Raw genomic sequence first — 142,446 nt, 5'->3', positions numbered from 1 at the left:
GATAACAGAGTGACACCCCTGAGATCCTCAGGGAAATACAGTGTGAACGCAGTTTTATATCCAGCTAAATTGTCGTAAGTGAAAGCCAACTAACCATTTTTCAGTGCAAAAGCTCAGGAGATGTTATTCCTACGAGCTAGAATGTAAACTGCAGCCAACTAAGATAAGAACTTTAAAACATTACCAAATACGGCTAGGACAAGTTTGTAAGAATGTAAGGTCATAAATTTCTGACCACAGAGAAACTGTAATGCTAACAATGGTGTGGAGTGAAAAGGAGCAAGGAACTGGGAAATAGGAAAAGTGTGCTGATTTCCTCATCTTTACAGCCAGGGGCTAAAAGACATTATTTACAATTGATAGAGCAAATGATAGAGGCGCAGGTGTGTTTAACAGCGAGTGGTGAGCACTAAGCAAGGCGATGGGTGATGGAGGGGCGGGGCAAGCAGGGAACCGCTGTGTCACTCAGTGCTCTGCTCGCGGTGGCACTTGGTACATATTGCCTAGAGATAGGAGAATACACTAGCAGCAAACGCAAAAGCTAATTACTTAAAATTTAAAAATAAAATTAATACCTCCAAAATTGTCCTCAAAATATTAGGTGTTTATTTTACCCAAAATGTGATGAGAGTAAGAAATATTGTCTGTGTGTGTCACCCCTTTCAGGCTGATCTTTTTTATTTTGTATCCAAACCCGATGGCGGTGAAGGCTAGATAGCCAGAAGCAGTAGCAAAAAAGACACTTCCATTTTGTGATTATATAGTTTTACAATCAGAGGCACTCGATAAAATAGGATTTCAGAGTTGTTTTTATCTTTTCACTAAAGATTACGTTTCTTAGGCCAACATGAGGTTGGATGGTTAACTTTCAAGGTTTTTCTGCAGAATACATTTCAACATCTAAAAATCCCTAAGACTGAAGAACTGGCTGTCTGCTACACTAAAACCATGAGATGGCTTTCTCAAGCTGGTTGTGGACCCCAAGCATTCCACTGTGAAAAGAAAGCAAACCCTTAAAATAAGTTCCCATCACTAGATGATATGTTCCTTTGGTAAGAAATAACTTGCAAGGAAAATTCCATATTCGATGGCTGCAGTTTTAAATTTTATTTTGGGTTCTCCATATTAAAAGCATGTTGAGTGGAAATTGTCACCGATTAATAATAAGGTAATTATTATGCTTACAAACTAGATTTATCTTCTTCTGATCAGGCTTTCCCACCGAATGTCCTTCAAATTGAGAGCAACTTAGATAAGAGCGCTGGTTTCTCCTCCTTGCTTTGAAATTCTCTTCATTTCTCGATGTTGGCAACTATGAGACAGATGATCCGCCCACCTTGCCCCCGGGATGCAGCCCGTTGTCAGGAAATATCATGACCATCTGGGCAGGATTCGGACGCTCTCTGCAGAGAACGCCAGACATCGGCCCATCTGGTGAACATTTAGACTCGCTGGTTGAGGTAACTTTCACATAGTTTTTGTACAAACTGAAAATGAAGTGTTCGATTACAAAAGAATTTAGAAAAATAAGTGTGATTAGAGCAAAGCTGTGCAGGGATCAAAATAAAATAATAATAATAATAAAAATACCAGGAAAGCACATTGGAAGAAAAACAGGAAAATTTGTTTAAAAAAACTAAAAGCCGTTCAAAGAAATGCAATGTTAGCCACAGAAGTTCTTTTTACAAACCACATCTTCAATTCAACGTTTTTACATTAATTTTGGTTGAAAAGAACCACATAGATAATACTTTCAGTAATTTTGAGTCTAAAATAATTATGTTTCTCTGTATGCTCATAAAATAACAATACTACCTGTATTTGCTGATTTAAAGGAAAAAAAATAGTTCGTAAGTGCCAAATGTGTGTCTAGAAATTCCCTTGTTTCTTGCTGTCAGTGGCAGAGTTAAAGTGACCCACTGCGTCCGTATGAATTTGTACCTGTGTCATTGTCAAATCCAAACTCGTCTTAATCATTTTTATTCTAGAAAGCACTGAAACTTCTCAAGTGTATAAATAGTCATCTGTCAACTACGCACGCAGGCGCCGCTTCACAGACCCAGCCGCCCTCCTCCTGGTCCACCGTCTGGGTACGTCACCCAGCCTCCTTGTGGCCAGTGGGCTCTGACTGAGTTCCAGCTGACAGCCGAGCAGCAGGGATGCAGCAGTTGCAGAGGCCGCTCCCGCCCCTCTTCCCTGCAGCAGCCCGGTGGCCCTGGGGAGACAGAGGAGCCTCTAGTAGCTGGTCTCTGAATGCCTGCGTGGAGGAGGGATCCTCTGTCCCTCTACTCAGACATCCACCCCCCGCCCTGCCCGCCCCATCAACTAGAGCCTCTTTCCACTGTTTACTCAGGCAGTAAATACACTTCTCTGTGTTTGTGACTTTGAACATTTTGGGGTCTGTTTGTTTCCGCGGTCGGCCTGCCCCAGTGCACCCAGTGAGCGGTTAGGTTTCCTCTCACACCTTCATCCTGAAATATCGCTCGGCATCCCTGTTTTCTGTTCACCTCCTGATGTTAGCTGCTGTTCCGTAACGGGAGCTGGTTTAGAAACGTTCTTCCCGGACACCGAGCTTTTGTTCCGAATACCCTGTCATTGCGGTGGTTCCCGGCAGCGATGGATTACCTCTGCTTCGCGGAGGCTCTGTCACACTCGCCACGGTCCCTCTCCATCCTGGGATCTGGACGGTGGGTGTCTGCCAGAGCTCCCGCTCTGACCTGCTGCGGCCGCTCCAGAACATTCCGTCCCGGGGGTGTCTGAGCACACAGCAGGTGCTCAGACTCCAGTTGGACGTGCTCGGAGCGGAGCCTTTACTCAGCTGCAGGTCCTCCAGCCCGGGGAGCTTGCCGGCTCTGTCCCTCCAGGAGGCTCCACTCGGAGCAGGTGATGGGACAGCAGACTGCAGAGGCTGGCTGTCCAAACCATGCTTCCAGAGAACTGAGACCTAGGACGTGGAATACGGGAAACATTGTCACTTTTGCTATACAAGCTCTACCTATTAATTGCATAAAAACATACAATTAATAAACAAAAAGTAGAAAAAGACACAGCTCCATCACACAGAAAAACGACTGACATATCTGTATCTGCACGAACACACAAAACTATGCACAGTGTCCTGTAGAAGTCTGGGGATGCCATATGTGGTCTATCCTATACAATTTTTCATGGAATAACTATATCACTAGCAGTTTTCAAGATCAATAATGTAGATCTACTGGGTCATTGTAATAGTGTTGAGAATGACATTGTTTTGAATAAATAAAATTTGTAGATTGATCCTTTATTGTTGAGCAGTTATTTGTTTTGATTTTAGCTATAATAAGAATGCTGTGAAAACACTGTTGGGCATATATTTGGGGGCACATCTCTCATTATATCCTCAGGATAAATTCTAACAAGTCATACAGATTTTTTGGTGGATTTTATCAATATATCCCACAGAAACAAGGGACAAAAGCTCCAATGTCCCCCACGTTCCCTCCACACCAGGAATGACATCCTTTTTAATGCCTGCTAATCTGATCACTGAAACACGGTGTATTGTTATTCTTTTAATTTACAGTTTTATCTATGGCATTGAGCTATTTTCACATAATTGACCACTTGCTGTTCTTCTTGTTAATTGCCTGTTGCCTTATCATCTGTTTTTTCTTAGTTTGCCTTTTTAAAATTGATATATAGACGTCCTTTAAATAGCAAGACGTTAACCCTTTGTTTGCTCTACTTGCCGCAAGTATTTCTCCCAGTTTGTCATATGCCTTTTAACGTTGTTTGGGTTTTTGTTGTTGTTTGTTTCAATCTGTCAGTTTTTCTTCCCACCCTGATTTATGCCTTTACCCTCAGTAGTTACCATAAGGGTGTAAGTTACTCTGTGTTTGATTTTTACGTTCGGCTCTTTAAATCTTGGACACTTTTCTGGTTCACGGTGCAAGGTGAATTCCCTGCCCATGGAATACATGAGGGATCCTCAGAAGCTGGTAGACTTCAGGGAGACCCCACCCCTCCTGCCCACAAGGCAGGCGTGCATGCTGGTGCCGTGGTGATGGGACCAGAGCCTGCTCGTGCCCCCCTGGGCTGCGTGACCCCAGGAGAGACCCTCCCTCTCGGTAGGTAAATCCACCCACCCGTAAGTGGAGATTGTATTAGAAATGTTGTTGTGGAGCTTAGCCTTAACTTTATGTAGATATATAACTGTTTCATTACATACAATCTCAAATTAATTCCATTCCTCCAAGGGCGAGACCCTGGACCCCGGCTGTGGGTCGTTGAAGAGAGGATGTTTTACCCAGACACAGAGCAAAGTGATTAGCTATGAAGAATGCATCACACAGATTTATTTTCTCACATTCTTTGCAGTGTTGGACATCTTTCGCCTGACAGTGATGGCCTTGACCACTTTGTGGCCATCTGTCACCCCCTGCACTACACAGTCATCATGAACCCCTGGTACTGTGGACCGCTGGTACTGATGTCCTGGATCATGAGTGTCCTGAATTCCTTGTTACAAAGCTTAACAACATGACGACTGTCCTTCTGCACAAACTTTGAAATCCCCCACTTTTTCTGTGAACTCAATCAGATGATCCAACTTGGCTGTTCTGACACCTTTCTTAATAACATAATGATGTATTTTGCAGCCGTCCTGCTGGGTGGTGGCCCTTTTTTTTTTGGTATTTTTTTGTTCATATTCCAAAATAATTTCCTCCATATGTGGAATTTCATCAGCTCAGGGGAAGTATAAAGCATTTTCCACCTGTGCAAAAAAAACCCAAAACAAAACAAAAGACAGGATGTTCTGAGCTGCAGGTGCCTGGGGACCCCGAGGACCTCATGGCAGGAAAACGATTGGCAAAGAAAGTGCCCCAGGGAGGGGAAGCCTAGAAGGAAGATTGGAGCCCTCCAGAGACTGTCCATTAAACAGACAAACATCCTTCAGACGCCAACTTGGCTCCACAGCCTGGATGGTAACAGACAAAAGCCTAGTAACCAAACGGGCGGGCGTCCAGGAACTTTAATGCAGCCGCAGCTCATCGACCGGGGTGGACGCGGGAGGTCCTAGGAGTTATTGGGTCGTAAGACTTTGCTCAGTTTATCATCTTAAGACGATGAGCTGGACTCTCACACGGAGCCGGCTGGAGCGAGTCCACGCACCGCCGGATGACGAATAGGCGAGTCCTTCCATCCCGCAGACCTGCTTCGGGCTGAGACAGAAGAAATGGCATGAGGTCCTGGGCAACTGTCGTGCTGTCTGCAGAAAGAGAACGGGAAACAATGGCCGGGCCGTGACCAGGATGGAGACAGCACTGCTGGGTGGCCGCCGCGAGGCCAGCATCTCCCAGCACAGCTTGCCCAGCTGGCCGTGCTCCTGTCCCTGGTCTGCCCGGCCTCGGCCGAGCTCTCCTCTCTTCACTTGCCTGCAGTGCCTCCCGGAGACCCACCTTGTTGGGGGTGATTAACCAACTTGAGGTTTGCCGCCTACACCTCTCCCTGGACTCCTGCAGGTGCACCTGTGTTGGTCAGGGCTCCTCAGGAACAACAGGCTGTGTATAAAGAGAAAGAGGTATTACAAGGATTGGCCCACGTGACCAGGGAGGCTGACAAGTCCCAAGACCTGTGGGGTGAGTCGGGGGGCTGGGACTCACGAGAGTGGATGCTTTAGTTCACGTTAAGGGTGGAGAAGGGTCGATATCCTGTTTCAAAGGACGTCCAGCAGGAGAATTCTTTCTAACTTGCGGGAGGTCAGTCTGATGGGACGAGGCCCACCCACATCGAGGAGGACAATCTCAGCCCACAGATTTAAATGTTAATCTCATCCAGAAACACCCAGAATAACGTTGGACCAAAGACCTGGGCACCCCATGACCCAGTCAAGTTGACACATAAAATTAACCATCACAACACCCAACTGCCATCGAGACCTCTGCATCTAGATGCTAACAGGCACCTCCAAGCCAACAAGTCCAAGATAAGTGTCTGCCCCCTTCCCCAAGCCCACCGGGGGAAGCAGCCGTCCCACTGGCCCCTCACTCATGCGGGAGCCTGGGACCCACTCTCCACACCTCTTTCTTGCTCGCCCAGCGTCCAAGCTGTCAACAGATGCTGGTTCTACCCCCGAAACGCACCCAGAATCTGGCGTCTTCTTGGCATCCCCCTGCCACGCCCCCTCGCCTCGTGGCACAGATGGTGAGCCCTGCTAGAGTGCACTGCAGCTGCCCCCGCCAGAGCCCCGCCTCCCAGGCCCCTGCACCCGATGGCCCCATGGGAAGTGGGCAGCAGGGGGATGCCCACTCCAGGCCTGGCCCATCCCTCCCCATCGGACAGTGGAGGCACCCAGGGGAGTCCTGGCCCTGCAGACCCCAGCATCCCGGGATCCCGAATGGCTGCGTGGAGCGCTCGCCGTCCGAGCCCGAGTGTGTCTACTGCAGCCGGGACTACCTGAGCGGGCAGGTCGTCAGTCGTCCCTGCACCCTCCATCCCCCCACCGTCCGCATCAGCATCACAGCCTGACCTTGACGCTGGCCTCCTCAGGTTCGTGGGGATCACCTGCCTCAGGCCGGTCCCCCAGGCTCCCGGCCCCCCTTTGTGCCCGCAGGCTCCCTCCTGCCTTCTACTTTTGCTCAAATGCCACCTCCTCCCTGAAGCGTCCGGTCACACATTAACCCAGAAGCCCTCTCCCAGCTCCGTGCGTTGCTTCCCCACTTCAAGCATCTGTGCAGCACCCTCACCAGTGACAGCCGGTGTGCGGGCTCTGTGTTTGTGTCTGTATCTCCCTGAGGAAAGGACCGAGCCTCCAGCCCCCCCTCCCCCGCCACGAGGTCAGGAATGTATTACTGGGTGAGAAAGCAAGGTGAAGAGCTGTGTGTACAAATGGCTACTACTTCGCAAAGGACAAGGAAATCATTCCAAGTTGCCGTTTGCACACGCATTTGACTCTGGGAGGATAAGAAAGCAACAGCAACGCAGGAGGGTCAGTGTGCGGGAGGAGGTGCGGGAGTGGGAGGGACACTTGTCACTTGATACTTTCCACGTTTGAACCACCAGCCTATTCAGAAAATCAAATTTATTTTTTAAATTAAAAAATAGGATGAATCGACATTCCAAAGGTCTGCAGTAGACATTTCCTAGAAATGCCCCGGCACCCCTGATTCCCCGGGGAGTTTCAGCACAGCAAATCGTGACCAGGACCACCCTGGAGGCCCAAGGAGGTGCCAGGCAGGGAGCCGGGGGTGAGTGGGGCGGGGGAGGAACAGCTCCTGGGCAGGATGGTGATGCATCCCCGCCTGGTGGTTTGGGAGGGCAGAGGGGAGGGTCTTCCTGGCCTGGGGGGAAGCTGTTAGCAAGAAGCCATCTAAACCAAAAGGCATCAGAGGGACTTCCCTGGCGGTCCAGTGGTTAAGACTTTGCCTTCCAATGAAGGGGGTGTGGGTTCGATCGCTGGTCGGGGAGCTAAGAGCCCACATGCCTTGGGGACAAAAAAATCAAAGCATAAAACAGAAGCAATATTGTAACAAATTCAATAAAGACTTTAAAAATAGTCTACATCAAAAAAAAAATCTTTAAAAAAAAACAACAAAAGCCATCAGAGCGTGAAATCTTCAGAATCTTCAGAGCACGGCGCCTCCACTGGCACAGAGTCCGAAAGGCAGGGAGTGGGGCCAGGCCGGGCTCACGTGGTCCAGGAGAGCTTGGGCTCCGTGTGGAGCAGGCCAGGCCAGGCCTCCCCTGCTTTAGGTCAGAGAAGGACATCCCAGCAGGATTCACGTGGACACAGAGGGAGCCAAGGACACCCACAGACTCAGCTCTTGCAAACTCCTGGGTTTGAGGAGATCTCTCCATAATAAAGAATGGGGAGATACGACAATTCAAACAAGGGAATTCACTTCCAGCCATGATGGAGGAATAGGGACCAAATTTGCCCTCTTGCTTGGAACAACTGAAAAACCCAGGAGAGACAAAATACATGAAACAATGGTTCTCAAGGTTGGGGTCAGACAAGGGTCAGACAAGGAAGGACAGCCATCCCCGAGAGACGGGAGACCCTGCGATGCCCCGGACTGCTGTGGGGGGAGGGGAGAGGCCCAAGGACAGGTTGACCTGAGCCGTCTCTGCAAACCTTTGTGACCAAAACATACGGCATCCTCAGAAACAGAGCCCTTGAGAGCTATGCTGATGGGGAGCCCAGGGTGGGGGCCCTGGAGTGTGTGAGCTCAGGGTGGTCCTCAGGGAGGGTCTGGGCCAAGGGGAGGGGCTGGAAGCCCCTTTCATCCTTCCCCGCCCCCCCCACCTCATGTGCTTGCAGGGGTCCTCCCCTCCCAGGAGCAGACCACCACTCCAGGTGAGCCCAGGGGATGCAGCCAGCAGAGCCTGCATACGGTGCCGGCGGCCTTGGGTGGGGCACAGGAATGGGTGGCTGTGAGGGCGGAGACGAGGGCCAGCTCTGAAGGGAGGGGTTGCCAAGGAGGCCGGCCGGAGCAACGGTGCAGGAAGGGAAGGGCCACGCTGCCCCCTTCCTTATCCACCCTGTCGGTGGGTCATGGCCAAGGCGAGACATGTGAGCCCAAGTCTGCCATCAGGTTGGGCAGGAAAGTGCACCTGTCAGGACTGCCCCAGAGTGTTCTTCTCATCCCTGTGGGCGCCCTGAGCCCCCTGGAGATGCAGGGAGGCACAGCGTGGGGACAGCCCAGGGTGGCAGTGCTGTGGCTCCGGAAAAGGAGGTGGCTGCAGAGCTGAGACAACATTGAAGAAGAATCCCAGGGACAGAGGGCAGTGCGAGGGCGACTTCCGGGCACAAGCTGCAAGGGCAGGAGCAGCTGCTGCCCCGCTGCACAGGCGTGTCCGGCGTCCTATGCTACGGGCCCAGTGCCTTCACCTCATGGCGGTGGCAGTGCCCAGCCTGCCTTAGCCAGATGCTGTCAACCGAAGGCTCTGCTGGTTTTACTGAACTAGAGCTGCTGGGACAAGAACAGTCACATTAAACTCTCCTTTCTGCCGAGTGCCCTGAGCTGGGGTGGCACACCCAGCACGGGAAGCCCGCCCTGCAAACCGTAAGGCTGGTGCCACGCTCCCACGCACTGAGAGGTCTGCTACGGAAACCCCTCTCCAACCCAGACTTGAGTCACCCGCTTCCAACTCTGGGCTCCTTGAATCTCAAATGAGCCATGAGAAAAACAAAACAAAAACCCATTTCTTTATTGTAGACGTGAAGACAAAACCCCAAAGCTGACCTGTGGGGCAGAGACGGCTCCGTTTGTCGACGTTTATCTCTCTTCCTGCACCTTTCGGCTTCCTCTATTCGTGGAAGGCCAGGACTGAGCTGCAGCGGAATGAAAGGAAACGCAGGGCTGCAGGCGTCCTCGGCGGAGCGGGGCCAGCAGCTGCTCCAGAAATCCTGAAAGAAAAGTGGTTTCCCATGAAACATCTGCTTGTCAGAGATGCAAATGAGAGACAGTTTTAGGAAATATCAGTGCACCAAGCACTAGTTTGCAGACAGCTTCTTCCCCCTCGTCCACCCAAGGTCATCTGGGTGACCTTTCAAAATTCTTTTTGAGAATAGCGACTTGGTTGTTTTTTATAGGAGGGATGCATGCACATTGTAAAGAGTCAAACAATTCCAAAAGTTATGAGAGAGAGCAATAACAAACGAAAAATTCACTGCCAACCCCATGGCCAGAAATATCCCTCGTTCTCGTCGGGGGAAGCAGGTCCCGTGCAGACCACCGACAGACTGGCCGCTGGGTTACACGGGGGGATAGGCAGAGGGAAAGCGCGCAAGGGCCTTCACTGGTTTTAACAGAAGAAAGAGAAATCGAGCGAAATCGAAGACTGCTAAACTTCACATAAATGAACCTTTGTCACAAGAGATTATCTCTGAAAGATCCTCCAAAGAGAACCAGAAAAGCCCCAAATAAAAAGACTCCAGGTTGGGACCAGCTTTCCCTACCACACAGCACCCCAGTCAGGTGTGTGAGTAGACAGCCAGACCCAGGATAGAGGAGAAATCGGAAAAAGGCCCATGTACATCAGCAAGTTAGTATACGGCAAAGGAGACCTCTCACATCCCTGGGTCAAAGTGGATTTTAATAAACGGTGGGGAGCGTGGGATAGCCTTTGGGAGAGAGTAAAGTAAATCCACCCCCCGGGGGGGGGGAACGCTGGTGGTGGAAGAAACAGGTGAGGGAGGTTAAAAGGTAAAGGAAAAAAAATGAAGAAAGAAAGAAATACAGCCAAGCTTCCCAGAAGAAAGAAAAGTCTTTCTCGGAAAACTTCTTTGGAAGTCATACGGTCCAATTTTCTTCCATGTAAGAGAAGACAAAGACAAGCGTGTAACAAGAGATATTTAGAGACAACCTAAGGGTCACTTGTCACACTCCAGCTCCGGGACCACATCTGATGTAAAGTGACTATCAAATAGAGCCTTAAATATATATATATAAATTAATTTAAAATAACATTTCTGTATGCAGACTCCTAGGGAGACAATACATAGGGAGAAAATAACCAATCATATTAGATGGGGAAAAGGTAAAACACTTAGTACTTAGAAAAAAAATGTTGGGGGGGGCAGGTGGGAGTGAGGAGGGGACAGGGCGGGAGGAGGGAAGACAGACAAGCCCGTGTGAAAATTCTAGGGAAAGGTGAAAGATGGTGAGAGTGTGAACTAAGGCAATAGCACTGGTATGGGGGCTTGAGAAGGGGAGGGGTCTTAGCAGTTTTATGAAAGTAGAATGAATATGACTCGGCTACTGACGGAATGTGGGTGCTGAGGGAAAGTGTCGATCTGGGGACTATTCTCAGGTATTTGGCTTGGGTGGTCGAACAAAGCTACCATCAGTCCAGGCAGGCCAGGAGAAGGGCAGGGGCTGGGGGAGGTGGGGAAGGATGGGGAGAAATGAGGAGTTTGGTCTGGAGAGGCTTATGAGGAAGGGATGATCGGCCTACAAGGGGGTCTCCAGCACATGGAGATGGAGACAGGGGAGTCCTCTGCACACAGGTAGCACAATGCACGTGCACGTTTCACTTATGCAAATCCAGCCAACCCCACACCTTTGGGGAAACAAAGGAAAAACAATAAGGATAGAGAAACCCAGTAATTAAAAGGACACAATGGTTTTCCCCATCATTCCTCATATAGCAAGTATACCCTCCCCCACAAAATAATTAGATCCACTCTTCACACCAGACCCAGGAATGGACTTCTGGTGGAGGGGGACCTGGTGTGAAACAGGAAGCCACACGAATACCACACGACGACGTGGTGGTGAAGTTCTCTCTCACTTGGATGTAGGGAAGGGCTTTCTAACCAAGACACAAAGAAAAGATTGATAAGTATGAGAATAAAATATAGTATTTTTGCAGAGCAAGAAAACCCACCATGAACAAAAATCGAAAAACAACTAAAAAACTAGGAGAAAATATTTGCACCATAAAGTACTCATGAAGGACCAATAACCCTAATATATAAAGATCTCTTACAAATTGAGGGACAAAGGACCAAAAACCAGATAGAAAAAATAGGTTAAGACATAAAGAGACAATTCATTACAATGGACCTTCATCATCTGAAAAAATGCTCCCTCAGCCATAATTAACGAATACAAATTAGAGCAACAGGGAGATGCCGATTCTCATGTATCAGATGGGCAAACCTTACGAGTGTGAGAACACATTCTGTGAGTGCAGCTGTGGGATGCAGCCTCTCATACATTGCTGGTGGGAGTGCAACTTGCTAGGCCTTTCCAGGGAAATTTGGTGACACTGAACTATACACACCCACTTACATTCAGACTCGCCTATTCCACTTCTAGGGATCTGCCCTGAAGATGCCTCCAGCAAAACGAAAATACCTGTGCACAAGGTTGTTCTACCACAGCCCTGTTTGTAATTGCAAAACCCTGGAGAAAACCTGAATGTACACCCACAAGAGAGGGTCAAAAGGACCATGGCCGGTTACTGGTCTGCGTGACTCTAGGACACGGCGATGGGACCAGAGCAAAGTGCAGAAGAGTGGTATGGCGCACTGCTCTTTGTGTGAGAAGGCAGAGGAAGGGCAGGAAGTGAGGTAGCGGTGTGGGAGCAGGGGGCACTGGGAGGGCAGAAGGGGGCAGAGGGGCAGCCATCCATCGAGGCTGATTAGGGAGAGGGTGGGGGGGTGGGGGGAGGAGATGGGGCTAGCTCAGACAGCTGTGTTCCAACCACAGGGCTGTCCCCTCCCCCCCCAGGTGTGTGATCAGGACAAGTTACACGGGCTCCCTGGGGCTCCGTCACACGAGCAGAACGGCTGGCCCATAGCAAGTGCTCATCAGTGTGAGAGGCCGGGCCCTGGAGAGCAGGCGGGGTCAATACCACTGAGCGCACGCCCGGCCACGGTGGCCTGTGTCATCCGTGTGCGGGGAGTGGGTGGCTATTGTATTCATCTCTGTTGCCAGTGAAGTGACGTATATGTTGTCCCTCATATGGTGGCCCTCGATGAATGTTCCCCAAAATGAATTTCACAGCCCTAGATTCCTGTCACTGAAGAGGGAAATGCACTAGAAATTTAAAAAGGACCCCTTTACATGATGCCCAGAATCCACCATCAAGTGGGTGAATCTCAAAGGGCTCTCAGTGCCTGATGTGTCTCACAGCACCCAGCTCAGGGGTTCCGTGCTCGGGGCTCCATGCCATGGGGAACTTATGCTGGGGCGCCATGCTTGGGGTGTCCCACCACGAGGACCCTGTTTGCAGTTTTAATGTTTTGTCGCTGCCATCTTGAATTTTAACAATTGTATTGTTGAATTTGTGTTTTGAAATTGAAGCATGTGCAGGGCTGGAGCCTGGGTTCACCTGCGGGCACCCCTCCCACCACCTGCCTGCCCCCACCCAGTGCCACTGCCACCTCTGCTCTGTTGGGGACCTGGGCACTGGCGTGGGAAGGGGTGCAGATGGGCACATGTGCCCAGAGTACCGAGCTGTCGGGTGAGGCCCCTGGTGCCTGTGATGGTCTGTGTTTGTCCTGCAACTCCTCCCACGCCTGAGGGGGCATGACATTCAGTAGCAAATAATGAACACCGTGACCAGGAGAGAGACAGAGAGAGACAGAGACAGAGAGACAGAGAGACAGACAGAGACAGAGATAGAGAGAGACAGAGGAGAAAGAGAGAGAGGGGGAGGAGAGGGAGAGTGACACGCACAGACAAAGAGACACAGACACAGACTTTGAAAGAAAAGAAAGCTTTCTCCCTGCTTCTTGAACAAGGGCCCCACATTTCCATTTTTCACTGGGCCCTGCAAATTACATAGTCGGCCCGGCTATCAAGCATCACACAAATATGAGCTGTGCTGCCAGGGTTTCCTCCTCTTGTGGTTTCCTGGGACCTGAGACGCCTGTGTCTCTCAGTAGCTCAGTTGTGGGCCCAGCGAGCGCTGCCAGCATCACTGCATCTCAGCTCTGTCCAGTGCAACAAGGCAAGAAAAAGAAATAGAATAAATGTGTCTACTTCTAGGCAACACGACTTAGATGTAGGTGTAGAAAATCCTAAAGAACCTACTAAAAAGATTGGAATTAGTGAACACAGCAAGGCCAAAGGATACAAAGTAGCATAGTAAATCAGTCGCATTTCTATATGCTAGCAAGAGAGAACAGGAAAATTAGATTTTCTATGCCTTTTACAGCAGCAACAAAAAACCGTAAAGAGCTTAGAAATGAATTTAACAAATAGGTGTGTGGGACCTTTACCCTGAAAACTCCAAAACAGTGCCCAGAGAGAGCAGCTAAATGAACAGGGTACTGACCACGACCACAGATGGAAGACTCAGCACGAAGGTCCACGATCCCCGGAATGACCGATCCACACCATCCTCACCAAACCCCAGCAGGCTTCTTCGTAGAAACTGATGAGCTAGTGAACCCCACCAGCGCAACTGGAAATGCCGAGGACTCGAGTGGCCCCAGCAGTCCTGACGGGGTCTGGGGGGTGGATGCAGCTCCACCTGGGGCAAAGCTACAGGAATCACAGCAGCTGGTGGCGGTGACAACACTCAGATCAGCGGAACAGGACAGAGTCCAGAAACAGCCCCGCTCAGGGTCAGAGAGGAAAGGACAGCTTGACTTGAAAGGGACTTTCCGGGGCACAGTTGCTCTAATGTGACTGGGGCTCTGTCGAAGGTCATCCTGCTGTGAGGCTGACCCTTGACCGTGTGAACCGTGTCTCCATGCAGGGGGTTGGTGCTGGTGCCGGGGCAGGACCCCTGCCAGGCATCGCTGGGAGGGAGAGAGGGGCTCGTTTTTTCTGGTAAACCCACTACAGGCTCTTTTTCGGGCAGGGGTGGGGGTGGGGAAAGTGGAGTGATTGCTGTTTTAATGAATGTGTTAAGAAGTTTCTGTTACTTTCTAGAAATGTCTGATAACGAAGCTGAAATCCTCCTGACAATTAACCGGTTGTGATGGAGGCTGATGGTGAGTGGGAGTGAGCCGGGCTGGGCACGTTCTCTTCGCACCAGCACGACGGGGGCTGAGGGTTTCCTGAAAGAGCCGGTTCATAGCAAGAGTACATCATTGGGGCAGTGCAACGAGAGGGCAGACTGCCCCTTTCACTGCCCCCTCTCCCCCTCCTCGTCCTCCCTTCCCCTCCCGGGGGAGGTGGGGGGCAGGCCTGGGACCTGAGGCCTGGAATCGCTGTGAAGGGGCTTCTCTGCAGTCCTCAGCTACGGAATGGTGGGCACGGCTAATGCCCTCATCCAAATCCACCTACTGGGGTTCGTGTTAAAAACCGAAGCATTAAAAACTGAGCTAAGTAAAGTAAAGGCAGGGTGCACATAGCCGGCTCCCGCTCAGGGGATTGGGAGGGGGCCGCCAAGCCCATCCAGACTGAAGGCACTTATTTAACGGCAACTGTGATCTGTAAGACAGTCAAGGAAAAAAAATGTCTTTTTCCACTTTGGGAAATAGTCAAAGCTTTTCTATTCCACCAAAAATAGAAGTGGAATTCTAGAAAGCAAAAATAGGTGGGCTCATCCATGTATGCAATTCTAACGAGTCTGCACAGCCGACGATGCTCTCATCTTTCTGGAATGTGTGCCTGTGTTTCCACCAGGCCGTGGACCAGCCGGAGGAGTCTGGGACCCGCTCTGGGGTTGTACCAGCTCGGCCACCCTGGACCCTCTCCAGGCCCTGGTTTCTTCGCCTCCCGGCCCCCCTGCTCTGAAGGCCCGGCCCGGGACCACGCGGGGCTGCAGGGGCCGTGCACTGCTCACAGGCCGGTGTTACCGGCTGGTCACGCCATCACAAGTCCCCGTGGTGGCTGGCGTTGGACAGGCAGTGACATTTTCCCACTAGGACTCTAGGTGGTTTAAAATGCTGAGAGCCACGTCCGCCTGGTGGTGGTGGAGGGTCTCTGCACACACCCCCCCGAAGGCAGAAACAATGACCTACATCTAAATGTACGCTTTACCTAATGTTTATTATGTTTAGCTTACATTCTGTTTTTACATACTCTGTTATGATATCGCCTACTTACCTTGATGATGGTTTAGGACAACCCCACTGAGGACAGTGAGGGCCAGAGAGGCGAGCAGCCCGCCGGAGGGGTGACCCGTCCACCGGCAGGAGTGACCCGTCCTCCACCGGCCAGGCTGCCTTCTCTCGAGGGTGTCCCCTCCTCCAGGCATAGTCCGGGATTAGGACACAGCTACCGGGCAGGCGGGGCTCGGCAGGGCTGGCAGGAGGCCTGAGGCCCGAGCTTCCCCAGGCATCGTCCTTGAACAGTGGCGGTTGCCCTGAGACTGGGGGTGAGGGGTAGGGCAGAGGGGCTCCTGGAGGGATGCTGGGGTGTCACAGGAACCCTGGAAGTGTTGGGCACACGCTCCTCAGAGGCACAGGGAGTAAGTGGCACCAGGCCTCGGGTAGCGGCTCGGGCGCCATCACTCTGGGGGGTCCTGCCATCATAAGCTGCGTCCCCGAGCTCCCCACCTGTTCTCGACGGGTCATGGGCCAACCGGGGAGGAGCAGCCCAGGTGACCGTAAGGTGGCCAGTCTGGAGGCCACACTTGGAGGAAAACTCATGTAACTCATCCAATCACAATCAATATTCAGAGCTGCCATCTTCCATCCCCGCCTGCTGGTTGGATTCCACTGAGAAATGGGAACAAACAGGGAAATGAAGAGACGAGATGGGCTTAATGACTCACAACGAAGGGGCAAGACAGAGACTCCCTGAAGAGAAAACCACAGAAGCCAAGGCGGCTGGGCAGGGGTGAGGTCTGGAGTTTAGGCGGAGCCGGGCTTCCCAGGGGAGACAGCCAAGAGGAAGGTCTGCAGTAGGTTGCCCTGCTGTAGGAATGTAACCCCTCCACCCTTCGGCACCCTCTGATAGGCTGACATACAGATTTAAGTCGCTTTTCAATTCTTTTCGTGTGTGAGGCCAGCATATCTTCCAAAGGCAACATCACGCCAGGAAGGCAACCAGCTCAGCTGTCCCTCCCGCTCAGCCATCCTCTCCAGGGCAGCGGAGATCGGGTTTGGCAAGACCAGAATCTGACTCTTGCGCAAATGAGAAGAAATAGAATATCTTGATAGTCCTACGGCCAGACAAGAAGTGGAATCCATAATTATAAACTATCTCACAAAGTAAGCTCCAGGCTTAGAAGGCTTCTGAATTCAACAAAGGCTAAGAAAGGATTAGCATCCATCTTATATTAAACTCTTCCAGAGAAGAGCAAAAAAGGGAACACTTCTTAACGCATTTTATGAAGTCTACTATAAACTCTGATACTAAAGCCTGATCAGGACATTATAAGAAAGAAAAATTATAGCCTATTTCCCTCAAAAGCATAGATACAAAAGTCCTAACCAATACATGAGAGAACCAAATCTACTGATATATAAAAAGATAACACATTGTGACCAAACTGGGCTTATTCCAGAAATGCAAGATTGGTTTAACATTTGCGCTTCAATCAATTTATTTCCTCATGTTAATAGAACAAATCAGAAAAATCATGCTATCATCTCAATAGGCGCAGAAGAAAACATTTGATAAAACTCAACATGCATTCATGAAAAGAAACCCTTAGCAAAGTAGGAATAGAAGGGAATTTCCTTAATCTGATAGAAGGCATCTATATAAACAATGTCCCTACAACGAATATCACACTCACTGGTGAAATATAGAATGTTTTCACTCTGAGGTCAGGAATAAGATAAGGATGTTCACTACTGACACACCAAAAGTGGAGTGAGCCAAGAAACAAGCAAAGAAGGAAAAATGTTTGGAAAGGAAAAAATTAAAAAGTCAGTATTCATGGACAAAATGATTGTGTGTGTATAGAAAATCCAATAGAACCTACAGATAACTCTTAAAATTATTAAGTGAATCTGGTAAGATGGCTGGATACAAGGTCAATATACAAAAATCAACTGTATTCTTTGTAACCAGAAACCAGTGGTTACAAAATAAAAGTAAAGAATATTTAAAAATATCATCCAAAGCACCAAATACCTAGGAATGAAGCTAACAAAATATGTGTGAAATATCTACACAGAAGACTCTAAGTTAATGAGGGAAATTGAAGAATCCTTAAATAAATGTAGGGATAAACATTAATGGGGCATCAATATTGTGAGAACATTCATTCTCACCAAACTGATCTATAGCTTCACTGCAATTCTAATAATTTTGGCAGGATTTTGGGGGAAACTGAAAAGCCAATTCAAAAAGTTATACGGAAGTATAAAGTAACAAGTATAGCCAGAAAATTCTGAGGAAAAACACAACTGAAAGAACACAACCAGATAACAAGACTGTGATCAACTCCAGCGATTAAGACAGTAAGTGTTGGTGTCAGGACAGGCATGTTACCTAACAAAATAGTGAGTTCCCTATAAACACGACACATGCTCCTGTGGGGACTGGATTTATGACAAAGGTAGCACTAGAGAACAGCAGGGCAAAGGGCAATCTTCCCCATCAATAGTTCTGGGTCAACTGGATACCAAATACAAACAACAACAACAACAAAATGAATCCAGACCCCTACCTCACACTGTACAGAAAAAAACAATTCCAGCTGGATTGTTGCTCTAAATTTGAAAATCAGAACAATAAACCTTATAGAAGATAACAGGGGCATGTCTTCATAAGCAGGGAGTAGTCACGGTTTTCTAAACAGGGCACAGAAAGCACTAACCATAGGAAAATGTTGACAAATTGGATCACATTGAAATTAAGAACTCCTGTTTATTAAAGGACACCATTAAGTTTGTGGAAAGGCACGCTGCTGAGTGTGAGAAAATATCTGCAATACATACAAATGACCAAAGAGTTTGTGTCCAGAATATACAAAGAATTTCTGTAAGTAAATAAGAAAACACTTGAGTAGCTTCTTCACCAAAAGGACGTGCACAGGGATAACCAGCACACGCAAAGATGCTCAGCCCCACCTGCCGTTGGTGAGAGTCACACACCCTCCAGAATGGCCGGAATGAAGAGAACTGCCAGCACCAAGTGTTGGAGAGGACGAGGGGCAGTTGGAGCTCTCACGGACGCTGGTGGGAGCGGAAAGCGGTTCAACACTTTGGAAAACGGGTGTCACCTACTAAAGTGGGACACATGCGTCCTCTGTGATGTGGTACACGCCCAACAGAAACATGTGCACGTGTGTGCTGAAAGGCAGGTATGAGAGTGTTCATTGGAGCATTATGCATAGAGCAAAAAATAGGAAACAACGCAAAACATCCATCAACGCAAAACTCCATACAATGAATAAATGTATCGTGGAATGATAATACTCCAGACTACTATGCTCAGGTACAGCGTGATGGCTCTCCCAAATGTGGCAGCCAGCAGAGGAAGCAAGGCCCTTGCTGTATGATTTTGTGCTGTATGATTTCACTCATGCCAAGTAAACAACCGGCATAGCCAACCTATGGTGCTAGATGTCAGGGCAGAGGTTACTTTGGGAGCTTGAAGGGGAGTCTGGGTGGTGGCCAGGGTCTAGTTCTTGCCTTGGGCGCAGGTTTCACAGAGCGTCCTCTTTGGGTTAATTCATCAAGCTGCACACTAGTAATATAGGTGCTTTTCTGTACTGTGTTATCGCGCAACGAAAACGTTTAGAAATACACATGTGATGGTCCCTTTTCATGGTGCCATTCACAGCCGCTGCATTCCCAAGTAACTTGTGTGACAGTTGGCTGGAGCCCCTAGCATTCAAGTTTAAGACTGTAAACTACAAGAACTGACTCTATGGTAGTTGAAATCCCCCGGAGAGAAGGCTTTAAATAACCACACGAGCCATCTAAGCTGTCATTAACCAAACCTTCCTCAGGCACAGGCTCAGCCTCCAGCCATCCCTAGAAGGGCCCCAGAGGAAGGGAGGAGGGAGCGTGGGTCCCTCCCACGGCCCCCTACCTCCTCACCCCCTTGCCGGGCTTCAGTTCTCAATTGCCTTTCAGCTGACATAATAATTAAGAGGTAACTCAGCAAGAAAGAAAAAAAGAAAAGCTCCTTTACCGATACTAGCCCATTATTTTAGAATCGTTGTACCGGGAGCCATACTGTTTTTGCATCTGATTTCTAAACAACAACAACAATAACAAAAAAAACCCAAATGACCTACTACCATGCAAAAGAAGTGGGTGCAGGTGCTAATTTTGTTTGAATTATGTATTTGTTCGTGCCCATCTTGTCCCACAAAGAATTTGAGGTGTTTGGCAATACTAATCCTTAACGTTTATGGTCCCTTAGCATTTACAAAGTAGTTTGTCACATTTAATCCTCACAATCACGTGTGGTGTTACTGCCCCGATCTCACCATGGAGAACCACATCTTCCCACCGCCGTCCTAGGGGATTCTCACCCAAGCCCAACCTTCGTGGAGAGCGTGTCACGTCTGCCATGGTTTTGATATTACAAGCACTGCTGCGACATGTCTTCTGGGAAGCAGGTGCAAGCTTCTTTAGAGAGTGTGCTTAGGAGAGGGACTGAAGATTCTTAGGGGACCTACATCTCTTTGCATGAAAATTCCAAGTTGTTTTCCAAGTGTTTTATCACTCTGTTCTTCTTTTAAAATTTACAGTTTAAAATATTCTTAAAATTTTTAAAAAAAATTGAAGTAGAGTTGATTTACAATGTTGTGTTAGTTCCATGTGTACAGCACAGTGATTCAGTTGTATATACATATATATGTGTCTTTCTACATAGATTCTTTTTCAGATTCTTTTCCCTTATAGGTTATTACAAGATATTGAGTAGAATTCCCTGTGCTATACAGTAGGTTCTTGTCAGTTATCTATTTTATATATAATAGTGTGTATATGTTAATCCCAAACTCCTAGTTTATCCCTCCCACCCCTTCCCCTTCGGTAACCATAAATTTGTTTTCTATGTCTGTGGGTCTCTTTCCGTTTTGTAAATAAATTCATTTGTATCTTTTTCTTAGGTTCCACAGATAAGTGATATCATATATGTGTATTTCTCAGTCTGACTTACTTCACTTAGTATGATAATCTCTAGGTTCACCCATGTTGCTGCAAATGGCATTATTTCATTCTTTTCTATGGCTAATATTCCATTGTATAAATATACCACATCTTCTTTATCCATTCATCTGTCGATGGACATTTAGGTTGCTTCTATGTCTTAGAATATTCTTAATATGCTCTTTGATTTACCAAAAGGTTGTATGCAGCACATACATAAGTTACAAAGCATCGTTATCTGACCTCTCATCCACCACACGACCCAAGACCAAGCCTACTTCCAGGAGCCCCCATCCACGTGCTCTTCCCCTAACCTATTCCCTGTCATCTTCCTGCTTGCTGGAGGCTTTGTGCATACCAATCCCTTGCTAGTCAATGTATCATGTGTGCACATGTATGTGTGTGTACATACACACACGTGTACGCATGAGTTATATATGTATACACAGCACTATATACACACACGTGGCATGTGTATGCATGCCTAAGCCCTTGGATGCTTAGTTTTCCTCGTTTTTAGGCTCTATAAAATGGCGTGCTTTTCAGCCAGCGTTTAATTTCCAAGATTCGCCCATGTTGGGTGCTGCTGCGCTGATCACTGAACGGCTGTACGACCACTTCACCACGTGCGTTCCACGTGTGGATCAACCCCAGTGCAGCTCATCTTCCCCAGGAAATGGACGGTTGGCTATAGTGAACACGGTCTGCTGCCTGTCTCCTGACCACGCGTGGAAGGATTCTTTCTGGTGCACACTTAGGGGTCAGGTCGTTGGCTAGTGGGGTACACAAATATTCAATTTTATGAGACAAGTGTTTTCCAAAATGGTTGCAAATTATCCTCCCACTAGCAATGGTCCAGAATTCTGGTGATCCACGTCCTCTCCAACACTTGATATTTGTTGTTAGCCTTTTAAATGTTTGTCAATATGGTGGCTCTAAACGTGTACTATTTTGACTGGAACCTGCATTTCCGTGTTACTGATGAGGCTGAGCATCTTTTTATGTGCTTTTTGGCCACACATTTCCTCTTCTATTCACATCTGTTCACATCTTTTGTCCATTTTTAATTAGGTTGTGTGCCTTTGCTTATTGGACATTTAGTTCTTTGTATGTCTTGGATACAAATCCTCCCATAGTTGCAAACATTTTCTCCCTACTTGCTGTATGTCTGTTTACTTCATTGCATCTTTTGATGAGCACACATTCTTTAGTATGATCAAATTGATCAGTCTTACCTTTTATGGTTAGCCCTTTTTGTACCTTACAAAATTCTTCCTTCTTCGAGGTCATAAAGACATTTGCCTATATTTTAGAAGTTTAAAAGTTTTATTTTCCTTAATCTGTCTGGAACTGAGTTTTGGGTAAGGTGTAAGGTACATACCTAATTCCGATTATTACCCAAATGGACAAACAAATGTCCAAGCATCATTTATTGAAGTCACTGCCTTTCCCACTGATCTGCAATGCCTCTTCAGTCATACGTCAAAATATGTGTGGGTCTGTTTCTGGACTTTCTATTTTGTTTCAGTGGTCAATTTGTCCACCTGTGGGCCAATAACATGGCTTGAGTTATTATAACTTATTAGTACATCTTGATATTTGCTGGTGCAAACCCTCTGCCTTCTTCTTTAGGGTGTCTTGGCTATTCTGGATCCTTTGCCTTCCTGTTACATACTTTAGAATCAGTCCAGGTGCATGAAGATCCATGTTGGGATATTTATCAGAATTCCATTGACTCTATAGGTGATTTGGAGGAGAAGAGACATTTTTATGATACTGAGATCTCCTTATGTATTAAAATCTCTCTACATTCACTTGCTCTTCCAATAATTTTTTAAAACATTTTTTCTCCTTAAAGATCATATACTTCTTTTGTTAGATTTATTTGTAATTCATACTTTTGTTGCTATTACAAACAGGATCATTTTTCTAAATTATAGGTTGCTCATTGCTGATGTACAGAAACTTTTTGGGGGTGTGTGTTGATTCTATATCCAATAATCTTGCTGGATTTTATTAAATATAATAATTTAGATTATTTTTACTTTTCTGCATATGCAATCATACTACCTGTGACTGTTTTCTTTCTTTATCCATTTCATTCCACGGCCATGTCTTGCTCTGTTGTTTATGCTCCATTATAATGCTGAACAGCAGTGGAAAGAACCATCATCCTTGCTTTGTCCCTGGTTTAGAGAGAAAGCTCCTCACACTTCACCGCTGGTTTGTTTCAGGTGTTTGTAGGTTCCTTTATCAGATTAAGGAAGTTCCCTTCTAGTCCTAGTTTTCTAAGAGTTTGTTTGTTTGAGTGATGCTGGGTTTTATTAAGTGCCTGTTCTAAGAGTTTGTTTGTTTGAGTGATGCTGGGTTTTATTAAGTGCCTTTTCTACACCTGTTGTGGTGATCGTACGGGGGCTCTCCTCTGTTGTCTTGATGCAGTGATTTACAGTAATAGATTTTTAAGTGTTAAATCAGTTACATTCTTGGGTAAACCCAAGGTGGTCGTGATGTCGTTGTTCTCGTTTTACATATTACTGTATTTTGGTTTGCTAAGTGTTCTGTTTAGGATGCTATGATAACTTACTTAGGCTTTGTTTATGAGTGAGGGTGGTTCATACATTTTCCCCCTCAGTCATCCTTTTCAGGTTTTGAGGTCAAGGTTAGGCGAGCCTCATATGGGAGGAGTGTTCCCTCTTTCTAGTCAGTTCTGTCCCCAATACTCCACTGAAGTTTTCAAAGTCACCATGACCTTCAATAGGTTTTCCATCCTTGCTTTATTTGGACTCGTCATTTTGCCGACCTATCTTTTCTTCTTGAAGCACCGTCCCCTGTTGGGCTTCCCCTCTCCGGGTTCTCAGCCCCCCTGCTCCCCCGTATCCCACGCTGACGGCTGAAGCTCTTCAGGTCTGGCCCAGGTTCTCTTCCCGCTCCTCTCTCCCGGGGCGACTGCTTCCACCTTCCAGACTCCCGGTTGTGTGTCCCCAGCGTAGTCCTCTTCTCTGGACCCTAATCTTTTATATCTTCTGAACACAGACATCCACCTGGACATCTTCTCGGTACTGCAAACTCAGCACAGCCAAGAGGACCTCTGGCTCTTCCCAGGCACTTCCTTCAGTCTCCCCATCTCAGCACAGAGCACCATCACCCAGGTGACCCACTCCAACACACACAGGCCAGAATCCTGGGTGCGAGATGTGATCCTTCCCTGTTCATACCCTTTACCCAACTTCCCACCAAGTCTGTTTGCACCAAACATACCAAGTGCATTTCCAAACATGTCTGAGCTCTTTCTACTCTGTTACCTGCTGACCTAAGCTGCCAGAATTCACCTGGGTACATGCACTGGCTTTAGAGCAGACACCACTGGGTGCCTTACAAGCCACCCTTCCCCTTCCTAACGGGACCCTGATTTGGGTTCGCATCTCCTTTCTCCCCAGGCAGTTTCTGTGCTCTGATGGAGCCGGTCTAGCTCCCAGATCAGGGGGAGTCCCTACTTGGCTTAATCCTGGGGTGGCATGCTTTTTCTTTAAAAAGCCAGATGGTAACTAGTTCAGGCTTTTTCGGGCCACATGTGTGTCGCCTATTCCTTTCCCCAACGCTTTATGAATGTTCAACTCGGCCTGGGCTTGTGGACGGTACAGACACAGGCCACAGGCCGCGTCTGCCCAGCTGTGGTTTGCAGCCTCTGCTTTGACCACTTGGCACATTCCATTTTGCTGGCGGTTTGGGGAGGGCAGAGCATCCACGGGGCCCAATCAGGATGACTCCCCTGATCGCATGCTGAAAGAGAACCCCCCTCCGCCGGGGCGCCCTCCCCGCCAAGGCCTCCTCACCCTCAACGGCTCAGCGCGAAGGCCTGTCTTCACGGGGAACCTTGCTGTGATCGCTCCCGAGTGCGGCGGGCTGCAGCTCCTCGGGTGCACCACGTCTGCACGCAGCGCCCACGCTCTCGACCTTGAGCCTTTCCATACTGGGGCGTTGGGCGGGCCTGGGACGTGGGTGTCACGCTCTCCTTTTATGGATGAAGAAGAGGCTCGGAGAGGCCAGACGACATCCCAGTCACACGCTAACGAGGGGCAGAGCGGGTGTGAACCCCGTCCGACCCCAGCCTGTGCTCCTCACAGCAGGTTGGCCCCCCGTTATCCACGCCCTGCCCCCCCCCCCACCTCCGGACTATGAACAACTCCACGGCAAGTTCATCGTCTTAATCGTGTGCTCGCCCACGCACAGGCCACACCGCCTGAGGCATTAAAAAGCCATCAGAAGGTTCTCAGTGTCCTGGCTCTGCCTGACGCGCCACAGTTCTCACTTCAGGCTGGCTTCCCCGATAAGCATACAAGGCCGGCGATGAAGACCATCCTGACCGCCTGTGGGTTTACACATTTCAGGTCCAAGGCGCACAGAGGGGCTTCAGGCCCAGTCAGTGCCGGCCCCGGGTTCCCAGCGAAATCCCCCTGAGTCAGAACTCCCCCTCAGTCCTGGAGCCGGGAGTGGAGGTGGGGGCATGTTCCCGGGCACAAACGGGGCTGCTCCGGGCCCATCTCCTGACTGCGGGCTTCACTGTGGGGTCTGGGAGACCCGGAGGAGGAGACTTGTCCCGAGCTGAGCAGACCCCAAGCCAGGAGTCCGCTCCCAGGAGCAAATGACTGACGGTTTAGTAGCATCTGGTTTCTATCACTCCGGTTTCATGTTTTTTAAAAATATAGGGCAAAAAATATGTCTCAGATAAATGTATCACAGTATACTGGTTACCACTCGCTAGCAGGTGTAGCTTCCTGACTGTTTTAGAAACCAAGAAGTCAATAACCGACTTTTAGACGATAATCTAAAAGTTCCAGTCCCCTCTCAAACAGACTGGGCAGAATGAAGGAAAACAGAGCACTACACATTTCTTTTTCAGACACATTTTTGGTTGCACACAGGGACTACAGTGAAAGGGGCTCCAGAAGAACAAGAAAAAGGTAGTCCCTCCTCAGGATTAAATGACTGAAATCCACACTCCGCGGGGTACCATCATAGGCCTGAGTAAACCATGACTGTGGCCTGGGAGCAGTCTCAGCAGGACCGGCCAGGACCGTGCGTGGCCGGCAGAGGAAGGGGTGGGACCACTTGGGTTGGGTCACCCCGTGTAAGCAGAAGGGGCAGCTCCCCAGGCCTGGAACGGAGGGCCAGAAAGCCAGGCCGGGACGCCTGCCCCTGCTCAGGGCTGCACGGCTGCCACACTCCGCTGGGTTGTTGGACAAAAGAGTGGATCTACACCTGCAAGCCTTGGGCACGTCCGTCCATGTAAGGCCTTCCTGAGAGCCAGGGTGTGAACGCGCACAGAGCAGCTCCTCGGCCGTCGGGCTGGGCACCTCACCCCTCCGTCCAGCCATTCCCGAACGGCCGGAGCTACAGGCTGAAAGCAGTTCACACCCCCGCTCCTGAGTGGGCGAGGTCTGTGTCAGACCATTACAAGTCCTTCTGCACCATCTGTCCTGGACGCGGTGCCTGTCGTAAGTCCTCCTTCTGCTGGTGGGCTACAGCTGCGTGGTCATGCCATCTGGTTCAGCTGGAGGAAAAAGGGGAGAGGTGGATCGGTGCTGTGTGGCCAGGGCTCCCAGCAGGTGAAGTTCCACACACTCATGTAGATTCTATCACCCCATCCCTGGGGCAGAGAGGGGACCAGCTAGATCCCTACAGGTGAGCTTTTGGGCATCATCTTTTCCTGGACACTGAAGTGCTATTTCATTTTCACAGTTTGCACGAGTGAGGTAAACAACAGAACGGGGTCTGGGGGGCAGGGCGGGGGCTCAGGCCTGGATGCTGCTCCTTGCACTGAAGACCGTGTGCTCACAGCTGCCAGCACCTCTGTGGAGACCCGGGGCCCCTTCTGGGCGTCCACGGGTCTGACACTGATGGTGAACAGGGGGAAGGATGGGCTTTCCTCAGTAGGCTGCAGGATCCCACATCAAGGACCTTGAGCTCTCAGGTACCTCCATGACCCTCCCTGTCTGGTACGTCCCACGTCTCGGCCCCGGGTGCCTGGAAATCGCTCGTACATCAGTATGAAGAGGCACGCTCTGTGAGCCATTCCTGTGGCGCACAGAGGAGTGGTCAGGGAGAACTCCACCATAAACCTGTCCCTGGAGATGATGGCATCTGAGGAGGTGGAGTACAACAGCCAGGGGCAATCCCAGGCTCCTGGCCATCTCCAAAGCTGCCAAGAGGCCAGCCAGCCAGCTGGAGCAGCGTGAAGGCCATGGTCATGGAGGCACTGCTCTCTCCACTGCTGCTGAGATTCACACAGCCCACTCCAACTGGAAGGCAGGCATGTGTTTCCCTGCAGGTCACCGGGCTGGGCCAAGGCCTCTCCACCGACTCAGGGCTGGGCCCTCTGCCTTGCTTTGGCCCACAGGACATTAGTAAACAAACACGGTTCAGAGGCTGGAAAAGCCCTGTGCGCCGAGCTTTGCCTTCCCTCTTGCTGCTGACCGAGCCATGCCAGCACAAGCAGCAGCCCTGGCCGCAGCCCGTGGGAGTGGCCCCTGCCAGTCCCAGCTAATATGGGCCACACCCCGTTAGCACAGTTGAGCCGTCCCAGCTGCTGGCCTTCTGGATCATGAGCAAATAAACGATTACTTCAAGCCACTTAGTTTTGGGGTGGTTTGTTACACGGAAATAAAGTTCTCATGCACTTTTTGTTTATTAACAAAAATAGGATGAATCCCTAGAAGGCATCCCAGGAGTCTTTGATTTTTCCGTGTTGTCAACAAGCCCCCCTTTGGACCCTGTACTGGCATTTAGCCCTCAGGGAGGGCACTGGGCTTGCCTGGTAGCTGGCAGGCCCCAAAGGCAGGTTTTTCCTTTCCATCAGATAGCAACCTGAAGCAGGTAACTGGCCGGCTGCAGCACTTTCCCCTGTGGTTTATTTATGCTCCAGGCCACTGAACTCTCAGGGATGCTCAATTCTGTCCGATGACTCTGGGAATAACAGCAGTAGCTAACAATTAAGGAGTGCTGGGCTGGGGTCTTCCCCTGTATTTGACTTCTCTTCCCCATTTTAAACTGGAGCAAACAGGCAGCGGTCCAGAGAGACGGCCTCAGGCCCCACAGCTGAGAAGGGCGGCAGCCACACTTGACCTTGGAGAGCAGTCTCGGGGCACCGGCCCTGAGCGGGTGGAGCCCCCGGGCCTGCCCGTCACCCCTATCTGCGCCTTTGAGTCCGCCTGGTGGACCACCAGCGCCCCAACTGCATTCAAGAACTAGTTTTCCCTATCCAACCATTTTCCGTCCTGAGTAGAACTGCAGCCTCGAGTTGCTTATTCTGGTCTTCGATGTTGCATTTCCACAGACGCTTATCATCCTGTGTGTAGATGTTCTCGGTGCAACCGCTGAAGAGCCAGTGAATACAGAGGAGTCCGCTTACTGCACGGCTGCAAGAGGCTTTGAACGCTTGCACCACCAAACCCACCGACCCGCCACCACCGTAACCGGTCATCTGGACTCGCTTCTGCTCTCACCCAGGGCGCCCCTCGGGGCCTGGGGGCGTGACCCCACCCTCTCCTCCCAACACGCCCCGAGCTGGCCCCGCACAGGCCGGACGCACCTTCGCGTGCCGCTCCCGGCGCGCCCTCCAGCGCGGGGACTGTGCGGGCCCCAAGCAGCAGGCGGCGGGCGCGGGTCTCGTGGGCGGTCCCCGCCGGGTAACCCCCCCCGCCCTATCGCTCTCTGCGCCCCGAATCCCCGTCCCCGCTCCCCGTCCCCCGCGGACCGCAGAAGTAGCCCGGCGCAGCGTGCGCGCGCGCGCCCGTGCTGCGTCGCGGCGTCGCTCCCCGGCGGGCGCGCGGCCGGCGGCGGGGGGGGTGCGGGGAGGGCGGAGCCGACACCGAGGGCGGAGGGTGGAGGCTGAGGCGGTGGCTGAGGCGGCGGCCGGTTGGGCCGCGCTCGGGGCCGCGCTCGGGGGCGCGCTCGGGGCCGCGCCAGGCCACGGCCAGCGCGCCGCAGCCCCGGGCGGCCGAGCGAAGCTCCGCAGACTCGCGGTCCGAGTCTCGGTGCGGCGCGGAGCGGAGCGGCCCGCGGCTGAGGTGAGGCGGCGCGGCGGGCGCGGCGGGGGCGGCGGGGGCGGCGAGGCTCTGACACCGCGGCCCGACCACGCCGCCCAGCAGCGCGGGGCAGCGCCGCGCAGCGCCGTGGCCGCGTTTATGTAAGCGCCGCCGGGCAGGTGGTGAGGCCGCGCCGGGCGCGCGGCTCGAGCGGGACCAGTGCTGCCCGGAGCGCTGTCCGGAGGCGCTGTCCGGAGGGGCTGCGGGCCGCCTGGCGAGGGGCGGTTGCGCCCGGGACGGCCCCGCGTCTGCTCCCCGGGCGCCGCATCTGCGCGGGATGCTCTGCGCCGCGGGAGAGCGAGGCTGCGCCCCGGGATGAAGCTGCGCCCCGGGGCGCGTACGGGGAGTCCGGGGATGAAGGGGAGGCTGCGCCCCGGGAGGGGACACTGCCCCTCGGGATGAGGCTGCGCCCCCGGGAGGGGAGCCTGCGCTGGGGACAGCCCTGTCCCCTCCCCGGGAGTGCCGCTTCTGCTCCGGATGCGCTGCGCCCTAGGGAGGGAAGGCTGCGCCCCGGCCCGAGGCTGCCCCCGGGACGGCCCCCCCGCCCCCGTCCCCTTCGGGAGGGCACCGTGTCCGCGCGGGGTGCCCTCCTCTGCGGAGAGTGCACCCCCAGGAGGAGGCTGCGCCCACGGTGAGGCTGCGCCAGGGACGGCCCCGCGTCCCTGCCCGAGGGCGCAGTGTCCGCGTGGGATGCTCTTCGCCGCGGGCGTCCCGGGGCGGGGAAGTTCCCGCGGGTGCCGGGCGTCTGGAGCGATCGGGAACAGTCTGGGGCGACTGGGGGCTCGAGGTGAATTCTGACGTGTTCAGATCTGCGGTAGGAAAATTACCGGGTAGTGAATGGGTCTGGAGGAAGGTGTCAGAGTGGGCTGTGGACGCTAAAACGGGTTGGCGTTCCAGTTGACATGCTGGGGAACCTAAAATGTGTTCGAATTCCTATTTATATGTCGGAGACCCGCAGCGCCGTGTTTGGTTCGCACTTCGTATTTTTGGCCAGCTGGTTTGGGTTGTTACTTCTGATAAGGTTACTTTCTGATAGTGGTTAGCTTTCAGCCCTCGAAGTACAAGGAAAAGTGGCTTGGTGTCAGACTTGCTTCTCTACTCTTAGTGCCCTAATCAATTGATGATCAGTAAGTTTTGAGATTAGAAATATTTAATGAATCCTCTTTGTTCTCTCTTAAATTTGCTGTATGTTTTATTCCTCTGAAAGGTGCCATCTAGAGCTGCATTTTCCGAAAACACTGGGCTGTGGTAAGAGCAGTCCTGGGCAGTGTCTTTTGATTGCCAGCTTTTCTTTGAGGCTGAGATTCTTTTACCTTTTTGCTGAGGGTTTCCCTGAGGGGAAAGGAAGAAGGAAAATGCAGAGGTTGGCTGGTACCCTTCCTCCTGGGTGTGAGAGTTAGCTGCCCTCCTTGCAGGGTCCCTCCAGGGACAGGGTCCCCTCCGCAGGGTCACCCCCCAGCAGGGCTCATAAGTATCGCTGAGACTCACTGAGCTGTCTGGCGATCCTGCCCTGCCCAGGTGAAGGCAGGGACTCACTCGGGCTCTGCAAGGAAAGCATTGTCTGTGAGCAGTGCCCCGTTTGATGTCTGAAGGTTCCTGGGACTGAATATATCCAGCTACACCTTCAACAAAATTTGAAGCTGTAGTTGGAAAAAAAAAAAAGGCCTTTCTGCAGGGGGCAGTGGTGAAAAGAAAATTGGTCCAGCTCTGAGAAATTGATGACACATGTATCTCGAGATGCTGCGTGCTCATGAGGTCAGTCCTGGGAGGTGAAGAAAGGATAATTAGCGAATAACAGCTTCCACAAAAAACTTCTTGGCTTGTAGGCTACTTTAGTCCTCTGTGAATTTACATGTCTTAAAAGCATTTCAACTGCTTTTAGATTGGAATAAGAAAATTTTTTAAATTTATATTTGTCTGGTGAATGAACAAAGCAAACTAATTCATTTGGCAAGTGCTGAATCCATGTCGTGCTGTGCTGGGCCCTCCCTGTTTTTGGCTCCTGGGATACAGTGCTGAACAAATTAGGCAGAGTTCAAAAAAGTTCAAAAGCTGGCAGTTTGTTTTATTAAACACTGTTATAGCATTACATTTTAAAAATAAAATTTATACTTTCAGTTATAAAATTTAAAAATGTATACCACTGAAATTTTTATTTATAGATTTGAAAGTATAAGCGTGCACGCTGTACACTCAAAAGGTACAAACACATAAGAAAACCTCGTTTCACTCCATCCCTAGCTGATCAGTTCCCTGTAACTGCTGTGACCAGTTGACTATGTATTGTCCCAGCAGTAGTCAAAATATATACACTGTTATATATATGTTTTAATATAGTTTTTAATATTTGCTATAAGAAACAGTGCTGCAGTGAATATTTTTTTATCCATGGGTGCAAGCAAAACCCACTAATCATTTTTTATTAATCATCAAAATTCATTAGCTGTAAGCTTTATTTAAGTGCTGGGTTTTATTCTCTTGAATGCTCTGCTGAGCTATGTAAGTACTTAGTACCAAGGAATTTATTTAAATAGGTTGGAGATAGTTAGAAAGTACATTTTGGAGATTAATAGGTGAAGTTATACATTTACCAGCCTATAAAAAACTTGTTTAAGAAAAATTGTCAGGGGAATTCCCTGGTGGTCCAGTGGTTGGGACTTGGTGCTTTCACTACCGGGGCCCTGGGTTCGATCCCTGGTTCGGGAACTAAGATCCTATAAGCTGCGTGGTGCGCCAAAAAAAAAAAAAAAAAAAAAGAGTCAATCTTAGTATGAAACTGAAGAGCTTAAAGAGGTCCCGTTTTATTGGAAAACTTGATTTTTTTGTGTCAATTTTCTAAACCACAGATTTCCAAACCTACAATTTGGTGTGATAGAAATGCTGCTGTTTAAAAACAAAACAAAACAAAACGAAAAAACTTTTAGAAAGTATGTTCATAATACGTGAGGTAGGAAAGGCAAACAGTGAGACTTCCGTTTAAAAATTGTACGTTGAAGTCATTACGATGTCCTTGTTCCTCGAGTGCCTTTCTTTGGAGTTACGCTTTGTTTGGAGTGTGGACCGAGGTATTCCCCTGGCCTTGCTGCCTTGCTTGACAACAGTGGGTCCCAGGCCATTAGTACCAAATTATCACATTGGTTTGGTGGCCTCATTAGTCCTGCCGGCTGCTCCCCTCCTGTATGTGTGTACGGTGCTCTAGGAGTGTGCCAGACAACCACTTCGGTTTTCAGTTTGTCTTTGTGGTGGGTTTAGAATGCGAAGACGGGGCAGAGTGGGGGGGAAGTAGCTCGGAGGGGCCTGGTATTTTCATGGGAAGTGCAGTGACACTGCTTGCATCTAGGGCAGACTGGTTTCGCTCGTGCGGTCGCCCCACAGGTATTGGTATTTACCATGTGCCAGGTACTGTTCTAGGTGCTGGAGACGGGAGTGAACACAGCAAGGGTAGTTCCCACCCTCTGGGGGTTCACATTATGGGGGAGATGAGGACCATAAACCCCAGCTAACGTCCTAAGTGCTGGCCAGAGAAAACCATAATTTGAAAAGATAGATGTACCCCAATGTCCATCGACAGATGAATGGATAAAGTAGATGTGGTACATATACACAATGGAATACTACTCAGCCATAAAAAGAATGAAATAATGCCATTTGCAGCAACGTGGATGGACCGAGAGATTATCACACTAAGTGAAGTAAGTCAAAGAAAGACAAATATCATATGATATTGCTTGTATGTGGAATCTAAAAAAAAAAAAAGATACAAATGAGCTTATTTCCAAAACAGAAATAGACCCATAGACATAGAAAACAAACTTATGGATACCGAAGGGGAAAGGTGGTGAGGAGGGATAAATTAGGATTTTGGGATTAATGTGTACACACTACTATGTATAAAATAGATAACCAACAAGGACCTACTGTACAGCACAGGGAACTCTACTCAATACTCTGCAAAAACCTGTATGGGAAAAGAATCTAAAAAAGAATAGATATATGTATATGTATGAATGAATCACTTTGCTGTACTCATCTATACTCCAATATAAAATAAAAATTTAAAAAAAGTCCTAAGTCCCAAGAGGGGCAAATCAATCTAGCAGGTCGGGAGGTCTGAGGGAGCTGGGCGCCACCTGGCTGGGTGCTGGCACAGGGAACTCTGGAGTCACAGCCTCAGGCCCAGGGTCCAAGCTTCCTGTCCTGGGCTGATAATAGGCCGGAGCCCAGTGTGGCCTAGGGGTGGGAGGGAGGGTGGCAGGGAGTGAGCCCAGAGGCTGGAGGGCTGCAGCTTGTGGGAGCACCCTGCTGGGGTATGGAATTTAGATGGTGATCTCAGCCTTACTAGGGCTGCCTACCTGCCTGCCTGCCTTCCTAGTTAACTGTAGCGTTTTGGACAACAGAATGACATGATCTGATTCCTCTTTGAGAAGAATCACTCCAGCTGTTACGCAGCTACTGTTTATCGGGAGCTTGTGGTGTGCCAGGCCATTTAAGCGCTTCACATATATTAATTAAAATCTCATGACTGTCTATAAGGCAAGCATGACTCTTAGTCTCCTGCCTTACATGTGGGTAAAGCTAGGTGCAGAGAGGCCACAGATAAGTGGCAGAGGGAGTACTGCCCTGAGTGTCCGCGCTGCAGGGACTCTCCCCCTCCCCTGCCCTACGCAGGAGGGGAGCATCGGGGGCCCACGGTGATCCGCTGGGGTGTGGCATCAGGGCAGGGGTGGGGAGATCAAATCCGGCTTCGTTTGTAAGTTGCGGCATTATGTTTTGTACTGTTAACAGGAAAATGTTGCCAGTTTGCCTGTGACACAATGCTTTCCTCTCACTTAGGTGTCATTTATTGAAAGAGCTCTTGGACTTTAAGCATAGACTTTTAAAATCATGCCAGTCTTGTGCTTTCATGAAAAAGGAAGATGTGAGTGAAATAAAGTAATTATAAAATGTCTTCCCCTTTAGAATTTGGTTCCTCCAAATCAGCCCCACGGCATGGTCCGCTGTGCTGTCACCGTCTCTTGCCGAGGTGGCATTTCTCACGACTGCACCACTGCTGTCTCTGGGACGCGTCCAAGCTGCGGATACACGATCCGCGAGTTTGGACGCTTTCTTGATCCTACCGGCAGGTGTTAAGGAGAGGTTTCCGGTCCTTAAAGGATTTGTGGACTGACCTGTTGATGGGTCACATTGCCCTGTCAGTCATGCGTCCTAGAGGGACGGCTGAGTTTGAGTGAGTACTCAGAGTTCCTGCCCGATTTCAGAGTCGTGAAGATGTGGGAAAACGCGGGTCTTAGAACTGAGGCACTGTGGTGTGTTTTGCAGGCGGCCCATCGGGATTGCCAGTAGTCTCTGCAAGATGGAACAGCCCAGAGCGACCCCCAGGTCGTTGGCTGAGGAGCAGGCTGGTGAGGCTGTGAGGTGGGGAGGTGGGCCCACGGGTGGGTCTCTGTCCCATGCGCACCAGGTGTGTGAGCTTGCGCGCTTTGATCCTCCTGTGCTTCAGTTTTCTCTCTCGTAAATTAGGAGGAAGAGCAGCACGTGGTCTTCTGGGGTCGGTGGGTCGATAGCTGAGCTAATGTAAAGGGCCTAAAATAGTACTTCACTAACGGTGCTTAAGAGAGCTTACTTTGGTTCAAGAAGAGGTTGGGGCCAGATATGTAAATTTGGGGGTCATCTGTGTACTGCTGATGTTTGAAACCGTAGGCCGGGCTGTGGGTGTCCACACAGAAGAGCAGGAGGGTGCAGACTGAGCCTGGGGGCTTTGGGCAAGGGGTCCACAAGAGGGGGAGGGTCCTGGATTTGATAAGAGGCGGGTGGCCTTGCGGTGGGGAGGGCTGGGTGGAGGGAGGGGTGGAGAGCATCGAGTGTGGAGGATCCTCTGGAGGAGGACAGGGTAACGGGACAGAAGCCGGAGGGTTGTGGACTCAAGGGAGTTTTTATTTTTGATTTTTAAATGAGAGTGATTGTCATGTGTTTTGGGCTGACAGGGATGATCCAGTGGAGAAGGACAGATTTCTATTGCGTTGGGAAGGGACAGTTGCAGGGGCACAGTCCTTGGGACGGTGAGAGGGGGTGGCCGGAGGGAGGAGCAGGGGCAGTTCAGCCCCTGGAGCGAGGCAGGACTTCTGTGCATGGGAGCCTTGACGCACTTCGAAAATATTTCTAAGAGACATGCTGCCCCTTTGAAAGGAGGGCATAAAATAAAATATAATTTTGTGCTCAGTCCAGGAAACTTGGGAATTGTGCTGTAGGACTTAGGATCTAGTTTCTTATTAGCTTCTGGTGCTAAACACACCTTGGGAGATCCTTACAGAAAGATGCATGTGGAAATAGCGTTTTTCTTTATTAAAAAAAACTCACTCGTCTCTAGAAGTATCATCAGCTTCACTAGAAGTTGGCACCTTTATTCACCAAATTTAGTACTACTCAGAGGACTACGCAGACTTGGCTCCTGATTCGTGCTGCGTTTGTCTTAAAGCTCTGGAGGGAAATGCCAGTTTTGCATCCAGGACGGCTGCCCCCACCTCCTGGGAGGTGGGTGGTGTTGCTTTGGGCCCCTGTAGGCTGAAGCCCCACTGGGGCAGCAGCACTGGCTTCTAGTTGCCTGGTAAAATGGCAAAACATCTTCCCTGCATGTCAGTTTGTACTGCTTGTGGTTATTTGTTTTTTTTTTTTCGGGTTTGGAGTTTCAGACCATCAACCTTCTCTGTAGTTGAATCAGCAGGATGAAACGCACGAGGCCCCCGACCCCTTGCGCTCCAGCCGCGGGGTGGCCTGGGGGGAGCTGGTCTGCCTAATCACGTCCCCCTGCCCTGCGTGGATGGGGACAGGTTTGGCTGAGGGCCTTCCCTGGCCGGACGTGGGAGGCGGGAGAGGTCTCTGCCCCTGGGAGCCAGCCTTCCCTCAGGGCGACCCGGCCAGGTGGGGCGCCCACGTACTGAGCCAACGTGGGGGCTGCTTATTGGAGTGGCCTCCGTCAGGGCATCCGTGGGGACGCCAGCTGTGCGGGCTCTCCTGAGCCCAGGAAGGGCTGGCAGCGAGGGGACGAGGGGCCCCAGAGTGAGATGGGAGGCCCTGGCGGAGGGCAGAGGCCTGGTCGGAGCTGTGCAGGGCGGCTGGGAGGAGAGAGCAGAGGTGTCCGCTGACGGGTGGGGTCCGGGGGGGGGGCCTGGAGGGTTAAGAAGGGCTCTTCGAGCTGTGGATGCTGAGACCAGAGGGATCTGAGGTGGGGATTCTTATCCCCTGGCGTGTGGTGTGCAGAGTATTTATTTTGATACATACTTACGTGTGATCTGTCAGATATATCATGTATTGTTTGTGAAACACAGGCACACGTGTGCTTAAACTTCTGTTGGGTAGGACTTGGCTTCCATCCGTCATTCCTCACGGTCCTCACAATAGACGTTTCATTGCGCCTATTTTTCAGATCAGGAACTGACGGAAGAGGTTCAGTAACTTCCTGGGAAAGTGGGATGATATTTAGCTGACATTTATTAAGCTCTTACTATGTGTCAGCCATGGTGGAATCAGTTTAATCTAGTTTACTCCTGATGATAATCTTAGGATTATCCGTCTTGTGGAACCATCCTCATCCCCTCTTTCCTGGCTCACCTGAGTAGCTGCCTCACAGCCCCTCCCTGCTCCTGTCTGTTCAGATCCAAGCCTTAACTGGAGGATAGATCAGAGCCCTGTACCTGCCCTCACCTCAGAGGTGTCCTCTCCCGCTGCCCCTCTGGCCACCCCCTCCAGCCTTGGGGCCTTGCCTCCGGCTTTCTGGTGGGCTTCCGCTCCTCCATACCCTCACCTCCTCCCCACTGAGTGCCCTGTTGTCCGTTCTGTTCATCTGCCCTCTGTACCCACCACTCCCTCCCTTTCGTCAGCCTGCCTGGCAGAGTGGAAGCCTCAGGAAGGCAGGGGTCTTGTTCTGTCTTTATCCTCAGGGCGCAGAACAATGACTGGCAGATAGAAGGCACCACTGTTTGTTGAATGAATGAATAACTTTTTCTTACTTTTAATGTAGGTAGTAGAATCTGAACTGAGGCTGCTTGCCTCTGAAAATGTGTTTTTTCTGCCTGAGCATACTGCACCCCTCCCCCCGCTCCTATTGTACTCGGTGAATCAGTCATATATTTATGCCCCGTATGTCTGTGTTATCTCCAGATTTCTGTGCTTTTCTTTGTAGAACGGAAACATTTATAAAACATTCAAAATTGTTCTAAAACTATAAAGTGCAATATAGCAAATTAATCTGTTAAAAACAGAGAGTCCTCAAGTTGAAAAAAGAAATAGCTCTTGTTCTGTTAACTGCTTTTAGGTGACATGTAATTGAAATGCATTGTCTTAAGAAATAACAGTACCTGTTGTAGAGGAGTAATATTCATAACTACATCTTGGTGAAAGTGAGAATGCTTTGAATAATTCCAGAAGGTTTCAGAAAAGCAGCCAAATAAAATAAAAAATACTTAATTCACCATGGAGGCTCAGAGGATTTAAAAATTGGAAGGAATGTAGCTTCACAGCTGTTTGCTAGGGGAGCCAACAGAAGAGTTGACTGGAAATTGGGACACTGGGCCCTTCGTCCCAGCCCAGCTCTGACCTGGTGGGCTGTCCGCCGCAGGTTCCTTGAGTGTGAAGGGGGTGGTCTAGTTGGTGATGTCCAAGGTCACTCCATTTCTAGAGGACTGTTGAACGTAGGAGTCGAAAAACAAATTCTAAGTGCTTCGAGGGTCATTCAGTCAGATGTCAACAAATATTTAACCTCTGAGCAGCCCTGCGTGAAAAGCACGCAGTGCCGGTCACTGCGGCGGCTTTGGGCGCACAAGAGGCTGGCCTCGGCACAAGGTGTCCGGTCACCTCCCTCTGGACCCGCAGCTTTCCCAGAAGAGGGGAGCAGGGTGGGCCAGCAGGCGGGGCCAGGGGGTAGAGTAATGGGCTCTGGCTTAGTGAGAAAACACCAGACCCCGGGGAGCCCGACTGATCCCTTTCTCTGGTTTCTCACTCTTAGGGGACGAGACTGTGTTAAATGTTGAATTAAATTGGGCGAGGATTGGTTTTTCAGGTTTGCAGGTCTCGAGCTTGTCAGAAATGAGTAAAGGTAACGCAGTAGTAGGTAATATTTCATCAGTCCTCTTGTATCCGGGAAGCGTTAGAAACTGAGGGCATTAACACATGCATTGGGCAGGTTGGAGAGTACGGTTCAAAGTTGCTTTGTGTTTGCGCCTCTTCTCACGGGCCGTGCTCACAAGTCCAGTTTCTTTTCTCGTTTTGGATGCCAACAGCCCAAGTTCCCTCGCTTAGGATGAGTGATCTCCTTGAAGAAGGAGTTTGCTCAAGGACGTAAGGCAGCTTCTCATCACCCGCGTGAGGCCGAGAGATGGCACGGCTCGCAGTTCCTGGTGGGCCGCTGTCGCCTCCCGATGCCCAGCTCCCCTTCTCTCAGCGCCGTCCTGGCACCTGCTCAGGCTGCTTTGCTTGGGGGTGAGGTTTTGTAGGTGTCAGGTGGGCACAGCCTGCCTTGTCCGCGTGCTGTGGCAGCGCGAGGACAGGGGACTGGATTTCTGGCTTCTGCCTTAGGAAGGGGAACTCACCCAGGGAGATATGCCCAAGAAGGGACGGGTGGCTGCTGGGCCTCCACAAATGCAACCCCTGAGCGCGACGTGAAGGAGGCTGGAAAGCATAGTTCACGCAGACGCTCGCCTGGTGTAGCCTGAGCACGAACAGCTTGAAGTCCGTCTGCGGAGGTGTCGTTCCAGAGGCTTCGGTGCTCGGGCCACAGTTTCAGTAGCAATGGTGTGGCCTGTCATGTCTGCTCTCTTCTAGGTATGAATGAAACTAATTACATCAAATGCACATTTATTCATCTTGATCATTTTGAATTTGATTCCTTTTCAGAACAGGAATCTACCCAAAATACTAGTCAAAAGGAATTACTGTTCTGAGTTTGTCATCATCTGTGTTAGGTTTTACCATACGCCTGTTATGATATAGTGTTCTTTGGGCGGGATACTTTGGAGGATTATCCTTTTTTCTTAATATATTAAAACATCATTTTCATTAAAAAGCTATCTAAACGTTTAAAGATGCTCATGTAGTGATTTTTTAAATTAACGGTTCCAGGGAAGTAGCAGCACAAGCAGTAAATAGTGAAGACTCACTTGCTGCAGGTAGAAACTGGCACAGGGGTTGAGGCCGAAACCCTAATCCAGGAAGACGTGGAGTTTGTAGGAATGAATTGTAGGATGTCAGAGCTGCGAGAATTTAGGGCCACAGAGTTCAACTTAGATTTGACCATCAGTGAAATCCTATGGAAAAAAACCTTTTCCATCAAGTGTCAGCTGGTTTTTAGAAGTGATAAGAGGACCACCTCTGTGTCAGGACTGCTGGCTTGTGGTCCTTCTGAATAAGTGGTTCAGTGTCAGCCACATGCAGACCAGGCTTAAATCTACATCTTCTGACGCCTACTCTGGGGTTTTTTCCTCTTTGTATTTTTTTGGTGTCACGTAGGAGATGGTTTTCACCCACGTGCACATGAATGAGAGACGTATTTGATCATTGCACAGTGACGCTTTCTATTCTTTAATTTTATCCTCTGATGAAACCGAGGGTATTGATGATATTTCCAAAGGAAGAGCAGGTATTGTGTAAACCAGCCCAGCGCCCCTTACATTCTCCCTGAGCGATCTGCCCTGGGCGTGCGCGGCACAGGTAGGAAGGAGCCGAACTTGATGAGTTTCAGCGTTTCTCACCGGAAGCCTTGCTATAGGAACCGGAGGCCTTTCCCTATAGTTAGCCCGGACTTTGAGCCACGCCGTAGCCCGGGAAAGGTGTGCTGGATTTGGATTCGTGGGGCAGGGCTCTGCTGTGAGGGAGCCGTGCTACGTGCCTGCGGCCCTGTCCACGGCAGGCGTGTGCTTTTCACAGGGAGACCCCCCCGCCCAGGTGCCTGCCCAGCCTCACTGGTGGTGGAGGGAGACTATGCAGGTGGTGCGGACGGTCAGCCTGCGGTCCGAGCGTCCATCTTTGAGTGATGGGAAGATGCGGGTAGGAAGTACGGCTGGGGCAGGCACTGGGGGAAGCTTTGTTTTCTCTTGCTGGAGAAGCTACCATGAGATTCACCCTCAGGAAGTAGAGAAGTCAGCGATTTTCATGAATTTCTAAGCTGTGCAACTGTTACCACAGTCCAGGTTTAAATGTTTCCATCACCCCAAAATGCTCCTTGAGTGTGTTTGTGGTAAATTCCCGTTCCCACCTCCAGCCACTGGCAACCACCGATCTGCTTTCTGTTTCTCTAAAGGTGCCTTTTCTAGGCATTTCGTGTAAATGGAATCATGCAATATGCAGTCTTTTGAGTCAGGCTTCTTTCACCTCACATAATGTTTTTGGGGTTCGCCCATGCTGTACAATGGATCAGTAGTTATGAAACCGCTAGGTGATGTTTTGGGGGGAGGCTCCGAGGAGCTTCAGTTCTTTATGTCTCAGTGCAGAAAGAATTCAGCGAGAGGCAAAGTGATAGATAAGAAGTGATTTATTAGAAAAGGACACTTGTGAGTCTTACAGGCGGGTGGGCGAGAGGGTGCCGTGACCCGAGAACTTAGTGGGCTACAGTTTTATAATCAAAGGAAAAGTGGGAGGGGGAAAAGACCACCGTCTTCCTCTTTCTTGAGTAGATGTCGTGCTTCCATCGTCAGCTCCTCCTCCAGGTTGCACTGGGGAGTTTTCTTGTCTCTACGTGGCCAAGCCAGGACTGTCATGGTGCAGTGGAAAAATTATTTCAGGTCTCAGTACAATGAGGGTCTGAAATGTCACCTTTCCGTAAATTACGGTTTTTTATGTGTGCAGAGAGCATGTCTTAGGGGTCATTAACTTACTGAGCTCATTGGGCAGCATGTGGGTCTCATGCCACCATTGTTTTATTGTTTTGAGGCACGGCTCATGCTTCTGTTACATGGTTTTGTGGTTAAGCAAACCTGCTTTCTTGAGTGATCATTAACTTACTGTTGTCTCCCACAGCCCCCTAAAGTTCCCTGTCTGTCTGCAATCCCCTAACGGCACTTCTGAGCGATTTGATTGTCCTCTTCTATCCCTATCAGTTTGTTCCTTTCAGCTGCTGACTAGGGCTCTGTGGTGTGGGGGTCACACGCCTTTTTCAGCTCTTCACCAGGGATGGGCGTGTGGAGCGTTTCTGCTTTTTGCCTCTGTGAGTAGTGCTGCTCTGAGCGTGAGCGAGCACGTCTCTGTGTGGACAGGAGCTTGGAGTGGGGCTGAGAGTGACGGCACGTGTGACGCTGACAGCACAGCTGCCCGGGGGACCCCTGGGCGCGCGCTCAGGTTTGTCTCCGCGACGTGCCCTGCATGTCTTGAATAGTGTGGATGAAATACCGTGGACCTGAGGTCCAGCACAGGCGACCAGGGATTCTTGCGGTGACGCCCTCTGTGCTCAGTGTAGGACAGAGGAACTCTTCCCCAGTATTTGGTTTTTCCTTTTACTCATCAGAGGAAGTCAACGAAGAACTATTAGGCGTGTTAAAAACCACACTCGGCCTGCAAACTCCATGTGCCCAGTGCTTTGCCCCTGCAGTCCCCTTCTAGGGGTTCAGCCTGAGGACACGCCTCCAGCACGATGGAAACAAACACAGACGCAAGTGACCTAAATGTCCAGTCAGGGGCGGGTGGATCGACTCTGGGTGACCACGTCACAACGCGCCGTGTGGAGGGGTGGGTCTCTGGCGATTTCCAGAACATGCAGGAAGGGAGCAGGGCTGACTGCCAGAGGGTATCGAGTGAGCTCCCTTCTCATGAGAAAACATGCGTATCTGCGCCTCCGCGCAAAAGGAAAACAGGAAGGAAAATCAAGGACGAAAGGGATTGGGCCCTGCAGGGGCCGGGGGGAGGGGCTGGAAAGGAGAGGGGGGCACAGGTGGCTGGAGGGGTGGGCGTGGGGCTTCTCTGAGTGGACGTCTCAGTACAGCCCGACTCTGGGAACCGTGGACCGCAGAACAAAATACGTGAGCCTCAACCAGGACTGGGGGGACCCAGAATGGGATGCAGACAGAACCAGAGCTCAGTGTAGGACAAAACAATAACGGAGCTACAGCCGGGGTGGGGTGGGGAAGAAAAGAATCAGCTGGATTTTGGAAAACAGTACTTTTCTAGATTCTGTAAAGCCACAGACAGAAAGGGCTGCACACAGTACTGCCCAGAAGCTGTCTGTTTCTCCGGGGGGGAAGGTTGCGGTGCGGACGTGTTCATGAGGATGGAACAGTGAGTGTGTGGTGGGAAGAAGTTGCAGACGAGGGGAGGGGACAGAGGGCACTGGGCTGGAGCCAGGTGTCAGCGCGCAGCGCAGTTTTGGGTGTTTGTCCGCACGCCGGACGGCGCAGAGACACACATGTTGGTGCTCAGGCCGCACAGCTCCTTACCCAGTCGCCCGGGGACACCCAGGTGCTTTCTCCGAGCAAAGAAGAAGGGATCCTCCAAGAAGACGCGACTGGACCCCCTCGTGGTACAGGGAAGAGCTCAGAAAGGACGGGGCCACGTGGGCGGGGAGAGGGTCAGAGCTGGTGGCTCTGAGCAAGGACATGGGTGACGATGGTGTTGGCTTATAATCCGTAGAATAAAGTAAGCGTCCATCACTCTGCTGATATACATGAATAACAATCAGTAAGCAGGGAGAAGGGGAGCCAAAGAATTCCAGTTAATCAACGGGGAAGGAAGGAGGAAACAGCCGATCACCCTGAGGCGGACCCCAGGACAATAGTTACTTTAGACGGGACCCAGCACTGGCGCTAAATTAGTGAATGAAAGTTTGAGGAGAAACAGGATATTTTTCTAGTCTCAAAGTTATCTCTTCCCCACGTTACTTATTTATTGAAAAGGGAAAAGTAGTAACTTTAGAGTGGAGAAAGCCAGCAGACACCACCTCACCCAGGAGATCGATGCGATAAGACAGGTCGCAGTCATAGCCTCTCCCCCACATGGGCACGGGCACAGCGTAGGCACGAGGAAGCGGCAGGCAGGCCCCGGGAGAGGGTGTCCCGAAAACACCTGGCCAGGGCTCTTCACCGTCCACGTCCCGAGAGACGGGCTTGGAGGGGCCTAAGGAGACACGCCAGCGAAATGCAGTATGGGCTTTCGAGGGGGTCCTGGGGCAGAGAGGATGTTAGTGGGAAAACTGGTGAGGCTGCGGTCGTGGAGCGCACGGTACTGTCCTGACTTTGATCATTGTTCAGTGATGCCATAGGATGTGACCCTTAGGGGAAGCTGGGTGGGGGCGACGTGGGAATTCCGCGCCGCTGTCCACTGTCCCCACCCCCGCCGCCGCCGTCTGAGCTCTCCTCGACTCTGCCTTGGGAGGGAGGGTTCAGCGCCGTCCCAGGGAGAAACACTCTCTTGCCTTCTTACTGGGAATTCTGGCCACCTCGAGCCCCAGTGCGGAGCATTCTGGAGACATGCGTCCCGTACCCGTGGTGCAGAGGGGCACGCTTCTTCCAAAGGGGGCATCGGAATCTCCTGGACCCGGTGGGAAGTGGCACTGTGACCAGAGGCGCAGGTTGGGGACCTCGCACATGGCTACAGGGGCTTTCCTAGGTGTCCTTGGTCTTTTGATGTTATTATTTTTTTCCAAAGAGAAATTTAAAATTTTTATATATTCAGATTTATCAGTCTTTTCCTTTACAACTTGGGTTTTGAGTCCTGTCTAAGAACACTTTCCTATGTCGGGAGTCATTCCTCCTTAATTTCTTTCAGCAGTTTTATATTCTGTTTTCCACATTTAGCCTATTAATCTGTGTGAAGTCTGTTTCTATTCAGTTTGAGGCCAGGATCTAATATTTTTTCCTGTTGGCTAGACAGTTGCCTCGGTCATTGCATGGTCTGCCCTTTGCTCAGCGACCAGAAATGCCACTTGTATCCTAGCCTAAATTCCTCCTTCAGAAGGTGTCGTTTCCTCTTGCTTGTCATTGTCGGGTACCAGCTGTGGAGTTTTGCATGTGGATTGTGTCCCCAACTCATCCTGGGGAGAGGATCACGTTGTGCAAGCAATGCCTCTTCCTTTCTAATTTTTGCACCTTCCCCTTATTCACTGGCTGGAACTCGTGGTGCCAGGCCGAGTGGGGTTTTGGGACAGTGGTGGCGACCAGCAGTCGCTTCTCTGGTTCCAGCTTTACTGTGGACGCCTCCCATGCTTCCTCACTGAGGGTGATGTTTACTGTAGTCGTTTTGTACATGCCCTTCATGTAGTTAAGCAAGTCGCCGTCCCACTTTGCTGAGAGTTTTATTAAAAATAAACTTTATCATTTACAGCAATAGAATCTTATTGGTTGCTTTTTCTGCATCTGTTGAGATGGTTGTATGGTTTCCCCTCCTATCTGTTAATATAGTAAATTTCATTCATAGATTTACTGATGTTAAATATTCTTTCATTTGCAGGAAAAACCTTACTTTACTCTTAACAGTGACAATTAAATTTGCTATTTATTTTAATGTTTTTTCTTTTTTAGAATGAGTCCCTCCTCTCCCCCTCATCCCACGTGCTTTTTTTGAGACATAGTTTACGTACTATAAGTTACTGCAGTGGTGTGCTGATAAATGCTTAACAAATGGCTTTTTTTGGGGGGGGGACTGTAAAAAGCCCTGATTTGTAGCATTTGCCAGTTTCCGTGGCATAAGTGTTCTCACCATTACCTGTGTCAAGCTGCTGATGAGCTAGCTGTTGGCTGGTGGCCCACAGAATCCCTGAGATGGAACCGTCCTCTCTTGGGTGCTAGGAGCTGGCCCAGCTGCTGAGAGCCCGGTGGGCAGCCTGGGGATGGCCGTGCCTGTGTGGCTCACGTGACCATCCCGGATGTCCTCCGTGGCTCCCCCTGCCCACCCGCATCAACACCGCACCTCCCTGGGGTCTGACCTTGGTCACCCGGGGTCCTCACCTTGGTCACGCTGCGTCCTCGCCCTGTCTTTAGACCTAGCGTTCTGTCCTGTGCATTCATAGCACCTCATTCCCCCCTGAGAACAGCCTCGGCCACCTTGTTTAAAGATAGTGACATATCGAGCTCACGGTGAGTTTTATTGAAAAATTGAGCATCTGACTCGTGATTACTCTTGTGGCGCTAACTTTATTAGAAAACAGTGTGGGTTCTGTGATAGTAACTTTCCTTAAATCTGAGGGGCTGCTAGCAGCATTATAATCATGTAACTTTTCATCTTCCTTAGTATAAATTAAGGCTTTTTTCGTTCATTTATTTGTGCAGTCATTCAGCAGGCATTTTTTGAGCGTCTACTATGTGTCAGGCATTTGGATTCCAAAGGTGTAGCAGTGGGTAAAGAACCCAGTCTCTTTCCTCATGGAGCACAGGTTCTGATACACCTTTAAGTTGTGCGTCTTTCTAATCTTACCAGCCTTGCCCGTTTTCTCCTTGCTCAGACATCTGCTTGTCTTTGCCCCTGGTGTTACCTTAAATCAACCCTGAATTCATCTGATTTCTTCCACTGCTTCAGTTTTGAAACTCCCTGCTTCGATGCTAGTTGACGTTTAGCTTAACTACTTATATAATTATTTCTGCTTTTACCAAATTTTCACAATGAAAAGGCAAAGGTGATTTTGACATTAGGAAAGGTCAGTGTTTTAAAAGGGTTGCGACAGTAGACTAACTGGAGAAGTTTAGTGAAGTGACACGCTTTATGGTGTGTGGCCTGTCGTCCGAGGAGGAGCCAGGGACGAGCTGCCATCTTCCGCTGCAGTTCTGGGGGGTCCGAGGGCTGCTCCCCACCAGCATGGTCTCTTCTAGCTCCCGATGGCGTTAGGGTGTGTGGGGCTGCGCTTCTGGCAGCTGGGTGCTCCGAGGGGTGGGAGCCTGGTCACCGAGTGCTCTTCCGTGTTTGCCGCATGCCTTGGAACCATGTGGGGTGGAGGAGGGGGGGACCTTGTGCCTCTGTGGGCTGCAGTCCAGGGAGAGTGGCAGGCTTCCCTGGGGAGGAAGAGCTTGAGGACCTCGACCCGGGGTAACTGGCGTGGAGGGCAGGCTGGGGAATCGGGATGCAGGCCAGTGGGCCTGAGAAGTTCACCTGCCCGTAGTTCTGCCAAACTGATTGGGAGTTCTGCCTTTTTAATCCTTTGCAAAATTAGTTTGTTTTTAATTTAAAAGTCAGTATTTTATTTTGATAAGAAAAAATAGTCTAGTTTATTTATTCAAGCAACTTAGTACACCTCAGAGATCAACCTCCCTCCTTCCTCTGGAGATGCTGAGGAGCAGTCGAGCGTGTGAAAGCACAGCACGGGTGGGTGTTGCGCCTGGCCCTCGAGCAGCCATCTGCAGAGAAGAACCTTCCAAGGAAGGACGGGTCACTGTGCTGCTGGGGCCGTTGGTGCAGAAGGTGTGGCCTGGCCCTCGGTCGAGATCCAAAGACAGCACCCGTTCTCGTTCCTCGCCCCTTCCCGCTTGACACCTTCACCCTCTGGGGTCTCCGTTGAGGATGGACAGAAACTCTGGGGTGACTTGTGACCTCTCGGGGATGCTGACCGGGCTGGCCCTCCTTTCTCTTTTGACCGTTTTGCAACTGGCTTATGAGGGGGATTTAAAAATGGATGTCAAAGAAAACATTTTTCATGGGAATAAATACCTATTTGGGGGGGGTATAGCTATACCTTGGAATTTAGTCTTTGAAAATAACAATTATGGGGATCAAGTCTTAATGTGAAGGTTGAATCCTCATAGGTTACCTTTAAATCTTAGAATTCAGGAACCCTCGTCAAAAGTAATTTTCCATTGTTGTGCTCCTACTGGATTTTTAAAAATGGATACATCTTATTTATTTATACTTAAATGTATGTCCGACTGACACTAATAGTATCACAGAATAGGAAAAACAAAACATCTTTCTATAAATATTAAAGTAATGAGCAAATTAGGGATTGTACAAAAACACAGTAGATGATGTGGAGGAAATCAGTGTAGCTCTTAATGGCTTAAATCTAACTCTTGAGTAATTATTTAAAAACTTTTAGTAAGTAAAGCCTCTCAATCCTATAAAATAGGAGTAATTCATCATCACACGTTTGTATTTTTAGTTCTTTGTCTTGAAGATAGATCCTGGGTCCTAAAGATACCAAAACTAGTATCACATCTGGTTTTCTAACGCCAAGGAAATCTTTAACCTGTTTTCTGGAGCCAGCAAGGTAATCTGTTACTAGGCCATTGAACCCCTTTTGGGGAGTCTCAGGTCATCCCCTCCCCGCCACATTTACACAGTCGGCACAGTGAAAACCAGGAAACCCAGGCTCTGAGATAAGCAGAGTCTTGGGAGGACGGAAGCAGCTTGGCTACTGACACACTGTGGGGTCACACCCGCCTGCACGTGATTCCGGCCAGGAGGGGCCTGGCGGGACTCCGGCTAGCAGGCACTGGGCCCCGAGGTGCAGAGTAGCTGCTGGATGCTGGCTTCCTTCGCACTTCCCGGCCGGCTCCGGAACTGGATCCGGGCCGCGGGGTCCCTCTCATGCCCTGGGCACCGCTGTCCCAGCTCAGCTTACACTCCCATTGGCCGCTTTCCAGAAGCGCCCGCCAGCATCCCTGGCGATCATTGATGATCATCGGAAGAGAGAAGCGGGGATTCTGTGGGCACCGCCCTCGGAGCCTCCCTGCCGCTGTCCTCTGACTCCGCGGCCCTGGAACCACCTCGTCCTCTTCGGTGAGGCTCTGGTGTGCATGACTGAGGCTGCGGTCTGTCACTGTGGGTGCACAGCTGTGTCTGAGAGGAGCCTCTCCTGGGAGGAGGCCTTGGGGCACAGGGCCTGGGGAGGCACAGGCCGCGCTGGGGGGCTGGAGGGCTGTGGGTGCGGGCGCTGCCGGCGGGCCTGCTGGATTTCTCAGTCACAGTCCAGAACCCCCTTCCTCTGCGTCCCCCTCCCGTCCCCCCCCCCCCCCCGGCCCCCGCTAAGCACCTTAGGGCTGGGCTTCGTGTCCCCACAAATGGGAAGCTCAGAAGAGGTTCAATAAAATCTGATCGAATAACTTGCTTCAGGCGTTTCATATTCAGGGTGATTTGTTTAGTTGCCTTCTCAACTTGTGAGTCACCTGATTATTTGTATGGCCCTAGGTGATTGTAACCTTTTTATTCAAAGCGTTTTAAGAGGTGGTTTCTTGTTTTTAATGTTATGTATAATGTCCTCTTTGATAAGATGGGTTTCTAGTGATTTTGTGTATGAAAAGTGAGGCTCTTTTCAGATATAGAATAAATCAAATTATTTGTTCAGAAACGTCCAGAAGTAGATTTCACAGCTCTGTGAACAGCTGGGTTTAAAGCACAGTCTTTAATGTGTATTTCGAGTCTCATTAAAGACCCAGAAGATCAGCTAACGTCAGGCTGCTTGCCTGTCTTTTTACTGAGGGCAGGGCTTCCCAAGTGCTGTGAGCCCACTTTGGACCTAATGCTATTGATAGTTTGTTGTCCGAAATTACCTTTGCATTGGGAAATCTTTAAGTAAAATTTGGAAAGTTTTGGATTCATTCCCTAGGGTGCTTTTTTTTAAAGCTATAGATTTATAAATTTATTTATTTATTTATTTATTTTTGGCTGTGTTGGGTCTTCGTTTCTGTGCGAGGGCTTTCTCTAGTTGTGGCGAGCGGGGGCCACTCTTCATCGCGGTGCGCGGGCCTCTCACTATCGCGGCCTCTCTTGTCGCGGAGCACAGGCTCCAGACGCGCAGGCTCAGTAATTGTGGCTCACGGGCCCAGCTGCTCCGCGGCACGTGGGATCTTCCCAGACCAGGGCTCGAACCCGTGTCCCCTGCATTGGCAGGCGGATTCTCAACCACTGCGCCACCAGGGAAGCCCCCCTAGGGTGCTTTTGAGGTGGATCTGGTGGAAGATATCCTTTGGATGTTTTGGCACCACCACCACCAGGTGCCCTCACTGCTGTCTGGGCTGGTGTGGTCGCCAGTCGGGACACCCCCTCTGCCCGGAGAAGCAGCCCCCGGGCACCCACGTCTGCTTCGGTGGGCCCTGTTCCCGCCTGGGGCACAGGCGAGCTCATGGTCCTTGGGCGCCAGCCCGGCGGGTTCTCTGTGCGCTCGGCGCCTCCCGCCTCCTGGCCCCACTGTCACCATCTCCTCGTCTGTTGTGGTCGTGTGGGCTCGCCATCCCTCCACGTGGCTCTTCTAGCCCCCAGTGACCTGTCTTTGTCAAGGGCAGCGGCCAGTATCCCGTTCCTGTCTTGCTCAGGCCGTGCCAGCCTGGCTTCCCTCCTGCCCCTCCTGCCCCTCCCGCCCTCAGCCCGAGGCCACACTCCCTCCTGCTCTGGATGCCGGTGCCTCCCCCGCCCCATCCCTGCTCCCCGCAGGCCTGCTGCCCTCAGCCAGGCCTGCCAGCCTCTCCTCCCAACTCTGTTTCCATCTTCCTGCTAGAGCCCTGCTCGGAGCCACGGTTGCTCCTCCTCGACTTTGCCGGGTCAGGATTTGCTCTCATGCAGCCCACCCTTCTTCTGGTCCCTGTAGGCATCTTTCTGGGGGCACGTCCCGTCAGGAACCCCTGCTGGCCCCCTTCCTGTGACTTCCCATCACACCGGGGGAAGGGCGCTCCCTTAGGAAGGAGTTCACAGTCTGCTCCCCGGCCTGTTCCCCTCCATTTTCCCTGTTTGCTGCTCTGGGCGAACTCAGCCTCACCCCAGGGCCCGAGTGTCTGCTGTTCCTCCCGCGGGCGACAGTTCCTCTCCAGGTGCTCCCCGTTCAGCCGTCCCCTAGTCGCTCCCTGGCCTCCCCCTGTGCCGTTCTTGTCTGTGCCCCATGGGTGAGCACTCGACAGGCCCTGTTTGTTTGTTTGCACGTGTGCTGTCTGTCTCCTGCCCTGGAATGTGAGCTTCTGGAAGCCAGAGGTGGTCCTGGCCACTGGTTTAGCAGGCCACTGGGTCCCGGGCCCGGTTTGGCTCATGGTTGGTTTGGCGGCAGGTAGCAGACCACCTGGCTGCTGTGGCTTCCGACTCCTGGGCCTCCCGTCGGGGCTGGGACCCTCCGGCTCGCCACTCTGCTGTTCCATCGTCATGTGTGGCTCCTTGGCCTTGAGGCGGCTGTTCTGAGGGGAAGCAGGGGGACGGGGTCTCTTTCAGGGGAGCATTTCAGGAGCCCTGCCGCCACCTCGCCAGCAGGGAGGGTATCACGCGGGGCACAGACCGTACTCCCCAGAATCAGGCTCTGCGAGGAGGGGTGAGACGGTGCGGGGGAGGCCAGGGCCTGCCTGGCAGTGGCTTTAGAGTGTGAGCTCCTGTCGTCCGCACCCATCACTTCCTGGCGCAGGTTCCGGCTAGGAGAGAGCCCCACACCCCATAGATGGGCCGACTTTATGGGAAATAGAGGACGGGGCACTCATCTTTCATCTCAGATTAGACAGACCGACCCACCTGGTGGCGAGCATGGTGGGGGCAAGTGCAGGTGCCCTCGGCAGGGGCGAGCCCCTTCTGCGCAGCGACCCAAGGACACAGTCCCTGGGGTGGGCCGCCCTCCCTCCAGACCCTTGTTGCCCACGCCTCCCTCCTCGGGGACGAGCTGGCGTCTCCCCACAGGGTGACAGGAGCAGGAATGCGGCCCCCTTGTCCCCCGTGGGCTTTGCCGTCTCCCGTGGGGGAAGCCTGGATGCGGGGCGGCCTTGGGGACGGCGGCCCCGGCCCTGTCCTCGCGCAGCCCCCGAGGTAGCCCCCCTTGTACCTCTGCGAGCCCCCCCGGGGGACCTGCTGACCCTCGCCCCCTTCTTGCTGCCTCTCTCTCGGCTTCTGAGGAGAAACTCACCCAGGGTCGATGCCAGGACAGTCATGAGAGCCGAGGGGAGCCTCTGGGGACACTCGTCTGGGATTTGGGAGGAGGCCCCCCCCACTGTGTTTCCTGCAGGGAAGGGGCTGGAGGACTGGGTTTCCTCCGCAGCCCCCAGAGGTGGGTGAGAGCGGGGGGACAGGCCCCTTCAGTTCTTCGGAGAGAGTGTTGTTCACCGCCAGGTGGTCCCAGTACCTTCTCTTTGTTAGTTGATAGCGAAAGAGCATAGCTTTGCTGGAAAAGTGGAGGTGGGCGTGGGAGCTTTGCTGGAAGTCTGGGGTGCAGAAGAGGAGGCCGGCGGAGGGTGTGTGGGCCACCGCGGGTCGTGGTGTCTGTTCTGAGAAGTGGGTGAGCCACTGTGGCGGGGGTTTGCACCCAGAGTTGCGGTGTGGAAGTTTCGATGGTGCAGGCTGGAGAACCAGTGTGGGTGGGGTGGGGAGGTGGCCTGCCCGGAGGGAGGTGATGGATTAGGGCAGGTGGAGAGCTCAGGCACGTTTGGGGCTGCGCAGGGTGAGAGGGGGGTGCCTTTGCCCAGACAGAGCTTGCAGGAAGCCAGCTTTGGTGGCGGGAAGGCCGGAGCAGCAGGTCTGTTCTGGACACGCAGCTTGGATGCTCAGGCGGTTTTGCTTTTCCACCTCCAGCTCCCCACCGGTGCTCTGGGCCCCTGGCCTGCCAGGCAGCATTTTGCACCTCCCTCTCCAGGCTGACGTTTCACAGGCGGCCCAAACTGAACATTTGGAACCAATCACTTTATTTTCCTAAATTTTCTACCCTTTTTCCTCCCAGTGAATGTCACAACACCCTCAGTTGCTAGAAACACTTAATTTACCTTTTTCCCCAAACCTTATGTTCAGGGTTTTAAAATATATGTTAAAAAACTCACCTTTAAATTGTAAAAATTATTCAACATACAGAAATAAAGCAGCAGCATTTGAAGGTTCTATGAGATCACGTATGTCTGATCTCTGGGTCATTCGTGGGGTGTGTAGGAAAGCAGAGTGCACAAGTGGACTTACTCACTGAGCCTGGATTTGGGGATGAACTGCCGTCACTGTGTTGGCCCCTGTCACTTACTGTCCCCAAGTCATATGTAGCCACCAGCTCTTAAGAGAACTTGCAAGTTACAAGAGCTCTGTTGGTGGGAGACCTGGCCACTGCCTATCACCCACAGTACAGAGAAAGGCTTTGCACACCACCCAGTTGTTTTTTGACTTTATAATTTAATGAACCAAAGTAAAGGTAAAATATCTTTTCATTCCCAGGTGCCCAGATCTCCTGAGCCACATCTTCAGTTTGCTGGGATTGTCCCATCCCCTTTCAGTCTGTTCATGGAGTGGTGGGAGGTGTGACCTTGGCGTCCATGTGCTGCACACCGGTGTCCGTGGGGTTCTGCTTTCTGGGTCCGTTTCTGTCCGTGAGGTCGAGGCGTGGAAGCCGGCGAGGCGCGGGCGCTGTGTCCACGCTGGGCAGGCCCTGACGTGGCGCCCCTACCCGAGGACCAGCCGCAGAGCGAGTGGGCCCAGCGGGGCCAGCAGGGCGAGCGGGCCAGGCACAGGGCTCGGGCCGCGGGCTTTGAGCTTGATACCGGGCAGGGCCCGGCTCTCCGAGGTGTTGCCCTCCGGGGTCGGGGTCGAGATGGTTGCACTGTCCGTGGGCTCCGTGCAGGTCTGCGCGGGCAGGAGCAGGACCACCAGCAGTAGCAGCACCGGCGTGGGCGGCGCTGCCATGGCCGTGCTCTTTGGCGCGTCCCGGGTCTGGTCCGGTGGGGCGGTCGCGGCCGGCGCTGGGTGAGTCTGCTCGGCTGAGACCTTTTGGGGGTCCTGTCGGGCAAGGTCTGGGCCGCTTCACCTGGCGAACTCGCGTTGGCTGCTGTTAACGGCCTGCCCCGCGCCGGCTGCGCGCCCTCGCCCTTGCGTTCCGGAGCCGCCGTGCGCGCACCGCACTGTGCCCCGCCCGCGCGCGGGGCTTATCAAGCCGCCCGCGCCAGGTCCCCTCCCACCCGCGCCGCCCCCGCCCGTTTCCTCAGAAACCCCGCTTCAGATATTTTAGGGGATACCGGAAAACCTTACCTCCTAAAGTATACACACAGAGTTTTGGTTTTAAAAACCTTGAAATTATACTTTTTCTTAGTATGCCTGTGATATAACTAAAACATTTTTTGGCTAATGCTTTGGTTTTGCTAATGTATAACATTTACTTCCTGCCCTGGAGTTTAAGGGGTAACTCATTTCTCAAGTAAATCAGGGATCCTTTCGCTTTGGGGAGTTACGGTGAGCCCCACCATCTTTCCAGCTGTAAAACTTCTCTCTCCAAGCAAAGCGTGTTGTGAAACTTTCCAAATACTGTGTACTCCACAAAAACATTTGAATATTTTGGGTGCTCGTCATGTTAGTAGACCAGAGTCTCTGCTGATTGTTAAATGGGAAAAAGAGCAACTTAAAATTGTGTAAGAGAAAAAGAGTAGACGCAGTGGAATGTCCTTTGCCAGACTCGGTCCACTCTAAAGCGAGCATGCTTTGTGTTTATTTTTAGTTCAAATCAGAATTGTTAGTATTCTTTTTCTTACTTAGATTTGGTCTCTATTTGTTGACAACACAAGGGTCTAAATTTTTTTCCATTTTTAAAAATTATGGAAATAATACACATCCTTGGAAATAATTATGCAGGCCGTTTAAAATGAAAAGCTTAGGCTTCCTCCCCCATCTCGCTCCCTGCAGGCAACCCTTTCCACAGGCCCACCCAGTCAGTGTCCAGTGGGAGGAAGCCATTCCCCCAGAACAGAGTTGGGGTGCTGTTACCACAAGGAGGAAGATGGATTCAAGGTAGGCTCAGCTAGCTGTCTGCCCAAAGTGTATTTTTTAATGTGTAACTGCATGCTCCATAAACGAGCATATAAAAAATAGTGAGGGTTCCTTTCTAAGACTGTGCAGGAAACACCCAACATGATCCTGGAGCCCCTGATAGTGCCAGGAAGTATGGAAGTGCAAAAAAATACCAGCCCCCATGGATGGGTGTAGCAGGGGGACAGTGGAGCCAACTGAGGGAGCTGCCAAGGGCCAGAGCTGGAGCCGGTTCAGCAACAGAACACAGTCGTATTGGATCATGGCCCGAAGTATAAAGCAAACACCCACGGGTCCAAACGGACGTCAATAAGTGATTGATAAGGAAACGGGGGGAGAGGGAATCTGCCCTGCGGGAGCGTCCACGTGCTTCTGCAGACACTCCGTCCTCGGGGAGCGTCCCCCCTCCTTGGGTGCGGGGTGTGCACGGCGACCTCCTTCCAGAGGACAGTGGGGAAGGGGGGAGCAGCTGCACAGCGGAGAGACCTGACAGACTCACCTGCGCCAGGTGACCAAGTTCAGCGTCCACGGTGCAGGTCACGTGACAGCACGCACCCCGGACGGGACGTGATGAGAAAGGCCCTTCCGCTCTGTGGGCTTCACTGAGGGACGTCCTGAAAAATGCCTGACTGGCCCTCAAAACTGTCAAGGTCATTAAAGACAAGAGGTCTGAGAGACTGTCACAGCCCAGAGGAGCTCTGAGGGGACATGATGACTACATGTCACGTGGGGACCTGGATGGGGTCCTGGGACAGCAGAAGGACACTAAGGAAAACTGAGGAAGTCTGAATAAACTACGACTTATTAGTTTCATCAATAATAGTTTATTAATATTGGTTCATTAAATGTAACAAATACAGCATACTAATGTAAAATGTTAACAATAGGGGAAAACGCGGTGGGTATGTGGGAAATCACTGTGTTGTCATCTTAGCTTTTCTTTAAAATTGTTCTCAAAAATAAAGTCTTTAAAAAATGTTTTTTAAAAAAGCTAATAATTCTGTAGAAACTCCTTTTGTGTCCTCACCCTCTGCCCTAAGTATCAGCCGAACTTTTTTTTTTTTTCTTTTTGGCTGCGTTGGGTCTTCGTTGCGGCATGGGGGCTTCTCTCTAGTTGAGGCGTGCGAGCTTAGTTGCCCCGCGGCATGTGGGATCTTAGTTCCCCGACCAGGGCTCGAACCCGCATCCCCTGCGTTGGAAGGCGGATTCTTTACCACTGGACCACCAGGGAAGTCCCTCAGCCCGACTTCCATGGCAACTGTCCGCCTGGTTTTCTCGTAGATTCATCACCTTTGTTTGTTGCCCTGGACAATGTATCTTGTGGTTTTGCCATTGCAAACTGCGCTCAGCAGGGAAGGGTCAGATCGCCAGCGAGGACTCCTGGGCGAGGCCAGGGTCTTAGTGACTGTGGGTTTCTAGGGACTTCACTTGCAGGCGTCCCTCTGGCAGTGTCTTCACTAAGTCGCACAGGTTTATACATTTTTCAAAAGTGAGACTTTTAGTCAGTTAGGACTGCGGCCAGCCCCTTCCACTGGCTCCCCCTTCCCCCCCTACCCCCTCCTGTGCTGGGAGGCCTTGGATGGCCTTGGACATCTGTTGCGAATCCGCCCAGAGGAAGCCGCACTGGGGGTGCGTGCAGTTGGATTTAATGGGACACAGGTGTGTGGGGCTGGTGGCCTCTGTGAGGAGTTAAGGGCGTCCAGGTGCCATCAGCTTGGATGTTGGAGTCGTTCTGTGCAGCTCGGTGTGTGAAGGACCAGGGCCAGTGGAAGGGGCAGGTGCCCGCTGCACCCAGTGACCTCAGGACCCCAGAAAGGAGAGGACAGATGGGGGCAGTGGAGGCCCAGCTGGGGTCTGGACAGGGACCGCTTGACTGCGGCTTGGAGAGGGCGGGAGCGTGGAGGCTGGGGCAGGAGGGGGAGGTGTTGGAGGACAGGGTCCCCGGAGCTGGGAGCTGAAACCCTGTCCTGCTTGCCGGCAGTGGCCTCCAGCAAAGGCGAGGTGTCCGTTTTGCCAAGTGGGACGCTGTGAGGGGCTGGAAGCACAGGAGTGTCGGAGGGACAAGGGGGCTCTGCCTCGCCGGGCGGGCAGCCCGTGGGGCGCAGATGCCACACGCGGCCCTGGCGAGCATCCTGACAGCGGCCCAGGAGCTCTGCTCGGAGCTTCGCCTCCACACACGCTCCCCCGAGAGGCTTTCTGGGGCGACTGCCGGCCGCGAGGGGTCTCGGGTTTGATGACCTTAACACGCAGGCTGCATTTCTCCCAGGGGGACGTCCTCCCAAATGAAGGGCACGAATTCCGAGTGTAGGGTCGGCGGGCAGGGTGGAGTGGAAGAAACTCGCCTCCCAGCTCAGGGTGAAGGTCCCGGGGCGGGCGGTGTCTGTGAGCTTGCTGGGTCACCTCCTGTGTGGTTCTTCTGCTGCCTCAGGTGCATCATTGAGCCTTCGATTTTCAACTTCTGACTGTGTCGTTTGTGTCATTTGTGTTTTTCAAGGAACGTTCGGTTTCATTTCGGCCCTTTGAGTGTGATAACCTAAGGTGGAAGGCCAGGTCTCTCATGCTGGTCACCTCGAGGCTCTCAGAGGACACTTAACTGAATACATTCTAAACGCGAGAACCCCTGAGAGTTAGCCCTAAGGAAACAGGGAAGCATTTTGAACGTCGTGCAGAATAAAGCACCCGAACGTGGTGTTGGTTCTGTGCTCTCTGGTACACCAGCTTTGCAGGAACCTGTGTAAGTGGGTGTATTTCAGTAACTGACCACCTTTATGAAGACCCCCTGGGGCCTGTGGGAGGATGCGGGACCGACCGGCCTCGGAAGTGCTGAGACCCTTGCCCTGGCCAGGCTTTCTGGACCTGTCGGGTGCGTTCTCTTTTCACAGTAGGCCCTGTCTAGAAATTTTGGCTGAAATCAGCTTCTTTGCTTTTTCAGTCTGTTTTGCTAGCGATACTGTTGCTTTTGTTCTGTAAAACAGCTGCGGGGGAATATCAACAGTCTGGTGTCCATTCTTTCCTGAGGAGAAAGCTACGTGCCATTTCACGTTTTAAGATTCTTTACTTCTCAGCTTGCTGACAGAGTTGTTCTTAGATTTTCAACCGTTGTCAATAGTGTTTCAAGCTTTCAAAGCTGGTTGCTTTTTTTTTTTTTTTTTCACAGCAGTATTAATTCCTTTCTTTGTCTTAATTGCAATTGTATCCTGTAAAAACAGGCTTATTAAATTCCTTGGGAGGTTTTTTTTATAGGTCCCTTTCTCCACTTGCCTATGATGCCTGCTGAGTTTAAAGCCCTTTTCTGGGGTTTAACAAAGCTCTCTGTGTTCAGGGCGGGTTTTGGGCCTGTTTCATGTTGCAGCCTAGACTTGTATATTAAGTACACATGTAGTCTGTCAGTTAACTCATCATTCTAAGTGTTTTCACGATCATTTCTCTACAGCCATCCTGATGCGTGAACTTGCACAGACCTGACCGATGCGGTGCCTAGATTAAGCTTCCTGGGTGTGGTCTCCATGGTAACCCCCGGAGAGCACCCGGGAGGCCATGGACCTTTGGCGTGTTTGCTGACCCCTTTTCTCTTATTCTTCTAATAATGAGTGACTTGGGAATTAGAACAACAAATTAATAAAAAATGAATTTTCCCAGCAACATAAAAAAGTTCAGCCCACTTCCCTTTTGCAGACCGGGTTACTGCGTCTGCGGTGGACTTGGGTCCTCCCCGTGGACGGTGCCCCGAGCCAGGGAGCAGCAGGATGAAGGAAGCCCACGTCCCCCGAGAGTGCGCGTGATGCCGTGGCTGAGTGTAGGGTTGCTGAGGTGTAGAATTGCTGGAATACTACAGTCGTGGAATGGGAGTCAGAAATGTGTTTTCTATTTATTTCAAATTCTAATAAAAGTAACATTTAGAAATCTAAAAAAATCTCTTTTTCAGGGTCCACAAATACCAGTCATTCAGTTTGTCCCACATGGCAGTTTTGTTTTTCTCCATGAAAAAGTCTTAGCAAAGGTCTAAATAAGAGCCAGAAAAGTAAAGAAGGTTTTATTGAAAATGAATTCTAGGTGCTCATTGGCCCTCCCCCCTCCACTTGTGCTCCCCACAGCGGAGTGGGGCTGGCGGTGGACCACGGGGCGGGCGGGAGGCGGAAGCTGCAGGAAACACGGGTGTGCAGTGTGACTGCTAATCACAGTGTTCCTACCGGCCAGGCTGAGAAAAGAACAGGAGGACACAGAGGCGTGGAGTCTGGACGAGAGGACGTAAGCGTCCCTGTTGGCAGCTCCCCCGGCAAAGCCGGGCGGTACTGTCCCGCAGAGCCTTCCGCAGCGCTGGGGTGGGCTCGGTCTCAGCCCTGCTCTGTCTGTGCGGAGGCCACCGCGCGGAGAGAATGGCCCGGAGGATCAGTGAGGAGAGCAAGTCACGTAACAAAGGAACCTGCCAGGGTAGCAGGCACACAGAGCTGCTGCGCAGACGTGAGCAGGGCCGTTCACATACACAGAGCTAACCGCTTAGAGGTTACCGGGGAGGGGGCAGCCCCTGTACCACAGCAGAATACTTAGGAGTAAACGGAATAAGCACTGCTCGAAACCCGAGTGGAGAACGTTCCACAGATCCTCCAAGTCACAAAAGTAGCCTTGAGCAGACAGAAGGACATACCTTATTCTTGGCTTGGACGTCGCAGTATCACTGAGGTGGCGGTGCTAAGTAAGTTTACAAATTTAATGTGATTCCAATAAAAATACAAACTCCGGAGTCGTCTTTTTTCCCTTGGGCTGGACACGTTGATTCTAAAATTGACAGAAAAAGAAGCATGCATGAATACCTAGAAAACTCAGAACAGAAAGGGCTAAGAAAAGGACATTAACGTGTCCTGTAAAGACTCTCTAAGTGAGGTAATGTGGTGATGGTGCAGGACAGACACAAATAGACAGAACAGACAGACCAGTGGACCAGAAGCCCAAGTACAGATGGAGATCTAGTGTGTGATTAAGAGTGCTGGGTCGGGATGAACTTTTGAAAAAGTGATTTGGGGACAACTGGACACCATTTTGTAAAAGACAACATTAGATTTATGCCTTAGACCATGTACCAATGGATCCGAGAGCTGAATGTGAAGAGGAGACTATTCGAGTGTTAGAAACATTCGTCAGTATAACCTAAGTGTGGGAAAGGCTGTTAAAAGTATAACTCAGAGTTTAGGGTCCACAAAAGAAACGATGGTGAAACTGATGACATTAAAATACTAGAGCGATGAAAAGCCTCTGCCTGACCGAAACAACAACACTGTCAGTAAGGTCAGATGACAAAAGGTCATTTGTGAGAAAAATCTACACAACATGTCATTAATATTTTAAAATTGTGGGAAGTGAAAGGCCAAAATCCTGTAGGAAAATAGGCAAAAGGCATGAACAGACAAGACACACACACACACACGTGTAAAAATGGCCCTTCAGCTTCACTGAGGTACCGTTTCTCACACATCAGATTAGCAGAAATTCCAAAGCCCTTTTGAAAGCTGTCACAATGGACGTGCTTAGTGGTAGTGAAGGGGCCTCTTCGGCTCCACAGAGAGCGTTGACGGTCACGGTGGTTGATTCTGAGCTAACCCGCAGTTGGCTTTGAAATGGACTTTATGATGAAACTGACAACTCTGCCCCTAGATTTCGTCGTTGTTAGGTGCTGACCACAGAGTGGGCGTTTGGGAAGCCGTGTGCATGAGCTGCTGGGCCCCCGGGCCCCCTCACAGGCGCCGTCGGTCGCTCCAGGCCGTTTGTCCGTCCCTCATCCCCACACTCGGGAGTCCTGAAGCTTAGGAGCTGCTGCTCTGCTGCCCTTTGCCTTCGGGTGGCTCTGTGTTCGTTGTGGATTTCACACTCTGCTTGGCAGGGAGGCATCCACGATGGGTGCGCAGATTCGGCGGAAGGGCGGTGCCCTGTCTGTGCAGTGCAGCCCCCCAGCCGTCCACGAGCCGGGTCACCCTAGGGGGCCCGCCCTCTCAGGTGGCCAGTGCGGAGAGCGTTGGTCTGTCTCAGGAACTTGACCTGAAGAAGTCAGATGGAGAGGAGGAGAGGCCCGTCTGCAGGTCAGAACCTCGTCTCGGGCTGGGCTGGAACCTTGCGTCCCGAGCCACAGGCCCGGCCCTCCAGCCGCCATCTCACCGCAGACCCCCGCTGCTGGCAGTGGACTGCCTTCTCTGCTCCTGGGTTTTGGTTAAAGGCCGAATTGTTTTGATTTAAAAACTGATTTTGTGTTCCAAGTGTGGACCTAAGAACACACGGCCTTTTCACACAGTCTGGCGGGGCCCCATGACGCTGAGCTGCATCGGTGCTGCTTCCAGCCCTCCTGTGCCCAGTGGGCGGTGGCGGTGGGGAGAGCAGGTCCCGGGCCAAGGCCCCTTCCAGGCCGGGAGCCGCGCCCCTCTCCGTACGGGGGACGTGGGGGGCAGTGTCCGTCCTGCCAGCCGCCCATGGGGCTGAGGCCTGCTTCTCACTGGGGGTCCAGCTTGGCCCTGGGCAGCTTCCAGCAGTGGGACAGCAGCCTCCCCGCCCCACGCGGTGAGACCATACCAGGGGTCAGCAGTGGGAGAGGGTGACAGGGCCCACCCTGCGGTGGCGCCGCGCGGACAGCTGCTGGACGTTTGCTCCCTTCCTCCCCCCCGGCACCGGGCAGTCTCAGCCCTCCCCTGTTGGCCACAGCCCAGCCCGGACCCCGGACGATGCATTTGCAGGGGAGAAAACGGTGGTTTGGGTAGATGAGGGGCCTGGCAGGTGTGCATGTGCCCCCTCTGTCCCCCTCGTCCTCCCCGCTGCAGTGCGGGGCAGCCTGCCGTCCTTTACAGGCTGCATGGCACCGCCCGTCGGAAGCTCCCATCCCTGGCATCTTCCAGCTCTATGTGCCAGGCCGAAGCTTCGTTTCATTTTGGGGACCGTCTGGAGGGGAAGAGAAATGCCTCATCATGAAGAGGTGCCTCATCCCTGGAGCCATCTCCCCAAGTGGCTCTAAGAATTAAAGGGATGTTTAAAGCAGCACCACTAGCCACACGTGGCTGTTTACATTTAAGTTAAATAGAAACAAAAGTTGGTCGGCTCAGGCGCACTGGCACTGGCCAGGGAGGGGTGGAGTGGGGGCAGCAGGGGGCAGCAGGAGGCAGCAGGCGGCAGCTGGCGGGGGTGGAGGCGCAGAGCCTGGCACGTAGGTCCCGGGCGCAGTGGCGGGCCTGGCTGCTCAGCCTCCCTCTCCTGTGGGGCGTTGCCCCCATCACCCACAGGCTTTTTCTCCTGTGAGAATCCTGTGCTTCGCTGTAGAAAATCCAGACCATAGAGACGAGCAGAAGAAAACAAAAGAAGTCATCTTGCCACCCCGAGGAGACCGCAGTGACCTTCTGGGGCGGTGCCTCCTCGCGGGCTCACGTGGGCTCACGGACGGGCCTGCCTTGTACCCGAGACCCGGCTGGCGTGTGCACGGCCGTGGGGCACACGTGGCGCGGCTGCTCTGCTCTCATCACAGATCAGGGAGCTGAGGGGGACTAAGCGGCTGCCGGGGGCACGGCTCCGGGGCAGAGTCTGGGCCCCGGGCTCACGTGTGTGTCACTGTCTGCACAGCCACGCCTGACCGCGTGTGTGTATATCCGAGCACGCTCACACGTGAGGACGGTGGCACCGCTGGCCTGTCGAGCGCTGTTTCCGTGTCATGAGCCGCTCTCTTGGCCGGGTGGGTGGTGTTCCTCCTCGCCCCTCCCTCTGGGTGCCGGTTTGTGCTCCTTCCTAGCACCCTCCTAGCACCTGGCCTCCTGGGACTGGGCCCTCCGGTTGTTGAAGAGTGCGGAGGTGGCCACAGTATTTTAACCCAATCGTGCGCCTTTTGCTTGTTTCCAGGTTTGCTGTTCAGACCAGTGTTTTGCTGTAGCTCTTAGTGTGCTTTCGGCTGTAAGTATAGAAAAGCCGACGCAATCTGAGTTTCAGCAAAAATAGTCAATTTACTCCTGAGGTTTCCTTGAGAGTCCTATAGCAGATCATTCCAGAGCTGCTCGCCAGCCACACAGTGAGGAGTTTCTCCTTCGAGATGCGCAGTGGAAACGCGAGGCTCACGACCCAGCCCGGAGTCAGATGTGAGCGTGTATTTATATCCTCAGCCTTTCTCCAAAAAGCTCAGACGCTTTTCTTTCCAACTCTAGCTTTCTGCTCTATTAGCTAGTGCAGGGAGAAAAGAAGCTCAAATTCGTCAGTTTGCTTTGTATTTATTTTTACTTGGCCTTTTCACTTCCAGATTTTGAGAAGAAAATGTGAGATTCTTTTCTCTGCGTGATTTTCTTCCTTGATGAGAAGCCACTTTGAGCAGTAGACTCTCTGAAAGTGGTGGAATTAACCTCAGGGTGACGTGTGCATTTTCCGTTCAGGAAACAAACTTTAAAATGTCGATCTGTTTACTTTATGAAGTAATTATTAATTCTTTTTTCAGTAAATTGGAAAACAGCACACTTGCATCCCGAGTAGCGCTTGTGTTTTCCACACAGTCCGGCAGGTTTCCAAGACAGAGGGACATGGGGTGGCTGCTCGTGAGGACCATTTTGTCAAAGAGCCAAATGAGGCAAGAGTGCGTGGGATTTGTTTACTATTTGGTTTTTATTTATTTGTTCTTCAGGAATTGAACTAAATATTTGTCACTGGCAAGAATCTATTTTAATTCAAGTCCTCACCTATAGCACTTTGAGGGGTCATCCTAATCTATTTAAGCACTCAGCCATCCCTTTGGAAATTCTAACAGTCAAGGAGTTGCTAGCATTTATTGCACCTTTGATATTTCTATTTACAGTTGCTGTCAGGATTCATTTTATTTTGAATAGGTGACAAAATTTTGACCATTTTTAAAAAAAGGTAATAAACAAACACGTTGAATCTCATGGTATGTGTTATGAAAACAAAGATTCCTGTCCTGCTTCACAGAAGCAAGGCACGCGTCTCTGTCCCTCTCTGTCCCGGAGGACACCCGCCGTGCCCTGCTGACACCTCCGCTCTCCGCCTGCTGTCCGCACTCTCGTGTGAGATGAGGGCGCTCCCGTCTCCTCAGGAGCCTTTGTGCTCTCACTCTCCTTCCTCTTCCACCTCATCAGCAGTGACTTTTAAAATCATTTGTGTTTGAACTATTGTTGAGAAGCATCGCACACGGGAACGTGCACAGGCCATGGATACGCAGCTCAGGGTGTTATCACAGAGCAGACTTCCACCCAGGCCAAGACCCTGAGCACTGGAAACGGAGCCCTGCCACCCGCAGCCTCCCCCGGCCCCCCGCCTCAGGCAGCCCTGCCCCAGGTGGAGCCCCCAGGCCCCCTGTGGGTGCATCTGCCGCGGCTCTGGGCTGTAGGTCCGCTTCCTTGCTTGCTTGTTTTATACAAATGCAATCAAAGCACGCATTTTTGTGTCTGTTTCCTTCTGTTCAGCGTTATATGTGAGGCTCCCTGTGCTGTTGGAGTTTATTGCCATGTGTAACATTCCACCATTTGACCATCATTCTACTGACGATGGATCGTCAGGCATCTGGGGACAGTTGCGAGTAAAACTGCTGTGGCTGTTCTGAGGGCGGTGGACGTGCTGACCCGCGGCCCCGGGCGGCTCTCCTGTCCCCACGCTCCCCGGGCCTGGCTTCTCTCCTGTTCCCGCCTTGTTACACTTTCCTGCTCCGCTAGGTGTGTGTGCCCGGGGAGGTGGTGGAGAGGGGCAGTGCTCCGACACCGCTCGTGGCACACCTTCCCCTTTGCTCTAAAAAACAAAAACCACTTTTTTTCCTGTGGAAGTTGTAGAAATTGGCTCATCATTTTCCAGTTCTGTCTTGGGTGTCTTTTGCGGAGTTGCCTGTTTTATTTAGTTTTTCAAAGGCGTAAGCAGGTCATCACTTTACCGTAAGTGAGGCAGGTGCCCAGGAGCCACGTGGAGGCTTTGGGTGGCCCGGGACCTGCCGGGACGCCTGCGGGGAGGGGAGCCGCTCTCCCTGGTCATCGTGCGGAGCTGCGCAGCGAGACACGGCCCCCTCGTGGCCCATCTTTCTGGGTGAGGTGGGAGCGAGGAGCAGCCGGCAGGCGTCTGCAGACCTCCCTCTCACCTCCCGGCTGGGGACGGGGCCTTGCGTTAAGAATGGTGACTGGGCAGTGACTGCCAGAACGGGGACACCTGCGGTTCGTAACTCCTGGAAGATGGCATGGGGAGTGGGCGTCCTGGGCAGATGGGGTCAGATCCCAGAGCAAGGCCGAGGGGGTTGCCGGAGGATGAAGGGTGCACTGGAGTCGTGGGGGCCAGAGGGGCCGTGGGAAGGTCACCGGGGCTGGAGGCCGGGGTGTCTGAGTGCCGCACGCCCTTGGACTCTGCGTAGTTTACATCCGTGAAGAGGGAAATCTACTCGCCTCGCTTGAATGCTTCCCAGGGCTATTTGGGGGGACAAGATGTGCAAATAAAATTTTAAAATATTTTATGAGATGTTAATTGTTCACCTTGCCCTCAACTCCTCTTGTTTACTTTTGATGGGCACTGAAAGGAAGTGCTTGGAGAACTTCCTCTCTTAAAACTACCAGGAAATGGCCTGGGACAGTGGAATTTATCTAACGGAGTGTCTGAAACATGGTCCGTGGGTGACACCTCAGAGGGTCCTGCCTGGAGGTGCCTCTGAACTACTGAGAGTTCTTTAATATTAGCCACTGTTGAAATAACTCCTTACGACTGACACAGTTATATCCCAGTCAGCCCTTCCTTGACAAGTGCAAAGGTCAGTTTAGCTTAGCCACGTTATAACTTTCTCAAAGATTTCAAGTTGGAAGTCACAATTGGCTTTTACTTTTGTGAGCTTAATCTTTACTGTTAAGATTAGTCATATATACATATCACATGTATGAAGATTAATATTTAGTTAAAAATACTTTTAAACACCTGTTAAAGCACCAGAATTCTTTTATAAATTGAGGAAAACCATGTGATCTAACACGGTTAGTGGCATAAAGTTTTCTTTTAATGAATCCCAGGATTAGTAGACATCGCCTGTGTATCAATCAGAGGTTACCACACTCAGTAAAAAATACTGAGCACATTCTTACTAGGCAGTGGCTTGGGCCTGAGAAAACCTGGAGGTTTTCTTGGTTCCTGCCCTCAAAGGCTCCGGCCTGTTAGATGGCACACAGATAAAACACGGATCGGAACGGGAGGCAGGCAGGGTTCACCAGGTACGGCAGGTGTTGGAGATCCATGTGGCATGCTCTCCCATGAGACCACAGATCACCCCAGGATGCGTCTCAGGGGCTTGGAGCGGGGAGGCCTTCCACCCTCGTGGGGCAGAGGGGCCTCTGGGCGGCAGGAGGGCTTCGCAGTTGCCGGGTCTTCACGGAGGAGGTAGTACTTGAGCGGAACATTATTTTGGGGTTTGATTGTACTGAATCATATATTAAAACTATTCAACATCGCTTAATTTTTGTAGATTACGAGCATATCGGGGTTTATTAACAGGTAGTTTCCGTCCTCACCTGGTCATCCTCGTCCCCGACTCCGTCCGCAGTGCGTGAACCCTGCGGAGTCCTCTGCCTGGATTGTTGTATTCACTCCCTGTGCATCCCCAGGAGGTGGGCATCCAGGAGGGAGAGCCTGGAGCCTCTAGGCCTGGGGAGCTAGATTTTCCAGCAGGCACGATGCCAGTTCCTAACCCGGCACGCGGGTCACACCGATCTGCACAGAGGCCCTGTGCTGGCTCGCTGGAGAGAGGGTCCAGCCACAGCAAAGCAGGATCTTTGGGAGGTTTGCTTCTTCCAGCTCCCAGGTCACTTACCCAGCTGTGCAGGCTCAGGAGAAAAGTAAAGTGACCGGCCATCTGGTGACAAACAACATTTTGAACTGAGTTCCATTTCTTCATCCCAGAAATGCAAAAATACATGTTTTTGGATACTCGATCTCATGTGTTGGTGCTCAGGGGGGGAGGTGGTCCGCTCTCGTCCTCTGGCTGGTCACGGAGTGAGTGACAGGTGGGCCCGTTACCGAGTGTGAAAACGGAGTAGCAGCGGCGCCCTCGCTGGAGCTCACGGTTGGGCGGTGGGCGTTCCCACGTGTGCGTTTTCTGAGTTCCGTTGTTATGAGGGTGCTGACTTGCTGTGCCTGCGCGCCTTTGACTTCAGCACGATCCCCCTTCTCCTGAAGCCTTGGGTTTTGAACTTCACATGTTTAAGAGTTGAGACATCTTTTTTTATTTGTGTCAGTTAAACCCGAGGATTCTTGCAGAAGTCATCAGCTTTGTCTGGTAGGTGAGGACGATTCATTTGCTCTGAAACTCCAGTGTTGGTCTGCAGTGCTCTTGTGTAACACATATGTCTTGGGGCTGAGCCCAGAGCCGTGGCCTCGTCCGGGGTGTCTAGTGCCTCACCTGAACTCCAGGGCAAGGGCATCCCCTGACCTAAGTATTAGGGACGCAGACTTATCCATTAAGGGAATTTATTTTGTCATTTTCTGCAGAGCCAAAAGCTGAGGAGATACGTATCTGTTAACTAAATGACTTCTCCATTGTCACCTCTTTATGCGAGGACCCGTGCTCTGCATTTTTACTGTGGGGACTCAGCCCTTTTGCGTGAGGGTGGATGCTGGGGGGAGAGATGCTGGTGAGGGTGTCCCCAGGACGAGGCTTCTCCCAGTTCAGCACAGGAACAGCTGCTTGTTTGAGCCAGTTTTGTCGTATAAACAGGGTCAGACTGAGACTTGGCCTTGTCCGAGGGTGGGGGCTGGCGGGACCGGTGTCTGTGCTCTCAGGCAGCCACTGTCCCTTTGCCTCGACTGCTGTCTTTGAAGAACACTTCTTGCGTTTCTGAGTTTCTTTTACGTAAGATTTTATATTTTATTCAAAAACAAAATATGCTCATTGTGGACTCTGTGTACTTTGCAGAGATGCAAAACTAGGAAGAAGGAGGCGCATTAATCCCATTGCCTAACGGCAGCTGTTGCTACTAACATTTGTCTGTGTCCTTTGAGCTTCTTTCGTATGTGTTTTATTTTTTCCCTAAACACAGTTGATAGGCTGTTGCTCCTCTACGTATTTCTGCGGGCCTCTTAGATCACTGGAGCAAGATGTGGCACAAATTAACAGCAACAACTGGAGAAGTGGTTTATATTTTTGTTTTCAGGGTATAACAACATTTAGTAAGGACTTTACTGAAGATGTTTTCTGTCCCTGCTCTTTTGATCCCACGTGGAATGGACAGCACTATGCTTCTGGGATTTCCTCCTCTAAGGACGGGGGCACAGCAGAGAGGATGCGGCCTCGATGCAGCGCTGCTCCTGGCCGCGTTCTTCTCCCAGGACGCTTTGCCCGCTGCCCTTTTGAGTTTCCAGGGAGGTCGTCTCCAAGCGCCGTGGCGTCTTCCCGCCACAGCTGCTCGCCCCCCGGGCCGGCGTGCCGGGCGTGTGAAAGTGTGCGTGGCGGGGACACGCAGGAGAAATGCAGAAGGAGGCAACTGAGCCGCGCTTGTCAGCACTGACTTCTGTGCTGTGCGTGGCTCTTCCATCGTAGACGTGGGGGATGTTTGTTATGTATGTGGCGTTTCCGTGATGTGCACGGGACTTCTGTTGCAGACATGGGATTTCTGAGATATATGTACATACTTACCATATACGTGTGATGCATATGTGGAGGTTCTCTGTGAAATCCTGGTTTAGCCTCTGCACCATTCTGTCATATTCCTTCGTCATTACACCATGGACATGTTAGTACAGAGGTACCTCCCTCTCCTTAGGACTGACACATTTTATCTTTTTGCTTTCACGGTAAAAAGTAGTTTTAAAAGCATTCAATTTTATGTAACTAATATAGTGCTCATAACTACTTCACTTGTTACAAGGACAGCTTATTATTCTGTCCTACAGATGTACTGCAGTCGTTTAATACACCCTGATGGATAAGGGTGTCCTTTCAGTTTAACTGTTTAAAAAAAAACCTGAAGTGATATCTGCACGTGGTATAAAAGTGTACTCAATTTATAAAAGAACTCTGGTGTTTTAACAGGTGTTTAAAGGTATTTTTAACTAAATATTAATCTTCTTACATGCGGCCCAGCCTTTGAGCGAGAATGAAGTTACACGTTCCCTCTTCCTCTGTGCTCTCCCCAGAGGTGAACAGTTGATGGTGTGCGTCTTCTCCCTCTGCTTTCATGTCCTTCTTATCTTTACCCCTGTCACTTTGTCTCGCTTCTGTTCACGTGGGGAGCCAGCAAGCAGTGCCTCTCTAGTTCTTGGCTTTTATGGGTTATATTTTTAGATTTGTATTGACAAAACTTAAAACATTTGTAGTCTGTTTCTCATCTGTCATTAGGCTTTCTGTGCTTTTTCTACAGCTTTAGTCCAGAAATGTTAACGTAAGGAAAGCAAAGTATATAGTATTATGATAATATAAATATATCTTACTGCAGAGCCAAATAGCTTGACTGGAGAAGGCAGAAAACGTAATTCTGCGTCACAAAGCCGTTGCCCAGGAAAGAGGATGTGCAGACGGAGCCTCCTGATTTCTTTTCGGGCTTCGGTGCTGCCTCTGGCTGCTTCAGCTGCTGTGGTTTCTCACATCCCATGATATTCGTTTCTTAAATTCCGTTTTTGTTTCGCTGGAGCACCTCCTTAATCCACTTCTTTTTTTTTTTTAAATAGATCTTTATTGGGGTATAATTGCTTCACAATACTGTGTTAGTTTCTGTTGCACAACAGAGTGAATCAGCCATATGCATACACATGTCCCCATATCCCCTCCCTCCCATCCTCCCTATCCCACCCCTCTAGGTCATCGCAAAGCACCGAGCCGATCTCCCTGTGCTATGCTGCTGCTTCCCGCCAGCCAACTATTTACATTCGGTAGTGTATGTATGTCAGTGCTACTCTCTCACTTCACCCCAGCTTAATCCACTTCTTTATGGAACGCATGGCTGAGAGACTTCTTGGGTTGCTGCATGCAGTGTTCAAACATGTGGTTTATTTGTTCCCATACTTGATTGGTAATTTGGCTGGGTCTAGAATTCTCGGTTCATACAGTTTTCCCTTGGAACTCAGAAAGTATGCTCTAGTGTTTTCCAGAGTCTGGTGTTGCTGGTGAGAAGTCAGATGGCAGCTCGATGCTCCTTCTTTTGCAGGTAGATCTCTCCTGCTCTCTCCTTCTCTCCCTGCCCGTGGCCTCCAGTGCTGATTAATTGACTTAGAATTGCTCTTCGCCCTGATCCACTTCTCTTCCAGGTCCAAGTGACCATACTTGGACCCCCCCTACCCCCGCCGCCTTGGAAACCTCAGACTGTCTTTGGAGAGTATTGTCAAGCTGTGGCCCCGGGGGTCATACTCCTGCCCTTGGCTCCTTGCTCTCGGGAAGCCCCGCCCTGCTGTCTTGCTCACGGCTCCTTCCACTCCCGCGAGTCAGCCTGGGTCCACCTGCTTTCTGCCGTGAGCGCCTGTCCCAGCTTCCTGGGCTGCAAGCCCCCTTTGTCATTTTTCAGCACTATTACGGCTCCTTCACGGCCAGAAAGTACCTCTTCTGACCTTTCAACAGGGCCTTGGGAAGAAAGGAAGGAAGATGTGGACTTTGTCACTATTTACAATTAAAAGTCTTTAGATCACTGTTAGTGGCAAGGTTCTGTACCTTTGAACATCTTGAACGGGGGGGTTTTTTCCTTCCCCTGGAAAAATTGCTCAACATTATCAAAGAATTGGGAAGAAATTAAATGAGCCAGTTCCAGTAAATTTGTCAGCAGCATATATAAATCTTTTAAGAAACGTGTTGTACTTTCACTTGTCATTTTGTATTATGTAAGAGTGCCCCATAAACTTAAAAATAGCTGGGTAAAAAAAAAAAAAATAGCTGGGTAATTTTGTTACACTTACCTTGATAGTGTGTTGCAAGTTAGTTAAATTTCATATACTAGGAGTCAGCACATTGCCAATAAATGAGACATCTCTACCTCACTGTACCCCTACAATTCGGAGGGGTTCTATGCATGTGTTTTGCAGTAAAGTTGGAGTTGATTTATGATACTGGTAAGTTTAGTTTTTGAAAAATTATCGTTCCAAAAAGCTGACAAAATTTTCATCCCTGTGTATACAAACAACCCATATTAAACTAATGTGAAATGATAAAACAAAGCTAAAGTTATAACGATAAAAATAACAATAGTAGCCATTGAAATCCATAGTAAATTAAAGCTATCGTCGAAAATGAAGTGTTCTTTCTGAACGTGGGGCGCGTGGCCCTCTGCGGGCACCTGTGCTGGGTGTGGGGACCACACTTCTGTCTGCAAACTCGGGGACACCCCAGGTATGGGTTAGGAATTACAAATTTGAGTGCTCCTTAATAATTCACTTTATAGGTTGCCATCAGCTAGTATTGAAAAAAGAGAGGCTCTGATGTTTTGTTGGTTCAGTGCCAAAGAGAGGACCGGGTTTGGGGTCAGGCACAGCCAGTGGTTAGATCCTCGCCCGAAACGGGATGCAGGCCGGGGCTCTTTGGGCGTCTGACTGAAGCCCTGTCCGTTTTCACTGGGAAGATGCACCTGGACACACAGACACACCGTTTTGTGTCTAATTTCACTCTTGCCACAGACTTGGGGAACCCTCTGCACCCCTGCTCTAGGAACAGGTGTGGAGCAGCCTTCTCCCTCCACCCGGCGCCCAGCGGAGGCCGTCCCACGTGTGGAAAACAGAGGACAGAGGCTGCATGGCCGGCTGGCTGTCCCCGCCGCCTCACCCTGTGGCTCTTCTCACAACTTCCTGACCGACGCACTGGGATCTTCCGAGGACGCCGAGCCCTGTCGCCCTTCCTCCTCCCCAGGGGAGAAAGCGGGGGGCGGGGGCTTTATGTGCTTGGTCTTTATTTTCATGATTGGCAGAAATACTGTTTTTCATCCTCTCAGCTTCTTTATTTCTTCTCTCCTTGTTTTCAGTTCTCTTCCACAGTGGAGTTCATCACACTAATGGACGTTGAGGGAAATGCCAGTTTGGGTTACTGAGGAGTCCGAGTGAAAGCGCTCTTGAGTAGAAATGTCACTGGCGACGTGGAATATTGATTTATTTTCAAAATTCAGCCAACCGCCCTTTCTTGGTATGGACATGTCCAACTTGGTTGTGATGTGCTCTTTTCCATACGTGCGTGGGTTTGAATTTGCTTGTATTTTGGTTACGGTTTTTGTGTCTCTGTTTGTAAGAGAAGTTGGCAGTAGTTTTTAATTCCTGCAGTGTCCTTGATGGGTTTCCAGCCAAGGTCACAGCGGCTGTGAGGAGAGTCAGGAAGCATGGCCTCCTTTCCCTCCTCTGAGGGTCTGTGAGGTTCACGGCCGCCTGTTCCCACCTCTCTTCTTTCCGGCTGCTCTCCGCGACCCCCTCCTCCTCCTTCTGAGATGGACCCTCGTGTGGCGCTGCTGGCAGAGGCCCGAGGTGCCGTTCGAGACGTCTTGGCTTTTCTCACCGTGGAAGGGGATCTGCCCCCTCCCCTCCCACTGGCGGGGGTCTTACCATCCCTCCCGGGCCCCGGGCCTTCTGCTCTCTGGGGTCTAAGTTTATAATAGTTACTTTCATTTTATTTGCCCGGGGAGGCTGGTCTCCCCACCAAGGGAGGTTCTTTCCTTCTAGGGACCTGCCCTTTTCTCCTCTCTGTTCCCTAACCAAAGGGCATTTTCTGGTTAAAAACTTATATTTAGTTCATCTTATGTAAGAGCAAGGAGACAGATTTGAGAACTTTCTATCAGAAATGATTAAAGGCTTTTTCCTATTTAGGCAGCTCATCTCCTTGCAATGGATAATAGAATATATTAATTTTCAGTATTTGATAAATAACCTGACCGAATACTTTTAAAATTATAACATTACTTAAGAAATACAGAGATCACATTTGTTTGGATTTTAGTTAAGAGCTTCTGAGAACGTGTTAGTTTGACATGAACCTGATCGAAGTCTGGCTGGTGGATGTCCCAAGTTTATGTAACGCAGGGATGTGACGGTAGAAGCTGGCGCTGTTGTCACCCAGGGACGCGAGTCCCTAGGGAAGTTTCCACGTTATTGGTATTTTTAGACCTTGAAGTGTATGGTTGGTCTCAGCGCTCCCCTGCCCCGGGCCGCTGCCCCTAACATCTCTCCTCACCTGCTCTGGCCTGTGCGGGTCTCGGGTCCTTGTTCTTTCGGTTACGGGAAGCCTCCTGAGTGTTCCTTTGCATTTAATTCTTCCTTTCACTCTCCTCTGTGTACTTGGCTCGTGCATTTCAGTCTGGAGGGCTTTTCATTTTCTCCAGCTGTTCTCTTCATGATCCAGTCCAGGTTTCTGGGGGGAGGTGGGCGGGGCCGTCGTGGTGGGTTTCCTGGCATCCTCGGGCAGCGGCTGCGGCCCTGGGGCGGGCGGGCATCCTCTGGGCCAGGCCCCCCTCGCCTGCTGCTCTGGGTCCTCCTCACGTTTCTCTTGGTCCTGTGCTTTGTCGGCTGGGATGGGGGCGTCTAGGCCGGCATGCCTTTGGGCTCCCCTTGGCAAAGACCCCTCTTCTGCTCACCCACTGGCCTTGCTGGTTTGTCCTGAAGGGAACAGGAGCCGAGGACAGGGAGGGCTCAGAGCGCCTGTCTCTCCCCACCTGCCGCACCTGCCGTCCTGGAGACTCAGGCAGTCCCCGCTGTGCCCGGGACTGAGTCGCTCCTTTTCTGTGCTGGGTGATGCCGGTGCTGCCTTCATTGTGTGTCAGCATCGTCCTGGGCCTGAACGCGGGAGAGGCAGGGGGAGGCTGTGCTCTGGGCGCCGCGGTGACAGCGCCCTGCTCGCCCGCTCTGTTCCTGCCTCTGTCTCTGTTCCTCTCTCCCCTTCTCTCTGTGACTCTCTGTCCCTCTCTCTGTGTGTCTCTCTGTGTTTCTCCCTCTCTCTTTGTCTGTCTCCGTCTCTCTCCCCCCCACTCCATCCCTGCTTTCTTCCTGTGGAGACACAGGGCTCATTCCTACTGGTGGGAACATTGGGTTTCTCTAAAAACCATCATAAAACAATAAAATATATAGAGATAGGGAGAAGTCTCCCACCTATTTAATGAATTGTTTTAATGTTTGCAACACGCTTTAATTTCCTATGAAGTATTTGACTGTTGAAAGTTTGAAAAAATAACATTTCCTTCAGGTCATAAAAATATTTCCAGTAATGTTACCAATTCACTTCAAAAAATAGGAAGAGGGGTTTTAAAATTCAGAACAAAGTAGTCTTTTTTATTTTATTTATTTATTTATTTATTTTAACCTCTTTATTGGAGTATAATTGCTTTACAATGATGTGTTAGTTTCTGCTGTATAACAAAGTGAATCAGCTATCCATATACATATATCCCCATATCTCCTCCCTCTTGCGTCTCCCTCCCACCCTCCCCATCCCACCCCTCTAGGTGGTCACAGAGCACCCAGCTGATCTCCCAAAGTAGTCTCTTTTAGAAACAGCTTTTTCTGAGGTGCAGTTGCCACGTGCCCAGACACTGTACCCTGTACCCTGTAACGTGTACAAATGGATGAGTCTCGAGAGCCCGTGGGAGCGCCGCCCTGTGAAGGTCATGAGCACGACCCCACCTGCCCACTTCCTGCCACAGTGGATCCTTTGCACCTTCTGGAGTTGACGTGGATGGGTCAGGCAGCTCGTCCCTTTTTGGTCTGGCTTGTTTCACGCGGCGTGATGACTCAGACACCCAGCCACACTGTTGCAGTGCTTCATTCCAAAGGAATCTTGCTTACGAGGGCAAGTACGTTATTCTTACTTGCTCAGAACCTGGCATGTATTTAATTCACTAAGTAGAACAAATGACAAAGTCCATTTTGGTTGGTCTGTTAAGCCCCAAATGCAGGGGAAATAAAAGGTTGGTAAATTGAGGCCCTATTGGGAGGTACCAAGGTCATGTGAGAAACATGTGTTTGGTTGAGCCTTCAGGACGAGGTGGATCCAGTGCTCTCGACCTGGACCCAGTCCCGTTGACTCAGACCGAAGTGGGCCCTGCGTGGGAGCAGTGACAAGTGTGGTTCTCGGATGTCATGGAACAAAATGTGCCGTGTGGAGCATTTCCTAAATGGACTTTGTTTATTTAGGCTGCGCTGCGTGGCTTGCAGGATCTTAGTTCCCCAACCAGGATGCGAACCCGGGCCCTGGCAGTGAACGCACCAAGTCCTAATCACTGGCCCGCCAGGGAATTCCAAATGGAGTTTAAATCATACAAAAAAGATTAAATCAGGGGCTTCCCTGGTGGCGCCATGGTTAAGAATCCGCCTGCCAATGCAGGCGACGCGGGTTCGAGCCCTGGTCCGGAAAGATCCCACATGCTACGGAGCACCTAACTACTGAGCCTGCGAGCCACAACTACTGAAGCCCGCATGCCTAGAGCCCGTGCTCCGCAGCAAGAGAAGCCACCGCAGTGAGAAGCCCGCGCACCGCAACGAAGACCCAACGCAGCCAAAAATAAATAAACTTTAAAAAAAGATTAAATCAAACCAAGACCTCTGGACTAGACTACCATTTCCTTGGGCATTTCTTTCTTCATAGAAGTATCAGAGGAACTGAGGGCCAGTGCTCCCCTCCCCCCCCATTTATCAAGCCCTGACTGCGTGATATTTGTCCAATGGCGGTTCCCCTTCCTTGGGATTTGTACCGATTATTTGAACGTTCTTGTATTTAAGTGTTCATTGCAGTTTTACCATGTGAAGCTTTCACTTCTCTCCATAGTAGTTCACATACTAGAATTGACTTTATTCTTATGAAATCTCAGCCAGGAAATGTTTTGTCCTTGTTGAAGCTGACATATCAATGACCACAGTTAATGTACTTCAGAGGTTTTAATAGTTCAGAACAATTGAAAAACACCTACCTTCTAAAATTTCCTGTTTTCCTTTGATTTTCTCACATTGGTTATTGAAAAGCCTCTCTGCCCCTTTGAAGGAACCAAGATCCTTGGAGTCACTCCGGCTTCGTTTCATTCCTCCAACTGTAGGCCTGATTCCCAAGGCCTGCCCATGGCACCTGTGAGATGAGATACCTCTGATGTTTTCCATCTCTGTAATCCCTCTGTCCCCTAACTGTTCCAGCCTCACCCTCCGGCCTTTGCCCACAGAGCTGTCAGCGTGATCTTTCTGAAAACACAGCCTGGACTCCTCTTTCTCCTGCAGCTTCTCCTGAGAGGCCTCCCCTCACCCTCTCACCAAAAGCATCTTGATAGACTCCTCCCACTTTCTGTCTCAGCTGAGGGGCGTCGGTGCCCTCCCTGCCCTGGCTCCGTGACTCGGGCCCCACCTGCAGCCTCTCTTCCCGGTGCCCGTCCGCTCGCCATCCTTCTTTGGTGGGTACCTGTTCATAGGACTAGTTAAGCACTTAAAACAGTGGCCGCTATCAGTGATGAGGAAGAGCGCTCCTTGTCTCAGCATCCCTCAGGTGATCGTTTACCTGTTCACTTGCCTTGAGCATAGCAAGCCTTGTATCTTGAATAATCGGTGTCTCTAAACATCGGAGAATCTGCTTTGTTTAACTGCACGCTCATGTAACAGGTTTACACACCTACAAGGTAGAAAATGAGAGCACTTATTTTGTGGCAGAGTTAAGCCCTAATTTCCAGTCTCATTAAATTATAACGATAAATATCACTTTAAAAGGAAATGCAATTGCTTCATTTAATCAATGTGATTCTCAGGGGCACAGCAGTCCATCAAGTGCTGAGTGAGGCATCTATCTCAATACAACTAGTTCTGGACTTGCAGTTGGTACTAGGCGCGCTAAATCTTACGTGACCCCTGTTTTATCATCATTGCTGTGGCATCTGAACTCCTCTTGTCAGCAGAGAGGCGGCTGGAACCTGCCGTAGAAACCCCTCCAGCCTAACTAATTTGGGGTCACGCCGCTGTCAGAGGAGGGTGTCCCGAGCCAGGCGCAGTCACCAGGAGAAGGCTCCAGAAGGCGGTGGTGCCTGAACGTGTCAGGGCCGGAGGCCACGGAGCCACCAGCTGGCGGGGCTCCTCTGTGTGTCCCACCCCACCTCCACCCCGTTTGGGGGTTTTAGGGTGTCCCGTGCCCTGCCCGTTTCCTATGGTGCATCCAGGCAAACGAGACGGGGCAGGATTCTGACTCAGCCCTGCTTCACCAACTGGCCTCTTCTCCCCAAAGCCCGGCTCCCCAAGCTCCCTCTCCTTTCCCCACAGGGTCTTTCTTCTTCTCTTCTGCAGGAAATAGGAAACCTCTAGCTGCCTCTCCTGACTTTTCTCACGGTCTTGCCACCATAGCCCTCTTTGCTAGTGCAGGTGGTTGGCTGGTTGCCGCTGCCACTGGCTTCATCTGGTTCGTTGTATGGCAGCTGCAGTTGGCCCTGGAACAGCGTGGGTGTGAACCGCTCGGACTTCGATCAGCAGTCTGCCCTACAGCGCTGTGCGACCTGTGGACGCAGAGGACCCGCGGGTACTGAGGGGCCGCGCGCGGATGTGGCAGCCCAGCCTGACTGCGGGCGGTCGGTGCCCCTCGCCCGCGTGGTTCCCGGGTTGGCTGTGCTGGGCTCCGTCATTATCGACGATGCTCCTGGACACCGTGGGCACTGCAGGCGTGTTTTGTTTTCAGTGCCTGCTTGTTGTCTCAAGCATCTGTGTTGTGAGCCGTGTGGTTCCTGCAGAAGAGTGCGGGTGCAAGAGAGTAGTTCTGATGACACGTCCGTGCAGCCGCCCCCCGGGGTAAAAACAGACACTGTGTCTCCGTCTCCTTGACCACGGCCCCTCCCTCCCTGTCCATATGGCCGCTGTCCTGTGTTTCAGAGTAACGCTGTCCTTGCCGTTCTTTTTAGTTTACCACAGAGCGTGCACCCCTCAGAATCCAGCTTAGCTGTGCCTGTGATTGAGCTTCACATACGGAGTCGTGGGTATATTCTCTTATGTCCCTCTTGATTTATTAACGTGGTGGATTACGTCAATTGATTTTCATGCACGCATTTTCGTGTTCCCAGCACAAATCCAACTTGATCATGCTGTATCAGCCTTTAAAAATATTGTTGGATTGCGTTTGCTGACGTTTTGTTGAGGATTTTTACATCTGTCTTCAGGAGTGAGTTTGGCCCATACTTTTTCTTCATGTTCTTCACAGATGTGTTCCTGTTGAACGCTGGGTGGGACTTTCTGGAGAAGCCATCTAGGCATGGAGTGTTCTTTGTACACTGATTTTTCTTTCTTGATTCTAATTCTTTAACGTTGGTAGTTTAGTCAGATTTTCTGTTTCTTCCTGAGTCAGCTCTGATGAGTTGCATTTTTCTTGGAATTTGCTCATTTTGCCTCAGTTTACCAGATTTTTGGAATAAAGTTCCTAGTACCCTCTTACTCTATGTTAGTGCTGTCAGGGTTTGCAGAGATAGTTCCATTTCGGTGGTCTCTTGCTGTCTGACTTACCCACCCCAAAACTTGGGGGCTGAGAACAGCCACAGTTTTGTTATGCTTGTGATGTCGTGGGTCAGGGATTTGGCAGAGTGTGAGGGAATGGCCTGTCTGTGCTCCACGGTGACCGGAACCTCAGCTGGGGTCACCCAAATGGCTGGAGGGGGCCGTGGGTCTGGAGCGTGTTGTCTGGGGACCTGGAGAGGCCGAGTCACCGCTCGCAGAGCCAGGGTGTCCGCCCAGGGCCCTGCTCCGAAGCCCGTCCTCACGGCCCTGCAGTCCCCCTGGGAGCATGGCAGTCTCCATCACCCCGTCCCAGTACTTTGTATTTAAAGGTCTCAGTTTACAAACTCCTCTGTGTGTCCGAGTGCAGCTCTGCGCCTCTCGTCGTGCTGCTCCTGCTGTGTTTTCCTTGCTCTGTTTAGTCTGTGGACTTTCGCTTTGTGAAGCTCCTGGAATGGCACTTCACCCCTTCGTGGTTCGCACTTGGTCCTTCCTCTTTCTCCTTGGAGTGCGGGGTGTCGTGTCCCGGCCGCTGCGACCCACTCCCACCTGCCGCGGAAGTGGGCACCGAGGCAGCGCCCCTTTACTGTCTTCGCCCGGGCGTGGAGGTGGGCCGCCGGGTGGTGATGGGGTGGGTGGCGCTGTGGGTGGGTGATGGGAGGAGCCCAGCACAGACGTCATTTGGATATCAGTTTGTTTTCCGAAAAGAAAATAGAGATGTCCCATGTTCAGGTTCTGTAGGTGTTTTAGCGTGTTGCGGTCGTGCTGCTGGTCGGCGGGGAGGTAACATGGAGGTGCAGACGCAGGGCTGGCCTCAGCTCCTGAGCCTGGGCGGGAAGGGGCAGGGACGATGCCGAATGTGCAGCTCTGGGTCTGTCTGCACTCACGCGCGTGCGCAGGCCCGTGCATGTGACGTTCCCTTTTTCGGAAGATAGGTCCATACAGGACTTTGCCTGGGGCCGCACTCCTTAGCGCGTGGGTCGGTGCTCGTTTGCGTTGGCACGTCCGCCAGCAGAGATCCGGTGGTGCGTGTCACGTGCGCATCTGCCTATCGTCGCGATGGTGAAGGCGTGATTGATCATTGGGTATCTGCTTTAAAAATCATAAGAGTACAGTAAAAGTAAGTGAAACATGATTAGGAGAGGGCTTTTTTTTTTTTTTTTGCCTGTGCTGTGTGGCCTGCAGGATCATCTCCCAAGGAGAGGACTTTTAATTAACAATATTTATTATTAGAGTTAGCTCCTGCACTGGTGAAAAAGCTTTACTATTGAGTTAAATTAATGCAAAGTAATGGAATGCTTGTGTTACAGAGGGAAGGCTTTCAGGTTGGGCACAGAGAGCTGGAGAGGGGCCTGAAGGCAGCTCGCCAACCGGACGCCACACTTAGATCTTCTCAGCCCTGCCTGCACCGAAGGGCCGAGGAAACAGGAACACGTTGAGTGCGAGGTAAGAGCAAACACCTGTACATCTCTGCTAACATTTGACTAATAAGAGCGCCTCTGGCTTGCTGTAAACTGATTAGTTAAGCCTTTGGCTTGCCGTTTAAAATGCGTGTGATGGGCTGGCTTCCAGCAGAGACCGTTTTTTTTACTGTCCCCGCGGTCTCTCGGCCGGTGCTCTGCTGCCCCCCAGCGGCCGGCGCGGTCCCTGCAGAGGGGACGCCACGCTGGACTTGCTGTAAAGCCTTTGCTGCAAATTATTTTCCTTGAGGTGATTAAAAGAAAATTTCCTTAGTACTTATTTTTGTGACTGTTACATGATTCAGCGTCTGCTTTTGAGAGGAGTTGAGACAAGTGTTAAAATCCCGGTAGTGAGATGTGAGGTTAATTTGCGGCCTGCAGAAGGTCTAGCGTTGAACTTTCAAGGAGATCTTTTCACGGGGAAGAAGTATACGGAAGTGGCCGCCAGAGGCTGCTGAGTGCAGCAAGAGCGTGGTCTGTGTACGTTCACTCCCTCGGTGGGGGCTGAGGAGTGTCTGCCACATCACAGCACCCTCTGGGCCTGGGGGACCTTGGACGGGGCAGATGTGGAGCCCACGGGGTCGGGTGGGGGAGGAGAGGTGCGCCTGGAAAGGCCCCACCTGCCATTTCTGTGTCTGTAAACGTCAAGATGTCAGGCATCTGGTTCCCAGGGAGACCTTTAAAAGAGGTTTTGCTTACTCTTCGACTGATGCTTCTTTTCTTTCTTTTTTTTTGCACATGGGGAGGGCAAAACCAAGGTTACTTTCACTGCTGCTTGTGCCAGAGGGGTGGAGTTTTATGTTCAGCCCCAGCTCATCTTTCAGCTCGGTTAGCGACCTTAAATCAGTGTCTCTGTAGCTGGAGTTTATTGAGAGACAGCGAGAATCCCAGAGTGAGACGTGCTTTAATGCTGCAAGTGAAGTGTGATTTATGGCCACCTACATCCAAGGTGCCATAGACCTAAACTCCCTCATTAATTATACTGTTTAAGTGAAATAGAAAGTGTTTTTTTATGTAATGTAAGCATGCACCGGAGAAGTGAGTTATTTATGCTCCTTTGCACAAGTAAATTGTCCTTGAAGGCATAGAAAAAATAACCAAGGACAAAGGTGGCATCTGAAGCAGAACGGAGGGCTGGGAATGATCAAATACCACAGCGTCGTGAATCATGTCTCCTCCTGATAGATGTTAGTTGCAGAATAGACATTTTGTATTTGTTTCATAAAATGAGAGCTAATTCTGGCAACAATAATCTGATGTATTAGTCTTTTTTTCAGAGTGGTTTGAAAAAGAAAAAAAAAACCATGGAAGTGGCCAGAAAAAGTCTCTACTGGTGGAAGCGCTCCTGTCAGTAGCCTCATTTGCCATCTGACGGTGACGCTGGAGGGAGCCTGTATTTTTAGTTTCAGGCACAGTTGCCGCTTTTGCCTCTCTTGCTCCTTAAAAAGATTGAAGTTGCGTCTTGTGTCTTACAGGTGAGAACATCTTCCGAGGTTGGGGCATCTCGGGGGTCGCGCTGTGGAACCTCTGCAGCATTTACTCAGCTGCACACATTTGAGGGAGGCCCAGGGAAGCCCTGAGTCTGCTCAGATGCTGAGGCTTTTCCTTGGTGTGTCTCACTGCCACCAACCCCAGCATTCTGCTTATAGCAAATATTGATTAACTCCCCTTTTTATTCTGAAATGAAATCATAGAAGGTACCACTTTATATAATTATAACCGTATTTAAATGTAATAAAAGAGAAATTAAGAATGTACCACGAAATAGTTCTCTGTTGACATGTGAACGCCGGGCACCGCCGCTCTCAGGAGGACCCTGTGCACGCACGCCTGTAAATGCAGAGACGCAGGCGCTGCGAGGGTGACACAGACCGAGGGTGTAGACCTGAGTGGAATGGGGTTCAGCTCATGGATTCACTCTTGGAGAAGCGCGACGCAGTTCTCCCTGCTTTTCGCTTGGCAGTTACACTTCTGGATGGTTGGGTGTGTTGAAAGTTGTGATTATATATGAAACAGGGGTCTTGGGTAACCATGAACCTCTTTGTCGCCTGCATGTTAGTCCTTCAGGCAGGACAGTTCTTTGTTTCTGGGACAGTCCTGCTGTCCCACACACTCCCTCTCCCTTCACGGTGCCAGAGTGCCCCAGACCTGCGACGACCAGACCATGTCCACACGTGGCCACCACCGCCACCCCCCGCGGCCACTGACAGAAGGCTTGGCCGAGAGGAGAATGTGGCAGGGAGGGGCTGTCGGGGACAGAGTGGCGTCGAGGCCCTCACAGGCCTGCAGGGTGTCCTGAAGGCTGGAGCAGCCGTGGGCCGGGGAGGAGCCCCCGCGGCGTCAGGCGTGGGCCCCCGCGAGTGCAAGCGGCTCCAGGGCTCCTAGCGCCCGAGGTGGGGAGAGGCATCGCTGCAGGGACACCCAATGCTTATGCAGGGGGCTGAATCCTTACACGGGGGCAAAAACTTGACATTTTTCCCCTTTAATGTGATTTACCGGCTAACATAACCTATTTAACACAGATGACACTTCAGTTTATAAACGTTCCTGAAGGTCAGTGAAATAAAACAAAATTTGGCTGAGAACGAAGAGTGATTCTCAGTGAGTTTCTGGCATGAGTCACTGCCACTGAGAAAGTGTCCTTGTGTCATCCGGACTGACTCATCGGCGTCGGCTCCACAAAGCGCGTCCAGGAAGAAGCGCCCCTGGTTGTGAGGTCACGGGTCTGCAGCAGTGTTCAAGAAAGATGTGTATTGCGTCCCCCACTCTTTCATTCACCCAGCAAATAGGTGCCTTGCATCTGCGGGCAGGCACTGACCGAGGCCCTCGGGACCAGGGTGGGACGGACAGCACCCGCTGATGCTGGTGGGAGCGGAGAAGAGTCATTGTCGCTCCAGGCAGCGTCGGCCGTGAGGGGGACCCTCAGGACAGGGGTAGGGACCTCTCCCAGGGGGTGGTGTCGCAGAGAGGACCCAGGAGGGACCCTCACACGCCTTCTCTCCACACCCCTGCCCGAGGGTGGCTGCAAGCAAAATAGTGCACAGTTAACCTCAAAAGTGTGACTCTAGTGAATAAAAATTCGATTGCCTTTGCAGCGTTGGATGCAGAGTAGTATCTGTTGTTTTTAGTGGTAGGTTGCTGATTTTCTTGTAGCTGTTTTGTGCTCTGGTCATGACTAAATACAAAATAATGGATCCAGATACTTAAGACTAATGTGTAAAAGAAAAATGGGAGATTCATTTACAGATACAGGAAAAATCTGGTATTCTTTCCTTGTTTCCTCATGGGGGGACTTGCAGAAATACAGCAGTGCCCTCTTGTGGACAGATTCGTTGTGTAGTCACCCCTCTGTAAAATTCGAAATGCTGAATTTATCAGAGAACCCCTGCCCCTCCTGTGCAGATGGAGAATTCTGGAAGGCTTATGTCTCCTGACCGCCTTATTACCAGGATGCTGTGGGCCGTTGCTGGTCTTACGGTCTACGGATGACATTTTGGACGTGGGCTAGGGCATTCGATGTGGTCTCTCCATCACTCCCTCAAGTTTGTGGGGCAGCAGCTGGCAGCGGCGATGAGAGCTCCGTGGGGCCTGTTCTGGAAGAGCAAAGCCCAGAGCTGCTTAGAGGAAGGGGTGGGTCTCTTGAATCATGGTGGAACTCAGACCTCTGCAGCACTGCCCAGGCGGGCACTGGGGCGGGGACATGGCCGGGGGGAAGGGAAGTGAGCAGGTGACGACAGTGGTGTCTACTGCTGCTGTGACAGAAGTAGGGGCCAGAGGCAGGTGGCCTGTTCTCCCCCCTGCGGTAGGGGTCGCAGGCTTCGTGGGGGCGGGGGGAGTCTTGAAGGGTGTGTATTTCCCAGGCAGATGGCATGGGGAGGTGGGCAGGGGGTCAGGGGCAGGAGAGGACCCCAGCGGCCTGGTGGGCCCAAGAGGAGCTGCGACTGTGGTGGGAGGGGGCATGCAGGGGCAGGGCCGAGGCTGGCTGGGCGCAGGCACATGGGGGTGCGGGAGAGGAGACCAGGCCTGCTTGGGTTTTGTTTTTCAGTTTTTACCAGTGATGTCTTCAAAGTCAGACAAGTCACGTAATTTAGAAGGGCTTTTGGTGGAAAGCAGCGGTCCACAGTCCTCGCCCTCCCCAGAGGCAGCCCTGATTGTTCTAAAGAGTTGCAGATATTTGTGTTTCTGGATTGGCCAGTGTGAGGGGACACACTGTGGGGACAGAGGCACAGCGTGAGGAGCTTCACCAGGAGGAAGGTGAAGCAGCAGCGCCTGTCCAGGCAGACAGGCCCGTCCAGGCCCAGACTGTCTGTCCTGGTGTTCGGTCTGCTGTGTGTGAACCCACCCATAGTTGGGGCAGGTGCTGGAGGGGGTGTGATAAAGGGCACCTGTGTGCTGTCTCTTGGGGAGGTTCCCAGAAGCTGCCACGTGACGCTTCTGTTTCCATCCCAGTGGGTAGAACTGTCGTCACGTGGCCATGACCAATGGCAAGAGAGCTGGAAAGGTCGTTCTCCGTGGCTGGCTGGGCGGGTGCTCTGCTGTTGGCGCAGATGGCAGTCACTGCCATGCTTCCTGTTTCTTAATAATACACTTGCAATTATTTGATTTGTTAATTTTGGACAATATCTATTGACTTTCAGTTTAGATACAGGAGGATTTAGCTCACTTACACTTCTGCCTTCCCTTCTTTTCCTGTGTCATTTAGGAGTGCTTTTGGCTGAAAGTAACAGAAAACATGACCTATGGTATCTTAAACAACTGGGGATTTATTCATTTACTTATTTCGTAAGTAAAGCAAGGGTAGGTTTTTGCTAGAGTTGGCTCAGAGCACAACCACATCAGGAGTCTGGTTCAGTGTCTCTGCAGTTCTCCTAACCATTCATGTTTGCAGTGTGGCTGCTGCAGCTCCAGCCATCACATCTATGTTCAAGGCAATAACAACTGGGAAGGAAGGAGCAAGCAGTGCAGCCCATTTCTGTCGTTTTCATCAGGGGCGTTCCAGAAGCCTCTGCATATTTTCATTTATATCTCGTTGGCCAGAACCGTGTTGTGTGGCCAGCTGTAGTCACAAAGGAGACTGAGAAAACGAGTATTTAACTCTTGTAACATCTCTGCAAAAGGGGGCAGGAGAAAGGGGTCTTGGGGAGGAGCATTGGGTCAGCCAGCCAGGTTGGCAACCATGTTCCCTGCTGGTTGTCTTAGGAACTGCGGATTCTTAGCCAGCTTCTTGGACCTTGGACCGTCTCCTGGCTCCCCACCGTGTCAGGTGTACCTGGCCACTTACCCTACCCTGCCCATCACCTCCTCCTCACTCTCCACTGTTCAGCTTCTGTCAGGTTTGGTTTTCTGGTTTTTTTAATGTTATCAAAGCAGAAAATTTTATTTTCTGTTTTGTAACCATGGTTCACTCAGTTTCAAATCCGTACATGGCATTTACGTTATTATGATTAGGAAACGGTGTTCACTACAGAGCCAGCTAAGATGCAGGTGATAGTTCCTCCTCCGTCACACTTGTGCGTGCAAAGGAAAATTTTTAAGTGATTTCTCTTTTAGGACACTACACTAATTGCCAAAAGTCATGCCACATTTTAACTTGCTTTATAGTTGGGTCGTATCTTTTTTGCTCAGTGCTGCCTTTTTCCTGCATTCTTGCATTGCCTGGGGTGGTAGAGCGGGGTGGTGAGACGTGGCTGCAGCCTGAGTTTGGGGCAGTTTGCTCGCTTCCCCCCTCCGGTCTCCTCATGAGTCAGCTGGTGGCAGCAAGAGTTGCTGTAAGCCTTCCTCTGCAGTCCTGTTGAGAGACCCGTGTGCTTTCTCGTATTTTCCAACTGATTCATTCTGTGTTTGGAATCCATTCATTCCTTCTTCTTGAAATCTACGTATTTTCCATTTTATTTCAAATTGAGACTATGACTTTCTTCTACTATTTGTGTTTTTTTTTTTCTGGGATTTTTTTAAAGCTGCCTTTATTGAAGTACAGTTTACATGCAATAAAAATCACCCTTTGTATGTGTTCAGTTAGATGTGCTCTGACTGTGTGCAGTTAGCACAGCACCACCCCCGTGTCCTTCGTCCCAAAGGTTCCCTCTTGCCCACTCTGGTGTCCTGATCCATCCTGACCACAGAGTGGCCTTGTCCGGTGTTGGCGTTCTGTGTCATTGCCTACTTTGCACAGGACACCAGGACGCAGCGGTGAGGGGTGAGGGCAGGCCACGGGGCGCCCACGCCATCAGGCGCCCACACGGCAAGCGTGCCGCGAGCCCCGGGCGGACGCCTTCAGGCGGTAGGTAGCATTGTGAGGTCACGCTGAGACGGCAAGAGAAAGCCTGTCTCACATCCTGAGGACAGTTGTCCTGCGTTCCTACCCCGAGCCCAGATAGCAACTTCCTGCAGAAAAGTTTCTGTTCACTGGCTTTGCTTTAGCCATTTTAAAGGACCCGTGAGGCAGTGGTATGGGATACTTACAGCTGGTTTAGTTCAGTGAGTGACCTGATTTGTAAATTAAATTTTATCAAATAATTTATAAACTTAATTCTAATAAGTTGAGTTCCTGTTATGGAATTGGAAAGCACAGTTTCATACATCTGTTCCAGTCTTTAAAAAATTATTGCTTTGCTTATTTATGTGTAATATAATTTTACAGTTTCCTTATTTTAGCTTAATATTTCAAATAGGTTTTATAATTAAGATAAAATACAGAAGCAAAAAAACCCCAAATAGTCTACACTATCAAGTTCTGAATGTGTGGTGACAGATTGCTAATTTTAATAAGACTAAATTAACCCAAATTTGTATATGTGTGTTTGATCTGTAGTGAAGAGTTGCCAACATAAAGTGAAGAAATAATGTGAATATTTGAGGTTTAAAATTTCTCTTCCATGAACCCTTGTCTTGCAGCTGCTCAGCCCTACGGCCATGTTGGCCCCCACGCCCACTCTAGTGTCCCGTCCCTGCCGCCGCTTGCTCTCCCCAGGCTGACTGTGCAGCAATGTGCGCTGGGACGGGGTCCCGGGGCGGGGGGTGGGTCTGGCCAGGCGGCGGCCGGGATCAGCGATGGAATCCAGGGGCTGAAAGCCCTGGCTCAGACTCTGCCCGCAAGGTACCAGAGAGCTAGACTTTTAGAGTGAAGGTAGACTTTGGCCAGCAGGGTTCTCTGGGGCCCGGGTAGAGAGAGGGACCTGTCCCCACACGTCCCTCTGAGCATCCCCCCAGGACAGCACCCACCTCTCCTGGGAGCCTCTCAGCAGTTTGGGGATACAGATCTGGGGTGGGGGTGTACCCTCCAGCCCCTGTGCCCTCGGGTCTGTGGAGGTGAGGCCTGGGGGCTGCCCTGCACCGGGGCTCGAGATTTTATAGGCCCCCCACCTTTGTAGTTGACCAGCTTGATGGGACCCGAGCTGGGATCGTACCCCCCTCTCAGACTGGGGGATATCCCGTCGCCGCCCTCCGGCCCGGCTTCATCGCCTCAGTAACCAGATTGCTCTGGGCTAGACTTCCTTCGAATTCTCTAGTCATGAATTTCAGCGATATTGCTGAGAAAAATGTGAGTTTTCGTTGCTTTTTATTACCTTCTTGGTGCACACGGTGTCCGTTTGGTGGCAGATTCAGACCTTCATTTCTGGGGAGTTCTCTCACAGCTCTGGTGTGTTCCCTGGTCCTTAGACCCACGAGTCCTGTGCCTGTGGCTCTCCACCCTGCAGGTCCAGGCTGTGACGCCTCTCATCTCTTTTTAAGTTTTTTCTTTTCCATTCAGTCTTGTTTGAGTTTTAGTCGGATCTGACCATTTTTGTCCTTTTGTACGTTGCTTGTACATATGCATGTTTATGTTGGTTCTTTCATCTACACATACCCGGTTTAAAAAAAAAACCAACCCTGGAATCAAGTATACATAGGTTAACTGGGTCAGAGGATTTTCTACTCTAGACTGAGCAAAATCACTCTGTCTTCTTTGAGGGCCCAACCAGATTTACTTTATACTTCATAAAGTGTATGTTCTAATTTGTTTTTAATAATCAGTAGTAGAAAACATTGTTTTTAAAGGATGGTTCAAACATAATCTTTAAAGAAATACCTGTCTAAACCATGGCTATCAATTGTATACCCAGTTCAGTTTCAAATTTACGTTCAGACTTGATGACACTATTTGTTTCGAACTTTCCTTCAGTCTGTAGCTAGGAATCAGAGCTCTCTGTGCGCAGCCCAGGCCTCTCAGGTTTGAGATGGCCTCTGCTGCCGGCATTACTCCATGGGCCACCTAAGCCATCTGGGGCTATTTTGTCATCCGTGGGTCACCCCAGCCGTTCGTGGGCCACCTTAGTCATACGTGGGCCACCTGAGCCCTCTGTGGGTCACCTTAGGCCTCCGTGGGCCACCTCTAGTCATCGTGGGCCACCTGAGCCATCTGTGGGTCACCTTAGGCCTCCGTGGGCCGCCTCTAGTCATCGTGGGCCACCTGAGCCATCTGTGGGTCACCTTAGGCCTCCGTGGGCCGCCTCTAGTCATCGTGGGCCACCTGAGCCATCTGTGGGTCACCTTAGGCCTCCGTGGGCCGCCTCTAGTCATCGTGGGCCACCTGAGCCATCTGTGGGTCACCTTAGGCCTCCGTGGGCCGCCTCTAGTCATCGTGGGCCACCTGAGCCATCTGCGTGCCATCATCTGTGGTTGCTTCCTTGTTTTGGGTGGCTTTAGGCTATTGGAACTAATTTTAGGGCCTTCAATTCAAGTGTCTCCCCCCCTTTTTTTCAAATCCAACACCTGCTCTACTTATCTGATCAATGTAAATTTTTGTTTTAATCCAAAGTTCCTTGGTAAAGTCACTTCAAAAGAAAATGGAAAAAGCTTACTTTAGTTCATGATCTTAATTGAGTGGAGGAAACTTGCAGGTGCACTGCAAACTACACTCCCCCTAATCTGCTCGGAACTGTCTTGCCTTAGAAAGTAGAAATGTGCTTAGTTGAAGAAATACGTGCATGTTACTTTGACCTAATATTGTGAGGAATCTTAACATATTGAAAAAGTAAACTTGAGTGGCCGTGCTTTTGCGGCGATGGCGGCATTGTGGAGGGTGAAGAGCTTGGGTCCCGAGCTGGGAGTGTCCTGGGTTCTGAACAGTGTCCTCCCGCCTGCCCAGTTGTGACCTTGGACAGGTCACCTAGCCTCTCCAGCTGGCTGCTCCTCTTTAGAAGGTGGTGGTCCTGATGATATGGCAGCAGCTGAAGCCAAGGTGGCCCCTACTGTGTCCTGCACACTGTCCTCACTTGGTCTCCCCAGCAAGCCTGGGGGGAACCATCGCTGTCATCTCGGAGCCAAGAGGGTGAGAACTTGCCGTGGCCCCAGGCTAGAAGGAGGTAGAGCAGGGCTTCAGCAGGGAGACCTGCTCTGGGCTTTGTGCTGATGACCCCTGTGCTGTAACCATGGCCATGCTGTACGGCCTTGCAGGTTTTACACTGCACAGCTCCACTCACAAACGCTTGAATGGCATCCCTGCCGGTTGTAAAACAAGTGGTGGTTGTGTCCAGCCCGCCCCTCGTGTGGTCACTGCAGAGTCTCCTTTACTAAGATTTGGTGACATTTAAGTGGAGTGACCGGCAGGTGACGGTCACTCAGTACACTCGTCCTGTGCACACCTCCTCAGTGACTGTTCCCTCCCCCAACCACCCAGCCGCAGCGCCTTTCCCGGCTCTATCTACACTCAGCACTCAGGGCTCACCCATTCTCACCTCTGTGCCGGCGAGTCCCACACCTGAGTCTCCAGCCCAGACCTTGCTCCTGCTCTCCGGGCTCAGACCCCGGGTCCCCCAGCATCTTCTGGGGAATCACCTCATCTCCAACTTGGGACATCAGATTGACCTCCCGGTGGCCCCCCATCCACAGGCCTCCAATCTCTGCAGCTCTGTCCTTCCAGGCTCTCAGGCCAAAAGCCGGGGCCGTCCTTTCCCTTCTGCCCCAGATCCAAGCTATCAGGAGAGCCTGCCTACTGTGCCACTAGGGTGCATCGAGTCTGGTTATTTCTTACCTTGTCCACGGCCGTCAGACTCTGACCATCGGATCTGTTTGCACTGGTCTCCTAACCTGTCTCCCCGCGTCAGCCCTGCCCCACACCCGTCCTTCCCCAGAGGCCAGAGGCCAGGCCCCATGAAAACTCCCGGACAGAGTGAGCCGACCCTCCAGTACTTCCAGCCTCCTGGCTGTTCCTGGGCCACACAGGCTCTGCCTCGGGGTCTTTGCCCTCTGTCTTCTTGGAATGCTCTTCCCCGGGGCCTCATGTCAGCCTCCTCAGCGCCTTAGTCTTGGCTTCATCACCGTCTTCCTGGAGCCGTGCACCGTCCTCTGACACGCGAGTCCTTTAACTGCTGGTGACGCTCACTGCTGACTGGGTTTCTTTTCCTGTTGGACGTGAGCCCCATGCGAGCCTGTGAATGTCCTCTTTTCACCGACAGAGCCCTGGCCCCGAGGATGGTCCCGGCACATAGTAGGTGCTTGCTCCCAGTTGGATGAGTGAGTGAATGTTTGCTGTGTTTCTTATTAAGAGATATTTCTGAGGCACCGTGGTATTAAATCAAGTACCATTACAGTTTCCTGTGTGTTGATTGTATGTGAATAACTAATGAGGAACTGACTCATTTAGAGACTGTAGAATTCTAATGGAATAAACTCCTTGTTTCCTTCTTGAAAGAGTAGAAAAACAGTTTTCAAGAGTCTTGTCCTAAATTAATAGTCCAGGAACATTAAATGTTGGAGTCTTTACTCTAGGACATAGATAAATAAAATTAATTAGGTACCAGGAATGTCAGATGCTAAATGGTGTACAACTATTTCTGACATTCTCCTAGAATTCAGTAGTTATTAACTTGCAAAGATGTGACAACTGAAGTCCGAAATTGGTGTACTTTTAAAATTGGAAAAAGCTTTAAAGTGTTTTTTTAGATTATTAACTGTCAATTTAATGGTTCTAGAAACCATATCTGATGCAGCAAATCATTGCCATTCTGCTGTGAATTTCTTGATTCCCATGAATACAGGTATTCTATTTTTATGCTCCTCTTAAATAATCCTAAAGGTAGCAGAAAGAAATGGGAAGGAAAAAGAAGAGCATGATAGATGCAGAGAGAGGACGTTACTTCACCTTTGGGAACTTCTCGTGGAATGGCTGTAAGTTAAGACGCGCTGAGAAGGGTGGTGCTCCGTTAGGGCCCCTCCCGTCCGCGGCCACAGACGCTGCATCAGGGCACCACTTGCCTTGTCATTCCGGTGGGTTCTGACTCACTCTGATTTTCAAGAAAGCGGAAAACATGGCATTTATTACGTGAGGAAGATTAACTGTGCATTCGGTTGTGTCATTTGATGAGAAAAAGCAAATTATCACTTTATGAAGTGAAGGCTATATGCACGTAACTGCCACTTTTACCTGACTTTATATACGAATGTAGAGCGAATGTGAAATTGGGTTGTACGATGTGATAGTAGGAGGCCAGCTTGTCCTTGTGTTTCATAGACTGTTCGGTGCCCTTTAGTTAGAAGGAACCTAAATAGACTCGATGTTGTCAAACCAGGCGTCTTGAGAACCGTGCCGCTGTCCCTCCTGCACCCGCGGGGTAGTCGTGAGCGGAGGTGCCGCAGGTGCCGTGGAGACGCCGGGCCACATGCCCCACCCCGCAGGACATGGAGCACCCGTTTGGGTCAGGAGGGAGAAGGGAGTGAGGAGGCCTTTTTGGGGGTTTCCACGAGACGAGCAAGGCAGGGCAGAGTAAACCACTTAGGATTGGCCAGTTTGAGTCACCCTGGCAGGCTCTGGGCTGTAACGGTGGTTTCTGGTTGCCTGGTCCCTGCCTGAGTGATCTGGGGCAGGGGCGGGGCAGCAGGGGCCTGGCGGGAGGTTAGAGCGCATTGTGGGCTGTGGTTTGCATTGCTCCTGGCCGAGCCCTCTGCTGTCTCTGCAAATCAGCTCATCCGGGAGGGGCAGTCTCTCCTTCCCAGGGTCTGCAAGGCCCGCAAATGCCAGAGCATCAACAAAAAGAAAATATAGTTAAAATAATTTGCAGTGTGATGTGTGGATGCCACACAGACAACTACTGTACAGAACCCAGGAAAGCAGAGTCAGAACAACTGCCGGTAGGGGCTGAGCTGCACCTGCAGCTGGGGACGGGGTCGGAGGGCATGCTCTTAGGGTTGCACTCTGGTCCCTCCCCAGGGCGAGCGGTGGGTTCTGTCCCACCAGTGCCCACTGCCTGGAGCCCTGGGGAGGGGGGTTCTGCAGGGCCACGTCTTCTGTGGAGCATGTCCGGACGGGCACACACACAAATCTAAGAGTAACAGGAGCTGCTTGATGTGACAAAACATGGCTCAGGCTCCACGTGCAATCGTGGTGAAGCCGGCGTTAATTCGTGTGCACCTTTGGAATAATAAGTTGGAAAAACGATGCTGGCATTACCAGGAAAGGAACACTTTTTATGCAAGACACGGTCAGTTGTGTGGAGAGAAAGATTTTGACGCGTCGATTAACTTTTCTTTTGCTGAAGGGCTCTGCTACTCACATCCTCCCTGCACACTGACTCCCCCGCGAGACACCCCCGTCCTCAGGGCTCTCAGATGCAGTTGCCTTTTGTTCCAAGGACAGGGCCCCCAAGATGTGGGAGAGCATCTACGCAGCGTGTCTGGACGACGGGGGCTGAGGGCTGTGGGTTGTGCTGGGCCAGTCCGAGTGCAGGTCCCGCGCCCTGAGATGTGTGTGTGTGTGTGTGCCCTGCTCTGCACCCCCCAGCGAGCCAGGCTGGGTGGGAAGGGGAGGGTCGTGCCTGCCTGGCCCCAGGTGCCCACGTGCACGTGGGGCCAGCGATGTCCCCAAGCCATGGGGTCCTGGGCCCCTGAGCAGTGCTGCGTGGGAGCGTTACTTTGGGCAGTGTTATTTTGTGAACTGGACTCTTGATGGTCCTACTTCATTATTTGAGGAATTGTGTATATTCTGGAGACGTTGGGGTTTTTTAGGCAGGACTCTGCTGGGGAGATGGTGTCGTTCCCCCCCCACCGCCCCCGGAGTCATGTCCCTGCCCACTTTGAAGGGCTGAGGGCCCCTCCATCTGTGCTTTGAAGAGTGAGCCTGGGGCGGGGGAGGAGCCGCCCTCCCACGTGTCCACGAGGGCCGTCGCAGGCGCGCGGCGCGGATGGTTGGCTGAGCGCCCACCCCAGTGGCCGGGGGCTGGGACGGGGCCGGGCTGGCCAGGGCTGGCCCCGCTCATCGCGGGGACCCTGGCCATGGGGACTGGCCTCAGCATCCGCCGGTGTAAAAGGAGGCGCAAGAGACGCTCTGAGAGGAAAGGTAACTCCTTTGTCTTTCATCCTGAAGTGCAAATACCGGGCTTCCAACGCGGTGCGCTGCGGGGACGTGTTCTGACCTGCCTGTGAGTTTATCTTGTTGATGCCGGTTACTTCTGCTTTCCCTCTAGAGTGCCTCTCTTTTCTTCTGTTGGCATTTCATAGAGTTTTAGCTAGGGACTCACTTACAAAGGTAGATTTTAAAAACATGTCTCTAAACATGTCTAGGAATCACGTCAGCTTCAAGGTTTAAAGTATTTTTTAGGAAGACATTTATGAAGTCTTTGAAGTGTGTAGCTTTGAGTCCCAGGAGATTTTCCCTCTAGAGACAGATGCTTTGTAATTTCTCCTTTGCTGCCACTCTTCCTTACTGACTGACTTTTCTAACGTCAAAACTACTCTTCATGCTGTGGTAAGACTGGCTGCCGCTGTTACAGTGTTTTCCTTTTAAAAACACGGAGAGCAAATTCCTTCCATTCAACACTCCAGGTAATTTCAGTCTTTAATTCAACTTGATGTGTTAAGATCAATATTCTTTTCTTAACACCAGATTTAAAAGTTGCCTGTGACTATAAAAATCACAAACTCCTGGCTTTGGGGTGAATTGTTGCTTTAAGAGGTGTTGAGAGTTTGCTGTCTCCACGTACTATGCATTAACTAACAGAAAATGTCTGAGGTGCAGAGATGCTCCTGCTGAGGCAATAGCCAGTTGTCTTCCGGGTGCCACCTCGTTACCCAGCAGCTGATAGGGCTGGAACGGGGTCTTTCTCCAGCACCGCATCTTTAGGGTCTTCTGCGGCAGGAGACAGTCATCTCTCCAGGAAATAAAATGAGCCACAGTTCTTTAGTGTGGCTTCCCAAGAAGAGGAAGAAGAAATTCATTTTGGAGTCAGCAATCTGTGATAAGAGCATCTTGCTCACTGTAACACAGACGCTTGTACTAACGGAGCTCTGTGTCTAGGAGCGGCGGGGCCTTGTGATGTGTGACTTCTGCGGGCACCATGCCCACCGTGTGTGTCCAGGACAGAGGCACCGTCCCCAGGGCACGCGGGCGTAGCCTTCTCGGCGTGTCCCTGCTGCTCCCGACCTGCACCTGGTTACAGCGTCGGTGTGTTTGCTCTCCTCAGTCAGGCATGAAAGAGCAAGATGGCATTAAGACAAGCAGTAGGAAATTAAGACAAAGGCAAAAGCCAAAACTGCAAGAAATTTTCATCCACATACCCTAAATTTAGACTTGCCACTATTTTTTCTCCATGGCCCCTCATCACTAAACATATAAATTCGGGAAAATTTGGAGACGTGTAAGAACAATTCTGTCATCATTCTTTTGGAACTTATTGTAATTCACGTGGTTTGTATTAGTCCCACTGTATACAAATTCTAAATGTCTTCACACATTCTAGAATCTTATTCTTCAGGAGGAAAACCATTCCCAAGTACGCTGCGGTTTCAGACCAACATCCTGAGAAACTGGGAGTTACAAGACGTAGCAATGCAGCGTATTAAGTGAGCCGTGCTCACTGGACACTCCTGTGTGTGCAGATTCCTTGTGGACACTGCTAAACGACACTGGGTGTGTGTTAATACCTGTTGCTATTTATAACATGCCCTATATTTGAAACTAATAATAATGCCTTTAAAAATTATGAGTATTATTAGGACTGGCCATCCCATTTATACCAAATTGGGAAAGTTTTACAAGATGTGAAATGTAGTCTTTTAGTATTGTATAATTTTAAAGTGCTCCAAATCCTGTGTAAAGACTGGTATAACGTGTGCCTTTTCGAATTTAGTTATTTGTCAGTACAGTGTAGCGGCAGGTTCCTTGGTTTCAGTAGCAATGCGATTTCAGTGATTTTTCACTGCTCCTGTGGAAGGGTCACTCCCTTCCACAAGGCAGGGTATTGGCTGTTTACTCTGGATGAGAGGCACATGGCTTAGCTTAGTTGTCAAAAAATTATGGTTAGAAGAGAACAATGTGCAATTTAAATACTGACCAGGACCCCCATACAGCAGACACTGCTGTCTTGGTAGGTGCTGCCCCCTGAGGCCCAAGGTGGGTCTGGAGCCCAGGTCACACTCCCGGGGACTGTTAGACCAGCCCTCCCCGGGCCCGACCAGTGCAGACGCTGTCGCCTTCTCTCCACTCACGGCGCTGCTGCGGAGTCGCGGGACAGTGGGAGGGGCGGGGTGGAGAACCCAGAAGGCTCCTTCACCCCCCCGCCCCCCACTTTATGAATGCCCGCCTGTATTTTGCGATGAAGGGCGTTCTCAGTGAGAACTTTGTCCTGAGTGTGACAGCACCCTTGTCTGTGCCCAGTCATTCTGCACACCCTGTGATGGCCACTGTCACTGTGCTTGTGCTGCAGTCCAGCTGGGCTCCCCCACGTTTCCAGGGTGGAGAAGTGAATGGGGGGTGGGGACCTTTTATAGAAATGGAGGCCCTGACCTGCATAGGTGAGCCACCTCTGATAGTGCTGGAGGACAGGGCATGGACACTCTGTGCCATCAAGGAGATGCAGACAGTACCTGAGGGAGCAGGCAGCTGTCATGCCAGGCTTCTTCCCTGCTTCCACCTTGCTGAGAGACTGCCTCTTTGTGAGGGGCAGAGTGCTGTGGCAGCTGGAGGCTTAGGGCGGGAGGGCATTTGTCCACGAACCCACCCACCCATCCATCCACCCATCCACCCACCTAACCATTCACCCACCCACCCATCCATCTGTTCATCCACCCACCCACCCATCCATCCATCCATCCATCCCCCTAGCCATTCACCCACCCACCCACCCATTCATCTGTTCATCCACCCACCCACCCATCTATCCACCCATCCATCCATCCATCCATCCCCCTAGCCATTCACCCACCCACCCATTCATCTGTTCATCCACCCACCCACCCATCTACCCACCCATCCATCCATCTATCCCCCTAGCCATTCACCCACCCACCCATTCATCTGTTCATCCACCCACCCACCCATCTACCCACCCATCCATCCATCCATCCATCCATCCCCCTAGCCATTCACCCACCCACCCATCCATCCATTCATCCACCCACCCACCCATCTACCCACCCATCCATCCATCCATCCATCCATCCCCCTAGCCATTCACCCACCCACCCATTCATCTGTTCATCCACCCACCCACCCATCTACCCACCCATCCATCCATCCATCCCCCTAGCCATTCACCCACCCACCCATCCATCCATTCATCCACCCACCCACCCATCTACCCACCCATCCATCCATCCATTCATCCACCCACCCACCCATCTACCCACCCATCCATCCATCCACCCACCCATCTATTCATCCATTCATCCACTCATCCACCCACCCACCCGTTCATCCAGTCCACCCACCCATCCATCCATCCATCCATCCATTCATGCAACAAGTAGCCATTAGAGCCTTCTGTGTGCCAGCAACAGGGATTTGGGCACCCATGGGACAGGTGTGGGTGTCAGGATGGCAGTGGCAGAGGGATAGCTTCAGCTTTCAGGCCTGGAGTTTGCTCTGGAATGGGCCACCTGAAGTACCATTCGGTGGGTGAGGAGGGGGATTTCTGTGATGCCTTGCTGCTGTGCTGTGTATATCAGGAAGGAAGGGATCTTAGCCAATCTCTGGCAAGAGTGGGAGACACCGTGTCTACCAGGAGAGGGGTGCAAGTAAGGGAAGTTGCTGACCCCTGGTGGACAGCAGTTATGGATGGAAGGCCCAGGGCTCCCAGAATCTCTTGTGACAGATTTGTGGGTACATTTCATTGCACTTGTACAGATGGGCTTCCCAGCACAAGTGGGGGCCATGCTCCCTGGGAAGGAGCTCCTTCAGCTGGGGGTGTGTTCCAGGGATGGGCAGAGTCACCCTAGTTTGACAGTTGAGACTCTAAAGCAAATGTGTGGAGTTAGATGTGTGGAATGTACTTGAAATACTGTGGGAATTGGATCAAATCTTAACAGTGCCTATTCTTAGGGTAATTATTAGTGTTCATATTGAAAATACAGCTCACAGTATTCTCTTTTCTCCCTTTCATTCCAGAAAATAAAGTATAATTTTCAGATAAATGGGATTTTAATTAGGCCGTGATGAACAGAGCAAGCATGGACCGTATTTCAAATGTGTTGTTACTCTTCATTCATCTCGAAGGACAGAGTGTGGTTATAAAAATAATGGAGTTTCTGTTTATTAATCTTCACAATAGTGTCCTACAGAGTAGTTTCACTGCTCTAAACAACGTCTGCGCCCCACCTGTGCATCCCTCCCCTCTTCCCACCCCATGGCAGCCACTGATCTTTTCACTGTCTCCATAGTTGTGCCTTTACCAGAATGTCATATGGTTGGAATCATACAGTCTGTAGCCTTTTCAGATTGGCTTCTTTCACTTAGGAATATGCATTCAAGTTTCCTGCATATCTTTTCTTGACTTGATAGCTCATTTCTCTTTAGCTCTGAATACTATTCCATTGTCTGGATGGGCCACAGTTTATTTGTTCACCTACTGAAGGACAACTTGGTTGCTTCCAGGTTTTGTCAACTGTGGATAAAGCTGCTATAAATATCCACATGCAGGTTTTTGTGTGGACATAAGTTTTCAGCTCCTTTAGGTAAATACCAAGGAAAGCGATTGCTGGATCCTGTGGTAAGAGTCTGTTTAGTTTTGTAAGAAACCACCAGACTGTCTTCCAAAGCAGCCACACCATTCTGCATTCCCACCAGCAGTGAATGAGAGTTCCCGTTGCTCTGCAATCTTGCCAGCGTTTGCTGTTGTCTGTGTTCTAGATTTTCACCATTCTAATAGGTGTGTAGGGGCATCTGATTGTTGTTTTAATTTTCAATTCCCTGATGACAGCTGATGTGAAGCATCTTTACTTATTTGCCATGTGTATATCTTCTTCGGTGTGGTGTCTGTTCAGGTCTTTGGCCTATTTTTTAATCAGGTTGTTGTCTTCTCATTGTTGAGTTTTAAGAGTTCTTTGTATATTTTGGGTAACAGTCCTTTATCAGCTATTTCTTTTGCAAAAATTTTCTCCCTGTCTGTGGCTTGTCTTCTTGTTCTCTTGACATTGTTTTTCATAGAACAGAAGTTTTTTAATTTTAATAAAGTCCAGCTTAGCGATTCTTTTTTTCATGGATCATGCCTATGTTGTTGTATCTAAAAAGTCATTGCCAAACCCAAGGTCATCTAGGTTTTCTCCTATGTTATCTTCCAGGAGTTTTACATTTTACATTTAGGTCTGTGATCCATTTTGAGTTAATTTTTATGTAGCTTGTAAGATCTGTGTCTAGATTCATTTTTTTGCATGTGGATGACCAGTTGTTCCAGCACCATTTGTTGAAGAGACTATCTTTGCCCTATTGTATTGTCTTAGCTCCTTTGTCAAGGAACAGTTGACAGTATTTATGTGGGTGTGCTTCTGGGCTCTCTATCCTGTTCCATCGATCTATTTGGCTCTTCTTTCACCAATACCACACTGTCCTGATTACCATAGCTTTATAGTAAGTCTTGAAGTCAGATACTGTCAGTCCTCCAAATATGTTCTTCTCCTTCAATATTGTGTTGGCTACTCTGGGTCTTTGCCTCTTCATATAAACATTGGAATCAGTTAGTTGATTTCCACAAAATACCTTGCTGGGATTTTGATTGGGATTGCATTGAATCTGTAGATCGAGTTGGGAGGAGCCAAAGTCAGCATTATTGAGTCTTTCTATCCATGTATATGGATTTTCTCTCCATTTATTTAGTTCTCTGATTTCGTTCATCAGAGTTTTGCACTTTTCCTCATATAGATCTTGTACATATTTTGTTAAATTTATACCTAAGTATTTCATTTGGGGGGGGGTACTAATGTAAATGGTATTGTATTTTTTATGTCAGATTCCAGTTCATTGCTTGCATGTAGGAAAGCAATTGACTTTTGTATATTAACCTTGTATTCTGTAACCTTTCTATAATTGCTTATTAGTTCCAAGAGTTTTTTGTCGATTGCTATGGTTATTTTAATTATTCCATGTTGCATTTCACTAGAAAAAAACATGTGTTTTAAAAGTAATGCTTGAACCTTATTTGCTATGCACAGTCTGCTGTATCTAGTTCAATGTGTACAAAATCTCTAAAGGATAACTGAACATCTATTATTTGGATGGTTTCCTAGGAAGGAAACTATTTCTTTGTAAAATATTATAAATTGAATGGTTTGAATATTTTAATGATATTAGTTTGTTTAGAAAGCAAAATATTGGAAGCAAAATACAGATCATGAATGCATTCTCTAAACATGCATGATTAAGTTGTTGAATTTCAGATTATTTTTCTTCAAATTATGTAAGAATTTTATACTTCAGTTATCTTGGTTAAATAAATAATAAAATCATCATTCAGTTTTTTGCTATAGCTGCGAAATTAGTCTAGCCTTTAGCAAGTTGCTTGATTTATAGTAGAGAATTAACATCAAGAATCTTCATTTTAACACTTTGCTCTTTAAAATTTGTAGTGTATGGCTATTAAAACTGAAACCCTTAACAGTCATTAAGAATATGTAAGGGGCTTCCCTGGTGGCGCAGTGGTTGAGAATCTGCCTGCCAATGCAGGGGACACGGGTTCGAGCCCTGGTCTGGGAGGATCCCACATGCCGCAGAGCAACTGGGCCCGTGAGCCACAACTACTGAGCCTGCGCGTCTGGAGCCTGTGCTCCGCAACAAGAGAGGCCGCGATAGTGAGAGGCCCGTGTACCGCGATGAAGAGTGGCCCCCGCTTGCCGCAACTAGAGAAAGCCCTCACACAGAAACGAAGACCCAACACAGCCAAAAATAAATAAATAAATTTAAAAAACAAACAAACAAACAAAAAAAGAAGATGTAAAACTTTTCTCAAAACCATCCTGTTCAGAGAGTAACATGGATAAAACCCAGTAATAATTGCTAGTAATTTTTGTCAAGTTACTGCTTCTCTTAAACATTTTTTAATCTATAAATTTTTAGTGAATTCCTAAAGATAGCATTTTTCACCAGCACAATAGAGAATTCATGTTCTGATGCATCCTGAATATTAATAAGTTATGTTCTCTGTATTTTATTCCAGAAAACCTTTTTTTCACCAAGGAAAGGGGAGGAATGTGTGCAGGTTGATGTTTCCACGGTGAGGATAAGGGTGCTGTCAGGAGCGGATAGGAATGTTGTATTTTACATATATATCTACACCTTGGCTTACATCATGAACATCTACAGTGTATAAGGAATCACACAACAGATGACCATTTACCCACCACCCACTTAGGAAATAAAGCATCGCCTGTCGGATCATGTGATTGGAAGTCAGACGCGAACCCATGGGGAACCAAAACTGACACAGACCGAGTGGCCCTGGTGGGTCCAGCTTCCTCTTCCTCCGGGGCTTATCCCGTTTCCAGGCCCACGTGTTAGAAAGCGCATTGGTCAGTGGTGTGGGAAGCCGCTCTGTCCTGAGTCCGTCTCCCTGCTCCACAGTTCATGAGCCGCGGGCATGCTTTGGATGCTGGCGCCCCATCCTTTCCAGTCTGAGAGGACCAGCCCCACCTAACTGCTCCTTAGTTCAGAGTTTTCCTGACTATTCAAACCTGATTATTTTTCCACATAAGATCAGCTTTTCTAGTTCTATTTAAAAAAAGAAAAGTTGAAATTATAACTGGAATCAAGTTCAACTTAAGTCCCAGGTCTTTCGATGCCAAGTTTAACGGTCTTTTCACGCTTCCCTGCCCCCCCAGTTCCGCTTACTTCTTAATGCTCAGGGGACCCTGAAAAATGAAGAAGGCATTCGAATACTGCTGTCAAGTAAAGCTTTTCTTTACCTGGCCATTCCTGGAATTTTGTTCCATATGGGATTTTGGATGGGGTTTTAATTCTTACGTGTTTGTAGTCCAGGCCATATGAGGTTCTTTTCAGAATGAAAGAAGAATGTTATGCAAAATGCTCTAAAGTGCTTGCATTTGCTATTTTGCTTTGTTTTATAACCTTCGGTATGAGAGTTGGCATTTGTAGAAGCTGAAAATATTGGCTTCTGCTCTGCAAGAGATTTCTGGCTTCCACTTTTAATTTACACGTACCCACCCACACTGTGCACAGCCTGATTGTTTTCTACACTAAGACATTTTCCCTGTCCTTTTTTAGAACTTTAATATGAAAGAGCAGGAAAACGAGGCGCGTCCTACAAACGAGGTGAGCTCTGGCGGCGCAGGGTTCTCCTGTGCTCCAACTCCCCGTCACTGTCGCGTCAGGCGTGGCCTCCTCGTCCCGGACCTCCAGGGAAGCCAGCCTCCCAGCGCACCGGCCACTATACTGTGTGCCTTCTGCCTGCTTTAAATTGACCTTCTTATTTTGAGAGAACGTACATTCATTCACGTGTAGCTGTAAGAAACAATACGGGGAGGACGGTGTTCCCTTCACACAGCGCACTGTCACAGCCGGGGTGCCGACCTCAGGACAGTCAAGATCCGGAGCATCCATCGCCCCCCCCGCCCCTCCCCCCGTTGTGCTTTTATAGCCACACCCACACCCTCCCCACCCGCAGCCACTACTCTGCTCTCCATTTCTACAGTTTTCTCGTTTCAAGAATGTTACACAGTTGACCCTTGAACAGCACAGGGGTTGGGGTGCCGACCCGAGGTGCAGTCGGAAACCCGTGTAACTGATAGTCGGCCCTCTGTATCCTCATCCTTGGACTCAGCCAACCTCAGGCCGTGCAGTGGGGTAGGTCGTGCTTAGTGAAAACAAATCTGTGTCTCAGTGACCCATGCAGTTCAAACCCATGTTGCTCAAGGATCACCTTTGTATAAATGGGCTGTAGTGTATGGGATTGGCTTTTTCACTCAGCCTAATTCTCTGGAGATTCATCCAGGTTATCGTGTGTGTCAATAGTTTGTTGCTTTTCATTGTCGCGTGGTGCTGCGTGGCGTGGATGGTCCACGGTGTGTTCAACCAGTCACCTGCTGAAGGGCACTGGGTTGTCTCCGGTTTGGGGCTATTATGAATAAAGTTGCTGTAAACGTTCCTGTGTATGTTTTTTATGTGAACGTAAGTCTTCATTTCTCTGGAATAAATGCCCATGTTTAGTTTTAAGAAACCACCAGACTGGTTCCCAGAGTGGCTGTACCATGTTACATCCCCACCAGCAGCGTGTGAGTGACCCAGTTTCTCCCCTTCCTCACCGGCCCTTGGGTTGTCATTATTTTAGCCACTCTCGTAGGTGTGTGGTGGAATCTCACATGGTTTTAAGTCCCATTTCCCTAGGGCTAATGATGGTGAACATCATTTCCCGTGTGAACATCGGTCGTGTGCGTTCTTCGGTGAAGTGTCTCTGTAATGGGAGCGTGTGTTTCATTGTTGAGAGCCTGTTGTGTATTTTGTGTGTTGGTGTGTGGTTTTCAGATACTTGCTCACAGTCTATAGCTTGTCTTTTCATCTTCTCAACAGGGTCTTTAGCAGAGCAAACGTTTTTTCATTTCGATGGGTTCCAGTTCATCATTTTTTCCTTTTATGGATCGTGCTTTCAGTGGCTGATCTGCACACTCTTTGCCGAGTCCTAGATCCCACGGATGTTCTCCTGTGATTTTTGTAAACGTCTTGTAGTTTCACGCTTTACGTTTAGTAAGCCCATGGTCCATTCCAGGCGAATGTGTGTGTGGGGTGTGAGCTCTAGGTGCCCGGCTGCGCAGCACTGTCTGTTGACAAGGCTGTCCTTCCTTCGTTGCGTTCCTTGTGCACCTTTGTCAACAGTGAGCGGGTGTTTTGTGGGGGCCTGTCTCTGGGTCCTCTGTTTTGTTCCGTGTGGTCTGCCTGTCTGTCTTGATGACTCGGACTGTATAGGCAGCGTTGAGATCAGTTACTGATTCCTCCCACTTCTTTTTTATGATGGCCGCTTTAAAATTTTCTCAGACAACGCTGATGTCTCTGGGTCGGCATCGATTGTCTTTTTCCATTCGGTTTGAGATCGTCCTGGCTCTCAGTGTGATGAGCGATTTTTGATTGAAACCTGGACATACTATGTTACAAGAACCTGAGTCTTACTTGGACCTCTGCTTCAGCTGGCTTTCTCTCCCAGCCCTCCGTTGGGGAGGGGAGACGCCGCCTCATCGCTGCCGGACGGGGGTGCACGTCCAGGTTCCCTGGGCTCCACTGGCACTGCTTGGTGGCGGCCTCCTGTGACACCCGCAGTGGGGCGGGAGCAGGCGCCTGGGTACCGCCAGGGGGGGTGGAAGTCCAGGCTCCCCGCCTGTTCTCCCTGACTCTGCATCGCTGGGGGGGGGAGGGAGGAGGGGGTCGTCACAGCCCGGAGGGAATGAGACACGAGGCTCCCCCACCCCACGTCCTTGCTGGGTGGGAGGCTGGGGTCTGGCTGAATAGGGCAGTTCGGTCTGTCAGGTTCCTGTCTTGCTGGGAGGTCCTCTCCTGGTCCCTTGGCCAGAGAGACAGTTTTCGTTGGGTGTTTTGGTCTGCCCATTGGTGTTTCCAGGTTGCCGGCTTCTTCAGCTCCAAGCCTGGGATAATGATGCAAAAAGAAGACGTAAGGGACTCGCTGCCACACCGTCCCCGGGTCCCCTGCTGCTCTGCCGTCTCCCCTCCGCCCTCCCGAGCCTCCTCGTGCTTGCTGTGTCTGTGCCGTCCAGGGTTTTCAGTTGGGCTAAACGGGGGACGTGCCCTCCATCTTCCCACCACACGAGCCCCTGTGCCTGCTTTGAGTCCAGCTCTCAGCCAGTAAGAACAGAGTGGTCTGGACAGCTTGTGTGGTTGCTTCCAGAACTGATAACTGATAACTGAGTTTCTCAGAAGCGCTTTCTAAGGGCCTTTCTCACACAGCCTCTGTGCTTCCCACACGCTACCTGTTCATAGTCTTCACGGTGTGTCCCACCCCCCTCTCCTCCAGGATCAGCTTAACCACCACACGCCCTGACCGTGGCCGAGAGGACCCTTGGAGCACCTGCATCTCACTGAGGGCATGGGCGGTCTGGCACTCGTGCCCATTCCAGACCTCAAGGAAATTACGTCCACTGAAACTATTCCATAGTGGAAATATTAACACACACACCGATACAGAATTGTGTGGTGAGCCCGAGTGCCCATCAGGCAGCACCAGCATCACCAGCCGTGGCCCCTCAGTTTCATCCGTATCTACTTTTTCCCACCACATGGGATCATTTTGTAATAATAAATCCCAGGTATCATTTCGTCTGTAAATATTTCAGTATATATCACTAAAAGATAAGCACTATTTCCACACCTAAAATGACTGAAAGTTATTCCTTAATACAATCAGCTATCCAGACAATATTTTTATTTAAATTTCTCGATTGCAGAGTCTGTCTGATTCATTTTAGGTTCTTGTAATATCCAGTACTGTGCTTTTCATATAATAAACTTCCAGAAATTTATGTTGAAGTAATTCATGAATATAAAATGTTAATTCTTTAAAAACTATCTGGAACACTTTCTTGAATAAAGGAGTCTAAATAAAAACTCATTTAACTTTTAACTCATTTAACTGTATGTTTACCAGATATACAGTGAGAGTTAATGTCATTAACAAATGATTGTCATGGAAACTATTTTACATATATGTTACATGAGAGAGATATATAAGGTATAAGCATGATTTAGCACATTTTAGTCACCATTTTCTTAAAAGCAATAAATTTGCCTCTTAACTGATTTATAATATAAATTTAATTTGTATTAAAAAAATGTGACTACAAAATTTGCAGATCTTTTTCCTCAATGGCAATTTGATGGGATTCTTTATTACAGATTATATGTTAGTACAGTCCTGCAAAGTATAGCCAAGGTATTTAGGAAGAGGAAACTCTTAAATTTGTTAATAATTATATAATTGGAATAATTGTTCTTTGAGGATTTCTTGTGGTTTCTCCTGACAACAGAATAATAAGTTATACATGGCTAAGAAATTAGATCAGATTTGAACAGTTATGTGCTTTTTAGTTTCATCTGTGCGATGCTTCTCAGTCAAGGTGAAGGGGAGGAGTAGGGTGAACGCTGTGGCGTGTTCTTGCTCCACAGCTTTATTTTATAACCCAAACCAAAGTCCCCCCAGAACAGAGATCAAGTGGCAGATGGGCTGGAGTTCTGTTTGGGGTTTGTCTTGAGGTGTCTTTCTGAGATGTAAACGTGTCACCCTTCCCTTGGTTCGGAGCTCTCCATGGTCCTGACCCCTGGAATCCAGGCCGTCCTCCGCAGCGTGGCCCGAAATATTCCCTGCCATGGTACCCGCCCCCCCCCCAACAGCAGAGTCCTGGCCAGGATCCTGGGGGGGACGCTGGGGGTCCTGGACCATGCTGAAGAGGCGGGAGCATCAGAATGTTCTGTCCAGAGGGCAGACCTAACCGTCCTTGTTCTGCGATTTTTTCCACAGAGGAGACTTTACCTCATATGACTGGTACACTCAATGTCATTTTCTTGCTGTCTTTCAGACAGAAACAGTCTCCGCCAGTCAAGAAACCCTCAAAAGTATTTTGCCATGGATGTAGAAGATGAAGAAAACATGAGTAAGATCTAGGCCTATCACGTAGTATCAAGTGGCTAATCTTCTATGAAAATCTTAGTGTTGTAAATGTATTGAATGGGACCAACTTGGGGAAGGTGATTGTCTTCCTTTGATACAGACTGCTAACGGTGGCATGTGTTTAATTTTTATATAATCTCTACAGTAGGTATCGGTGTCTACTGTGGGCATTTCCTTACAGCCGTTTGTCTGGATTTTCATTCCTTGCTGTCATCCTGGGGTCCTGATGCACATGCCTGGAAGGGGGAGGCTTGCCTCCAGGTGCACGTGTCATAAAGCCACATGGCTTCGTGCTCTGTCACTGCGTGGTTCTCATGATCATGGTCCGATTTCCATCTGTGTAAATCTGAGATAACCTTTGAGATTGGTCATTTGGGGTGACAGTGTATAAAATCTTCCCTTCAAACATGGTGGATTGTCCGTGCGTTTTGAAGGAAGGGGACTCGCGTGAGTCTGTTGATCTTGTTTCCAAAGACTTTGATGGGCCTTCGGGCTGGCGTGGCCTGAAACCCCTTTCCACACTGCCCTCTGGGACGGAGGGGACGGAGGGGCAGAGAGCCTCGGCTTTCCCCCTCTCGACATTGTTCGTAGATGTTCATAGATGAAGGGTTCAGTGAATATACTTCTCTATTCTGTTTTGTCTTTAATCCCGGAGAGCAGAGCCTTTGCATAAGGTTAAATGCTCCCACAGAAGTTGGGAGCTTTCAGTAGGGAAATCACAACAGAGACATCAGTGTTCTGGTATGTGTGTAATGTGCATTGTTACTTGTCCGTGTTGAGAGGTCCCGGGAAGAACCCGCAGGCGTGAGTGACGAATGGTCACCGCGGATGAGGATACAGTCCACCACTTTCCCTCGGCCTCACCCAGAACCCACAGCCGAGGCCTCGGAGTTGGCTTGTCTGCACGCAGAAGCCAGGGGTTCTGCTCCACGAGTGTAGTGGGCGCCGTGGAGTTGCTGGGTCTTTGCTGGGTGACCCCGCAGTCGTGTGCCCTCAGGCTGGAGGCCATTCCTGGGACGCAAGCGTGAGAAGACGCGACCAGGCGCGGTTTCAGTCTATGTGGCGGCACCTCCTCCCGAGGCCTCTGGCTGCCCGTGGCGCTGCCCCCAGCACAGCTGCTCTTCAGGTCTTTGGAACCCAGCCTGTGTTCTCAGGGGTCAGCCCACTCCCCACTCCCACTGTCACCCATGGCGCTGGTCATCAGGTATGGGAGGAAATGTCCCAGTGTGTGTAGGGATATAACTATCCCCAGACTGATCCGGTAGTCACTTACCGAGATAAAGAATCCTTCTGAATTCATTTTCTGGAAAGATAAACTGTTGGTTCTAGCGCTGAAACTTTGAAATACCAGTCCTGTATTTTCTATCATTTTGAAAGCGATGACAAATTTTTATCATGGTTAATATTCACATTTATGAAATAAAGTAGCATGATATGGAAAGAGAAAGCATCTATTTAAGAAGAGTTATGATAGTGGGAGGTCTTTCTCCAATTTTAGTGTTTTATTTTCCTTTACATAGTAGCATTTTTAGTAAAGTAGAACATGAGCAGTATTTCCATGCTTCTGAAGCAAATAAGAACTCAGAATCTATGTGAACTATCTTATGGAAAGTGTATTTTTCTATAATCAATACTGATTATTTTTATTTTTTAAAAGAAAGCGTTTGTTTGTTCCAGCGATTATAAACATTGGATTAAATGCATGTCAGGATACATTTCTCATGATCTGACTTCTGTAGTGATAATTCTGTTCAGCGGTAACGTCAGAACGTAAGCCATCGTGTCGCGTGTGATATTCTTGCTCGTTTGTTAATCTCAATTCTGTCCTGCCCCACCCTTTCTAACCTTTTGCTTCCCTGGAGCACCGAAAGGAGTAACCTATTGAGCTTTTGCTGGAGGATGTTATAAATGAAAATTTAGTGTCCATTCCGTCAGCTTTGTCAACTGGGAGAAGTGGTGTGTGTCAGGAGTATGTAGGAGGCATGAAGTCTGTAGGGAAAGCTTGGCCATCTCCCAATCTCTGCCATGGTGTGGGAGCAGTCTTCCCGTGGCCTGTGTTTAAACCAGGGCTGTTCTCACATCTAAGCTGAGTGGTGACAGCCCTGGGAATCTGAGAGCTTGAACTGTGGGGACTGCCAGCCGGTGACCCAGACTTGCTGCCACGTTAAGCCCCCTCCCATGGGGACCGATGAGCGTTTTCACTGTTCTTGTCAGTTTCCTTAGCATAGTCAGAATCTACTTTCACGTTATGTAGTAGAAACGGACCAAGGGCCACCGTATTCGGGTACTTGTAAACTGGCTTACAATTGTGGAAAACATTTCCGTTGCTTAAAAGACTTACGTGGATTCTCAAAAACTAGTGGTAGGTCTTCAAGTACATTCATGTCAACAGTATTGTAAAGCCCTGTGATAGTTACCCCTGAGCTTCCTGCGGCCAACAGCCTATGCAAACTAACCAGGAAAACAAGGAGTTACTTCTTTTTCTCTTTTTAAAAAAGCTTTATCTGATAAACTTAAAGGGGAGAGTGAATGCTTTTTTATTCCCCTTTTTGAAATTAAAATCATATTTATTTTGCCATGAACTTTTAGAGTTCTAAAATTATCTTTATTAATTGTAAAAATAACTACCTTTAAAAAGGAGGATAACTAAATTATTCTGTAAATCCATCAAATATTTGTTTTTCTAAAAAAGACAAAGATGCCACCTTCAGTTGGGAAGTTAGGGAGCTGTGGCCGTCTGCAGTGTCAGTCTTCCTATCTTGCCTTATATATTTTTTTCTATCATGGGATGTATTAAGGATTCAGAGGCAAATCAGTCCCCATACATAATGAAAAAATGTTAAATGAATACTAGAAGTGAAGCTGTATCCTTCAAAATGATTTCTAAAAGGCCAGAATACTTTGCATAAGCAGTTTTCTAATATCCATGAACCAAACCAAATAACTGCACATATTAATTGCATATTTTAAACCAGAAAAACTAAGTAACTTGTGAATGCATGTTTTAAATAGTGTCTTCTTTTCTGGGAAAGGCTGCAATTGAAAGCCCAACGTGAGTATAGTATGAGAGTAGATGGCATTGAAAAGGAGGAAATTGCTAAAATAAAGTGTACATTTGTCAATACTGAGATTTATTAATGTAAGGTCTTTCTGGGTTAGTTTATCATCCCACATTTTGATAAACTTGAATAAAATTCCTCTAGATGCTTCGGAATATTCTCGTAGAAAAAGATGATTTAAAAATTCACCTTTCAATGCAAAAGCAGTCCGTGATACTAAATAGAAACAGGATTAGTTATTGTTTCTCAGAACGTCAAATTACTCCAATTATTCCAATTTAGGTGGATAGATAGCCCTGTGGTTAAATGCACAGCTCCACACGTCTGCAGCCAGGAACAAAATGTATAAGCACACATCACTTAACCAGTTACAAAGGGCGATAAAGGAATCTATAAATTTTGCATTTACAAGATCCTGCAACGAAGGCGTTGTAAGTTACTCTTTCTGGGCACCGCAGGTTCGAGCAGCACAGATGTTAAGGAAAACTGCGGTATGGACGGCGCGCCCCCCAAGGACGGCAGCGCCCCGGGGCCTGGCGAGGGCGCCCCGCTCTCCAACGGGGGCGGCGGGGGCGCCGGCAGGAAGCGGGCCCTGGACGAGAGCAGCAATGGCCACTCCAAGTTCCGCCTGAAGAAGCGGAGGAGGGCGCCGGGGCCCGCGCTGCCCAAGAACGCGCTGATGCAGCTCAACGAGATCAAGCCCGGCCTGCAGTACTCGCTGCTGTCGCAGACGGGACCCGTGCACGCGCCCCTCTTCGTCATGGCCGTCGAGGTCAACGGGCAGGTCTTCGAGGGCTCCGGCCCCACGAAGAAGAAGGCCAAGCTGCACGCGGCCGAGAAGGCCTTGCGCTCCTTCGTCCAGTTTCCCAACGCCTCTGAGGCCCACCTGGCCATGGGCCGGAGCCTGTCCGCCAATGCAGACTTCACATCCGACCAGGCTGACTTCCCCGACGCGCTCTTCAATGGCTTCGAGACCCCGGACAGGCCGGACATGCCCTTCTACCTGGGTGCCAATGGCGACGACTCCTTCAGCTCGAGTGGGGACCTCAGCCTGGCTGCGTCTCCCATGCCCGCCAGCCTGGCCCAGCTGCCCCTCCCCGTGCCCCCGCCGTTCCCACCCCCGAGCGGGAAGAACCCCGTGATGATCCTGAACGAGCTGCGCCCGGGACTGAAGTACGACTTCCTCTCGGAGAGCGGGGAGAGCCACGCCAAAAACTTCGTCCTGTCCGTGGTCGTGGACGGGCAGTTCTTTGAAGGCTCGGGGAGGAGCAAAAAGCTCGCCAAGGCCCGGGCCGCGCAGTCCGCCCTGGCCACTGTCTTTAACTTGCGCCTGGACCAGACCCCGTCTCGCCAGCCCGTCCCCAGCGAGGGCCTCCAGCTGCACTCGCCACAGGTGAGGAAAGCCGCCCGAGCGCGGCCGCGTCTTGCTCATGCTTTTAGACGGGGTGCGGTTGCCATGGTCACTGGTGTCGTCTCGTCGCTCTGTCCTCAGCACGGGGACGTCCTGGTAAGTCCGGCTGCCGGGCGGCCTTCCCGTGACTGTGCCGGTTGTGGGGCCGCTGCGAAGCCCGGCCAGGGCCGTCAGGTGCAGTGTGGTCAGTGCCGCCCACGGCGGGTGGGCCGAGGTGCCCTCCCTGCGCTGCCTGCCCCTGTGGCGACCACAGCCCACGGCGGCCTGTCGCGGAGGAGACGGGAGGGGAGGGGAGGGCCGGAGCCCTGGCACCTTGCCCCAGCTCAGTGGGGTCCCCCCTCCGTGTCTCACCTGGGACCCAGGTACAGGACAGGTGAGGCTGGCTGGTCACCAGCTGAAACCCAAGTCTGGGTCAAGTGCCAGCGCCTCGCGGATCCTGTCCAGGCCGAGGCCGAGCCGCAGCGGTGGCGAGCACACGTCAGAAGGGCCGGGGCGTCGGGGCTTCTGCGAGCGCTCCAGAGCCCCCCGGGTGCCTGGGGGTCTCGGCACCTGGAGTTCCCCGAGGGGTCCCTGTGGCTCCCCTGCTCAGCCGGAGGTGGGCACCCCTCTTAGTTTGGTCTTGGACAGGGTGAGAAGAGGGAATATCAGGGTGAATTTTCAGGGTGAAGAGAGGGGACATTTCAGGGTGGGCTCTGAGGAGAGGGAAGGAGGAAGTGAGGTTTAGTTGTCATCTCAACACCCTAGAACTCTTCGGTTGTTTATTGCTTCTTTTCCTGGAAATCCAAAATTATTCTGGTCTATTGTAAAAATGTTTCTTTCAGGGAGGAAGTCTGACCCTCTTCTCTATTCCTTTCTGTCAAAATATTATTCACTTTGAAGATAAAATACACACTGATCTGAGGAGAAAAAATGAAGGACTCCAAATTGACAGGACAGCCCACATTCCCTCAGGAAACTCGGCTTCCGTCTTGCCTTTCTGTGACCTCTGTGCAGTTGTCACCCAAGAGGACCAGTAGTTCTCAGTTTTAGAAAAGGAAATTTATTTTCTTTCGCTTAAAGCAACCAAATACAGCATCAGTATAAAGTAACATATTCAAAGTATTTCGCTGATTTTTTATGAGCCAAGTAACCGCTTCCCGTGTATTAACTTCTTGTTAATATTATTCATAAGAACCATTAGTCCATTTATGATTTTACACATCGGTGGCACTAGTTCCCAAGGGATTTTTGATTTTCAGGTTTACTGTTTGATAGAGTATTTCAGCCTGAGCCACAGTGGCCCTGTCTTCCCTTAGCATTGGCAGTCATGTGAAGAGACTGGACTCATCAAATGCCGTGACCCCTGGTGCTTGGTTCTGCGTGGGTGACACCTCGGTGGGGGGTCGGGGAGGCGGGCGGAGGTCTGCGTGTGCGTGGGTGTGTGCCAGTGCGCTGGCAGCCTGCCTCTGCCCTGGCTGTGACGTCAGTGGGGAGCAGTGACCAGAGCCCCTGGCTGGTGGAGCCTTGCTCGGGAGGGGCTGTCTCCACCCTGCCCAGGTGGCCTCTGTGGCCCAGGCCAGCCAGGCTGGGAAAGTGGAGCTGTCTCTCCCCCCGCCCGAGCCCGCCCCGCTCACAGGGCCCCCAGGGTGGCTGCCAGCCCCCGAGCGGTACCTCAGGAAGTAGTCGTGTCCTCCTCGCAGGACCTGTGCCGGCCTCCAGAGGGTCAGTCCTTACACTCTTTCCCCTGGGAATTTCCAGACGCACGGTCTAGAGGGGGTGAAACGTCCTACTGTCTTGTGGGTGGAACCCTTGAAGGACGTGGGTTGGCCATCCCTGGTCTCAGGACTTTTTGCCTCCATGGCGTTCATGGCGGCATCAGAGGGTTTAAAATCAGACAGCGTTGCCCACGTGGTGTGTGCAGGGCGGTCTGTCAGTGAACTTGGTGGACGTGGCTGGACCGAGCCGTCCCGCGGGGCCCAGCCTCGAGCTGACTTTGAGAGCATGTTCCCTTTGTTATCATATCTGCCCGGAATCTAGAGGGAGATTGCTTCACGCCCAGTCTCTTCGGGGGACGGGAGGGCTGGCCTGGGCAGAGGCTGTCCGTGCAGGTGCCCGACTCCACGCTTTTCTGCTTTTCTCTGAGAGTTCAGAGCCCCGCCTCACCTTGCATGGAGCGGGCCTTTGTTTCCTCTGGCTTCCCCTTCCTCTCCTGCTGTTCTTCTCTTCCCACTGGAGGGTATCGTCACCATCATGTGATTGCACATCCTGGCTTTCTGTCCGTGGCCTCGCTACCTTTCCTGCCCGCACACCTCCGCCCTCAGTGCCTCTGTCTAGGGTGCAGAGTAGGGCCCCGTCTCCTGCTCTTCTGGCCACACTCCGTGCCTTTGGCCTTGAGCACCGCCTCCTGGGGCTCGTTGCTGGTGCAGTGGCCGGTGAAAACATCCTGATGACGCTTCTTCCCAGAGAAGCCACCATTTAGGACAGGTGGCTTTTCTGTTCATTTGGGAGTATTTTATTGAGGGCCCAGCTGGAGACTCCAGACCAGTGTGAGCTGGTGGGACGTGGGTCCCCCGTGGCTCCTGGCACACACCTCCCATCAGGCATCGTTTCCCAAAACACCGAGGGTCCGTTCTATCCAACATGAATCATAAGCTGTGAAAGTAGGACCATGTCCAAAATCTCACCGATGTGTTTGCTTCTGAGAAGCCCTCCCTTCAGTCCAGTGGCTCCCTGACCTGGAAATGCACCACTAGGAGTCTTCTAAAATCACATTACACTTGCCCTGTACAGGTGTAGCCTCCGGTGCATTCTGGTGTCATTCGGTCTAAGTGACAAATGCCCTTACAGGCTCTAAGCGGTGCTGGTTTCTGAGTGACTGGGCCACGGTAATTAGTTTTAGATGTTGAAATCACTGAGACACACATGGACCGGGCGCCTTTGGGAGGGAGGTGCTGTGAGCTTAGTGATCCTGCAATGTGACCGCCCTTCAGACCTCCCCTTTCTCTTCCCACGTGTCCCCCATGGGGCCTCGCCAGCCCTGAGCTGACTGGGCCGCACCTCCTGTGGTCTCACTTCTTCCAGAAGCCCTGCCGCTCGGAGGCTGTGGCTGCAGGACTCGGAGCCCTGGCTCGGGGCCGCGGAGGGTGGGAGGGGGGTGACCAGGCAGGCGCTCTCGCCTCTGGGCCTGGGTCCCTCCCCCGGGGCAGGTCTGGTGTGAGGAGGCCTCACCTGCTCAGATGCTGGCTCCCATGCGGTCGGGCTCCAGACTGTCCTCCTGCAGAGACCCTCGCATGCCCCTTGGGCGTCTGTTTCCAAGGAATGTCTGGGAGGAAAAAATGTGCATGCACGCGCGCACACACACACACACACACACACACACACACTCGTTTGCCAGACTTACCTGTGTGGTTCCAGAGGAGAGGCCCCAGAACGTGGCCCCGAGGGGAGCGCTAACCCCCTGCTTGGTCCACAGGTCTTAGCCGATGCCGTGGCTCGCCTGGTTCTGGAGAAGTTTGGGGACCTGACGGACAACTTCGCCGCCCCTCACGCGCGCAGGAAAGTTCTTGCTGGAATCGTCATGACAACAGGTAACCGTGTTGGCGGTGTGTCCCCCTGCCTGTTTTCATGCTTGATGAAGGTGAAATGCTTTCAGCCTAGAAAAATCTCTGTGACACCAGCAGGAGGTCACTTTTTCATTCTCCTTCAAAATGTTTACCATGTGCAAATAGAGGAACTGCGCTTATATTTTTCCCCTACAGGTTCATCTTTTTAACCTAAGTTTTTCATTTGGAGAAAGAGTCCTGTATTAATATTTGATTCCTATAATCTTATGTGAATGGTCTTGATCGACTCTGGAAACCTGCAGGAGAGCTGTTAGTTCTTACTTCACTTGAAAGTAGGACATAATCTGATTTATCAGTTAATGTTAATGCTGCCAGATAAGTTCCTGTGTGACTTTTACGGGGGAGAGAGGAAGCCCTAGCGAGAGTAGAAAATCTGGGGGGGGTAAAGCACGCTTTGGGATAGCAGAAGAAACCCTATTAAATTTGTGTCTAAGTTCCCAGCAGCGAAGGGAACCCTCTCTGAGTTCTCTTCCCACATCCCAGGAGTGAGCCCGCCAGGCAGCGTCTCCGTGGATCCCTCCTGGGAACAGGAAAGCACGGCCTCGGCCAGTGCCTGCATCCCTGGGGTGGCCGGGAGGACCGTCTGCTCCTTGGGGCTGAGTCTGGGGCTGTCATGGGGGGGTGGCCCTTTCTTCTCGGAGCATCTGCTCTGCCCAGCTGGCCAAGCCTGGCCTGCCGCGTGCAGGAAGCCACCAAGAGGCCAGAGAGGGGGGCGGCGGGGGGTGGTTGGTCTGTCTACACCCGGCGGGCAGGGGCAACCCCAGTTCCCATGGGGCGACTGCCCGTCCCTTTCTCCTGAGGCGTGGTTCACCTCTGATCACGGACAGGACCTGATTCTGTGACCCTCAGCGCTGATCGCCCCCCATGCCCTAGAGGACAGGATCACATTTTCTTGCTGTGTCTTTACCTTGGCACAGCTGAGAGCTGTCTGACGGGTAGGATGAATGCTCTGAACAGTAACTTGGGTTTCAGTGTTTATTCTGATGTGTGCTGCCTGTATTTTCTCCCTCTTCTCCCTCCATCTCCTTGCTGTCATCTTGTACACACGTAAAGGTGAACGCATATGCTGCTGGATGACGTAGTTTCCTAAGCAAGGCGCTGCCCTTCCCGGTGATGGGAGTGAGCGAGCCTGTGGTTTTTCATCCAGGTGTTTTAACTGCCTCAGAAGGGGCACGTTACCTCGTGGGTGCATTTTGCCCCATAGTGTGTGTTGCACTTGGGACCCTCCGCTCGAAGCCATGGTTTATGCCTGAAGGCAGCACCACACTGCCCGTGGCATGTGGTCCTGACGTCAGGAGACCTGGTTCAAATCCCCAGGCCGACTTTGATGGCCCTGTGCCTCAGTCCTCTCATCTGCAAATGGAGACAATGGTAGGATGGGCCTCGGAGGACATGGGAGGGAAGTGAGGTACCTTCCCCGACAGGCCGCGCGCAGGGCCTGCACCCTGTCGTACGTGGTCTGTCTGTCGACACCTGCATATCAGAGTGATGGCTCCCGAGGTTCCCCAGTGCTGTTGGCTGCACTCACTCCCCATGCAGTTAAACGGTGCCAGACCGCTAGACAGCCCCCTGCGTGACTCCTGGGCCCCCGGGGTGAGTGTCAGGCAGTCCTCCCAGCCTCTGCAGTGCTTTGATGTTACTTCCAGGATTCATTACCAGGCCAGTCTGTCTACCTCTACACAGTGCTCCCCCGTGTCCACTGGGGAGTGTTCAAGAAAAGACTAGCGTGTTCCAGGGGAAGTAACTTTCCAAGTAGAATCTTTACACGCAGGAGTGGGGAGGGCTACCCTCCCAGAATGTGCAAAGCAAGGCTCGGGGGGGGGCCGTTAGCAGCGCCCAGGTGAGGGTCAGGCAGGGTGTGAAAATGAGCTGACGTCTCCCAGGTCAGTCCCTGGGAATGCGGGTCCAGCCCGGGCGTAGCAAGGAATAGCGAGGAACGATTTCTCTTCTTTTTCAGGCACAGATGTGAAGGATGCCAAGGTGATCAGTGTTTCCACAGGAACAAAGTGTATTAACGGCGAGTACATGAGTGATCGCGGCCTTGCGCTGAACGACTGCCACGCAGAAATCATATCTCGAAGATCCTTGCTTAGATTTCTTTACACACAACTTGAGCTTTACTTAAAGTAAGTTTAGCAAGTAAATAAGTAAGGGAAGCTTTTTTTTTTTTTTTAATTGTCCTCTCATCAGAATGTATTGCAGAACTCTCCACTGCTTCTGTAAGCAGTGAAAAATTCTCAACCTGGTAACTTTCTGGGTAACAGTGAGGTTGGATCCCATTTCCCCGTGAAGCTGAATTATAACACACACACTCGCATGTACATACATGCCACACGTGTAGTCAGAGGGGCCATGTCTGTGTTTCAGACCCCGAGCTTTCGTTTTATGCAGAAGTGCGTGCCGGGGAGGTGGGCAGTGCTGCCCCAGTCACTATGCCCGGAACGGCTGACCGTGGACCTGACTGCCTCTCGCCACAGGCCGCGTCTGACACACTTCCTTTCTGTTCTGAGGTCATGAATGAGGAGGAGAGGTTACTTGCATATTGATGGGCTGTCCCATTGGTGAGCAGACAGGAGCTGTGCTAATTATCATTAACATATAAAATAAATACCCCAGTCCAAGCTTATCTTACCCCGTTGAAAACACTGGCCTTTGAAAATCATCGTAAGCTATGACAGACTAAATTTTGATTGTATTCAGCTTTAAAGTTTATCTTTGCAACTTGTTTCCTTTCAGTAGCAAAGATGATCAGAAAAGATCCATCTTTGAGAAATCCGAGCGGGGAGGATTTAAGCTGAAGGAGAACGTCCGGTTCCATCTGTACATCAGCACCTCCCCCTGTGGAGATGCCAGGATCTTCTCGCCACACGAGCCCGTCCTGGAAGGTATGGCACTGGGCTCGTCCACGGCCACAGTGTCTCAAGAAAATTCATGACTGTGCTATAACAGAGAAAAGGATAAACCTACATTAATATCCTTTCTTCTTTAAAAATTTCAACCTTGGATGTGGACCTGGTAGGAATATATAAAAACATGAGGTTTTTCTTCTCAGTAAGTTGAAATTTTAATGAATGAAAATGTGGATTCTAATGAGAAATTAGAATAGAGTGAGGATATTAGATCAAAATTGTTTTCAGTTTTTAAATTTGGGTAATACCTGTGTCTGAATTGGAAGTGTACGTCATCGTCCATGTTTCTGGGGAGTCGTAGTTTAATGAATGTGTAATCGAATTAGAAAAGCAGGTGCAGGCTGGTGGCCACCACGTGCCCTCCGTCCTCCCTTGTTCTCACTTTTGTTAGTGCTCTTGTTTCATAGGAGTTTGTACCCACATCCCTTCTCACAAGCTTAAGCATTATTTATTCCAAATAGAACATTTGATTACATTATTTTTCTTGATTATAAAAACAACCTATACCCACTGTAGAAAGTTGCTAAATATTTTTAAAACATAAAAAAGAAAATTTAAATCACTCCATATTCATATAACCCGGAGATAATCACTCTGGATGTTTGTGAATGCTTCCTATGAATTTATTTCTGCATCATTATAGATTTATTTTTGAAAATTTAAATATACAGCAAAGAAATATAGCAAATACCCAAATATCCATCACTTAGAATTAGCAAATGTTAACATTTTGTCCTGTCTGCTTCAGCTCGTTTCTAATGATAGAAATAAATCATTTTGATTAAAATGGAAGCCCTCTTTTCTCCCAACCACTAAGGAGACCACCTTCATGAATTTGGTTTGTAGTATATCCTCCTGTCCAATTTTATGTACTTACATTGTACACACATATCTTACGTGTATATAGAATAAACATATGCACACATAAGTATAAAGTGTATTTTGAATTGATAGGGTGTTGTTAGATGTGCTTTTCAGTGAGTTAAGTATATGGTCAACTACCGGTGGACCCTCTCAAGAGTATCTTATGTTTCTGTCTTAGAACCAGCAGACAGACACCCGAATCGTAAAGCCCGAGGACAGCTGCGGACAAAAATAGAGTCTGGTGAGGGGACGATCCCAGTCCGCTCGAATGCCAGCATCCAGACGTGGGACGGGGTGCTGCAAGGGGAGCGGCTGCTCACCATGTCCTGCAGTGACAAGATGGCGCGGTAAGCACCCCCCCACCCTGCCGATTACCTGGGGTGCATGCTGCCGTTTCCAGAAACACCAGTGCTTTGCCCCCATTTCCTACCTCATGTGTCCCGCAGATTCTCTGAAGGACTAAAGTTCTAAACAGGTGCTTCGGGGGCCACCTTGAGGGGATAAAGGTGGGGTCTCCGTGGGCAGAGGCTCTTGAGTCCTGTCCTTTTGGGTTTTTATGGAGGCGTCACTACAAAGGCACTGTTGATTAAAATCATGGGCAATCGGTATTTGAACTCAACCTCCAGCCCCCTCCCCTCCCAGGAGATCAGGGGGGCAGGACTGAAAGTCCCCACCTTCTATAATCACGTAGTTGGCTCCACAGACAACCAGCCCCCATCCTTAGGTGGGTGACAGAATTCACCTCATTAACATAAGACACCTTTATGGCTCTAATCACTTAGGAAATTCCAAGGGTTTGGGAGCTATGAGCCAGGAACCCCAGAAGAAGACCAAATACATATAAGAAAAATGTATTTTTGGTCATCTGAATGACCAAGTATACTTTTCTGATGAATCACAATATCACAATTACTGTAGCTTCATAGTAAGTCTTGAGGTCAGATAGTCTCAGTTTTCCAACTTTGTTCTCCAGTGTTGTATTGGCTGTTCTGGGTCTTTTGCTCCTTCATATAAACTTTAGAATCAGTTTGTCAACATCCACAAAATACTGTGCTGGGATTTTGATTGGGTTTGTGTTGAATCTATAGATCAGGTTGGGAAGAACTGATATCTTGACAATATTGAGTCTCCCTATCCATGAACATGGAATATCTCTCCATTTACTTAGTCCTTTGATTCTTTTGTCAGTTTTATAGTTTTCCTCATATAGGTCTTGAATATGTTTTGTTAGATTTGTACCTAAATATTTGATTTTGGGAGGTGTTAATGTAAATGGTATTGTGTTTTTAATTTCAAGTTCTACATGTTCATTGTCGGTCACAAATGATTTTTGACCAAGGTTCAAAACCAATTCAGTAGAGAAAGAACAGTCTTTTTAACAAATGGTGCTGGGACAATTGGACATCCCTATGTAGAAACAAAAAAAATGAACCTGATATTTTGCACCGTATACAAAAATTAACTGAAAATGTGTCATAGACCTAAATGTGTAAAAGTTCTAGAAGAAAACAGGAGAAAATCCTGGCAACTGGGATAGGCAATTTCCTAGACACAATACCAGAAGCACTCTCCATGAAAGGAAAAAGTGATAAGTTGGACCTCATCAAATTAAAAATTACTTCTTTGAAAGACACTGTTAAAAGAATGAGAAATAAAGTCACTGACTGGAAGAAAATATTTACAAATCATATATCTGATAAAGGACCTGTATCCACAATATGTAAAGACCCTCTAAACCCAACAAGGGGGAAAAACAATTTTTAAAATGGGCAAAATATTTTAATGGACACTTCACCAAAAAAGATGTCAAATTAGCACACGAGAAGACGCCCCACGTCGCTAATCACGGGGAGTGCAGGAGGGCTGTGAAGGCACATGCTTGACTCTAAGGCTAGACCCCTGCCCGGTGCAGCGGGGACCCCAGGAGCTGGAGCACCATCCCCCCAGGCTGGGGGCCGATGCTGGAGCCACTTCTGAGGACAGCTTGGCAGCCGTGTGCCCCAGCCATTCTACTCCTGCTTCCCGAGAGAAAGGGAAGCAGTGGCCACAGAGACTCACACAGGAGTGCTCACAGCAGCTTCCCTGTACAAGTCAAAAGCTGGAAGCAGCCCGAACTGCTGTCAGTCTATAAACAGGGGTAAGCAGGGGGTGTGTCTGTGCCACGGGGCACTGCTCAGGCGAGGGACAGGATAAACAGTGATGTACAGTCAGTGCAACGTGGGCACATCACAAAATAGCTATGCAGAGTACGGGAAACCAAAGGAGTGCTTACTGTGTGATTCCCTGTCTGTACATTTCTAGAAAGTGCAAACTACCTCACAGTGACAGAAAGCAGATCAGTGGTTGCCCAGGGATAGGGGGCCAGAGCAGGAGGGGGCAGGAGGAAGGCCTAGAGCAAGGTGTGAGGAGACTCTGGGGTGGTCTCAGGCGTGTGTAAACATCAGGACTCCCCAAATCCTGTGCTTTAGCCACGTGCAGGGCACTGTGTGTCAGCTACCCCTCAGCAGCTTACAGAAGAGGAGGTCGCGGTGGAAGTTAGGAAATGGTTGTAAGTAAGTGACAGAAAACCCCACAGCTACTGAGTCAGGAAGAGAACAATGAGCAAATCCAAATAAGTAGAAAAAAGAAAACGATAAAGACCAGAAATTATTATTAGATGCAACAGAGATGAGCAGCGAGGAGCAACGAAACGCAGTGCTGCTTCTTTGAAAAGGATAGTGAAATCGGCAGAACTTGGGCAAGTGTGACCAAGATACAAGGCCCAGCCAAGCCAGATTAGGGGAAGAAAAGCGGGTGGTCAGGGATTCAGCAGGAACGGAAATGTGCTCAGGTAGTTACAGTGAGAATTACGGACACTGCGTTACCAATATCTTTTACAACTGAGATGAAATAAAAACTTTTTAGAAAAGTGTACATTCGTAAAATTGACTCAAGCATAGGTAGAAAATTTGAATGGAATTCTAGCCATTAATTAAACCAGTCACCCCCCACTCCCAAGAAGTAGATAAATTGAAGCAAGTCAAAGAGGTGGCTGTGGAGAAAGAGGACGCAGGTCTCCCAGGAGGCTTTTCTGTGAGAGGCTCTGCATTTGGGGGGCGGCGGGGGGGGCAGCAATCCCTGTTTATATAATCATTTCTACAGATTAGGAAAGCAGGGAAAGAACCCCAGCTCATTTTGTGGGCTGCCTACCACCTGTATCCCCAAACCAGACCAGGAAGGAAAACAAAATGACAAGCCATCCTCAATTATAAAAACACTCACATTTACACCGAATCCAGTCGTACTTTTAATAGTTTGATCGGTTTTTTCCAAATCTATAACTTCAATCAAAATCTCGTCGTTTTTCATAGCACTTGACACTCAAGTGGAAAAGTAACCGCGTCAAGCTGAGTGGTAAAGGCAGCAGGGAGGTGTCATAGAGCACAGACCTGGAGAGGGACATCTGGGTACATGGTGCCCCAGTTGTGAGCAGGTTCGCCTACACTGAGGAGGAAACGTAACTGGATAGAAGTTTATTGATGTCTCATGGAAATCAAGTTTGGGAACAGGTCACCCGGAGCTGCTGTGGTCGGCTGGTCACCCCCAGGCCAAGTTCCGTCCTCCTGCACCGCCACTGTGTCGCCTGTCCTCGGGGTCTCCCCGGTGCCCAGAGCTGGCCAAATCCCCAGCAGCAGGAGGGCCAGACGGGCAGGCCTCCAGCGGCTCAGGATAGCAGGGCAGCTGCGTTTCACCACCGAGGACCTGGCGTGCGGCCGCGTCTCCTTGCGGAGGAGCCTGGGTTAGCTGCCGTCCGGAGGGGGATGGAGGCCCTGTTGCTCAGAAGGGAAGGGACGCGGGGCTGCAGCTGTGGTCTGTGCCACGTGGGGGACTCGTGGACGAGGTGACCTGGCTGGCATCCATCCTGAGCCAGGGCCATGTGCGCAGAGGCACCTGCCGACAGATAAAGACCCGGGGCTGCACCGTGGTGCCCGGCACTGCTGGCGGGCCTCCATCTCAGCGGGCTTCTTCAACAGGGCACAGAAAGCCCAAATGAGAAAGAAAAACATGAATCAATTTGACCATATTGAAATTTTAAAACTTATTTACCAAAACCCCCATAGATACATTGGAAAGAAAAGCCACACGCTGGGAAAAGAGATCTGACTCACATAACCAGCAAAAGGTTTATAAAGATAATTCCCACAGCTCAGCAAGTCAGAGGCATAGACTGGAAGGGCCTTTGCTGGGGGGCTGTGAACGTTCCATCTTACTGAAATGGGGGTTCCACCCATGCACATAAAAGTCAAAACTTGGGGACCCGAACCCTTAAGATCTGTGCCTTTCACCGTGTACGATGGTCGTCATCTTGAAGAATAAGCAGATGCAAAGCAGGAGGAAAGGGACAGCGTGGGGACAAGTGCCCTGGCCTGCCCCCTTCCCAACCCTGTGGCTCCACCACCCAGGGTTAGCGCTCGGCCGGCCCGTGAAGCTGCCCCCGCTCAGACACGGGGGCTGGGATTGGGTGGCAGGTTCCCACACACCCCTGACTTGGCTGCAAATCGAGGGTCCCAGATCGACCATCCGTGGGTTCAGTAGGTTGCTAGGAAGGCTCACCGATCAGCCAGATGGAAGGGGTACGTGGGAGGAGGGGCCCACCCCTTAGCCTGGGGAGCTTCCAGCCCTGTCCTCAGGGGTCTCTATGCAGACGGATTGAATCCTTGGTCCTTGGTGATTAACTCAACCCCAGCCCCTCTCCCCTCCCGGAACCACCCTCTAATCTTGTGGTTGGTTCCCCTGGCCACCAGCCCCTTCCTCCAGAGTCACCTGGTCAGCATGAATCCGGCGTGGTTGAAAGCGGCTAGTCGCTCAGTATCACACCAACAAATGGCCGGGTGGCGCCACGAGGCGGCCAGCTCCTCACAAGCCCCTCCCGTCCCTGCCTTGGGGGAGTGAAGAGTCCCCTGGGCCGTCCCGTCCCTACGGAAAGCCCACAGCAGGTGCGGGGAGGACTGACCTGGGTCTTACAGAGGGGCAGGGCCACCTCCCACAGATGGTTCCAGATGGGGACAGGGCAGTGGGCGGGCTTTGGAGTGAGGCCACGGTGGGCTGGGGTGGGGGAGGTGAGCCCTGCTGCCAGGGTCCATCTGGAGGGCAGTCCCGGGAGCAGCGTGGGGCGCGGGGTGGGAGGGGCCCGCGGGGGGCTCCCCGCCTCTGGGTGAGTTCTGTCGGCTGGGCCGGGCGTGGGAGGGAGGGAGGGAGAGAGGGAGGGAGTTCTCGGCACTGCTGAGCCTGGAGGTGGGGGGAGCAGAGACCACCTGCCCAAGGGCAGCAGCTCGCCTGTTCAGAGCGCTGGGGGTCCGCCACCTTCACTGTGTGGGCGCAGACTCAGAGGTGGGCCAGGAGGGTGAAGGGGGGTTTTGGCTGTGCCCCCCGGGATCGGGGGACGTGACAGCACGACCATGCTCTGAAGCCCGTCCTCCGAGAGTGACAGAGCAGGAGGGATTGCCTGTGTGCAGACGCCTGTGTGCAGGGGCGCCAGCACTGCAGCCCCTGTGAGGCGGGGTCGTGGGGTGGGGCCCGTTTCCAGTCTTCACGGAGGGCTGCCCTGGGGCGGCGGGCTGCAGGGCGCACACCCTATGCGTGCACATCCTCGCTGTTACCTGGAAGGCTCACTTGCGAGAGCTGCAGCGGAGTGGCTGGTGTGCCAGACCGTTGCCCACCAGGGCCTCCGCAGAGCAGTCACGCGCCTAGAGTTCTCCGCGAAGCCCGTGTTCAGAGCTAACGGCTGGTAACGAGTGTAGGTTTCCGCAGGATCGCTGTTTTCAAGCTTGCCCCAGGGGTCTGAATTCAGCGTAGTAAGGCCTAAACCCACAAAGAAGCTTCTGATTTACATGAGAAAGGGTGCCCTGTGGTTTTTGTAAGCACCGAATCTTTCCTGCTTTTCCTCGCTAGATAGGAAAACCTGTGTTTTCATTTCCTCTTTAGAGGGTGGGAGGGCTGGGATGTAGGAATCTGAGGATTTGTCCATTCAGCACGTATTGATCTGTGTACGCCAGGCGTGTAGGTTAAGTGCTGGGGTATTTCCAGTGAACTAAACAGACCAGTCCCCCGCCACGTGGAGTGCATGTACGGGAGGGCGGGTGGCGGCGCACGGTAAGTGCTGCAGGAGGTTGGGGGGGGCAGGTGGGCTCTGGTGGCGGCTGAGGGAGGGCCGCCACGAGAGGGACTCTGCAGAGACCGAGATGGGGGCACTGCGGCCGCGCAGCCCATCATGGGGAAGGGTGGGGGGGAGGTACCAGGCCAGACAGGCTGGTGGGCACCGGCAAGGTGGCACTTCCTGGGGAGAAGATGGGGTGGGTGGGAGGGTGTGCGCTGAGGAGTGGCCTGGCCTGGGTTTCCACAGGGTCACGCGCGACTGTCCGGGAGGGGCCGCGGGGGTGGGGGCCGTGTTTGCTGGGCTCCCCGTGGGAGGGGGCGGTGAGGTGGGCAGGGAGGTGACCTGACGCGGGTCCAGCAGCGGCCGTGGCGGCGGCCCCTGATCTGTTCCGAGAGGAGGTCCCGCAGGTTTGCTGGCCGCAGGCCGGTGACGGGTTTGGCCTGAGCCGCGGAGCACGGGCTGGGCAGCTCAGGAGTTTGGGCCGTCCGCCCTGCTTACTGGCGCGGATCCGCTGGGCACCGCGGTGCAGCTGGTGAGAGTGGACCCGGGCAGGGCCGGCCGGGGCTCTGAGGGCGGAGGCTGGGCCTTGCCTTCACGCCCCCAGTCCTGTCAGGGTCAGCCGGCCCCCAGGCCTCAGCCCCGTCCCCACGTACTGGCGACACGTGCCGTGCGGGGGCAGCTCCCCTGCGGCCTCCTACCTGCGGTCTGGGGTGCGGACCCGGTGGGCCCTGTGCTGGGCTCCCCGCCTGAGATGGAAGAGCCCCCGCTGCCCCTCCCCAGGACCGGCCGGCCTCCCCGTCGCTTGCTCCCTGCCTGGCCGCGTCCCCTCCGGGACCCTCCCTGAAGTCGGCACCCACCGTCTTCCTCGGGGACTCTGCCTTCCCTCACGTTGATTTCCCTCAGTTTTTAATTCTTGGTTCACATGTTTGCCTTTTTGCTGCTTGTCCCCATAGGACGGCCCGCTGGCTCCAGGGGCGCGTGGGCTGCGCCCCTCAGCTGCCCAGACTCAGCGCCCGGCAGCGCGGGTGCGTGGACGTGGACTCCCACGGCCGGGAGAGCGGCCCTCCTGCTGTGTGTAGGGACTCGGGCAGCAGGGCGAGTCTGTGAGGTGGTGTCAGAGCGAAGCCCTGGAGGGTTGGTGGTGTGAGCGGGGGGCCTCACACACGCCAGCCAAACGCAGGGTCAGGGCGGTCGGCCCCGCCGCCAGGGAGCAGGAAAGAATCAGTTCCCGGGCTCCGGGGGCTGCTCTACAGCTACCTCTGTATTTATTAGAAGTAATAAAATAAAGATTTATTTTTCCTTTTGATTTTTCTCACCAGAAACGTGGCTCGTTGATACCTTTTCAGAGCTAATCTTCAGTAAATGTGTCATCATGGGAAACATAAAGGCAAAGATCGTGCCTGCAGAAGATACTTTTTAAGCAGATTTTTAAAAATCTCGAGCTGCGAAGTGGGTTATTTTTAGCCGCCGCCCCCTTGCGGCTGGCTGACGCTTGCACAGCCTGAGCGGGCGCACAGGCGTGCCGCTGTGGGGGCGCGGGCCGGGGCGCCGCACTCAGGGGCCTGTCCCTCTGCCTTCAGGTGGAACGTGGTGGGCATCCAGGGCGCCCTGCTCAGCGTCTTTGTGGAGCCGATCTACTTCTCCAGCATCATCCTGGGCAGCCTCTACCACGGGGACCACCTCTCCAGGGCCATGTACCAGCGCATCTCCAACATAGAGGACCTGCCCGCCCTGTACACCCTCAACAAGCCTCTGCTCAGCGGCAAGTATCTCCGGGGCGGCCTCCTTCCTCTGTCCCACGCACCGATTTTGCAGCCTCTGAGTCTTAGGAGGGAAGCACCAGAGGGAGGCTGCCCTGAGGCTCTGGGGGAGGCCGGGCCAGAGCGGAAGGCGATGGGTCATTTGAGCGAGTCCCTCGAGATTACTCTCTCTAGCTGATTGGAAACCTTGCCATTTATGGGGAAACTAGAGCCCAGGCTCGGCACCTGCGTGCTTTCCTTTCACCCGTACTGGTGTGTTCAAGTCCTGTGTCGGTAGCAGAGGCTCACAGATGCTGTGAAGGTCCCGCAGGCAGCGGCCGCCCGAGATGAAGCTGGGCCGGGCCCCGCGGGATACGTCAGCACAGCGATGAGCCCTGCAGGCGGCCGGCGCCGCACTCCCAGGCCTGCTCGCAGAGGTTGGCGGTGGGGTGTGTGTGCCCGTGACGAGCAGTGGTGTCTCTCAGTGGGGACTTGCCCCTGCCCAGCGTGCCCTGTGCTACCAGTTGTTTGTTGTTTCTCTTTTAGAGTGTCAGTGGCTAACAGTAAAGTGAACAAGAGCTTTTGAATTCAAGGGGCCTAACTTCTCAGGTCACCTTTATTTAAAAGGACACAGTTAAGGTATTTTTATCCTTTTGGAAATATCGCTTTACCTACTTTTTTAAGCTAGAACTAAAACCGTAACCCTGAACTAGAATGCCTCTTGGTGTGCGTGTGTTTTGCCGTGGTCTGTGGTCTTGCTACTAGTCCATCTCTAACTAAGCAAAGCAACGTGGAACTTTATTTGAAAGCATATCTCTTAGAGCACATGAATTACACAGGAACGGAGAAAAACAAAAGTTGTTTTGGATCAAATTTTACAGCTCTCTAACTTTAACCGTTATCTTTTAAGAAAAAGAAAACAGACTGATAAAATTTGATGGTTGAAATTGTAGCATCCACACCCATTGAACTTCCACCGGTAGATACGACGTAAGTGTACTTTGGTGTGTGTTGGCGTGTAAATTTCTCACGAGTCAGAAAATAATTTTCCCTGCTTAGTCTGTGTTCTACATCTGAGGAGAGAGTGCTTTGTTTCATTACAGCCGTCACTTGTCTCTTACGTTCATAGCAACTGAAAACATCGTGTGTGAAACACGCAGCGTGCAGGAGGTGCTCAGAAATCGTTGCTGACTAGTGCCCTGTTGTGTGGTACTTACTAAGCCATGTCGCTCCACCACTGCAGCCTAAACAGACAGGACCGTTTCGCTAAAGGAATATTCCAAGGTGTTGAAAGGATAGCTCACCTGTGAAAGTCAAATGTGTTTTATCACATCATAGGTATATGAAGTGCATCTGTATCTGTGAAAACATGTGGAAAAATAGTGTTTCAGTTGGCGCTGCTCCAAATATATTTGTTAAAAATATGAAATTATAAATAAGGAAAGAATCTGCTCTTCCTTCTTCCTCCCCGGTATCATCTCTGACCCCAAAGCCTGGGGCCCACAGGTACCACGGCGGGTGTCGTCACAGACGAAAGGATTCGAACAGCAGAAGTCTGGACGGTGGGGGGTGTCAGTGTCTTAAGGTCTTGGGAGGCCACACTCCTTTGAAATGGGCCCCACAGCAAAGCCTTCAAAACTTTCTCACAGCGGGTCCCGCAGTTAGTAAGTGCCCGGGACAGGGGAGCACCCAGCACGTGTGGGTTGTCCCATTCTGGTCCTCCGGCTGTGCACACGTGGTGCGCATCTGCGTGTTTAACAGTTCGCGTCGTGTTTGTCGTTCCTTTTTCGCTTCACGGTTTATCGCAGATCATTCCCACGTTGAAAAGAGAACGATATGTGACAGCGGCGAGAGAACCATAGTGTCGGAAGGGAGCAAGGAAAATGGACCTGAACGCCGTGCAGAGAGGCTGACGTAACTAAACAAGGTTTCCTGGAAACCAGAGCAAATCTAGGTAGACTTATTTAAAGATTTAGCAGTGGGCTGTTTTTGAAGATGCTGTCGAGGTTAAAATGAGAATTTTATTTTAATTTCAGCATAAACAGCGTGCGTTTACTTTCAGAAAGAATTTCTTGGTGGTGAGCCTTTGCCTTGGACGCTCATGTGATGCTCTTCCCTGGCCTCCTGAGCTCTCTCGTTTCTCCTTTTCAGATTAGTTTCAAATCCAGCACCTGCACGTTTCAGGACAGTTCTGGCTTCTCCACTGGACCCCTGAGTCTGAGCTTCTCGACTGGCCCAGTTTGCTGTCCAGGTGCACTGGGAGAACTCAAGAAGAAAGACCAAGGTGCTGGACTGGCCCGGTGCGCCAGCTCCAGGGGCCGGGGTCACAGCCAGGCTGCCCGGGGTCACGGGGTGAGACTCCCCACAATGCTGGTTTTACTGCCAGCGATGTCACAAAACAGGAGCACACAGAGGAAGAGGCCAAGATGGGGAAGCAAGGGTGTGAGCTCACCTCCTCGTGAGCTCCACAAAGATACCTCCACACATGAGCACTCCTCGCTGAACACTAGCTGGAAACTGGCAGGAGGATGGCTGTACAACCAAGGCTGCAAGAAGGAGACATACGTAATTGGGTGGGACGGGAAGAAGAGCAGCGGGTCGGGACCTGTGCCCCCGGGAGGGGACTCAGAGGAAAAGGGAGATCGCGGGGCCGACACCAGCCCTGGGGAGTGAGTCGTGAGAGCCACAGACGGCATCCTAGTCCTGGGGTCCTGCGTGTAGGAGACAAGCCTCTTGTTCCTTGGAGAGCTGCTGGGACAGATGGAAAGGCTGGAGAAGCCTGGACTCCCCGCTGGTGAGGAGCACGGGTGCTGGCTGACCCCAGGCAGGGAAGGGAGAGGTCTGCCTTAGCGTCTGCTTCTGTTCCGCGCTCCCCAGCCTGAGCTGAGCGACCACTCTGGCCCTGCCCACTCCACACCACACCTCGGCACTGGACCTAGGGCGGCCAGGACCTGGGAAAAGACTTGATCTGAGGATGCAGAGGTGACCCAGAGGCCTGGGGTGTGGTCTGGGTGGGGTGATGTCAGCCACTGTTGGTGCTTACTCAGGTGGCCACCTGAATTCCCACGACCGCCTCGGCACATGCCGCAGCCCAAGCCGAGTGAACACCCCGGCCCTGCCCACTCCACTCCACTCCACAGCACTAGACGGGGGAAAGATGTGACCATGGGCTGCACCTGAGCAGAGCTGCAGACGCCTCCACAGGCAGCGCATCAGACCTCTGGAAGAACACGAGCCCCTTCGGCTTCAGCACTCCCCTCCCTTGGGGCAAAGTACTCAGTGCAGGAGACGGAAAAACACACACTTCAAGGGCACAGAGCCAACTCGAGCCCAACCCTCGGGGCTTCCGCTCCAGCAGCTTGGTTGCTGACCTCACTCCTGACAGTGTGGCGACGGCCACTGAGCAGAGAGGAAGTCTCACCTCATACCCCGCCCCGCACAGGCTCTAGCCCCTCCATCTCCAGCCACATCCCCTACCAAGGTGACAGTGGCCAGCATACCCTGAGGAAAGATGTGACTGGTGTCCACATCAAATCCAGTTCTCACAGCAAAGACACTGGGCAAACAGTCTGCATAGTGATGCCCCCACATGGGGTCATCCCTTGAGGACCACCATAGGTAACTGCTTCAGGTAAATGCATAGAGACAGGGAAAGTTAAATAAAATGAACAGGCAGAGGAACTACTCTCCATTGGAAAAAAGAGAAAACCCCAGGAAAAATAAATAATGTAACAGAAATAAGCAATTTACCAAAGAATTGAAAACATTAGTAACAAAAATCCTAACTGAGTTAGGGAAGAGGATTGCTCTAAACACAGATCTTCTTAATAAGGAACTAGAAAATATAACAAAGACCCAATCAAAAATAGATAATTCAATATCTGAGATTAAAAAGCACTCTAGAAGCCACGAGTAATAGACTAAATGCCACAGAAGAACACATAAGTGATCTGGAAGATAGAATAATGGAAATCACCCAATCAGAACAGTAGACAGAAAGACAAATCAAAACAAAACAAAACAAAACCAAAAAAACGAGGAACATACAAGATCTCTGGGATAACATCAAACATGCCAACACTCGCATTTTAGGGGTTCTAGAAGGAGGAGAGAGAGAGAAGGGTATCGAAATTATGGCTGAAAATTCCCAAACCTAAGGAAGGAAACAGATATCCAGGTACAGGAAGTACAGAGGGTCCCAAACAAGATGAACCCAATCAGACCCACACCAAGATAGATAATTAAAGTGGCAAAAGTTCAAGATAATGAATTCTAAAGGCAGCAAGAGAAAAACAAGGAGTCAGTTACATGGGAATCCTGATAGGTCTGTCAGCTGATTTCTCTGCAGAACCTTTGCAGGCCAGAAGGGAGTGGCATGATATATTCAAAGTGCTGAAACCTGGGATGCTCTAACCAGCAAGGTTATCATTTAGAATAGAAGAAGAGATAAAGGATTTCTTAGACAAGCCAAAACTAAAAGAATTCGACAATACTAAACTTACCCTAAAAGAAATGTTGATGGGTCTTCTCTAAATGGAAAAGAAGTAAGAATATATAGGAAAGAGAAGATCCCAGTAGGAAAGGCAAATATGTAGTAAGGATTGAAGATCACTTAAATAATCCAGTATGTACTTAAAAGACAAATGTAAAAGCAGCTGTGACTACAATAAACAGTAAAGGGATAAACATGAAGATGTGAAATGTATCAAAAATACAAAATGTGGGGGAGGAGAGTAAAAAATGTAGCTCTTTTAGAATGCATTTGAACTTAAATGACTCAGTTTAAATCAAGTAGATATGATTATGGGTCAACATAATAGGAACCCCAAGGTAACCACAAATCTAAAACCTACAGTAGGTACACAAAAACCAAAAAGAAAGGAACCCAAGCATACTACTAAAGAAAATCAAACCACACAAGGGAAATGAAAAGAAGAAATGAACAGAGAAGAACTACAAAAACAACTGGAAAACAAGTAATAAAATGGCAATAAGTACATACCTATCAATATTTATAGTTTAAATGTCAATGGACTGAATGCTCTGATCAAAGGACATAGGGTGGCTGATTGGATACTAAACAAGACCCTTCAATATGCTGCCAACAAGAGACTCACTTCAGGGTAAAAGACACAGACTGAAAGTGAGGAGATGGAAAAAGATATTCCATGCAAACAGAAATGACAAGAAAGAGGAGATAGCAATACTCATATCAGACAAAATAGACTAGAACAAAGGCTATAACAAAGACAAAGAAGGGCATTATATAGTGATAAAGGGAATCAATACAAGAAAAGGATATACCGTTCCTTAACATATACACACCCAATACAGGAGCACCTAAATGTATACAGGAAATACTAACAGACATAAAGGGACAAATTGACAATAATACAATAACAGTAGGGGGCTTTAACACTCCCCTCACATCAATGGACAGATCAGACAGAAATCAATAAGGCAACAGTGGTCTTAAATGACACAATAGACCAGACTTGGTCTTGGACTTGATTGATATCTATAGGACACTACATCCAAAACCAGCAGAGTACACATTCTTCTCAAGTGCACATGGAATGTTCTCCAGGATAGATTACATACTAGGTCACAAGAAAAGCCGTAATGAATTTAAGAGGATAGAAATTATACCAAGTGTTGTTTCTGACTACAGTGTTGTTTCTGAAATAACTGTTGAAAGAAAAACAGGAAAAGGAGAAACACGTGGAGACTAAACAACATGCTACTAAAAAACCAGTGGGTCAATGAGGAAATCAGAAAATACTTCAAGACAGATGAAAATGGAAACACAACTTCCCAAAACCTATGGAATGCAGCAAAAGTGATTCAAGAGGAAAGTTCATGGCAATACAGGCTTTCCTCAGGTAACAAGAAAAATTTCAAGTAAACAACCTAGGCTACCATCTAAAAAAATTACAAAAAGAAGAACAAACAGAGCCCAAAGTCAGCAGAAGGAAGGAAATAATAAAGATCAGAGAAGAAATAAATAAAAAAGAGATTAACAAAAACAATTGAAAAGATAAATGAAACCAAGAGCTGGTTTTTTGTGCAGATAAACAAAATTGATAAACCTTTAGCTAGGCGTATCAAGAAAAAAAAAAGAGGATCCAAATAAACAAATTAAGAAATGAAAGAGAAATACCAACCGATACCACAGAAATACAAAAAAAATCATGAGAGTACTATGAATAGTTATATGCCAAAAAATTGGACAATCTAGTGAGAAATGGTATGCCAACAAATTGGACAATAGTGAGAAATGGACAAATTTCTAGAAACATACAGCCTGGCAAGACGGAGTCAAGAAGAAACAGATAATTTGAGCAGAGCAATCACTAGAAGTGAAATTGAATTTGTAATTAAAAAAAAAAAAAAAAACACTCCCAGAAAACGAAAGTCTAAGACTGGACAGCTTCACAGGGGAATTCTACCAAACATACAAAGAACATACACCTATCCTTCTTAAACTATTCCTAAAAATTGAAGAGGATGGAACATTCCCAAATTCATTCTACGAGGCCACCATTACCTGATACCAAAACAGACAAGATACCACAAGAAAAGAAAATTATGGGCCAATATCTTTGATGAATATAGATGCAAATATCCTCAACAAAATATTAGCAAACCAAATCCAACAATACATAAAAAGGATCATGTACCATGATCAAGTTGGATTTATTCCAGGGTCACAAGGATGGTTTAAATGTCACAAGTCAATCAGTGCAATACACCACACACCACATCAAAAAAATGAAGGATAAAAATCACATGATCATCTCAATAGATGCAGGAAAAGCATTTGACAAAATTCACCATCCATCATGACAAAAACTCTCATTAAAGTAGGTATAGAGGGAATATACTTCAACATAATAAAGGCCATTTATGACAAGCCCACAACCAACATAATACTCAGTGGTGAAAAGCTAAAAACCTTCCTGCTAAATGCAGAAACAAGGCAATGATGCCCACTCTTGCCATTTCTATTTAATATAGTATTGGAAGTCCTAGCCACAGCAATCAGACAAGAAAAAGGAATAAAAGGTATCCAGATTGGAAGGGAAGAGGTAAAACTGTCACTATTTGCAGATGACATGATAATTTTTATAGAGAACCCTAAAGTCTCCACCCAAATAGTATTAGAACTAATAAGTGAATTCAGCAAGGTTGCAGGATACAAGATTACTATACCAAAATCATTTGTGTTTCTGTACACTAATAATGAAATATCAGAAAGAGAAAATTTAAAAAAATAACCCCATTTAAAATCACATCAAAAAAGAATAAAATACCTAGGAATATACTTAACCAAGGAGGTGAAAGACCTGAAAACTATAAAATATTGATGAAGGAAATTGAAGGTGATACAAAGAAATGGAAAGATATCCCATGCTTTTGGATTGGAAGAATTAATATTGTTAAAATGGCCATTCTTCCCAAATAAATCTACAGATATAATGCAATCTCTATCAAAATACCCATGACATTTTTTCACAGAACTAGATCAAATAGTCCTAAGATTCTTATGGAACCACAAAAGACCCTGAATTGCCAAAGCAATCCTGAGAAAAAAGAACAAAGCTGGAGGAATCACGCTCCCTGACTTCAGACTATATTACAAAGCTACAGCGATCAAAACAGTGTGGTATTGGTGCAAAAACAGACACATAGATCAGTGGAACAGAATAGAGAGCCCAGAAATTAACCCACACACCTACAGTTAATTAATCTTCAACAAAGGAGGCAAGAATATACAATGGAGAAAAGACAGTCTCTACAGCAAGTGGTGTTGGAAAAGCTGGACAGCCACATGTAAATCAATGAAGTTAGAACACACCCTCACACCATACACAAGAATAAACTCAAAATGGTTTAAGGGCCTAAATGTAAGGCCTGAAACCATAAAACGCCTGGAAGAGAACATAGGTGGAACACTCTTTTTTTTTTTTTAAATGTATTTATTTTATTTATTTGTGGCTGTGTTGGGTCTTCATTGCTGTGCGCGGGCTTTCTCTAGTTGCGGTGAGCAGGGGCTACTCTTCATTGCAGTGCGCAGGCTTCTCATGGTGGTGGCTTCTTTTGCTGTGGAGCACGGGCTCTAGGCACGCGGGCTTCAGTAGTTGCAGCACACGGGCTCAGTAGTTGTGGCTCACGGGCTGTAGAGCGCAGGCTCAGTAGTTGTGGTGCACGGGCTTAGTTGCTCCATGGCATGTGGGATCTTCCCGGACCAGGGCTTGAACCTGTGTCCCCTGCATTGGCAGGCAGATTCTTAACCACTGTGCCACCAGGGAAGCCCAGTGCAACACTCTTTGACATAAATTATATAGTATTTTCTTGGATCAGTCTCCTAAGGCAAAAGAAATAAATGCAAAAATACATAATGGTACCTAATTAAACTTAAAAGCTTTTGCATAGCAAAGGAAACCATCAACAAAGTGAAAAGACAACCTACGGACTGGGAGAAAGTATTTGCAAATGATATGACTGACAAGGGGCTAATAGCCAAAATATATAAACAGCTCATACAACTCAATATCAAAAAAACAAACAACCCAATCAAAAAATGGGCAGAAGACCTGAATAGACATTTTTCCAAAGAAGACATACAGATGGCTAACAGGAAAAGATGCTCAGCATCACTAGTTTTTAGAGAAATGCAAATCAAAACCATAATGAGGTATTACCTCACACCTGTCAGAATGGCTGTTATCAAAGTCTACACATACCGAATGTTGGCAAGGATGTGGAGAAAAGGGAACCCTCCTACACTGCTGGTGGGAAGGTAAATTGGTGCAGCCACTATGGAGAACAGTACGGAGGTTCCTCAAAAACTAAAAGAAATAGAACTACCATACGATCCAGCAATTCCACTCCTGAGTATATATAAAAAAACCCAAAACACTAATTCAAAAAGATATATACACCCCAGTGTTCATAGCGGCACTATTTACAGTAGCCAAGACATGGAAGCAACCTAAATGTCCATCGACAGATGAATGGATAAACAAATGTGCTATATATACATATATATGTCTATACACACACACACAATGTAATATTACTCAGCCATAAAAAAGAATGAAATAATGCCACTTGCAGCAACATGGATGGACCTAGAGATTATCACACTAAGTGAAGTCAGACAAAGACAAATATTATATGATATCACTTATATGTGAACTCTAAAAATAATACAAATGAATCTGTACACAAACAGAAACAGACTCACAGACATAGCTAACAAACTTATGGTTACCAAAGGGGAAAGGGATGGGGAGATAAATTAGGAGTATGGGATTAACAGATACACACTACTATGTATTAAATAGATGAACAAGGATTTACTGTATAGCACAGGGAGTTATACCCAATATCTTGTAGTAACCTATAATGGAGTATAATATATATTTTTGTATAATCTACAAAAATACCAAATCACTATGCTGTACACCTGAAACTAACATAATATTGTAAATCAACTATGCTTCAATTAAATAAATAATCTATAAAAAATTGTTTAGAGTTAAAAATAAGAGCTAACATCTTTCTTAAATAAACCAAATACATGTTTTTAAAAAAACAGTAACGAACAAGGCAGCGTCGGGGAGCGAATCCTGACGGATCTGGTCTGAGTTCTGAGGGTCTCTGGGGAGACGGTGTGGGAGTCGGGTTGCAGGGCGTGGTGCTGTCAGACCAGGACAGAAAGCTGCACCGCCTGCCAGGGGAAAGCACGTGACTATTTATGATAATTGGTGAAAAGAGCTGATTTTGTGTCAAGAGAGTGAAGCCTTAAATGAGAGAGAGAATATAAATACGAATAAGAATGAGTGTGTATGTGTTTTCCAGGCAGGAATAGGTGTGGATGTTTTTCTCCATGCCCCGGTGTCTAGAATAGGGGTCCCCATGCTACGTACGCATCCTTCTAGGACAGAAGGACCCCCCGAGGAAACAGGAGGGACCAGGTTTGGACCCAGGGTGTGAATTCTTCATTCTTCCTTTTGTCTCATATACTTTCTGGCCATTATACCTTCTCACTATTATTTTCTTCCCCTTACTTTTGCTGAGTTGATTAAATTGTCTTTTTCTCTTTTTTTGTGCTTGTGGTTTGGAAGTTTTAAATCTTATTTTGCTTTCCCCAGTGATTAGCCTTAAATTTTTATTTATTTTTAAAAATTTATTTATTTTATTTATTTTTGGCTGCATTGGGTCTTTGTTGCTGCACGCGGGCTTCTCTAGTTGCGGCAAGCGGGGGCTACTCTTCCTTGTGGTGCTTCTCATTGCAGTGGCTTCTTTTGTTGCAGAGCACGGGCTCTAGGCACGCGGGCTCCGTAGTTGTGGCTCACGGGCTCTAGGCACGCGGGCTCCGTAGTTGTGGCTCACGGGCTCTAGGTGCGTGGACTCAGTAGTTGTGGTGCACAGACTTAGTTGCTCCGCGGCATGTGGGATCTTACCGGACCAGGGCTAGAACCCATGTCCCCTGCATTGGCAGGCGGATTCTTAACCACTGCGCCACCAGGGAAGCCCACTCTTAAATTTTTAAAAGTGGTTTAAATATATTTGATTAAAATTTAGCATGAAGAATTAATCAGTATTTGTAAAGGCCACAGCTGGAGAAGAACTACAACCTCAGGGTTGTTTTCACTCCACGTCCTTCTCACCCTCATCCTTCTAGATTCTGATGTCATCTTGAATTTTAGAAACTTTCAAAAAGCCCTTCTTAATAAGCCCCCCAGACCTATTATCAACAGTTATTTGGACAGAAAGAGAAGGGATACACGTCCTCCTCTAATCACTGTTTCCTGTACCTGTGGGCTCCCCTCTCTTTAATTCCACACTCAGGTTTATTTTTCATTTTGCTGAAATATGTCCTTAATTTAGTGGACAGAGTAGAGTTGTTTGTTGATTGCTTCCTGTTTGATTTTTGGGAAAATGCCTGCGCGGGCGGTGCTCTGCGTTGGGTCGCGCCTTCATCCGCTTGTCTGAGGACCGGAGACATCTCAAGCCTGGCCCTGCCCTGAGAACCCCAGCCGTCCTCCTGTCTCCTGTGTCACTGAGCCACCTCGATTTTCTTTCCTTCCTGGGACCCCCTTTTGTTTTACCCTTGGAGCATTAAATTTATCGCTTTGACCTAAAATTCACAGGTTTCAACAGATAAAGCCTAGGTGTGTGGCCGGTTTTCCTTTTTCCTGCTGACGACTGTGAACGCTTTGATCTGGGTAATGGAGTCTTCAGGTCAGAGAGATTTTCTTCCGTTTTATCCTTTGCCGTTGTCTCCATCCTCTCCTGGGGCAGAGCTCACAGGTCTCATCCCGAGCCTCCTGCTTCACTGTGTCCTTTGGTCTGCCCTGCTAGAGACCCCCCGATTTGCTCGCTCACGGCCATGCCAGGGGCCTCGTGCTCTGAGGGACCAGCCTTTGATGGGGGGCGCTGTCGAGACCGTGTGGAGGCCAGTGCCCCGGGACCCACCGGGCGTTGTCACAGCTGTTCGCTCACTGTCGCTTTCTCCTGGCTCTGATCCCCGTTCTGGGAGAAGGCACCACGTCTCCAATTAGGTTTTCAGTTTGTGGCCAAAGAGAGAAAACTTCCGGTGACTGAACTGTCTAGGGACGCTTCCTGAGAGGGACAAGATGTCCCAGGTGGAGTGGACGGCCACTGCCTGTTGTGGATGCACGTGACCTCAAAGTGTGTTCTAAACACTTGAGAGCCTATGGGATGTGATTGGCCTGTTGCTTTTTAAAATTCTCTCTGTGTGGGTGTCTTTACCTATTTTATTGATGACACTTTCGAGGATTTTTCAAAAATAATTGTTAAGCTTCACTGAGCATCATCTTCAAATCATATCTCGGGGCAGACACATCCTCCTTCCTGTCACGGAACCCGACCCCTCACACCTGCCCTTGGATCCTCCCCGCCCCGTGCGGTGTGGTCCCCGTCACCCCTGCCCACCCCCTTCCAGGTGCTGCTGCAGCAGGGCTCCCGGAAGGTCATGCACTGCTCAGAACATGAACCTGGCCCAAAGTGCTGCCCGCAGGACTAAAGCGCGCGTGTCCCTCCGGGCGTCTGCCGCCCCCACCCCGCCCAGGTGTCCCCCTTTCCCTGCGTCTGCACCAGCAGTTGGAGTCCCCCTCTGGCTCTCCCAGGCACATTGGTGGGGAAGGGACTTTCCCTTTCGCACACCAGCCCTGTGCGGTTCTCGGGGCAAGGCCGGCTTGACCCCCTGTCTGTGTGATGGGCCCGCCTTCCGGCTGGCTCGCCAACAGCACGCACATCACCTTCTGGACCAGAGCGCCTGGGTTCCTTCCCGGAGTGGGTGTTTTCGCCACCCCACCCTGGGCTCGTGTAAGAAGGGAGTCTGATTCGGCCCGAGGTCCTCTGCGCAGAGCCGTGGCCCCATGTGGGATTGGGGAGCAGGAGGCCAGCAGGACAGGTGTGTGTGGCCACCTCGCCCTCACAGACTCGCGCTGCCCGCTGGTTCCACCCCCACTCCGTCAGCTCAGGGGGCCTTTTTTAACGAAAATCAGAATGGAAGTCTCGAAGGTGCTCTGCTCCAGGGGCTGCAGGCTCGGGGCTCACGGCCCCGGCTACACAGCCCGTGTCACCACCACTGTCGGGTGCTGTGTACTCGGTTTCCTTCCACTTCAGCTCGACTCAGGTCTTTGTGTATGTGCAGAACAAAGACGACTTTCAGTCCAGGTTGTGACTACACGTTTTCCTGACCATCTAGCAAGTGACTGGCAGTTTCTGTAACGGGAACCCATAGTCACCCTGGATATCTGTTACTCTTCGTTATATATGTAATGCATTTGATTACGTGTTACTATGTGAGGAATGTAGGAAGTATCTTTACAAGGGAAGTAAGAAAAATATCAGTGCCAGCTGAGTTTTCTAAGTTTTTACTTGTATCAGTTATTAGGCCAATTCACAGTTTCTCTGTACTTTTGCTCGAAAAGTTCTGATTCAGCACACTTAATTTACAGCAACAGAGGGACTCTCATTACCAGACAAAGTTGTTCTTCTTTTATTGTTTTCTGCACCGTGGTCTGTGATTAACTCATTACCCTGGTTCTTGCTTTGCAGCCCCGGAAAGATAAGCTCCTTCTTGGTGTCCGTCCTACAGCAATGTTGGCCCCAGAGACTCATAGAAATAAGCTCTTGGGCCTATTTAGGGCTCTCTGCTCCAGGAAAAGTGTGTGGTTAGTGTTGGAACCTTGGGCTAGGTATTTTCTTTTTGCCTTATTTTCTCCATTCTTGCTAAAGATGGTAGTTTACTCAGCTTAAAATTTAAAAAAAAAATTTGAACAATTAGTTAATCGACCATTTCTAGTTTTAATGCAAAATGTTGTAATTCTAAGGTTTAAGTATCATTCAACAGTAACCCTTGATTTTTTTTGACCTTGTTGTAGAAAAGTAATGGAATTGCAAAGGAAAATAATATAAGCATTATCCATTTATTCATGAAAGATTCAATTCCCTTATGGTCAGAGATTCCCCCACCAATTGTACCTAAACAGATTCCCCCCCTTTCCCCCCAAACCCCTCCCTGACTCCGTACTTGAAAGGCTGTGGCCTTGAATAAGCTCAGCGGCAGCTCGGTGACCTGCAGGAACTGACTGCACGCCAGGCAGGTGTGCTAGTGACAGCCGCCCAAGACCCAGCCACCTGACAGAACTGCCGGTTGAAAACCCCAGAGCTCAGGGCAGGAGTATCCTGGCAGCAGAGTGAAACGAGGAGATGCTGAAATCAGGACTGCATTTAACTCCTAACAGGCTGGCTGTCCCATGCCCTGGGGACATCTAGGAGGAGGCCAGAGCTTCCTCCACTGGAGTCCTGCCCATGGTGAGGCTTCCAGGCAAGGGCCAGGCTGGACTCTGGGCTCTTGGTCAGAAGGGCCTTGGGTCCTGGCTTTTCCTCCAGGCTCTCGCTGGAATTGGAGGCCCATCCCAGAAAGAGGCACAAGAGGCCATGCCGACTGCCTCTATTAATCAGCCAAGATGTTTACTCACAAACACGAATGAACAGCCACTGTCAAACTTTTGAGGAAAGTAAACACAAAAGAGGTGATCTATGTAAGAAAATAGAACAACTAAGAGGAAATGACTCCGAGAACAGAAGAGGATAGAAAGAATAAACCTTACTAATTTGTGGAGAGTATTTAGTAAGTATAGAACTCAAATATTAATTTGAAGGTCTGGGAAATACTCATTTAATGAATATCGAGGCAGGCAGGTCAGTGCTGTGGAGGGGTTGGGGGGTCGGCACGGTGGCTGCCACGGGGGCGGGGCGGTGACAAGCAGAGGGCGCGGGGGGCCCCTCTGGGGCCAGAGGCTCGGTTCACTGAGCAGATGCTGATTACGGGTTCTCACTCTGTGAAAAGTTGTGGACTTTGTTATACTTCAGGTAAAACATTCATGGAAGGTGAAATAACTCAGCGCTCACGTCTTGGAATGAAAAAATGATCCAGCAGTTTAATGGAAAAGGCAGAAACCTTGAGGGAACCCTGAAGCTTTTCTCAGGACTGGGTCTGTCTCCCTAGGGGGTAGTTTCTAAATTGTCAGCCGGGTAGCAAGTCCCCGCGCTGAGCCCCGAGGCTGGCTGCTGGGGAAGGGGCAGCCCTGGGGCACGGATAGAGGGGCTGCACTAGGTGCTGGCTTTGCTCTGAGGAGGATTCCCGTGGGCGGGCATCGTGTACCTCTGAGAAGGCAGGCGAATAGCCGGGCCTGGAGTCCGGAAGAGAGATCAGCCAGAGGTCGGGACTGGCGGAGGGACCTGCGCTCCCTGCTCTGTCCACGGGGTGTGCTCTCCACCCGGCCTCACTGGGGGGACTCCGACCCCTTCCACGTTCAGACTCTTCTTTGTCTTTCGGGGGATGGTGTGAAGCCAGCCGGTAGCGGGCTTTGCCAGCTGGACCGCCGCCATGGGGCTCGGAGGAAGACCTCAGAGGTGGCTGCTGTGGCCAGGAGGACTTAGGTGTCCGAACAAAAGATTAGTAGGGACCAGGCAGTTCTGTGGTTGAATGAATAGAGGGCAGTGCACCTCTTTGTTTTATAAATTTATTTTATTTTTATTTATTATTTTTGCCCGTGTTGGGTCTTCGTTGCTGTGCGCGGGCTTTCTCTCGTTGCTGCGTGCGGGGTCTCCTCTTCGTTGTGGTGCACGGGCTTCTTGTTGCAGTGGCTTCTCTTGTTGCAAGCGTGGGCTCTAGAGCGTGTGGGCTTCAGTAGATGCAACACGTGGGCTCAGTAGTTGTGGTGCACGGGCTTAGTTGCTCCGCGGCATGTGGGATCTTCCTGGACCAGGGCTCGAACCCGTGTCCCCTGCATTGGCAGGCGGATTCTTAACCACCACGACACCAGGGAAGAATGCACCTCTTAATCTGCACTTCTCCTGTGGACAAATCATCATTTTTTAAGTGTCCATTTAGTGACCCGAAGTCACCCTGCGATTCACCTCAGAAGCTGTGTTGTAGAGCAGGTGATCCAGGGTGTGGTCCTCCCGGCCCGAGCGAGCTCCGCTCTGTGCCCGAGGCTCGTCCCCCGCGTGGGAGCCCCCAACCTCCGCCTGCCCCTGGGAGAAGCCCTGGGCGACCATCCGCAGGTCCCCCCGTGGGGCAGCAGCTCCCCGCCGTGTCCGTGGGGGTGGGGTCTGTGTTGAATGCCAGGGCCCTTTAAGAAGCCCCGGCCAGCGCTGCTAACGAGAAGCTTCTCCATCACGTCCAGATGTTAGTTCAGAACCAACCACCCCCTCCTCCTGCGACCAGCCAGTGAAGGGGTAAAGGGGCGGCCGGACAGAGCGGGTGCCCACTCCCTCCCCCGCACGCCCTGGGGGGAGGGGAGCATGGACATCCCATTAAGCGTGTATCGTCCCTTTAAATGAATTTCCCCGAGGTTGGTGGCCTGTAAACATGAGTTTTCTTTATTGTCTTTTCATGCTGCTTTCAGATGAGCTGCTGTTTTGCCCTGAAGAAGTGAGGCTTCTGAGCAAGGCCTGGGCGCCAACTGTGGGCTGCCTGGACCTGCTGTTCTGGCTTTAACGTTCTGTGCGAGGGAGGAGTAGATGGTCACCAAGAGCGAGGGCTGGGCTGAAGCCCCCGGGAGGGTCCAGGTGCTGTCGTAGGCGCCGTGGCCTTGTGTCTGCCGTCTGCGGGGTTGAATGACCGGGCTCTACACGCAAGGGGGGCGGGGACGTGTGCATTCAGTCCCCGACGGCGACCTGAGTGTGTCCAACTTTCAGACCCAGGACATGAGCCTCGGTTGGTCAAGACAGGGGGGTTGAACCCTGCTGAGAAAGCACCAGCACGCTCGTACACGCTCCTTGAGAGTCGGGTCTCCTGGATCGTTCGCGTCTTGCGTGTGAGGCGGGGGCCTGAACGTGCCTGGCCCTGGCGGGCAGCGTCTGAGCGCCAGGCACGCTAACCAGGAGCACAGTCGTGTGGGACCCTGAATCACTCCCAGAAGTGGGGCCCCTCTACGCCCAGGCATCTAGAGATTTGGCCCCGAGTGAGCTCGGGAGTGCGTGAAGTCTTGGGGTTAGGGGTTTCTGCGGGCCCACCCGCCTCCCTGCACAGACAGGTGTGCTTCCAGGCGGCAGGGACTGGGTGAGCTGCTGGGAGGGCAGACGCGCCTGGCCGGCCACTGTCGGGCCGTGTCCCCGCAGCACCCACGCTGGGCCCCGCGTCACCCGCCCCCGTCTCGTTCCAGGCATCAGCAACGCGGAGGCGCGGCAGCCGGGGAAGGCCCCCAACTTCAGTGTCAACTGGACGGTGGGCGACTCGGCCATCGAGGTCATCAACGCCACCACAGGGAAGGACGAGCTGGGCCGCGCCTCTCGCCTGTGTAAGCACGCGTTGTACTGTCGCTGGATGCGTGTGCACGGCAAGGTACTGAGGCGCCCTTCCCCACCAGCCTGCCCGGGCGGCCGCCCCACACCTTGTCTCTTCTGGGTGCTGTTGGCTGACAGTCTGGCCCTGGCTCCTCAGATTCAAAGCAGGCTCAGCCCCCCTCCCCCCAAACTCCCACCCACCCCCGCCGGAACCTGGGACTCGGCGCTCCCGCGGAGTCCTCCTTGGGGCCCGCAGCTCTGGGGCGCCCTGGGTTCAGACCTGTGTGTTTAGAGGGCTTTGGCTGGGGGTTGGGGGTTTTGCAGCAGCGTGGCCCTTCTTCCCCACAGAAACTCTCCTCTAGTGCGTCAGTATGTTACCAGTTTCCATTTACTTGTAAGTCAGGTCAGTAGCTTTTATTTGTGATGGGCAGAGGTTGCTGCGTCCCCGTGGCGGGACCCTCACCCGCGCAGGGGGCCTTGGGTGGCTGCCCTGCTGATTCTAAGATCTGCACAAAAATGGGTTGGAGGAGGTAGGGGGGGGGCCCGAGTTCTCCCTGTGACCAAACGGCAGATGTGTTGTTTGTTAAAGACCTGCAGGTGTGAAACCCGACCTTGGAGTCCGCTGCTGGCCAGCAGCCCCTGTCTGTTTAACCTGGAAGCTGCCACTTGGGGCTGAGGATGCAGACCCTCAGGGGGTGTCCAGCGTGGCTCTGTGTGACACGGTCCCTGGGGATGACACTGTCCCTTGGTTCCCCCCAGAAGCAGCGCCGTTTGAAATGCCGTTTTTTGAACATCATACTGAGTTTCATTTTCTACCGTTATTGCTTAAACAGTTGCACTTGTTTTTTTTTAATCTTTTTACAGGTTCCCTCCAACTTACTGCGCTCCAAGATCACTAAACCCAACGTGTACCACGAGTCCAAGCTGGTGGCCAAGGAGTACCAGGCCGCCAAGGCCTGTCTGTTCAGAGCCTTCATCAAGGCCGGGCTGGGCGCCTGGGTGGAGAAGCCCACGGAACAGGACCAGTTCTCACTCACACCCTGACGGGCGTGCAGCACGGCCCCAAACCTCGCAGCTGAACCGGGGCAGGTGTGGGATGTGTGGGAGCTGGGTGCGCGGCACCGTCCCCAGGGGCAGGCGCACGGGGCGCGGGGCGCGGGGTCTGGCGTCAGGGTCCCGTGTCACCACCTGGCATCTGTCTACAGCAGCGTTCCCCCTTTTGAGTCATCCAGTGACTGCTTTCAACCTCAGTTTACATTTAGAAGTTGAGTTCTACTGAGTAGGGCTTCCTGAAGTTTAGGAAAAATAGAAATTACTTTGTGTGAAATTCTTGAATAATTAATTTATTCAGAACTAGGAATATGGTTTATAAAATAAGAAATAACTATGTCAGGTCACTCTTATGCCACATTCTTTTAATTGCAAAGAAGCATTTATATACGGAGGGAGTGAGGAAATAGATAGGAAGCAGCAACCTAAAGAAACTGTACCCCTGTCCACACGTAGGTCCCTGTTCCCCGTAGGCGCCTCCCTGGGAGAGGACTCCCCGCACGGAGCCCAAGTCCACGGCGCAGCGACCCGTGGTGTGGCGCATGGGGTCGCGGCCAGGTCCCTGCAGCCTCCAGCGTCCTCTAGAAGTTTCTGTGCTCCTCGTAGGACCATATCATGGAAAATCGTCTCTCGGTAGACTTCTAAATAATCAGAGGTCAAACATGGTCAGTAAGCCTGGCCATTCATTTGGGTTTTTAAAGCAGTATTTAACTTTTAGGGACTAGAAGGGATCCACAGGGGCTACTGCACAATAAATAACCTAGAATTCCCTCTGGTCCTTCCTCTGAACCTCCTGGATGTGAATGACTGTCCCATGATCTTCACAGGATGGAAATAGAGCTAAGTAAGTAGGTATTCATTCTTGGAAAATGCCACTTAAGGCGTATTTTCTAATTATTCTTTCCAGCTTTATCAAGGACATGTTTGAAGTGTAAGTGTTCAGGCTGAGAGCTGGCGAGACAGCGTGTTGCTGGTGGGGTCTCGACCA

At 50.5% G+C, this 142,446-nt stretch overlaps 1 protein-coding gene across 10 annotated transcripts; it reads left to right on the top strand.

Annotated features, from left to right (window-relative positions):
* The first annotated feature begins 28,427 nt into the window (after positions 1–28,427).
* ADARB1 (adenosine deaminase RNA specific B1) lies at positions 28,428–141,795 on the top strand. 10 transcript variants are annotated; one of them, XM_061193801.1, is made up of 12 exons: positions 28,428–28,521; positions 77,838–77,973; positions 79,265–79,462; positions 103,758–103,832; positions 107,367–108,301; positions 111,771–111,885; positions 113,879–114,047; positions 114,658–114,806; positions 115,873–116,041; positions 123,411–123,592; positions 140,288–140,466; positions 141,273–141,795. In XM_061193801.1, exons 4-12 carry the CDS (start codon positions 103,805–103,807, stop codon positions 141,450–141,452), a joined length of 2,106 nt encoding a protein of 701 aa, XP_061049784.1. In that variant the 5' UTR covers positions 28,428–28,521; positions 77,838–77,973; positions 79,265–79,462; positions 103,758–103,804; the 3' UTR covers positions 141,453–141,795. The 10 variants fall into 10 exon arrangements, with proteins under 10 accessions (XP_061049784.1, XP_061049783.1, XP_061049789.1 ...); XM_061193800.1 differs by having other exon boundaries at positions 79,253–79,462; XM_061193806.1 differs by lacking the exon at positions 79,265–79,462 and having other exon boundaries at positions 114,661–114,806.
* The last annotated feature ends 651 nt before the right edge of the window (positions 141,796–142,446 follow it).

The sequence above is a fragment of the Eubalaena glacialis genome, chromosome 6 (genome assembly GCF_028564815.1).
Source record: "Eubalaena glacialis isolate mEubGla1 chromosome 6, mEubGla1.1.hap2.+ XY, whole genome shotgun sequence".
NCBI lineage: Eukaryota > Metazoa > Chordata > Mammalia > Artiodactyla > Balaenidae > Eubalaena > Eubalaena glacialis.
The sequence above is the reverse complement of the archived record's forward strand: the minus strand, read 5'-3'. Positions and strand labels throughout refer to the sequence as shown.

Excerpts from the sequence above, each read along its gene's own strand:
- ADARB1 (XM_061193798.1), top strand. The coding sequence starts at position 103,805 with ATGGATGTAGAAGATGAAGAAAACATGA. Across the intron at positions 114,807-115,872 it reads ACACGAGCCCGTCCTGGAAG|AACCAGCAGACAGACACCCG; the intron begins GTATGGCACTGG and ends TTTCTGTCTTAG. Across the intron at positions 140,467-141,272 it reads GGATGCGTGTGCACGGCAAG|GTTCCCTCCAACTTACTGCG; the intron begins GTACTGAGGCGC and ends ATCTTTTTACAG.